At 55.8% G+C, this 110,573-nt stretch overlaps 2 protein-coding genes across 6 annotated transcripts; one reads left to right on the forward strand and one right to left on the reverse strand.

Moving 5' to 3' along the window:
* Positions 1-6,037: 6,037 nt before the first annotated feature.
* On the reverse strand, positions 6,038-79,894 carry Tio (zinc finger domain-containing protein tiptop). Of its 5 annotated transcripts, XM_076789445.1 has the most exons (5): positions 79,475-79,894; positions 77,565-78,383; positions 33,382-33,513; positions 13,989-14,238; positions 6,038-12,634 (listed from the first exon to the last, which is right to left on the reverse strand). In XM_076789445.1, the coding sequence occupies exons 3-5, from the start codon at positions 33,446-33,448 to the stop codon at positions 8,533-8,535; spliced, it is 4,419 nt and encodes a 1,472-aa protein (XP_076645560.1). In that variant the 5' UTR covers positions 33,449-33,513; positions 77,565-78,383; positions 79,475-79,894; the 3' UTR covers positions 6,038-8,532. The 5 variants fall into 5 exon arrangements, with proteins under 5 accessions (XP_076645560.1, XP_076645557.1, XP_076645563.1 ...); XM_076789442.1 differs by lacking the exons at positions 77,565-78,383; positions 79,475-79,894 and adding an exon at positions 48,850-49,429; XM_076789448.1 differs by lacking the exons at positions 33,382-33,513; positions 79,475-79,894 and having other exon boundaries at positions 77,565-78,481.
* A 363-nt stretch (positions 79,895-80,257) lies between these two features.
* LOC143355023 (uncharacterized) lies at positions 80,258-109,360 on the forward strand. Its single transcript, XM_076789464.1, has 9 exons — positions 80,258-80,375; positions 90,000-91,180; positions 91,257-91,526; positions 91,611-91,928; positions 92,006-92,685; positions 92,757-93,257; positions 104,009-104,206; positions 105,956-106,136; positions 108,923-109,360. The coding sequence occupies exons 2-9, from the start codon at positions 90,029-90,031 to the stop codon at positions 109,169-109,171; spliced, it is 3,549 nt and encodes a 1,182-aa protein (XP_076645579.1). The 5' UTR covers positions 80,258-80,375; positions 90,000-90,028; the 3' UTR covers positions 109,172-109,360.
* Positions 109,361-110,573: the final 1,213 nt, after the last annotated feature.

A 110,573-nucleotide genomic window follows, 5' to 3' on the forward strand; every position in this document is an offset into this window, starting at 1 on the left:
CTCGGTCGGTCGAGGGCCGAGAAACCGAGCGTCGATTCGACGCGTCGAGACGAGACGAGACGAGAAGCTCGGAGTCTCGTTCGATCGCAAACGACTTGATTTTCGCGCAAGATCGTTTCGTGCCGGCAAAATATTCGAATCGACGTCGATCTATAGATTCGAAACCGTAATCGTTCCTTTCCGAAGTTTCGGACGTCCGAATCTGCCGTTGGTGCTCCAGTCGCTTCGTCTCGTTCACTCCGGACTCTCGGCTGCGTGGTCGGCCATTGTCGTTGCGTTTACCTTTGTCTTTGCGTTTGTCGTTTCCATCGGCACTGCTGTTCCCGCTGTCGCCTCCTGCATCGCGTCGCATCGCATCGCATCGCATCGCATCGCGCCGCGACGGTAAGATGGTTTTACGTCTTATGAGTTCCCAACTGCGGCACCTCTTCTATTCCTCGCAATGATTTCGTCGCAATCACCCTCATCCTACCCCGTGCCAGAACCCTCGACGGAGCGGTAATATCGGAGAATGGCGCGACGAAACTACGGGAGGCGGAGAAGCCGACCGACACTTTTGTCAATACACGCGGAACGAAGGAGAAAGACACCCGCCGAAAGAGACGGTCTTTCTCTACCGGCGTTCCCGCTATAAAGACCACTCGTGTCATTTCGCAATGACGAAACTTTGCCCCGAATTCTCTCCTTCCTTCGTGTTTTCGCTTTATTCCACTTCCTCCTCTTTCTTCGGCTACGAGCTCGAATCTGCCGCCGTTACCGTTGCTGCTGCTGCTGCTGTTGGTACTGCTACTGCTACTGCCGCTACTGCCGCCGCTTTTGCTGTCTCCATCGATGCTCTGCTACCGTTGCGTATCCTTTCTCTTTTCTCCGCTTTTCCGAGCCAAGCTCGAACGAATTCGAGACGGTTCGATAGCGTCACGGCCGAATCCGATGTTTCGAGATTGTTGCGGGCGAGTCGCGAAACGAGCGAGCGTTTTGACACGAAATTTTGTCCCCTCCGAATCGAATTAGACGGCTATAGCCAGCGAAAGCCGGCCGCGCCAACGACTAGCCAAAGTATCCTGGAACGAGAGAAGGATGGTACTAACAGCAGAAGCGATAGCGGATTAAAGGGAAGAAGAAAACGAAAAGAAAAGAAGAAGAAGAAGAAGAACAGTCCGGTCGGAACAAAGTTGGAGCCCGAGCGTAAACGGAGCGCGATGGAAGGACACGGGCGCATTTGATATGGACCGTAGATAACTGGTAACGTACGCCGGGGGCGGACTCCCTGTCATGCGGCTACATACCTGCCTACAAGACCGTCCGTTTATACAAGGTGTCTCGCGCAACTATCGCCGGAGAATGTCAGGACCTCGTTTGAATTTTACAAAACCTTCCGCCGAAATATTTTCGTCTCTGTTTCGTTCCTTTTCGTCTACCCTCTCCCACAACTTTTCAACTCTCTCTCTCTCTCTCCCTATCTCTGGAAGGTTCTCCAGTGACGTTCGGGCGTCTCTGCGAGATTATTGGGGACCGGAGTGCGGCGGAAAAGCAAAAAACTGGTAATATGACGTAACGTAACGCAACGCGATCGTTCGGATAGTTGGCGAAAGCGTTGAAACTTCGTGGCGTCGATTACACGGTACACCCTATATAGATCGTTCGGAACAACGACTGCCCCATAGCTCGACCGACTTTAAGCGGCCGCGTAAACGAGGCGATCGTAGAAATCGGGGGTCGGCTGGGTTCTGCGAAGTATCGGCCTCGACCCAACGTCTCCCGGAGTACGCGAGCATTCGCGAGCATCGTCTAATCCTGAGACTTCGGCCGCGGCATATTATTTATATCGGTGGAGTAGCGGACGACTGGCAGAGTCGGGTAGAGTTGGCGGGGCGGGTGATTGCGACCGGTGGTGTCTGTGTCGGCAGTTCCGATGCCGATGCCGATGCTGCTACCCATGTCTGTGCTTGTGTCTGTGCCTATGCCTGTACCTCTGCCTGTACCTCTGCCTCTGCCCGCGCCTGTACTTGTGCCTGCTGGCTGTGCTCGGTGGCTGAGCCTGAGCCTGTGCCCGTACCCGTACCTGTACCCGTACCCGTACCCGTACCCGTACCCGCGCCCGTGCTCGGTGGCTGTGCCTGTGCCAGCGACCGCGACGACCAAGCACTACGATGCTCCCGGTCACGACTCGCGGGCTCCCGTATTTGAATACAATGCATTATATTGTCCGCATCATATCATATATCTCCCTGCTAAATAAACACCGTCTCAATATTTAGGCTCGCGAACCGCCCTGCCGAGAGCTGCCGTATCTCGAAGTATACCTTTACCTCGGACTAAGCAGGGTTCAGGGTCGTCGTCGTTGTCGTCGCCGTCGTCGTCCGTAGCGAGTGAGAGAGAGAGGGAGAGAGAGAGAGAGAGAGAATGAAAAGAAAACGCAATCGGAGCAGCTTTCGGTAGACTGGAGATTCGAAGGGCTCGCGCATCGCGAAACGCAAAGAATTTTTCAGCCGAGAAAGGGACGATGCGTAGAAAAACGGCAGTCGACCGTAGGCGATTTCGCGGCGGCGAAACGAAATGAAACGAAACGAAACGAAATAAAACGAAACGGAACGAAACGAAGCGAAGATATTAGCTTTCGAATCCATATCGACGCGTGTCGCGCCATCTCGCGGCCGTGTTCGTGGTAATCCGATACGTCGGGTCGACGTCAATTGACATTTAACATGCAGCCGCGCACTTGCCGTTATATGGATCTGTTGGCGCAGTGTATCGCCCCGGGTTTATGATCTCATCGGCCGATTGATTTATGTCGGCAATTATAGCGCAGCTAGGAGTGACGCACGGCTCCGTGTCCCGAATGAGTTATGGGTGTTAATCTCGGGGAAAACCAATGAAGGGCGGCCCTTCGACGGCTACGTCGACGATCGTTCGCCTCGTTTCGTGCTCGGCGTGCTTTGCGTCGCCGTCGCGTCGATCTACCCTGCGCCGTGCCTCGTGTCCCCGTATCACGTACCCCCCATCGTATCGTCTTTCTTTCGCGTTCCCCGAGTTTCCCGAGTTCTCGCGTTTCTTCGATCGACCGCGAAACCACTGGCCGCATTATCAGTCGACGCACGAACGATGTCTGCTCGTCCTCTAATCCGGCGTGACCCGATCGTTCGAGGCGACGCGAAACCGTTTGGGTGCTCGCCAATCCGCCGCTCTTCACGAGCCTCCCAAAATATTAATGATCTTTAACCCTCGCTGGCTGGAAAACGAAGCGTTTCGTTTCGTTTCGTCTCGTCGCGTCACCTAGCCCTCGCTGTGCCCAGCAGCGACGAATGGATAGGCGAAGCACCTAAACTTTCATCGGGTGACAACCTCGAGCGAGATCGACGAGCACGCGGACCTTACCCGGTGGTTTCGTGTTAGAAAGGAGCATCTTTCTCCATACGGTTGACGATACGGGAGGATCGGACAGCTTCGAGAACAACGGTCGGTCCGAGGTGGAGTCGAGCAGCGAACGAGCAGGAGGAGCTCGGCGAAAGGAGAAGAAGGCGAGAGGGGTATTTACATTGCTAATGTATCGCTGGCCTAACTTCTAATTAAACAAATTCGCACAACTCAGCGCGGCGCGCGGTTGCCTCGTGGAATTGCTCCGAGCGAAGAAACGACGACGGAAAGGGAGAAAGAGAAGTCCACCCGGCTGTTCCGTGGAGCGGCGGGGAACTAGGAAACCAAGGGGAAACTCTCGCCCTTCCAGTTACCGGAGGGGTCGCTCGTTAGCGCTCTTAACGCGACTTACCGCCTGGAGCGAGAACCTCCAGTCCCCCGATTCATCGAGAAGAAGAAATGAATATTTATAAGAAACTGCAAAATAGTACTCTAATCCTTTCTTTTTTCCTTCTGCCCCCTCCCCTACCCCTCTCTCACTCTCCTTTGCTCACCCCTTCTATCTCTTCCGTTTTCTCGTTGCCGTCTTTCCCGCTTGGAGAGATGGTCCAATCCCGCTTTCCGTTCCGATTCGGATTCATCCTGTTTTTCGACTACGTTCTTCGACAACGCCGACGTTCCTCTTCTTCTTCGTGGCGGTTATGCGGATGCAATTTTGGTATTCCGCGTCCTACGAGGAGAGATCGCTCCCGAGATCGTTTCGCGTCAACTATCTGCGAGCATTTCCGGCGCGACGTTGTTCGTCGGCGCGATAAAACAGGGCCTCGGCACCTGCGGGCCCGACAGAGAATCCAGTCTTCTCCGTTCGATAACGTAGACACAAAGCTGGCTCTGTGTCGCGAGACGCGAGACGCGAGACGTCGCGAACTCCGTCGAAACGAATTATCCCGGAGCTCGGAAGATTCCCGAGTTCCGGCCGAATATTTGTCCGCGTAGGAACGTTTGAACGCGCTCCTCTCGAACGATACCTGGCCTCGGCGATGGTTGCCGCGGAGAGTCGCGTAGGTGCGGATCCGTGGAGCAGGCTGAGCGGCTGAGCGCCGGAACGAGCGAACGAGCGGCACTTTGTGGCCTCGTAAAACAGCGGCAGCCCTGTAAATCTGTTCCCGAGTGTGCCTGCTCGGGCAGATTCTCGTTCCACCTCTTCCCTACTTTCCGCGGTCGCACGTTCAGTCTCGCGCCGGTATCCGCACCCGCACCCGCGCCCGCGTCTTCGCCACTGTCCGTGTGCGTGTTACCTGTCGCACCGAACTTCAGAACCCCGGAAAAAGCTCGACTTGTCCGATCGTGTAAAATATTTAGAAAAATAAAAGACGAATCGATTACCAGTCTGTTCTTTTTTTACCTTGCGCGTACCACGCGGAATCTCCTTGCATCCTCCGCCCGCTCGACGGCTGCTGTTGCTATGACAAGAGGGATAAGATAACGCAAACGTGCAGGAAGATTTTTCGTGGCGGCGCGGCTGCTCGAAATTTTTATTCGTTCAACGCGAACTTAAGCCCGCTGTTCACGGTACAAGGGACTCGTGTAAAGCGAGAAACAAATGTAACGAGGTAGTCGCGTCTTACTCGGATAGTAGCTTACCTGATCAAGCGCGCCTTACTCCTACCCTCGAGAGCGAGGCCTTCTTTTTGCCGTGTGCCGTGGTCCGTTAGTATGCGCGCGCGACCGCCGTAAAGTAGATGTACAGATCGCGCGTATCTCAACCAACTAAATTGGAACGAGACGGCCCGAGAACCGAGAACCGAGAACCGAGAACCGAGAACCGAGAATGAACGAGAAATGGAAAAAAGTTGAGACGGCGAGATAGAGACGAAAAGGATGGGACGACGCGACTGAGCGAAATCCGAGGAAACGGGTGAAGAGACTGCGGGAGGAAAACGACGAGAACAGGACAGCGCGCGGGAGGATAACGCGAACACCCACCGGTGAAACAGCCAGCGGCTTATCCGACTGGCTATCCCACGCGTTCTTAGCCCACCGACGCGACGCGACGTCTTCATCATCCGTCGGCGGATTCGCGCGCGATAACGGAATTGGAATTATAGGAATGATCGGTTGCCGAGCGCGCGATATTCCAGTTGGTTCTTTCCACGGTTTCAGTGTTCGCGTCGAACGCGAAAACTATCGCTGGAACAGCCCGCGAACCGTTCGAAAGTATAACAATTTAGCGGCGCGTATCGAACGAAATCGAATAAAATCGAAAACCAGAGTGCAGGGAGAAAGAGCAGACGGGGGACGGAGAGGGGACGCCGATGGGGCAAAGACGCTGGGAAGAGGGAAGAGGGTTAGGGGTTACTTTAAGGACCTTTCGAGAATCGGTAGCCTCTCCCGCCGTCGATGTTTTATTTTATCCTCCTCGCTCCATAAGATCGCATTCTTTACGACCCATTGGACGAATTCATTACCAGCCTCGGGCAATGGGTAGCCGAAGTTCGCAAGCCTCTCCTTCCCCTCCATCCTTCCTCTCGTTCTCCTCCTTGCCCTCTCTCGTTCATCGCCTTTCTCGCCGAACCGTTTCGACCTCTTCGCGAGAAACGATCCGACGAACCAACCAGTGGTTCGGCGGAATGGTGGAACGGTGGATCGGTGGTTACTTCTCGGACGGAAGAGTAAACGAACGCACAGTCTTATACTTTATAACATATATATTTATTTGAGCTTTAATTGCATTTTAAAATACAACCGAAATAATTAAATAATGACAAATCTGGTAAAATGGTTTCAAGAGTCGCGTATACATGATGCATATCTTTGTGGTTGCGCATTTGTAAGTAGGTAGGTACTTTTCGAGCGTATTTTTCGCACGGTTGGCCATTCGCGTATCATTTTCTCTAGTTTCTGCGAGTGTGTGCACATTCCGCGTTTATTTTGTGCGCGTGTATCGATCTTCGCATCCACGTAGACCTCGTGTCTCGTTTTTTTTTTTTTTCGTCCCACTCTCAGCAGTCGTATAGAATTACAATAATAGTAGTAATATTATCGTTATATCGATAAATACTTTTAAAGTCCGCGATGGAAGAATTAGAGTTTACAAGAAATACGTATACAAGTGTGTTCCGTTCCAGATTCGGGCTCCCTCGTCCTCGAACGCGCGCAATCATCGTTCCTCGGCTAGTTTTCTCTCGCTCGACTCGGATGCCGCGCCGGTGCTTTCGACTCGCGCTTTTCTCGTGCACTTTCTCGCACAACCAAACACGCTTCGCGCGTCTTGTCGTCCCTTGCCGTTCCCGTTCCGTCTCTGCATTCGTTCTCTCTCTCTCTCTTTCTCTCTCTCTCTCTCTCTCTCTCTCTCTCTCTCTCTCTCTCTCTCATTCACTCTCTCTCTCTCACTCTCACTCTAGCTCACTGTGATCTGTACTCGTTCTTTCTCGCGCTCGCCCTTTCGCGATCTTCTGACACTCGTCGACGCAGCACTCGACGTTCGAAGCTCGACGCTCGTACGCAAACATGCAGCAGGCACAGGCACAGGCACACGGACGGACGGACGGACCGACGCGCTTTCGCTCGTCGTCGTCAAGTACACACGCACGCAGATGCAAGACTATTCGCTCCGTTGATTGTTCGCACCCCGACACGCTCCCTGGGTTGCGATCGATTTTCGGTACGCGCAGCGATTTCAAATTTGTTGCTCCACGCTATTGCGTTCGCGTTGGCTTCATCGTAGTATAGATTCGATCGTAATTGTAATCAGTATACACACGGTGTGATCGCGATCATTCGAGCGATAATAATGACAGTATTTTACACTTAAAATGCCGCGTCCGTTCGCGCGACGCAATAAATAGTATCTCGAAGAAAGAAAATTTACAATGGTCTACTCGCGCGCTACGAGTGAAGGAAAACGATATTGTTCGAGGACGTCGCGTCGCGCGCGCTCGACTCGCCCCGGCCCGCCCTGGCCCGCGCGCGTTCCGAGCAACCGCGAGCCTCGCTATTGCACCGTATCTCGTTGCTTCTCGACGCCAGAGTGTCCGTCGAATCTTTCGCGTTCGTTATCCCGCTCCGGTATCCGGCTATCAGGCTCTCGGGTTCTATGATTCTCTCTCTCTCTCTCTCTCTCTCTCTCTCTTTCGCTCTCGTCCGCTCTCTCCTTTTCAGACACGCACACTCTCGCTCTCTCTCTCTCTCTCTCGCCCTCTCTTTCTTCCTCGAGGAGAATCGACCTCGAACGATCTCACCGGTTTCGTCGCAATAAGTATCAACAAAGAGATTCCTATACAAGGGCGGACCCTAGCCTATCCTATGCTGCGCTAATCAACTACGCTCTTACGTTCTAGAGGTATACATGATGATCCGTCCTTACGACAGCCGTCACGGGTAAGCTCCCCCTCGTTCGCCATGGAAAATACTCGTACCCACCCACGCGTTTCCCCGTCTTTCGCGTTTCACGGTTTTCTCTGCTCTCGTTCTCTCTCCCTCTCTCTCCCCCCTCTCCTTCTGTCACCTTCTCCGTCCCTCTTGCCCTTTCTCGCGAACTCGGTCTCCCTCTTTTGCACACACTTTTCGAAGTTGTTGACCACTCTGGTTCCGCTCTTATCGTATCCCAACCCGTTGCACCCGTGTTCCGTGTTTCACGTCGATCCGTGGCGTACGTACTATCCTGCACCTAATCGTATCGGTTCTCGTTGCACGTCGTAAACGCCCTTAAGTATTTATAAAATCACAAACTTGGCCGCGCGCCGAGCCCCTTGACTCAGCAGTGCCGCGAGATATGGTGGCATCACAATTTAATTAACGCACGTTCGACGTTCGACGTTCGTCTCCTCGTTGAACGGATCGGTCCTCGTCGTTGGCGCACCTCGACTGTCCGCACGGCGACGAGACCCGCGCGAACGGCAACCGCGAACGACACGCGACCGAAATCGAAGGCGACTGCGACCACGACCGTGAGACTGCGACGACGAAAGCGGGACAGGAATCGGCAAGAGTCGCGGCGACACGCGACACGACGGTTCGTTCGGACAGCGAGATCGCGAACGCGCGAGGATGGATCGTCGAGGCCGAGGTGTTCGAAAGTCGAAATGTCTCGAACCACTCCGGTGGTCGCTAGTTTTACAGTCGTTACAGTATAGATACACTTATGTACAAGTGGCACCGCTACTTACGGGGCTCGGACTATACGTACTTGCTGGACAACTGTTTGGCCAGCTCCGTATACTTGAGAAATTTCGAGTGCGGGCTCTCCTCGAGAGGAGAGGCCGCTGACTGTGACGGGCTACCGTTCGCCTGCGAAAGCGGCGGCGACTTGTTGCGTTGGGACGTCGGCGGCGAGGAAGAACTGTGACCGGTCGCAGGGCCCGCCGCGGGGTTCTGGGAGACAGCGGCCGCTGCGGCCGCGGCAGCTGCAGCCGCGGCCGCCGCGGCCGATCGGCCTATCGTTAACGGGTCCGGGATCACGCCGTCCTTCACGAAGTGCATCTTCGAGAGGTGGTGCCTGTACGCGCCCTTCGAGATGAACGGCGTGTCGCAGAAGGCGCATTTCATGATAGAGTCGGCGGTTACCACGGCGTCGTTGCACGCCCAGCTGAACGCCAAGATGGCGCCCGGCGTGGTTCCGGATCCCGGCCCGGTGGCTCCAACTCCGCCGCCCGCGGCCGATCCCAGGCCCGACGTCGAGCCAGGCCCGCCGGCGGACCTGCCGCTGCTTCCGCTACCGCTGACGCCGCTTCCTCCGCTGCTGCCTCCGCCTCCGCTCCCGCCGCTGCCGCTTCCGCCTCTCGTCTCGGTTTTGTCGCAGAGCTTCTGCAACGCCGCCAACGGATGGCTGCTCGCCTTGCGGCCGTGCGAGTCGACCGCGCCGCCGGCGTTTCCTCCGCCGCCGCCGCCTGCTCCGCCGCCTCCGCCGCTCCCGCCGCCCGACAAGCTGTCGAACATGGAGGAAAGAGCGCCCAGGCTGCTCGAGCCTTTGGTATCGGGCGTGCCGCGCGGCGTAACCGATCGGTCGCTGCTCGTCGGACTGCTGGTACTGTTTCTGCAGGGACTGCGAACCAGCTGCTCCATCTGACCGGTGGATCTCGGAGTCGGCGGATTTATTCGAGGCGACAACACCTCTCGCCCCTCCTCCGCGCTCTCGTGCAAGCTGCCGCTACCGGCCCGACGATGATTGAACGAGCTCTGATCATCCTCGTCCCTGCAATCGTCCACGATCTCCTTCTTCACGTACACCTCTCGACCGCTCGCTTGCGACTGCGACTGTTGTTCCTCCTCGGCGATGGCCCGTTCGTCGGTGTCCTCGTCCTTCGGCTCCTTCTTGACGACCACCGTCGCCGAGGCGGAAGACGGCGCGGACGCGGATGCGGTCGCTGTCGGTGTCGCCGACGATGTCGTCGAGCCGCCACCTCCCAATCCCCCGGAAGCGGAAGTTGAAGCGGCGGTGGTCGCGGCCGCGGACGATTCCTCGTCTCCGGATTCTTCCGTGGCCGGGTGATGGCGTCCCGCTGTTAAACTCTGTGGAACCAGCTGCTTGTCCGGCGTGACGCGATGATGATGGGACGAATGCCTTTCCGAATGACCGACCGCGGAGAGATCGAGCCGCCTCTCGGGCGTCATCGCGTCAGTTCTTCCGCCGCTTCCGCGTTCCGACACCGAGCTGGACTCGCTTCCGCTGCGTTCTCTTCGGGCCGCCATGCTCGTCGAGTAGTGTTGTTGCTGTTGTTGTTGCTGTTGCTGCTGTTGGTACGATCGCAGGAGGTTCATCGTTTGCGGGTCGACAAGAGGTTTCGTGTAGTCGACGCTCTCGTCGATTCCCAGTCGCTTCAGGATGCTCGTGCCCATCGGTGCTCCCGGTTGGGCGTGATGCAAACCCGGCGCCCCGTGCCTCGCACGGGAGTCGAAGCTCTTCTCGATCAGCTTCTCGATGGCGTTCAGAACGGACGGGGAGGAGGAACTGCCGGTGGACTCGTTGGCGGTCGGTGTCGGCGTGTCCTTGCCGGGAGTGGTCGCGTCGCTGGCCGACGAAGGAGACCGATGGTGCCTCGAGGAGGACAGCGGCGAGCTCTCGTCGTTCGCGCTCTTCCGCCCGCTCTCGGTCGGCGGTAACGTCGCCGACAGGTGGTTCGACATCAACGCGTTCTTCAGAAAGTTCCGTTGGTTCGCGCTGACCGTTCCCGCGCCGATACACTGTCGGATATGATCGACGAAGATGGTCGTCTCGATCTTGTCGCCGCACTTTTCGCAAGTTATGCGGCCCGCGTGTTTCCCGAGACCGTGGCCGAGACCCGTGGCGGCGTCGCCGTTCTTGAATTCGTTCTGCGCTCGCTCCAGCTCCAACAGTTTCCTCACCGGCAACGACTTCTTGCGCTTCTCCCTTGTCTGCCGACGGCGGCCCCCGCTCTCGGTGATCGAGCGCATAATGTGTTCCTTGTAGTGGGAATTCTTGACCATGTGATTGCTCAGCTCCTTCAACGAGCTGAACGCTTGATCGCAAACCTTGCAAGTCAGCACCGCGCTGACGTGACTGCTGGTCGCGCCGGAACCCGGGGCACCGGTACTTCCGGCGTGGGGGCCGGTAGAGCCGGCGTTACCGCCAGGGACTGTGGTTCCACCGCCACCGCCGCCGCCGCCGCCTCCACCGGCCACGGACCCGCTGCCGCTACCGCCGCTTCCACCGCCGCCGCTCTTGTTCTCGTCCGAGGACTTCCACGAGATGATCTGCTCCTGGGAGATGATGTTGGTGTAGTGCTGTGTTTGTTGCATGTGCGACGTCATCTCGGCGAGGGAGCGGAAGCTCTGGCCGCACCACATGCACTTGAGAATCTGTCTGGTCTGCTCGGCACCTTTGCCCAGCCAGACGTCTTGTCCGCGGACCAACTTTCTCGGCAACGGCATCGTCTCCTTGATCAACAGATTCAGTTCCGACGGGCTCTGCTTGCTGCTCGGCGTCGCGGACCCTCCGGCCCCCGGGCCGCTACCCGCGTTACCGCTCGACGTGGTCTGAGGCTGATGAGGCGGCTGAGGTGTCGGGATGTTCGGCACGTTGCTCTGCTGGGAATGGAGCGCGGATCCGGAGGGCGGTACGGGCATGTTCACGCCGCAGTGTTTCGCCTCCTTCATGTGCGTGGTCATCGCGGCCAACGTGGGGAAGCTCTGCTTGCACCAGACGCACTTGAGCACGTCCTTGGCCTGATCGGCACCCTTGTTCAACCAGTGGGACTGCCACGCGCTGTGACGACTGCCGGACGTCGAACCGGACACGTTCCCGGCACCGGCACCGGCTCCTGCACCGCCGCCGCCGCCGCTACCGGCCGTCACGCCGCTGGATCCACCACCCGCCCCGTTGCCGGATGTCGATCTGAAGAGATCCTCGCCGCCCAATTTGCTCAGCTCGCTCATCTTCTCGAGCGCTTTGGTCGCCTCGCTGGGCTGGTACTTGTTCTCCAGGGTGGACGGTGGCTTGAGCTTGCCGTTCCAGAGCTGATGGTGGTCCACCACGACGCCGGCGGTGCTCTTCGGCGAGAGTTGCTGCTGACTAGTGGCGGCGGCCGCTACCGCCGCGGCGAAATAGGGGAAATGCGAGGCGACCACGGGCGACGTCCACGGCGATACGACGGGCGGCCTACCGAATCCGGCGGCAGCCGCCGCCGCCACAGCCTGCGCCGGGTCTTGATGAGCCGCGGTGGCGGCCGCGACCGCTGCCGCTGCTGCGGCCGCGGCGGAACCGGACGCCAATCGCGACGACTTGCGAACCGGCGGAGGCGGCGAGTCTTCCGGGCCCGGTCGTTTCCTGCTCGGCACCGACAGATCCAATGGCCCGTTGTTCGTTTCCGTCGACGAGGAGGGGGTCGGTGGTTTGCTCAAATTCAGGATCTGCTCGTCCTCGTCGTCCTCCGTCGAGGAGGCTTTTCTCGTGCTGAAATCGAGGACCGCGGGCAGCGGGGTGGCCGATGGCGAGACCTCGCCGACGCTGCTCGGCGAGACCAGGAGGCCGGGGGTGGCGGCGGGCGGCGAACACGAGGACGAGACCAGCGGCGACACCGAGCCCCGGGACAGGGGCGAGTGGCCGAGCAGCAGCCTCTGGTGAGTTTGTTGCAAGTACGCCGCCATCATGGCCGCGGAATGCGGAGGCAGCAGGGGGTGTCCGCCGAGCGGAAGGGGCACGATACCGCTCGGGCTGACCGGACTCGCGCTGCTCCTCGTTGCTGGCGGCGGTGGGCTACCAGTCGCCGGACCGGATGATTCCCGTGAATCTCTCGACGGACAGCGCGGACTCATCGGTTCCCTGAAACATCAAGCAGACAAAGAGCTCGTTACATCGCGTGCTCGACAACGGTTTTGTCACGCGCGATCGCGATCGCGACTACGGTCACGGTCGTGGGCGATTCGCGTAGGCGTCGCGCGCGAAAACGCGAAAAGCGAAAAATCGATACCTGTCGAAGACGCGTCAACGCGCGATGTACGCGAGCCCTCATTCCCCTTGCGCGACGACCCGCAAAACCAGCGTCGAGTGGTCGCGGATTCGAAAACGGCGCGCGGCAGGCCGACCGAGCTCTCGGGTAGGTTGCAGGCGTGTCGACGGCTCGCTCGTAACTGACTGTTCCTGACTGAATGCCGAATGCGTGCCGCGAGATGAAAGGGGAGCAGCGGCACGCATGCAGGGGAAGTTTTCGGGGTCAGGCGGGGCGCCGCGAGGTTCGGAGGCGCCACTGACGCAGCCCGTAGCACACGCATACGCGCACGCACCAGCACAGTCATGGACACGAGCGTACACGCACGGAAACGCACATCGCGACCGCCCCCGTGGCAAGCGGTGATGCGGCAAAGCGGTGCCGAGCGTTGGCGAAGCGGTGTCACCGACGAACTTGGTGGGATCGTCGATTGCCGGTCGCCGGTCGTCGGCCGTTGCTACGGTCGCCAGTTGCCGGTGCAGCGCGACGCGTAACACGTGCCTATCTCTATTAGCTGTATGACGTCGCACGGCAGTCGCCGATATCAGTCTGGCACCGGCTTGTTTATCCCCTCGTTTGTCTCTCTCTCCCTCCTTCTCTTCGTCATTCTCTCTCTCTCTCTCTCTCTCTCTCTCTCTCGCTCTCTCTCTCTCTCTGTTACCCGACTTCCCTACTGTACCGTGCCCTCGCGTTTTCGCCGGGTTTCCCTCTCCCTTTATCGGTGCGCGTCCGTCTCGTTTCCCTTCGGAGGCATTTAACACCGTTTGCCGCGTCTCGCTCGTACACGAGCCGCCCCGTGCCCGTCCCCGCTCCGCTCCGCGGCACGGATCCGTGACGATTCGTTGCGCTCAAACAACGAGAATGCCAGTGTGCGTATATACACGAAGCTCATCCGACGTCGGCGACTTCAAAGCGAACGGCAGCATCGCTCCCGTTGATTTAGGCGGTTTACGACGAAGCCCCGAGAGTAAAGCACCGGCTAATGAGTTTGAAGCGGATCGTGTTCGTTGAAATTTACGTTTTTACTTTGGACGGTCTCGCCTTCCCATCTTCCCGACTCGCTATCTGCCCACCTACGTGTTCTTCCCCCCCCCCCCCCCGTTCCGTCGTTTCGGTTCGCAAAGTTCCCGTTTCGTTCCTCGGACACGACGACAACGACCACGAATTTCCGTCGGACGCGGCATTTACCTGTCCGGAGGTCCGGTGTCCCTCAAAATCGTAGGATTCAATCGTGCTGTGGCGGATGGCGGTGGAGTGGGCGGCGTTGCATCCTCGTCGTCTTCCTCGTCGGTCGCGTCGCCGTCCTCGTTCTCTTTGGCTGCAGCCGCGCAAACCCTCTCGCTAGGGCTAATCGGCCCGTCATCCTCCGCGCAATCGCCCTCCTCTCCTTGGAGGTCGGCGGCCAGCCCTGGCCCAGAGCCTTCGACTCCGTCCTCCCCTGAAATCAAAAGATCCTACTGGTTATTCGATTTGCCAGCGCCGAGACCGATACGATCGGATACCGCGACGTTCCGTGCGTGAAAATGGAGGATTCGCAAATGCGGTGTCGTCGCGCGGCAAGACGCGCGGCGGACGCCGAGTGAAACAATGCCGTTATCTGTTCATTAATCTGCCTTTCGCGACGACGCCAACGACGCCAAACGTCGACACCGTCGAGGATGCGGGACGCCGCGTTTCCGTTTCTCGCGTCTCGACTTTTAATCGAGCCGTTTCCACGTCCAAATCGTATATGTATAACGGGGCGGCCTCAACATCGACGTCGTCATCGTCACCGGCGCGTCGCGTCGCGTCGTCGAGATCGACTTATCCGTCGCATCTACGAATAACGCGCATAAGAATGGCGAACGGTCTCGGGACAGGGATGGTTCCGGAAAGCGAGCCACGAGCCGCGTGCCACGTCGCCATCTTGTTCGAGCGAGACGGAAGGCCGAGAATGCCGATCTTTGGCCAAGGAAAACGAAAGAGGCGGAAAGAAACTCGCACACCTCCCTTTCGAGAGGGTGGGGACAAGCGGATCGAGGAGCACCGTCCTACTTTGCCGACTGGCCAACCAAACGATCGTTTGTTCGCCGATGGGTCGCAGAGCAAGGAGGGAAAAGAGATCGCGCATCGATCCACGGAGGCATCGGCAACTAATTACGCAGATTTATGTCCCCATTGTCCATTGTCTCTCCCGACCGGAGCGTCCCTCCGAAGCCCTGCGCGACCGTGAACGATCCGATGGCAGGGAAGCTGCACGCCGAACGGAACTGAGTCGGGCAAAATCGACTCGGGTCGACTCGACTCGACTCGATTCGACTCGATTCGATTCGATTCGATTCGAGTCGAGCCGATTGAATCGGGTACGGGAAGGCGTTCGAGGTGGAAACAAGCAAAGATCGCGAAGACGGTGACGTCGACGAGAAAGAGGACGACAAACCCCCGAGACAAAAGAAAGGATTCGAGAATGGTGCGGAATCGAGAGCCTGGACTCAGAAGGGATACGCGAGAAACCGAGGGACCAGGGCGGACCACCGGAGGACAGCTCCGCCCGTTCCGATCCGAGCATCCTCGATCTCTTTTCCCCTTTTCGTCCTGTCTCTCGCCGGTTTTCGTTCCTTCTGCCGTCTCCTCGCGTCACCTCCTCCCGTTTCGTTTTGCTAAGCGCGCGTCCTTCGCGCCTTCCTGGCCCTTTCTCTCGTCTTCTTCGGACGATGCGCGACGTTTCGCGGAGAGGGGAACGGACGGCCGAGCAAATTAGCGCGCCGGGATCGGAACGAATACGAGAGGAACGAGCCGGTTGCGATGCGCGGCTCTTGAAAATCGCGCGTCGTCGAGATCGTGTTTTCCGGCCACGGTCGACCAGCGAGAAACCATGATGATACCAGATTGAACCCCTCGGTCGATTCGTAGTCGGCGCCTAACGAGTTTCGCTCGTTCCCGACTCGACCGGAGATTAGCGTTCTCGAGCTCCGCGACTCGACCGCGAGGCGCGCTCTATCCTCTCGTAAATTTTAATACGCTCGAGGTTTACGGTAGCGGCGAATCTCGTCTCGTCCCGTCTAAATTTATGCGCCATCGGCGCGTTAAATCGGTTACGTTTGCCAGCAATTAAACTCGTTGTTGCGCACGAAGCATCGCGCGTTGCGAAAATTCAAGGCGAGCCGCGTACGCTTAATTGTTTGCAGGGCAAATTGAGATAACAACATTTTCTTTTCGCGCCGTTACAACGGACCGCTATCTGTGCCTTGATCTTTCGGCGTTGACGACCGCTCTGTCCGACGTGCCCGCGACTTAAAAGCCAAGGGTAGTCACGTGACTTTTGCAGAGTCAGCAGGTCGGTAACTGCTGTATAATTTCCGTTCATAGCCTTCAGCCACTGACTTAAGATCCGTCTTGGTTTTGATCCGACGTGTCGTAAGTCTGTGACCAAACTTGTCACATTTTTTGCTTTGTATTACCGATATTATGAACTCTGACGCCAGAAACTGAAGGAAAGTTGTTGACTTTATTTCGCAGAGAATCAAGACAAAAGCTGGAGATTTCTAGCTTTCTAGCTGGAGATATTTTCTAGCACGCGCTACTCTCGATTTCATCCAGAAAACTCATCCAATGGCATAAAAATGCTTGGATTCCACGGCATGCACATCGTCAATTTTTGACCTACTTCTAACGCTTATATTACCAAATATCTGCATAATCTCGTCAGCTCATGACCAGCGCGCGCTAGATTGAACCTTCCTCTTTCGAATGAGCCCTTTCCCAGCGAAAAATATTCTCATATAAGGGCGAAAAGATGAGGCACGTAAAATCATTTTTCGCCTATTTTTGTCGGTAACGTGGTCACTCTACCTTATCGCGAATCTACGGAGTCTTGGCCCTTAAGCCTGAGCACTCGAATGGCGACTGTAATGCGCCGCTAAAAATTGCTGTATCATTATTTGTATTTAATAAATTGCTAAGCACTTCGGTATTGTACGAGTAAATTTCACCGTTTTCGTACGTGTAACACGAATAAAAATATATAGAAGTTTTGTTTTGGAGTTAAAATAGCTGCGATTGCAAACGATTAAAGCGACTCGACTCTCGACTCTCGTCCCCGGGTCCGAACAAACGGTGTACGAGTGAATTCTCGATATATGTCAACAACATGCCAGCGTCGTATATCGTTCGGGACCCGCTCATACCCGAACCGTGTTATGTTTACTCTCGAGCATCGTTGCCTCTCACGGGGTACACCCTGCGGTAGTGGGGATAATTTCGCGACGTTTATCGTGCAGGCCTCGGCGACATATATAGAGAGAAATCGCTGTATGCACTTTCGCGAGCGACGCTCCAACGGATACGAAACAGCGCGCAATAACGAAAAACGTACCGCGCGGCCGCGCGTGCTGCCTAGGAAAATCGGAAAACCGGGAAAACTGAGAAACAAACGCGCGCGCGAGAACGAAACGCGAGACAGAAGGCAGGAAGGAGCGACGACGGGAGGGAGGAAACAAAAGGAGCAACGGAGGAGGACAAGGCAGGACAGGATAGGAGAGGAGATGAATTCCTGATGCGAGAACCGTCGGGAGGCTGGCGAGGAGAGTGACAGGAGGCAGACGAAGAGACGAACGGATGGACAGGCAGGCAGCCGTACGAACGGACAGACGGATGGACGGACGGATGGACGGCCGAGCGTGCGAGCGAGCGAGAGTACGAGCGAGCTCGTTCGAAAGACGAAGAGAGACCAAGAGCAAAGGGAGGCTCCGCATTGTGATTCTCTCGCGGTCTGCCAGAGTGTGACTGACGGGTGAATCCATTCTCCTTCCCCCGTCCTTCTTTCTGCCTTTCGCTCGTTCTCCCACTCGCATCCCTCTCGCCGACGTTGCTTCTTCCTCTCGAAGCAACCGGCTCTCGAATCCGCGACGCTCGACCTCGAAAAGATCGTTCGATGCGCCCGCGTACGCCGCGTACCCTCGTTTCGACCAACGATTTCGGTTTCGAAATCGAACTCGGACGTTTTTTGCGATCCTGCACATCGTGGATCGGCGTTGGATCCGAATGTATTCGCGTCTCATCTCCGCGGGGCAACGACGGGCACGACGACAACGATAACGACGACGACGAAGACGGGAACGATGACGACGACGACGACGACCACGACGACAGTTCGAAAGAGCGAGCCATTCGACGCGTACGGCGTCGATGCGAATGTTTACGATTCGGTCCTCCGGGCCGCTCTCCTCCCTCCTTGTTCTCGTGCGGCCTGGTCTGGTTCGTTTTTTTTGAATCGCTTTGTCTTCCGAACCGAAACGTCGGGTGGTCGTATTCGTGAGTCACTTAGCCGTCCGAACGAGACGACAGGACAGGACCGAACCGAAGACGGAGCACCGACCTACGATAGTCTACCTGACTGATTGACCGATGAGGCGACTGTTATCCTAAGTCAACACTCACTCCATCAGCCTGTCGAATCGCTCCCCCATTCTTCGAGCCGCGCCACGTTCCAACGTTCTCGTTCTCCTTCTCGTTCGAACGGGCTACGGGCTTCAGGACCCGGCCCGAGCCTCGCGATTCCACCTCTGCATAAAAAACGCGTCGTCCACCTCGCGGTTGTCGGTACGTCGATTCTTCACCGTTGTTTCTCCCACCCGGTGACTTTCCAATTGAGACGTTCTCGAGTCTTGGATCGAGGGCGGTCATCCTTGCCCGGGAAACATGCGATCCGCGTCGCGATGCCCCGAAAAACAATAGATTCTGACCGATCGAACGCGACGCGACGCGACAAGGTATCGAAAGCGGAACCGCCGCGGCGCAAACAGCCTCTCCCATTGCTTTTCCATGGATATTCTGGAATCGCGGCACTTGGACACGCCTGGTTCAATCTCGCGCGATAGGCGAGACCGCCGTGAAAATCCCGAATCGGAATCCGTATCGACTGATTGCTTTCCTCCGGCACCTTTGCCGAGCACCCTTTCCCGCGCGAACGTTGTCGTTGTCGTTGTCGTTGTCGTCAATGTCGGGCCGAGGAGCCCGCGCGCGCGCTCGAATTTGTTCTCGCGTCGCTCCTTTTCAATGTTTCTCCCTTGCCGCGACCATTCCCGGAGTCGTTGCTTGTAGGTACGAACCGCCGCTCCGCGTCGAGGCGGTATATCTCGGATTTCCGGAGCCAGCGTTTCAACCGGGCGATTGTTTTTCCGGTTCGTGGCAAAATTGCGAAAAATATATCTACTAGAACCTCGCAAGGAGGGGAAGAAGAAATGTCTGCTTGAAAGCTTCGCTCGCGGTTATATCGTCGAAACGCGATCGTTCAAACAAAACCGTCGTACCGCTCGATCCACGCGAGACGATCACGTTTTCGATCGAGTCGATCTACTCTCCCGCGTTTCGATCGTTGACCTCGAAACATTGTTGACCGCGAGTTGCAAGTTTCGACCGCGACAAAGAACGACGGCGAGAAAAAACGACAACTGCGAAGCAGAAGGAAGAAACGAAACGAGAAGGGGCGGAACCGAGACGAATGGAAAAGGAAGGAGGGCCGCGAAAGTGAAAGATGACGAAGCGACGAACGCGTCTGGACTGGGCGAACGACGGACGGGCTCGAGCGCGAAACGATAGACCGAGAGATCTGCGAGCATGGATCCGCCGAACAAAGTATTGGTCGGACAACGATTTCGGTGGCCAGTCTGGCCGAGGATTACGTGGTCCGTATATCGCTCGTTTCCAGATTCGCCCACCGATGCGTGTGAACGAGAAGAAGCGATCGAGCGATTCGCGTCACGAGTACTCGACCGAATGGTATTAATGATCGAGCGCGTACGGTCGCGCCGTAGGTGCGTTCGTTGATGCAGGTAGGACGACCGGATGATGGATGACAGGGTACGCGTCGTCCGGTAAAACCGACCGTTGGTTCGGCCGTTCCTTCGTTTGTTGGTTCGGTCGCCTCGCCTCTACTCGTCTCGTCTCGTCCCGTCTCGTCTCGTCCCGTCTCGTCTCGTCTCGTCTCATCGTCTCGTCGTCTCGTCGTGCCTCTCCGTGCTTTTGCTACGCCTTGCTTCGTCCGTTCACCCGATCGCGCAACAGGCGACAGTGATGATCGATGCGTGGCTGCCGTAGGTGCTGCCGTTGCCGTTGCAGCCGTGACTTCCGCTCGACAAAAATTGAAAATCCTTAAACTTGTTTTCGCGACGTTGCGCGTTGGTTGGTGGCGATCCAGCCCGCCCGACGATAAACTCGCGTCTCTCAGCGTCCAATTCCCCTGGGAAACGGTTCGAGCCGGACGCGGGGAACGAGAAGAAGTATCGGAAGCTGGAAAGGGTGTCGCGGGATGGAGGGCCGAGGTGGCGAGCCTTCGAGCGGCACGGCGACGGGGCATGGGGGCGACGGCCTGCCGCGGTGGCGGAACAGAGACGACAGGAGGACGCCTTCATCACGATATCCGTCACTCTTCTTCCCCTCTACGCTACGCCGTCCTTGTTCTGCGTCCGCAACCGCCGAATCTCTTGGATGCCGCGCGTCTCTTTCTTCCTTACGGTGTCGCTTCGCGTCGCGTCTCGTCTCGTCGCGTCGCGCCGCCTTTCGAAGCGTCGCTTCTGTTACCGACTGTCGGCGCAGAGTCCGTGACAACAATAATTGTCAGCGAAGCAACGTCTCCCGAGTCGACTGAGAGCGCCGAGCAACGGGCGACGAACGACGAACGACGAACGACGAACGACGAACGAACGACAGAGTTAAAAAGTAGACTGTGGAAACGACGGAGAGGAAAAAGGATACCGGGCTTCGAGGGGTAAACGAAGAGAGCGAAAGGATCGCGAGACGGATGCCGCGGCTTCGCGAGAAAGACCGACCGACCGACCGACCGGCTCTATTTATAGAACCGGCAACAAACACGGAGCAGCTGGTGTCGATCCGTCCGGTTATCGTTTCGTTTGCACAGCCTCTGTCTGTCGTGGGCGCGCGAAGTGGTCGTGTACGTGGTCGTGGTCGCGGTCGTGGTCGTGGTCGCGTGACAAACGGAGCGTCGATCGATTCGGACGTTTTCTCGCCACCGATCCACACCGATCTACCAATGGAACGGTAACAGAGGGACAAAGACCCCTGTTCCTGACGCGCGACTTCGGAGCCTTCGAGCCCGCGCCTCGTGACAGCCGTCAAAAAATAAAGCGTGACCGGTCCGTATCTTAATCCCGAAGACGTGCAGAGGATATCCCGCGAGACGACCGACTGGCCGGACTTTGCCGCGAGGAGCGGCTCCCGAAATAGGCTGCCGCCTCGAGAGTCGTACGAACGAGCGAACGAGCGAACGAGAGAACGACCGCCTCACCGATCCGTCCTAATAAATATTGTGTCAACGTAAATAAGTGTGCGATGCGGTGGCGCGAGGAAAGGCCGAGAGAGTACGTTCAACGAGCGAACGAGAGCGAACGAACGAAACAGCCAAACGAGCGACTAGACGCGACGCGACGCCGACGTTCCTCGGAAGAAGACGCCGCACCAACCGGCAACGATCCGTCCTCCGGATGACGGACGGCTGATGTACGGAAGGACAGGTGCGCACAGCTTTCGATCTCCTTACCGTTGCCTCTCCGCTGCCTCGTCTCGCCGCACCTCACCCCACCGCACCGCACCGCAACGCGCCGTTTTCCGTTTCTCTGTTCCCGCGTAGATGGGTTCACGATGGACCGTCGACGGTCGTGCGACTAAACGTCTGACCCGCAGCGACACCAGCACTTGATTTTCTTGGCACCGGTCAGATTGCGTCGATCAATGCAACGTAGCCGGTCGACGGATGGATCGAATCGCATCGAGTCGGACCGAATCTGATTGGTTCGAGCGAATATCGGTATCGAAGTAGAGAAATTGTTCGAGCGCGGTCGCAAGGGGGTCGGTACCGAGGTTCGAGGCAGATTTATGCGACGCAGATGCGGCAAAACGTATAACTCGCTCGCTCGCCCATAATATCTGCCCCCACCCCCCGTTTCTTAGCACTACCGCCTCCCTCCTGAAAATTCATCGAGACGAGAGACAGATACACTGCGATACCGCCGAACCCAAGCGAACCAACGCGAGGACTCGCAAACCGCGTTTATTACGAATTGGACAGAATTACCTCGAGTCAGAGCTACTCGTCGAGAGGGTTCGACGAAACGAAGAAAGATAATCGGAGGGACGGAAAGAAGAGTCGATGGGGTGGGTTGCGCCCGTGTCGAGGCTAGTTAGTACGGGATCGCACCACCTTTGTTTGCACGCCCCACCTTCGACACCGACGCGACAGCACGCACACGCGTGCCTGTATGCGTCCACGCACACCACCGGAGCAGCGGCGGTAGCCGAGGCATTATATCGTGAGCACAGAAGTAATTTATAGTTGCAATAATTTATTGGGTACCATGGGGTTTATACTTGCCTGACGCGTAGCCATCCGTCACCGTCAGTGACGTCACCTCCCTCCACATAATGACTACCTACGCCCCCTCCCCGACTCTTCTCCTCTCCTCTCGGCCGCCACGGCCGTCGTACCCCCTTCCTGTGCCTCGGTTACCGTACACCGTACACCCTCCTGTCCAACGAACCCCACTCTTTCTCACCGGTCGACCGATTTCTCCGGTCGCGTCTTGCCTCTGCGCTGGTACGCGAATACGCGGAGCGGACTTTTCTTGCCGTGTCGCGAAGGGTCGATCGACGCGAGCTAGAAAACCCGAAGTAACCAAAGGGAACCGAAGCGGAGGTCAGGGGGAGAACGCGTGTTCGCGTGGAGGTTGTAGGTTGTGAGAGCGCGAGCGGGAGCAGTCGCATCCTGCAGACGGCGGCTCTCGATGGCAGCTAGAGACGACGAGTCGGTCCAGAACTAGATACGCTCGTCACGTTTCTAGCTCGCCTCCCGCGAGAGGAACGAGCAAGAAGGAACGGGAACGGAGGTGGAGAGGCCGAGGTGCCAGCGGAGGCGGAGGCGGAGGCGAAGGCGGAGGACGAGGCGGACGAGGAGGAAGAGACGAACTTGTCTCGCGGAGAGGGAGATATCGCGTCGCGGTGTTCGTGCTGTCGGAGGAAGCCGACGTTGCGAGTGGAAATGACGTTGACGGGCGTTTGTCACTGTCCCCGGCAAATAATATCCAACACCGCCCGGTACATATATATATATATACCCAGCCGCTTGTTACCTTCGCGAAGCTTTCTCGGCGTACACACCGTGGACGTGGACGTGGACGTGGACGTAGACGTGGACGTGGCCGCGTACGCGAATATGCGCGCGTATAGTCGGTTCTGTTCGTCGCACCAGAGGGATATCCTTTCGGGGTGAATTTTCCTGTGCTCGACGCACTCCTACGGTCGCTCTTTCTTCTCTCAGCGTCCTCTCCGCCCTGACGCAACCGACGGACCCGCACCCGCAACCGGTCCCTGCCAATAATCCCGTCTTCGCTCTTTGGTTTCCGTTCTCGTCCAACGATCGCCATCCCATCGCGAGTTTTACGGTTCGAAATGGATCACCGAGCGAGGAGAAGAAGGAATTGCGGTTTATCGGGCGGGACCACCGGCGCGATCCTAATTAAATTTTGGAATCGCGATCGAATTCGAGGGGACGTTGATCGCGACGAGAACGAGTTTTGCCCGTAACGAGTTTGCTCGCGCGAATTCGGGAATTTTTTGTAGGAAACGTCGGAGCTCGCACGACGCGCAACCCGCGACGAGCGACAGAATCTTTGGCGTTCGATCGATCGACGGAGCGAGCGAGCGAGCGAGCACGTCGAACCGTTTTCGTTTCTCTGGCAGGAGATAATTAGGGAAACGTGTTCGAACCGAAGGAAGGAGCGGGTATCGCGCGAGAATGAGGGTGATGGAATCGACTCGATCGGGGAGTTCCGCTACGCTGCAAGGTGGAAAGGGTGGTACGAGGGTCTTGGCGACAGCCGTCAATCGATTGTCAACCGGGTCAGGCGACCAACCTAACCTAAACCCTCGAATCCTCCTTCTCGTCCTGTTACTCGCGTACGTATCGGTCCGGGCACTGTACGGAACATCTTCGCCTCTTTCTCCCGCCCTCTGCGGCCGCCACCCTCTTCTCTTCTCTTCTCTTCTCTTCTCTTCTCTTCTCTTCTCTTCTCCGATCTTCCGAGCCACCGAATGCCGTATTCCAGCTACCTCGTCCGCTCCTCCGCCGCGCCACCGCTTGTTTTCGATAACGTCGCAAAAGGTACGGGAGGACAACGCCTTGGCAACGCGCGTCCGACGAGACAGGCTCGACCGGGTTACGTGTTGCTCGCGTACACCATCGTTTCCTCGCGTGTAATCGAGGCAACGAGGTCCTCGGTGTTTTTGCACCCGTTCCGCTCGCGATCGCTCGAGAAAGAGAGTTTCGAGCGGTTATAGCGGTCTAAGCAGCGCGCACCGCGCGTACCATCCTTTGGAAGACTGAGAAAATTAGGGTTATTCGTAATTGGTGGATGATTGAGCGAAATTCGGAACTCGATTCAACGATATACACCGACCGTGGAGCCGTGCATAGACGGCCGCACGAAACGAGCGATCCACCGACGATTTGTCTGGCTTACCGGAATAACGATCTCGCGGCTAGTTCGCAGAATTTGGTCCGAGGTCGTAAAGCCGAGAGAGCTGTGATTAAGGGCTGGTCCATCGGTCGTGTCATGTTCCGAAAGGTTTCGTTCGGTTCGCGGACCGGGAAGATCTGGTCAAGAACAGAGCAGAAAGTATCGCAAAAGTCGGGGAAATTCGCGAGTACGAATGCCGCGGAATAAGCGCGCGGCGAGGCGAACGTCTACCGGTCGCGTAGCCGCATAGCCGCTTAGCCGCTTAGCCCGGCTTTCCGGAGCCTCCCACCCCGAGCGTCCACCGTCGATATCAAGACAGCCGTCCGACAGATCAATGCCGTGAGCGGCGGCGGCGGCGACGACGCCTGGGCGTCCATCGTCGTTCGCCCTTTGGACGGATTCCAGTTGACGGACACGGGCGATCCGCGTCGAGAGACACGAAAGTACTCGCGCACGGAAAATAGGCGAGGAGGTCGATTCGCGGAACCAACGGCAAAGATCGAAGAATACAATGCGAAACCGCGGGGCAATGAAACGGACCAACGAAACCACACCCGTCCGTTTCATTGCGTATTCAGCGAGAGAGGGAAGGATAAGGGAAGGGAAGGGCATTCCAACGGGAGGATTTTGTCTTGGAGTGGAAAAGCGAAAACTCGCCGCGAACGCAAAGGGTGGAAGAAGAGCAAACGAGTCGGCTCGATTTGGTCCGGCCCGGACCGGCACGGTTCGAGTCCCGTGTCGTCTCCATCTCCGTCTAACGCTTCCCGAGACATCCGAATATCGTCCCGGAGCGTTTTATTGGTTTCGTCTCTGGTGGATCTCCGGTGGATCCTCGAATCTCGGCGGGTCGGGAAACGCCACCGGGATGCCGGAGCATCCTATCCGTGTTGGGTGCCGGCTGCGATTAAAGGGGGTGACGATCCGTGACGTCGAGTTATTTCGGAACGAACCGGGAGTGGCGGTGTGCGGGAGTCCGCGGTAGAACCAGAGAATTCGCAGTAAACGTATGTAGGTAGGAGCCGCTTTCTTCGTCGACGCGACCAGGAAGAACGCGAAACGCGCATTCCACGCGTGTCCATTCTGTCGGCACTCTGGACCGTGATGGAACTAACCTCGACCAACCGACGGTCGGCCCTTCTTCTTTCTCTCCTCTTTCCTTCTCGTCGCCTCTTGTTTGCCGACCGCCGCACCGCGCCGCGCCGCGCCGCGAATATGCTTCCGCTTTAATAGGTTTCGGATGTCCGTCGTTCAGGCTAGCCGCCCTCCTTCCCACCCCCATCCCTTCTTCGAGTCCAACGGAGACGCGTCGAGATTCCACGACGCGACCAATTCGATTCGCACGATCGATCGTACGCTCCTCGCGATCTTTGACGGCGACGACGACCTATCGAAAGAGTACGGGGTGTGGTACGCGAAGCGCGAAAGCTGGTTCGCGATAACGAAACAGCGAAAGCTTCGATCCCCTTTCTCCCTCCCTCCCTCCCTCTCCCCCGCCCCTTCTGGTCGCGCTGTCTATCTCATTTTCCGTAAGGGCGAGCTCGACTGTGCAAAAGAAGAGGAGAAACGAAAAGGTAGAGGGAGCGAGAAACCCGAGAAAGAGAGAGAGCAAGAGAGAGATTGGGTGGTGAAGGAGGGGGGCAGAGGACGGGGAAGTGCAAGAGAGAAAACAAGAGGGATCTAAAGAGGGAGCAAGGGAGAGGATAGCTGTTTCATCTGTCACCTGCAGACGCCGCCTTCCTTTCCGTCATCGTCCCTCTCACCCGAGCGGCAGCCACCCCCGGCGACCCCCTTTAATAATAACAACAATAGAGCTGGACTAGCGGCGGTCGGTCGGTACGGTGGCATGTGGACTGGAAGGGGTCGGGGACGTGGGTCGAGGACCGGGAGCCGAGAGCCGAGAGCCGAGAGCCGAGAGCCAGCAACCGAGAGAGGGTTGGACGGGGAAAGAGCGGCGCGTCGCGTCGCGTCGCCTCGCGTCGACTCGCCTCGTCTCGCCTCGTCTCGCCTCACCTCGCCTCGCCTCGCTGGAACGGTACGGGTCACAAGACGGCCGTGTCACGTCCGCTTCCAGCCTCGACCCTTCTCCTCGACAGGTCCACCCCGCGCGTCAACTTCACCCAGGGATGTAGTGGACCACCTTGAGTTTAGCTAGCGTACGTTCGATATCGGGGCGCGCGCAACTACGACAGACCTCAACGTCGCGTTCCCGTTCCCGTTCTCGTTGTTGTCGTTGCCGTTGTGTCGTTGTCGTTGTCGTTGTCGTTCTCGTTCCTGTAGCCGTACCGGCACCGGTTCGCGTTACCATTATCGTATCTTTGTTGGTCGAACAGCGAAAGCGAATCGCGCAAGCTACCCGCGTAAAAACGTTCTCGCCCGAATTGGTGGGGGATGCGGCCGGTACGGCTAGCCGAGAACCGTCGAAAAACGCGGCGAGAAGATTGCGTCGCATTGGGCGATTCGAGTCTGACCGGTACCGGTTTCTTCCCTTAATTCGGCATCGTTCTACCATTTACCGTTTACCGACTATGTACAGTCTACCGTCTACCGTCCACCGTTGGTTAGTTCGTCTCTCGCTACCCTTATTACTCGTCGCGGCTCAACTTCATCAGGGAAATGTCGCGGCGGTCCCTGGAGCGGGAGCATTAACTCTGGGCGCACACGCGACCATCGCCGCGTTCGTACACGCAACACGGCCCCCGCTAACGTCCAAAAACGTCTAGGTGCGCGCGAATGCGTCCCCAGTATTTCGCCATAATGCTCTCCGTCCGTGGTGGGGACGAAACTCGTTCCACTTCGCGTGTATGTATATGTATGTAGAACGTAATACGACGCGGAAAAATGTAACATCTATTTCGTCTCTACCTCTTCTGGTCGTCGTTCCCTTCTTTTTTCGACGCGTCGAAACGTTGGAAAAACCGAGCGGCGAATACTGCGAGCGAGCGAACGTTTCGGAAAAGAATAGAGGGAAGGAGAGAGAAAATGAGAGAGAGAGAGAGAGAGAGAGATATAGAAATACGGAAAACAGGGTGCGAGCGAATCGGCACGGCACCGCGACGCGAAAGGGGAGGAAGCGGCGCGGCGGCAGGTCGCGGGCAATGAAATAACTGTTTTTGGAATATAGTTTTTGTCGGGAACTCGGTGATTTCGCGCTGATTCGTGACCCACGAACGCGTCCAGAGCATTAATCGTTCGTAATTTCATTCGATTTAATTACCTGGCCGGCGCGCTCGAATCGAACGAGGCATTAAACCGTCCGAATCGGAGTCGAATGTTTGCATTTTAATACGCGCCGCCGATGTTCTCCGTTCGCGTACACTTTTGCGTTCCCTAATGATAGACGCGTAACGAGCGCGACGCTGCATCGATTAACGCCCGATAATTAGCAGTCGGAAAACGCGGTTTCCGCGATTACGCGATCGCGTGATCACGCATCGTTCGCCGTTTCGTTTCGTTTCGTTTCGTTTCGCCGAAAGAATCGCAAAACCGAGAGGAGAATCGTCAGCCGATCGTCGTTATACGATGCTCGTACGAAGCCCAAATAATTTGACGAACGTGGCAAACCAGCGCCCGCGCGCCCTTCCATTTTCCAACGGTTTTTATTTTCGTTTCCCCCTCTCAGTTTTTTTCGTTCGAACGATAATCCAATCGAGAGCGACGATGGGATTGAATTATTAATCGAATGACGCGCGTGGTCGAGGTCGCACGGCCATTTGCGAGGGAGCGTACGCGTACCAGTTGCCCGGATACTCGCGAATCGCGCGACTCGACGCGATCATACCACGCGATGCGACGACGCGTCGCGCGCGACCAAAACGATGCGAGTTGTTCGAAATCTAGAGTAGACACTCCCGATCGATCGATTCCGAGCGTGCGTTCGACAAATTTTCGCGAAGACCGCTGCCGAGATTCAGACTAGCCCGCCTCAAAGTCGAGCCGAGGTACACGGGCGAAGATGCGGAGATGATGCGAAGACGTGTGAAAGACGAAAGGGAAGAGAAAATTGAGAGAGACGGAGAAAGGAGGAGGGCGTGAGCGAACTATGCGGACGAACGAAGAAGAAGAGAAGTAAGAGTCGTCGATGAGAAGGGGTAGACGGCCCCGAAAGGAGCTTTGTCTCGATCGTCGTCGGCCTTGAATAATCTCGTCCTCGGAAATTTGATCGACACCGGTCAAACGAGTCGACCGGACTTCAAATACACAGGTACGCGGTCGGTTCTCTCTTCTCGGTTTCGTTCGCGTTATTCTCTTTCTCCGCGTCTCTCTCTCGCTCTCCCCACCCACAACCCCACCCCCACCCCGTTTGCTTCTGTTCAGCTTTCTCCGTTGCCTCGTCGATCTCTTTTCTCTCGCCTCGATTCGTGGGACGAGACGCGACGATATGGGACGCGTTCCTCGGCCGTTGGATCGAAGAAGCCGGTAGGAAGACGCGCGTTACGGAGCCGTTCGTTCGAAGAGGAACACGAGGAGCGCCGGAGGAAAGAGAGCGACGACGAGAGCTCCCATATCTCCGGCGAAGAAGCAAAAGTCCGAAACGTCGTGAGGAGGCAGGCACGCGGCCGGAATAACTCTCAAACTGTCAGAACGATAATCTGACGGCAGCGACGTGACGGACGGAACGGTACGAGACGGGATGAGTTGGGATGGGACGGAACGGGACGAGACGGGACGAGACGGGACGAGACAGGTCGGACGTACCGTCCACTTCGCGTCCACTCGATCTCCTTTTTCGCTCGCAGCTCCACCCTTCTCTCGCCGCTTTCTCGTCTCCGTCTCGGACAGCTTCGACGAGATCGCGACAGCCGATACGCGTCGATCGTTCCCCCGTTGAACGATCGATACGAGCGAACCGCTCTCCGAAATCGTGGATCGCGCGGATCGTGAATAGCGCGTTAACCTCGACAAGGACGATACATAGACGGTAGACGCGAAACGAATCGTTCGCGCGCTTACCCGGTCGAACAGAGTCGTCGTCGTCGACTCTCGAGGAAACGAAGATGGGAACGGATGGGATGGGACGGGACGGGACGGGTTGAGACGAGGGGACGCGACGCGCGCGGTCCTCCGAATCGAGAGACACGAACGAGAAATCCGAGCGGGTCGAACGGTGTCGGTTCCGAATATTAATTCCAGTCCCGTCGTCCCGAGTCATCGTCCGAGTGCGCGAGACAAGACGAAAGCCAGGTGCATCGAGACGGATCGAGGTCGTCGCGACGAGGATATTAATTGCGACGCGACGCGACGCGTACGAGAGAAGCGAAAGCGAGGTCTCTTCGATGGCTTCTTCTTATTCCTACCGCGTCGCACCGATTGATTCCGACAAGCATAACCAGGCTGGGTGTAATCGGAATAATTGACGTCGATGGGAACGCGTCGAGCTTTCCGGGGGGGAAACGATCGTCTTTTACGCGCGGTTCTTTCGGTTCGTTTTGTTTGTTTGTTTGCGAGTCAGCGGAACGAATCGTTAAAAGTATTCTCTCGCGACCGCGACAATCGCGATCACCGCTATCCTCTATCTTTTTCTTTTTTTCAAGTCGAGACGGAAAGGATGAAGCGCCGGTAGACTCGATTCGAAGACGTAGACGCGAGAATCGAGAAGGAGAGCGGCAGCGGGAGCAGGAGCAGAAAGCAGCTGGACGCTTTTGACGCGATGCTCGGAAAGTCTATTGTGGAGCGGTTTGAAAGGCTCGCCTGGAATCGCTATCCACGACGACGATAGCATCTAGCGAGATCGGCCGTCGGCCGTGGAGAATTAAAAAGCAAGAGGGCTCCTGCCGCCCGCTGGCAGGTGGAGGAGGACCGTATTATTCGACGCCGTCTTATCACAGGTCCTCGCATTAATCCGAAACGAAAGAACACGCGACTCGCAGCCACGGCGCACCGTGGATCACGATTCACGAATCAGGAATCACGGCCGGTCCCGCCGACGACTCCTCGTTTCACGGGTATCCCGCGTCGAGCACACGGCACAGTTTCGCCGCGCATTTTTCATCCGTTGCCCCAACGATCGTCCGTAGCTCCTCTTCCGTCGCGTCGTGTCGCGTCGCAACGCGTTCGTCTTCCGTCGATCCCTTCTGGTCGACAAACGGAGCCAGTTTGGTTCGCGTCCGCGATATCGCTCGTCGTGGTTAGCCGGTCCTCCTACGGCCGCTCGACGGAAATAGACGATACGCGTGGTAATAAATATCTCCGTATTATAATTAAGCCGAGTCCGAGAGTGTGGGATACGCGTTACGTACGGGAGACACGTAGATGGATGGACGACCAAACGTACACCGCGCGAGCGAGCACGACTAATCCGACCGAGCAAGTGATAGAAAGAGAGGGAAAGAGAGCGAGGAAGCGAGAGAGAGCCCGTTCTGCTCGCGAGCGAGAAAGGACGAGAGGGAGGCGAAGGCGCGGGAGGGGACAAAGAAGCGAACGCGAGAAAGACGGAAAGTCGCGAGTGTCACGGAGACAAGGAAGCTCTCTTCTCTCATCGCGATCGCGACAACGATGGCGCGCTTAGCAACCGTAACTCGTCGTAGTTATCGGTAGTGGACAGTTATATCGACGCGGTTGGTTGGAAGCATGCTTGGATGGCGCAGCATCGGCGAGCTACGAGCTACGAGCTACGAGCTACGAGCTACGAGAGAGGAATGAGCGCGGCCTTGTCAGCCCGTCCGGCACGTCCGTCGACTGCTCCTTGAGTGGCAGCGATTCATTCCGCTCTCCTTGCACTCGCGCTCGCACTCGCGCCCGCACTGTTTCTCGCTTCTTCGAGCCAACCGACACGCACACCAACCTACCGCAAGCAAACCAACCCATCCCATCACGTCCCATCTCATCCCATCCCATCCCATCTCATCCCATCCGCGTTTTACTCTGGTTCGCTCCGCACCGCGCCGCTCTATGCTATTCTCTTTTTAACGACCTCGCGTCGAATCTCGTGCCGCACGCGGTCCAACTTTCTCGCGACCAGTCATCGGCGCCTCGACTCTTTTCGCGTGCCCGTGAAATTTTGATTCGAGTCGCGCGTCGACGAGTCCTCGCGTCCGCGAGCCGCTTCGAACATATATCCGAAGGAAAAACACGAGCGGCGAACGAGCAGACATAAATTTTCGATCGATCAATGTCTCGGCGGTGGCGTATGCAAACGCGTCGACTGGAAAACCCGATAATTAATCGATATCTGAACGCGGTATCTCGATCGCGATAATCGAATAGATCGTCGCGAAAGAGCGCAAGGACGTCTTGTTCCTAGGCGCGGCGGGATTCCTCTTTTCGCCGCTACGGTCGAATTCTGTATCCGGACGATCACAATCGCGATCAGGATCGCGATCCGTCAGGAAGCCCGGAAGGACGAAGTCAACCGCGGTCGGCGACGTCAAGTCGCCCTGCGACGGGCCTCTCTCTCTCTCTCTCTCTCTCTCTCTCTCTCTCTCTCTCTCTCTCTCTCTCTCTCTCTGCGTTGTCGGACGTGGTTTCTCTTGTTTGTATCGCTCTCGCTCTCCCTCCCTTTAGTTTGCATACGGTATACACAGTCCGGCCAGCAGTCGCAGCCCCGCAGTCGGCTAATATCTCGTTCTTTTGTTGCGTTTCGCGACAATTTGCCTGGTTGCGCTCACAACGAATTTCAGCCTGATTATTCGGGGCGGTGCGGCGGAGCGACGTCGGTTCGCTGGATTAAAATGCTGCTAGTAGGACTACGCGCGGGAACGCGAAGGGGGAGTACACGCGAAATGTTACCCTCGGGCAGCAAACTTGCATCTTCCGTCCTCCCTTCGGTCCCCTCTCCGTCCGCCCTCCCTCCCTCTCTTCTCTCTCCATTACCTGGTTTCATCGCCTGCTGCTCCTCTCTCAAGATCCATCCCTCCGGTTTCCTAGCTCGATTACAATATTTACGCACTTCCCCACGGTCCATTTCGGTTGAACCGTGTACAGCGGCGGAACGAGAGATGATGAGAAAGACGAGACGAGACGAGACGAGACGAGACGAGAAGCAAAGTTGCGACACAGCGTGCAAGGGGTAAAACAATCGAAGAAACCGAAGAGAGCGAGGTTGTCGGGAACAAAGAGCGGGGATCGAACGTATCCGCGACAGAGATCGGACGTCGGCCACTGTCCGAGTATAGATACCGCGCTCTATAACGCGCTCAGGTAGACAGGTAGTACGCGCACTCCCGCAGGAGAGAAGGGTAATGAAACGGGGAAAGGGGAAGCGAGATCGAGAAGGGGAACGGAGAACGCGCGGAGGGCACATAAGTCCGCCACTGACATCGCTGCAATCCTCGCGTCGGACTCGAGTATCGACAGATATTTAAATGAATATTCCTCCGCTGTTAGGGATCCGCTCTTTGAAATCAAAGCAGAAGGTACAACGGTTCGTTTAGACGTCCGCCGATATTCCAGGGCTGCCGGATCGTGAATACAGAATTTCGCGTGTCACGTCACTCGCGGATTGCTCGTCGAGACCAGCTCTCTCGCGAGCAAAGGCTAGGTAGGGGCTATCGGAGGCAGGGGTAGTCGCGCGTCCTTCGACAACCGTTTGTCCGACGCACGCACGCACGCACGCGGATTCGTGCTTTTCCGATCGTTTTACATTTCCCGGGTTCGTCGAATTAAGATTGCCGGTTAAGATCCGTGATCTTTCGCGAATCTGTCTAGCGAAATTCGATCACACCGAACGGAGTTACGATACGGATACACGAAGTACAATGGAAAAATAAGAGAGAACGAGCATGCGAGCGCAGCGGTGCGAAAGCGGCTATCCGTGGACAGGATTCGACGTTCGACAAAATAATTTCGGCTCTACGCGACGACGACGACGACGGCGCGCAGCGCACCGATCGAGCGACAATACGTGCAAGCGGGTAGCAAGGATCGCGATCGACTAGACCCAACGGCATTGCTCTACAGGCGATCCGAACGAAACGGAAATCGACGAGGAAGACGCTGCGAGCGAGAAGCGAGCGCGAAAGCAAAGAGCGACCACGCGAACTCTCGTTCTAGATGCAAACCAAAAATGCGTGCGAAAGATCGCGCGCGTGCGTGGTTCGTGCGTACCTATACATTGCGTTTGAGAGAGAGATATTTACCGGTAAGATTATCGCCGCGTTGTTGCGGCCACCGAAAGGAAGGCCTTGGCTGCTGCTTGCTGCGCATGTCTCCCGTCCGGTGCGGCGGCTGCGAACCGCTCGCTTTTCAAACGATCGGAGACCACTACTTACCTGAAAGAGAAAAAGTCAGAATGGTCAGAAATGTGCCCTGTTCCGACCACGGTTGCAACGCGTCGTCGTTCCTTGCGAGACGGTCGCAAAATTGTTCCCACCCCTCCCCTCGGCTCTCTCTCTCTCTCTCTCTCTGTCTCTCTCTCTCTCTCTCTCTCTCTCTCTCTCTCTCTCCCTATATATATACATATATTAGGGGGACCCATAATTAATCAATTATTTTGAAATCTAAAACAAACTTTGTAGTAACTTCAAGGTTTTATTTCTTAATTTATTATATAATTCCCATCATTATCAAGGACAGTTTGCCATCTTTCCTGCAAATTTTCAACCCCCCTCTTATAGAAATCTAGGTTTCGTGAAGCAAAATATGACTCAAGGTGCCTCCTTACATCTTCTACAGAAGTAAATGTTTTATTTCTTAAATAATGCTCCATAGATCTGAAAAGATGACAGTCAGAGGGAGCAATATCCTGTGAGTACGGGGGTTGCGGTAAAACTTCTCATTGCAATTCTTTGATTTCTTCCTGAGTGAGTTTTGCTGTATGGAACCGGGCATTGTCAATTTGCAGTATTACACCTTTTCTGTGGACTAAAGATGCCCTATTTTTCAATAGTTCTGAATACAGCCGTTGTAATTGCTGACAATATAACTCAGCAGTGACTGTTTCCCCAGGTTTCAACAACTCAAAGTGAATTATGCCACGATAGTCCCACCAAATGCACAGTAACACCTTTCTAAGTGATAAGCTAGGTTTAGGGGTTGATATTGCGGTTTCATTTGCAGAAAGCCATTGCTTGGAACGCTTTATGTTACCACAAAGTATCCATTTTTCATCTCCGGTAACGATTCTACTAAGAAATTGATCTCTACTAAATCTGGATAGCAATGAAGTGCAAATTGATCGACGAATATTCTCGTTAGTCTCAGATAATTCATGTGGTACCCATATTCCTTGCCTATAAGCCTTTCGCACTTCGTGTAGGTGCCTCTGTATAGTTGACCATGTGGATCCAAGGCTTCTCGATAATTCTTGTATACTTAATTTTGGATCAGCTTCCACTAGAGATTTTAGGGCGTCATTATCAAATTCAACTGGTCGTCCACTTCGAGGCCTGTCAGAGAGATCATAATCACCAGCAGCAAACCTTCTAAACCAACGTTGACACTGGTTGACCTTCAATTCATCTCCATAAACATCGCAAATTTTCTTTGTTGTTACCGTTGCATTAAATCCCGCATGAAAATGAAAAAGTATTGTAGGAATATGTTGAACTCCTACGTCTCAGGTGTGACGTATCGGGTGAAGTGATTGACACCGATTTCACTAAAATACTTTATCTTAGTTCGACGTCTCAAGCTACAATTCGATATTCGCGGTCTCGACAACTAACTCGCTCGCGACTCTCGCTCAACTGAACCTGCCCCGTACGAAGGAGAAAAACGTTACGAAGAACAAAAACGTTACGAAGAACAAAAACGTTACGAAGAACAAAAACGTTCCTTCGAAAAGCAAAACGCTATCGACGCGGCTCAGCGTCTCACACCACACATAGTCGCATTCACAACCATACATCCTGACTCAGTCATACTCACATCCCTACAGTATGCAATGACGAATATGATCCTCGGAAGGTACAAGGCCGCCATTTTATTACAGGGTTGTAAAAAAAATAATATTTTTCAGTATATTTTGAAGACAGGCTGCTTTACCGAAAACTGTAAAAGAATACGTGTCTCCCCTTCAACGATCGGTACGGAACTAAAGACAAAACAAATTCTTTGCAAATAATTGATTACTTATGGGTACCCCTAATATATATATATATATATATATATATATACATATATAGACATATGTGCATATACATATATAATCTCCTTCTCTGTTTCTCCTATCGAAAGAAAACGATCTGCTCCGTAAAAAGATTCGTTGAGCGTCGACGGTGTTTTTCGTAGGGGCTGCGGACGCGGTCGAATCGTGTCCCCGAACAGCCGCGACCGCGTTTCCCGGGGTCTCGTCCCCCAAACTCTCCACCCCCTTATTCGGCCGTTACCAGCCCTCCTAACCGGCCGTATATCTTTCCACCGTACGCCCTCAAAAGCGGCCGCCTTTGTTTCAGATATTTATGAGGCGTTTTAATTCGCGCGCCGCGTCACCCGGCGTCGTCGGACCTCGGCCGGCGTCGGCGTTGGCGTCGGTGTACGCGTTGACTTCGGTTAGCCGGTAGGCGCGGGACGCAGCGCAACCGAGCGCCGAAACTGTGCAGCGGCGCCGCGCCGGTAGCGGTGGTGGTGACGGTGGCGGTGGAGGCGGCGGCGGTGCCGGGCGGTACGGGGATGATCGCGTTAAAGCGCTACCATCGGGGTATGGCGGGGTAGGCATAATAGGCGTAAGGGTGACTCGATAAAGCGACAACCCCTCTGTCCCCTTCCGCGCCGGCCCCCACCTTTTAGACGCAGACCATAAGCGCAAACAAACTCTCGGCCGTATATCGTCGCGAATGATTTCGCGTCCCCCGTCGTTTGTCTCTCTTTCCGCGTCTGCGACCGTCGCCTTGTCCGTTGCACCCCACCGGCTGCGGCCACGGCCGCAGTCTAGCCGATCCTCTTTCCCTTTCGTTCGATCAGCGTTCTCTTCCGCGGGATATCGCGAGAACACGCTGAGACTGCTTAGCTCGCGTTCCGTTCCGAGAGGAAAATCCATCGTCGGAAAGTTCGATATTCCGGGTGCGTCGTAACGTTCCGGTGATCCACGAGGTGTGTGTGTCAGCCGGCGACGTTGTCGTTGCACCGACGACGCCGCCACGGCCTCCGACCAAAGCTTCTCTTGGCAATGGATTTTACGTTTTACTTCGCGTCCCGTTTACGAGACACCAGAGACGCCGGCAGCACTCTCGCTCGCGTGCTTTGCGTCTCGCAGCCGACTTGAACGGTAACGGTCCGTCACTCTGTCGCTGTTTCTCTCTCGTTCTTCCACTCGTCTTCTCTGTCTCTCTCTCTCTCTCTCTCTCTCTCTCTCTCTCTCTCTCTCTCTCTTTCTCTCTCTTTCCGTCGCGGTCAGGTTCGTCCCTCGGTCCTTGTTACATTTGCCTTTATCGTTACGTTGCTCTTTCTCTTTCTCGAACGAATATTTTTGGCCCTTTCTCTCTCTTTCTATCTCGGTTCTGTTTCTCCCAACTCTGTGAATACTACTCGCTTCTTTGGTTCGTCCTGGTGTCTGGCCGGCCGCGTCCCAGCATGCTCTCTCTCTATCTCTCTTCCTCTTTCGTTCGCGCTCTCCTCGGCGCGACGGCTCTCTAAAAGCCTGGCCGTGATCTATGACGGGACGTTGCGTCACTCGAGGAACAGATGCAGGACCACTATATTACTCGACCGTATCTACGGTGAGAATGAAGAGGGAGAGCAGTAGAAGCGGGTGACAGGGGTCCCGGGGGGAGAGAGAATCGTCGGGCAAAAGGCTAACGCAAAGACACGGGACGCCGAGGAAGGCACGTTCGAAACGTGCGTCGCTGCGTCGTGGACTCGTGTTGCTGGCTCGGTGGCGCGTTGGCGCGACGCGAACCGATAGCGAGCACGATACGTTGGAAAGTGGAAGCTCGTTCATGGAAACGCCACCCAGCTGTCTACGCGAGCGGACCGGGGAGGAAATGTAGGGGAAGGGAGGCTCGAAAACGCGCGCGTCGGCAGGGTAGACGCTCGGAGAGTCCCATAAATCAGGTCAGGGTTGGCTGTGACGGGGGTGGCTGCGCGGCGGTAGTTGCAGAGGGAGGTCGAGAGAGAGAGAGAGAGAGAGAGAGAGAGAGAGAGAGCGAGTCGCCGCGCGGAGTTAAGGGGGATAGCTACGACCCGAAGCGAAGGGATCCGTTGACTAAAGGTCGGCGCGCAACGAGCTCGTGCCGAAAACGAGGAACGAGGAACGAGGAACGAGAAACGAGAAACGAGAAACGAGAAACGAGAAACGACGACGACGACGAAACGAGAAACGAGCGAGGAGAAGGACGCGCATGCTCGTAAAACGTTTGGCGCCAATTCCATTTCGCGTGCCGAGTAGAAAGGGTTCCTCTCTCTCTCTTTCTCTCTCTCGTCCGTGCCAACGCGATAGATCTATATCGATCGTCGTCGGTTCCAGCCAGTCGAATTCGAAAAGTTTTCGAAAACGAGAACGAATCGACGCTGGAGAAATCCGAGACGAGACGGGCAGAGACGAGTCGAGACGAGTTCGGGGGAACAGAAAAGAACGGGAACAGAAAAGGAGCGGTATATCCGAGAGCGAATCAACCTGCTCGATAGAAAGAAAGAGTTAGAGGGAGGTGGAGGGAGAGGGGACGTTGAAGAAGCTTCGAAGGGACCCCAGATGGAATCGGTGCAGTTTGGAATATTGGAAAACGTCGGATCGCGCGAGAAATCGAAGAGGAGTGGAGAGAGGAGAGAGGAGAGAGGAGAGCAGGAGGCGAGAGGAAGCGACAGAGTGCGAGCAGGGCACTATTTATGACGCGTACGTGAATTCTTGGAACAACGGGGATACGGCGTGTTCGTGTCACGGCGTTGCCGAAGAAAAAGAACGATCGAGGCTCACCGAGGGACTCGAGGGTGGCTAGAGCGCAGGCGGACCGATGTCGTAAAATTGAAGTCGACAGGAGTCGGTAGGATCGTTCGCAGTGCCGTGGACGCGACCAATTCGTTTCGAGAAGAAGCAACCGGAGTTTCGGTGCGACGCGACGTAAGGGAGGGGGGGGGGGGAGGAGTGGATGGTAGTCGTGCGGCGATGAATCGCAGCAGGTCGATACACCGTTCGCGCGATACGCAACCAGAAGCTTCGCGAGTCGACGAGTTCTAAACGCAGAGCACAGGCTGGAACGGGCGCGTTGACGGATGGAGAGGGAGAGAAAAGTCACGAAACGGACGGGTCGCGGCTCCTCGGAAATGTCCGTCCTTCGTGGACGTTAAACGTCTTCGAGAGATCAAAGCTTCGAGACACGGGGGAAAGAGCGAGGCTTCGATTGATTCATTGGACGCGCGTGCCTGGTTTCGAATCACCAGAATAGAATCCGCTGCCTCGGAATGCCAGGCTAACGGCTAATCCATCGAGCGTCTTTATTGCTCCGCGACATTTATAAAACGCCCGAGAGACGAGGGTTCGCTGCGATCGCGCTCATTCGTCACCGATTATAAATCGTCGGGTTTAGGTTGGGTTCCCCTTGGACCGCAAGAAGTTTCGTCGCTCTTTTTCTCATCGGTACGCTGCTCTCTTTACGGGTAACGTTGGTTCGGCGAGGTGCAACTTCGAGAACACGCCTAAACGAACACCTAATCTGCCTTGGTCGCGCACGAGATCGCCCCGAGATCATCGAACGCGTCGTCGAAGTAACAGCGGTGCTGCGCGTTCGAAAACGATCGAGGGAGATCGAGGCGGATCGAGATCGATCGAGAAGTAATTCGAGCGAGAATGGAAACGAAAACGGAAACGGAATTAATCGCAGGGAGGTGGAAGAAGAGGCCCGCCCGCGTTTCGTCGAGGAAAGTATGGGGAAGATAAGGGGCGCTCGTTGCGACGAAACGTCCCCGGACGGTCGTCCCGGAGCGTTTCGAAACGCTGAAGCGCGTCCCCACCAGACCCCCTTCACCTCTATCCGTTGTAACGACCGCCGGTCTCGTTCTCCGGAGCATCGTCGAGACCGGGGGGCGATATTGCGCTCTCGCTGTTCCTCCCGGCGCGTCGTTACGCCAACTTCTTCGGCGTCGACGAACAAGCGGGATGGACGAAGAGAACGCGTCCGCGTTCGCAAAATCCTCGACTATCTCCATTCCGGCGCTCTTCGTTCTACCTCCCCTCTACGTTCGGAGCGGCAGCCGAACGAGATACGTCGAGGTATCGTGGATAGTATTCGCGAGGGCGAGTCGAAACCCGAGTGGGTGGTAGCCGGTTTAATACTCGCCTCGATGGCTCGGTGTTTCTAGTAATTGGGAAGTTAAACAGCCCTCCGACATGCAGCTCGCTTTCCCCGCCCCGTTACTTCTTCCCTTTGTTCTTGCTTTTCCCTTCCGGTTTGGTCTCGCGTGCCGTTCCTCGCCTCCGAAATACTGGAATAGTAGCACGGCACGGGTACACGCTATATAGCCTACCCTCCCGAGAGAAGTGGAAAGCTTTAATTAAAGAAGACGAGCAATGGATTCCCTCTCGATTCTCGGAGCAACGTCCTTTCGTTTCGTTTCGTTTCGTTCCGTTTCGTTTCTATTCGCGGTGGAAGGGAACGATGGGAGATGGTCGCGCGAGAAGTGAAACGTTGAGAAACCAGCGGGACAATCTCCCGATTGCTTTCGGCCGTTCCTTATCGACAGACGTTTTCGAGAATTTCGAGCGATCCGCTCGATTCGTGTCGAGGATCGGACGAGTAGAAGAAACACGGCTGGCAGGAGCCCGATACTACGGGAGGGAAGAAAAGAGCGACGGGGAGAGAAGAGGGGTTGCCAGACTGAGAGAAAGAGACGGATGCTTGGCGGCCCGGCAAACAGACGGAGAGAGAAAGAGGCGATGAGAAAGAGAGCGAGAGAGACCGAGTCGATGGAAAGGGGGAGGGGGAAAGGGGCAAGGTAAGTAGGTATAAAGGAGCGTGACTGGACGCGAGTTCAATACGCGGCCCTCGAGCACAGCTGTCACTGACATCGCCGCAATTCGAAACTGACCACGACAGCTAACCTCGGTACAGGCGGACCACAGCGGCGGAAACTTATACCAACCTTCCGATTGATACGTCCCGGCCACTCACCATACGCCGAAGGGGACGGATTAGTCGGCGGATGGCAGACTTCTCGTGCTTCCAACTTCCACCGAGAGTCCTACCACCCCTTACCGATACGGCCTCCTTTCGGAATAAGCGCGTCGTCGATACTCGCTTCCTTTTCGGAATCTCGACATTTTCCCGAGAACGTGGGAAAACGGTACTCGAGTCGAAGAGGCGATAACGGGCGAACGCGCAAATGACCGCGAAATTAAAAGAGAACGAAGAAACGCGGGAGAGAGAGAGAGAGAGAGAGAGCGCACGCGGGCGCCGAGCTCCGTGAAAGAAAACGATACCGGAGATAGTTGGGTCGTAGCCAAGCAAGCAGCCGGTTGATCGGTCGAACGGACGAACGTTCGGATGGACGGTCGGATACGGTCGGTCGATGCTTCGTGAGAAGGGCGAAGAGATGATTGATGGAACGTCAGTCATGCTGCAGCCATCGATCTCCCGTACCTATACCTTTATTATTTATTATCCTTGCCGCTACGGATACTTTGCTCCAGGTACGTCGCGCTTCTCTCGTTCTCGCGTTCTTTCGTTCTTTCTCGTTCTTTGGTTTGGCTCGCTCGGCGAACGCCGCACCGTTGCCTCGACCGCAGCCCCAGCCAGCCGCCATCGGCGAACTCCAAAGACTGTCAGTGACGAAGCAACGGGTCCACGACAGGTATAGAGATCCTCGTTCGAAGACGGTCTCGGTCTCGAGACGGCTCGCGTTTCCGGAGAAACACCGGCAAATCGGTGCCGCGACACGGCTTCGAATCGATTCAATTTTTCCGTTGCGGCGCAAAGACTATTTATCACGGCGCACCGGCACGGCAGCGGCCGCAACCGCGGCCGGTCCGACAAAAGAGCTCGCGGCGGTTGGCGATCGTTGCCGCCCCCGTTGCTCCTTTACAAACACATCCGAGGACGAACGAATCTCGCGCTCGTCTCTGCTGCGTCACGAAACAAATGCGCTTTCGGCCAATCATCGTGGTACCGTCTGTAGGAACGACGATCACGATGACGCGGTGGAAGATGACTCTTCGCAGCTGTCAATCGTTCGAGACCACGCCACGGGCACGTTCTGTCCGAGGCTCGACGGTTTCGTGCGATCCGCTCGGACCGCTCGCGCTCGAGCGAATCCTTGACGCGGCCCGTCCGAGACGAAAGACCCCGAGGCAAAGAGCCGGGCATATTTGTTCGCGAAAGGGAAACGACCGGAGCAACAACGTCTCTCCTCGTCGATCGAATTATTTCGCGACGGTTTTCGTTTCAGCCGCGAGAAAGGGTGGCCCCGTGCGAACGAGAAAGAGCAAGAGGAGAGAACACGCGCGTCGAGACGAGAACGGACAAGAGGGGAACCGCGAAAAGGGAAGGTGCGCGCGTCGTGCAACAGGGGCAGAAAAGTTGACGGCTTAGACGTTTTAAATTTCTCGAGGTATTTGAGAAGACATCGAGCAACTCGATCTCTCGAGCCGGACGCCGCGTCGGAGATACCTGCACCTGAGCCTCTTAGACGGTTTTTCGTTTCTTTTTTTCCCCTCTTCCGACAGCTGAACAGGTTGCGTAGCCTGCTCGCGATCTTCGAAAGAAAGGAAGGAGATCCGACGTTGGCTAAATTTCGCGACGATGCTCGGATCCGCGAAACGCCCGAACCGACGAAACGCGAATTTCTTTTCAGCGTATTCGAAACGATCGAAAAAAAAAACACTTCCGGTCTACTCGTTGTCTGCGCGGTTGCTCGCCGTTAATTGTTTACGGGCTGGAACACAGCGAATCGGTTATCGATAATTAACAGGCGAACGAGCACGCCAGGTGCGTCGATGTTACTCGTTAATGTATTAATTATTCAAAATGCGCGAACTCGGTTGTGCGCGTACGCTTGTCCCCGAGTGCGTTATGTGTGCGTGAGCAGCGTGAACTGGAACGTTCAACGGCTGTGCGCAAACGGATTAGGATATACGTGATTCGAGGCAGGTCAAGACCGGGTACGACGTACGAACGCGTAGAATAGGTATGCGTGGAAGTGGGCGAGCTAGCGAGCGAGAGAGCGAGCAAACGATCAGCACGGTACACCACGGCAAGGCAAGGCAAGGCAAAGCAAGGCAAGGCACGGCACAGGTACGGGTACGAACACGGACCCGCGTGCTTCATTCATAGTTAAGCGGAGCTGTTTATGAACGAGCATGCCTATTACGTAACGCATCGTCGGCAACGAGTCTTTTTATACCGACCACGTGGTCGAACGGTGGATTACGCGTTCCTAGCGGGCTATGGCCGCGCCACGGCGAGTCAACCGATCGTCATCCCCGCGGAACCGCACCTCTGCATCGACGAGCTCGGATCCAAACGAACTCTTCCTCCACGCAATCGGATTCCCCTCTCTTCGTTCCTCTCTGGCCGAAGAAAGCCGTACACCTCGATCATAATTACCGATAGTCCGTCGATCCGATACGCTTCGATACAAGAGGTCCTTGTATCGTTCTCGATCACCGATGCGTGGAAGCGGGTTAATTGGAATCGTATTCCTGCGAGCGACGGGTACCGATCGTATCAACATGACGCGACGCGACGAAATGTGACGAGACGAGACCAGACGAGACGAGACGAGACGCGACGCGGGACAGTCCCGTCCTTCTACCGCCTTTTCTCCGCTGCCTCGGCGATCGATAAAATTCTGGGGAATGGTATTTCGTGACGAAGCGGTAACACCGTCGACGAAATCTTTCGCCGCGAAATTGGGTTACAGAGTCGACGAGCCGATGTCACGGAGTCGCGTCGAGAGAGCTGGTACGTTTCCATCTGTCCGAACGGCCGGCAATCCTTTCGCGTTTTAGGGAAAACCATGTCGTCCCGAATGATAATAACGGTGACACGGTTTGCGCGGTACTAGTCGGCTTGGCCCGGCCCGGCCCGACACAGCTCGGCCATCCATCGATCAGCCTTGTCGAAAATAAACGATCGACTCGACGAGTTCGAGAAACCGAATTGGCCGTGTCGACGAACGACGTTTGCACTTTCGCCGCGTCTATAATCGCAGAGAGAATCTCCTAGTGTCGACTTGTGGTCGATCTCCCCGTTACCAACGACAAGGGTGGCGGAAAAGCGACGGGAAAGATACGGGAAGTCGGCGACATACTCTCGCGAAGAATCGGTGCGTTCGGGCCGCAATGCCGGTGACGTGACGTCCCACCACCTTGTCCCTTCCATTCCCTTCCCACGCAACGAAACGACTCGCTTCGCGAAGCCATGATTCACCGGTTTACACGCGACTTCGATACCGTTACGCGCGTGTGGGCATACAGGGTACGCAGCTTGCAAGCAGGTATGTATACGGACAACGACCACGACCAAGACGATCAAGACGAAGACGAAGACGAAGACGACGCCGATAGATCGCGTTACGATGTCGTTGTCGCTCTGTGAGATCCTAGTTTCTCGACGGAATGCGGTTCGTCGCGTCGATGGAGAACAGAGGAGCGGAGAGGATAGACGAAGAGAGGCGCTACCGAGAGAGTGATCTACGCGCGAGTGGGTGGCACACCCGGCGCGTATGCTCCACGGTGACGTAACACGCGCAATTACTATGCGTCGCTATCACCGATCATCGTGTTTCGAGCGTGCACGCGTGTGCCAAGCGTCTCTCTCCGTTTTCTTTTTCTGTTTTCTTTTTCGCGTTACCGGTCGAAATTAAAGACGATCAATACGCTTCGGCTTGGTTGAGCCGAGTCGAGTCGAGTCGAGTCGAGTCCGGCCCGCAATCGTGAAAGCGCGCGCAAGGATCGAGAATGATTTACAAGGTAGACAGCGGTGAGACGCACGCGCGCACGTTGCCAATACGACTCTGTCCCCGAGTAGCGGTGTACTTGTGCCCCGTGAAATCCAGAGAGCAACGACGCGAGTAATCTAGCCGGTGATTCACGGAGGAATTTTTCTCCGCGCGGAGGCGAGAGAGAATTTATCGTCTATCGCGAATACATAAAGTACCGTCGCTCCGGTTCGCGTTTCCAGGCGTTTTCGAGCGGGTAACCGCCGAGATACCGTCTACGTGGTTCGCGCGAGCCACGCGCGTTTCGGACCGTCCGAAAAATCAGAACGACTCTCAGCCGAGAGACGCGAATCGAGGTTAGATCGCCGACGAAGCCGTCCGTCCTTCGCAGCCCGTAATAAAGTTATTCGAGTTAATCGAGATAGTTTCGATCGTCGCGGTAAAGAGACAAACGACCGCCAAAGTTCAATAAAACGTTTATGGACGTCGCATCGGCGCTTACCACCGAAGCGATACGACATCGGCAAACGAGCCGGACCGGGCTTTCCGATTATTCGTCGATGCACGCTGCGTTTCGCTCGACCTATCTTCGCGGTCAAACTCGTTATCGATAATTAAAAATTGTCAAACGCACTTTGGTCGAATCGACGCATCACAAACCGCGCGGAATCCAACTCGAAGTAGCCCGAGGGTGATCGCGGCTGAATCAAGGGAAAAGGGAGCGGTGCGGAGGGATTGCGACAAAGAGAGAGGGAGGGTGGGAGCGAGCGAGATAGAGAGAGAGAGACAGAGAGAGAGAGAGAGAGAGCTGGACGGCCATACGTGCTGCGCGATCATTAGCCAGTGTATTATTATTCTCTGGATATTAATTGATTTCGAAAATACAATTTTCTGTGCGACCGATCAAAACCGGGCTTCTCCCCATCCTCTCTCTTGCTCGGCCAACCGTCCACCCCCACCACCCTCACGCAACGAGCTCATCCCCCGTTGCTCTCCCTTCTATCGCTCTTCTCCGCTAACGTTCTCGTTATATGCAAACATTTGACTATCCGCGTGACCGATACGCCTCCGGCTTTTCGTCTTTTCTCCTTCCCTCCCTTCCTTTCTCTCTCTCTCTCTCTCTCGCGCTTTCTCTGTGTGACCGTCTCTCTCTCTTTGGTATTTCGACTATTTCAGGGATGTTTGTGTCGGTAACGACAGCAGCAGAAAATTGTATACGCGCGAACGCGTGATGAAGCGACAGGGTCGCGTTGCGATTGTAATGAAATTTGAGCGAACAGGAGGACAAAACGAGAACAGAAACAGAAACAGAAACAGAAACGGAAGGGAAACTAAAGGGGAGAGTAACGGCTTCGAACGAGAACGCAAACAGAAATAGAGACAGCATCGGATGCGAGCTGGCAGGCAGCGGAAGCAGCAGCGGTAGCAGAAGCAAACGCGTCGTATCGAAGGTACGCACCGATCGCGATTCAAAGTGCAACGATAACCTTTCGTGGTCATTCGTCGTGCGGTACGATTGCACACACGCGCAACCGATGCGTGAAAATGGAAATCGAGCGAAATGGATTCGTTCGATCGGAAAAGCAAGCGAACGAACCAGCGAACGCATCACCGAGAGAGAGAGAGAGAGAGAGAGAGAGAGAGAGAGAGAGAGAAACGGAGTACGAGGGACGGACGGGTGAGCGGATAGATGGACGGAGAGAAACAGGGAGAACAGTGACAGGAGAAAAAAGAACAGCCGAACCGCCGCGGGTCGCGGCAAATTAGCGCCATCGAGGCTCGCTAATATTTTTTTGCGTTCACGAAGGGTAAACTTTTTTTTTTTGTGTTCGAATTTGTTTCTTGCATGACGTATGCATCGCGATGAAACGATAGCACGTTCATCGAGAGGCATGATTTTGATCAAAGAGTTTTTTATCGTTGAAACTGAACGAATAAACATTCCAAACGAACGTGTCGCGTCGCATCGCATCGCATCGCATCGCATCGCATCGCATCGCATCGCATCGCATCGAGTCGATCCGTCGATGTTCCGAATGGCAGGCGGAGCTACCGCGCGATCATCTCTTACGGTGCGACGGGGGTGCAGGACGGTGGGGGTGTCCGGTTCTGGTTAAAGGAACGACGCGAACAGAGTGTCGAGAGTGTCGAGAACGTTGCTCGCGACCGAGAAAAAGGTGCTGCCAAGCGAAGAAGAGAGAGAGAGAGAGAGAGAGAGAGAGAGAGAGAGAGAAGCGAGTACCAAGCAGCGATGAACAGAGGGAACAGATAGAACAGTGGGAACAGTGGCAACAGAGGGGGACGGGGACGTCGCGGATAAGCTCGAAGGTTGTTCCCCTGGACTCTAAGCAAGCGCGTACGTTCAGGTTCGTTCATTGAAACGTTACGTACTCGTCGTTCGGAAGCGACGTCTCTCGACAGTTTACAGCCACCGGCCGCGTACGTTTACCACGTTAATAATCTCGTCTTTCTTCCCACGATCGTTCGTGCCTTTCGACAGATGGACGCTCCCCGTTTACGAGATCTTTACGATCGCGCGAGATTTAAATGCGCGCGTTAAGTTAGCGCCCGTGGCCGTGGCAGCGCTTCTCGTTCGCCCCCTTGCCTCGATGGGATTCTTGCCCGTTACGGGCAGGCTTCGGGCAGCTTCGGGTCGCGAGCGAGCGAGCGAGCGAGCGAGGTCCTAAACCTTAAACCCTTCACGAATCTTGGAATCGCTCTGTCTGAACGGTGTCCAGTTTCATGGTTGTCTCTCGCTGTTGCTCGTCTTTTCACGTTCACCCCTTATATCGTAGCAGTTGTACGAAAACGACAGCGTTCGCGTTCCTGCCTTCGATCAGCTTCGATTCCGATCCGATTTGATCCACGGCGAAACGGAAAGCAAGAGCAAATAAACGAAAAAAAACGGGGTTTTAATTTGGCAGGGTTTACGGTTTATTCGCAACAAGAAAATTGCGAGAAAGGGAACGATAGCGGGAGGAGCACGATTTGCGACGGAGCAAACGATAGAACGGGGAACCGAGACGGAGCGATGGAGAGGCGGAGGGACGAAGAGACGAAGAGATCGAGAGACCGAGACACCGAGAGACTGGGAAGTTGAAAGAGAGCCCCCGAAGGCCCGAATATCGATCTCATACATAATTAAATACCGACCCGGTGGAGCATCACAAAGAGAGCTTACTTCGGCTTTGATCTGCTGACAGACGGGGCCCGTCATCGCAGACTTCAATAGGCGCTACTGAATTGCGGGGGTGTGCTATTGACGCGTTAGAACTCGAGTTCGCGCTCGAGCTTGAGCTCGGGCTCGCGATCGAGCTCGCGATCGAGCTCGCGCGTCTGCATTCGGACGCCTATATACACCCACGAACCGTGTCTACGCGTTTGTTTACCGTTGTGCACTTGTCGCGCGCATACTCGTTCGCGTACCGGCGTTGTTGATCGCGCATTCGAGTCATTGCCATCCGTGAGAAACGTTGCTGCTGGTAGGTGCGAGGAGACGTTTCTCGTCGAGAATCGCAGCGGTTGTCGCGCAAGAGAAACGCTTCGCAGGATCGGCCTTTCACGACGTACACACAGAGTTTTTCCGAACGAATTGACGTCGGTTACGGATCACGTTTCGCATCCGTCGCGCCGCGCCGCGCCGCATCGCGCGGCGTCGATCCAGAATTGGCTATCGCTTAAAAATGCAGAACACTGCTCGTTCAGAACTCGGTGGGTCCTTGTTCCCGTGATCGCGACAACCACGAACCCGTGACGAGTTGTCCGAATCTATCGTTCGCGTATCGACAACTTCTCAAGAGAGACGGGCGACAGAACAAATTTAATCGTTCTCAATGACGTCGGTCCTCCACACGGTCTCTCCTTCCTAAATTTTAATCGTCCGGATCAATCCAGAACATCTAAGTGGATATTTTCGACCGATCGATACTATTTTCGGACGAGTCGCTGAATTTTTACCGCGACCTCTGTTTACAAGGCGCTCGCGACCAGTGTCTCGTGTTTTTGTCGGACGCTTGACGCGTAATTAACCGCTCAGACATCGCGCACACTGTGCTCGTAGGCCGGTGTTTTTGTTCGTAAACTCGAGTGACACCGACACCCCGGGTCTCGAGCCGGCTGTTCCTCGGTCAGAAGTCACGAGCGAGTGCGTACGTCGTATACTGTAACGCGGTACAGTTTCGCCACGTGGCAACGCGTCGAGCGTCGAACATTTCCTCGTGACACCGACGCGACCACAATTCGTCGTGTCACGTCGGCGTCGTCCGAAAGGATCGCGAGAGACGTCGAGAACGCTTCGCGACTCGTGCTCGCAGATAGGTATCGTCCGGTTGTCTGACCAGCTGCGATCCGTTTCCCCTTCGCGCGGTCCTCGCGCTCCTCGCGGCACGGCGAAGCTACGGTATTATACGGAACGTGACGCGGCAATTCACCGTTTCCAGCGCGAATAGCGACCCGGAGTAATTGGAAACTATTATGGTAATTCACAGGCGTGCGATACGAATCGAGTTGTCAACAAAATTGATTTGAATCCGCTCTTGTACGTGTGCATGTGTGCGTGATCGTGCGCGTGCCCGCGTCCATGTACGTGTACGTCAAACGAGGATCGCGAGCAGAAGGAAGGGACATCGAGAATAAGTATTCGGAGGAGGGGGCAAGGAGAACGAGCAACGAAAGGCTCGAGAGAGAAAGTTCGATGTCGCGGAACCGTTTGACAGCGGTCGTCGAAGCGTCGATGATTTCGGAAGGTTGCACGGAATCGGTTTGGTCGAGCGGTGCGGGTTTCGCGGGACACGACTTACCGTAAAGTAGTGGTTCCAGCGCGCAGGAAACGTCAGTCCCGATGGATCGTCGACAACGGTGAAACGTCAGGAGCGATTATCCTGTGCTTGGACGACGAGCATCGGGAGCCGCGTGTCCTCGGCGATTCCCTCGGCATCGTATCACCGCGTCATTCCCAAGGATCTTTCCCACCCACGCAAAGACAATAAAGACGCACCACTCACTGAACTGGTTTGGCGTTCGCTGGTCGCCTATCACTCGTTCCCTCGAAACCGAAACTCTTTCCGCTATCCTCGGTGTGGCTCGACGAGCCGCGCGTCGCCGCGTCACCGCGTCACCGCGTCACCGCCCGTAATTTCGCATGGCCGCGGGTTCACGATTCGACCGGGCTAGGTTACGCGCGGCCCTGAAGCGTCGCGGGCCGGTGCTGCGGACGGACGAGTCACGATTTCGCGGTAACGCGATGCATGACTCTTGGACGAAACGAAGCGAAAGCAACGACCCTCCCACGACGACAGCACGTGGCGCACTGACGGCTCCGCGGTCATCTTCCCCGTCCGTGCCCCCTCCACTCGGGCTCTACCGCCGCTCTACCGTCGCTCTACCGCCGCTCTACCGCCACCGCCGACGCCGCCGATGCCGCCGATGCACCTCTCCTTTCCCTCTCCCTCCGCCGCCCCACCTCGAGCGCGGTCTCACTCTCTCGAAAGAGAGGGAAAGAGGGGGAGAGAGACAAAGACACAGACACGGAGCACGAGAGAAACAGAGACAGGCCGATACATACAGAGAGCAAGAGAGTAAAAGAGAGACGGAGTGTGAAAGAGAACCAACTCTCCCCGCCTGGCGCTGGCCTCGCTTCTCCTACCGAATCTTCACCCCCTCGCCCGTCCACGGCCACCCTCTCGCCTCCTCCCCTCCCGCCCTCCGATCCTGGTGGTGCTCCACGCTTCGTTTCTCTCCTCGCCGAACCGCTCCTTTACTACCTATACCTACCTCCCTTCTCGGTCACGCTCTCCCGCGGCCTCGGTCTTTCTCTCTCGCTCCGACGTCGTTCTCCCTTTCTCCCTGTCTCGCTGTCTCGCTGTCTCGCTGTCCCGCTGCCGTCCCATTCCAAACCCCGCGCAAAACGAACGGACCATATCCCTCCCCGCCTATCCTCTCGTCCACGACAAACCGACCACCCCTCCGCCCTCGGCCCTGACCTATCCCCACCTTCGACACGCACCGGCCCGACGTATTTCTCTCCCCACTAACGCCTCATTCCACCCACGCCCCCATCCCACTCTTCCCAGTTTCACGGAGAGACTCTTTTCCTTGGACTCGCGACTTTTTCGCGTCTCCCCTTTCTTCGTCCTCGCCTTGCATCTCGGTCCCTCTCGGCTCGCCGCGTACACGCACTCTCATTCTCGCTCGGTTTTCGCATTCGTTCGACTCCCAGTCCCATTCTCTTGGTTACCCCTTCGTCTACCGACGATGCTTCGCGTTCGCGTATCCCGAGTAGGTAGCAGGCAGTAGGTAGTAGGTACACTACCCTTCTTCGCACTTGTTCCGCCGTTTCGCCGTCCTTCCTACAGTTTCGCCAACGAATTCTCGTCGGGTCATCCGCGATTCTTTCCGCGCCCTCGAATCCACGAGTCGAGTCTCCGTCTTCGTCTCGCTTCGCTTCGTGTCGTTTCGTTTCGTTTCCGTCTTTCTCGAGAAACGAACGAGACGGAGAGAGGTTGATAGACGAATTCCCAGGCAGCGTCGGTCGGCCCGAGGAAGAAGAAGAAGAAGAAGAATAGCTATTTCTAGGTGAGACTCTCCGAGATCGGAAGAGCCACCGTGACGCGGACGCGGACGCGGTCGCGGCCGCGGCAAACGGACGAAATTACGTAATCCCTCGCGACGATCTCGTTAAAGTTGCTTTCCTTGAGCGTACAATTAGTATACGGTAATACGATTTGCTTAATAACGATTTATCGCGAGCTCGCGATATCGTCCGGGGACGATAAATATTTTGACGATGACGTTTATTGTGCATGTACAAGCAGGGAACGCCGTACACGCCCTTCGGCGGGCCAACAGCTACTCAGGCCTAACCGAATCGCCGGGGATTGCTTTCGATTCGCGAATCGTTTGCCGCGACTCGACGAAAATATCGTCTTTCGAAAGAATTTTGATCGACCGTGGCGAGGAACCGTGGAACGGAGGAGAGCCGAATCGGTGGCGCGTTCCACTGGCCCTTGTTAACGCAGGAATGTAAATCAACTCGTAATAGCGTGGCAGCCAAGGATTAAGCGGCGCGCGAAGACGAACTACGGTACGGCGAGAAGGTACGAAGTGCCGGCGAGGCAAGACCGACGACGACAACGAAGACTACGACGGCCACGACGACGACGACGACGACGACGACGACGACGACGACGGCGACAACGACAACGACGGCGACTACGACGACGACGACGACGATGACGTCGAGGGCGACGACGACGACGATGTTGGCGACGGTGGTGGCGCGGTGGCAGCGGCGATGTAGCAGGGTGAGCGTCGATGGGTGGGAAGAGCGGCAGCACCCTCTCCTCGTGCCCCGAAGCATTAGGAGTTCGGTAATAAATCTCGTTGAAAAAACACACGCGCGCACGTACAGAGACACGTACACGAGAGCAGGCGTTCGTGCGCGTGTACACGTATTCTCGAGCAAGGGTCTCAGACAGTTCCACTCTCTTCCTCGCGTCTATCTCGTTCGGCTCGTACATCTGTGCTCTCGGAGTACAACGAGCGCGAGAAAGAGAAAAGCCGGGGCAGAGCGTAAGGAGGGGGGTCATACCCCTCCAAGCTTTAGATCTTTCCCCCGTCTCGTCGTCGCGGAGCACCGCGTCCGACGGCAACGAGGTCGACATGATCTATGCACGCCGTGCAGAGGCGAGTGTCACCGTTTGCTTGATGCATTGGCCCTCACCTGAGCCCTCCCTCCGGTATCGTTCCGTGGCCGAGCCCAACGACGCGTATCCCCTCCGTTTGCTCGCGGTTCGCGGATCGCCGATCGCCGATCGACGATCAACGAACGTGAATCGCCTCGATCGCGGACCGCGACTCGCCTCGGCTTGTTACCGGCGCGAACGGCCGCGGTGAAAGCGCGTTCCGCGTCTTGTCGAAATTAATATCGAAATCGAAATCGAAATAGACATCGGGATAGAAATCGAAATAGACACCGGACGAGACAACTTCTAAGAACTAAAAGAAAAACCGGCTGGACCGGGGGTTTTTAACGGTCGAAAAACGATAGCGTTAAAAAGATCGACGCAAAAGGAGAGGCGAGCGGGAATGAACTACGGACGAGGAGGGGCTGGGCGAGGGAAGGAACAGGGTAGGAAAGGGACCGACTCACGGTAGAAGCCTCGACGCGAATAGTACGACGATGGTTACATTCTACGGATCAGAGAGCTCGATAGCGTGCCGAAGTCGAGGCGAACGGCAATAAATCCATTTTTCGTGAAGGGTCGGTCGAGGGGCGAGAGCGAGCCAGGGTCTGATTAGCAGCCTGACTCTCCGTACAGGATGACAGCCGGTGAGTTATAATATTGCCCATCCATCTATTTATCTACTCCATCGCCTCTCTTCTCCCCAATGCTCCGCTTCTCCACTCTGCTCCGTTCCGCTCCTCTCCGCTCCACCCCGCTCCGTCGTGGCGTCCGTTTGCTCCCTCGTTCCCGCTTCCCCTCCGCCGAGCCTTCTTCGTTCGTCGACGCGCGAACACGACTTTCCGTCGTTCGGCAAATAGTCTAGTCGACGCAACGCGCCTCGACCGCATCGACTAAAATTTCAATTACGCGAAACGCGTAATCCCTAGCCAGACGATTCTTTCGTTTCCCGGTTAGGCTCGGTTCGGTTCGGCTCGGCTCGGCACGGAACAGCGGCAAAATCGGTCGGTGCAAGAGGAGAATCGAGCTCGCGCTTAAAGATATCGCGAAGAGGGTGAGTTCTCTCTCTCTCTCTCTCTCTCTCTCTCTCTCTCTCTCTCTCTCTTTCGCGAATCTTGCCGCCGAAGGCGAGCGGCGGGACACCTCTCTATACATTTTGAACTGGAAAGACGCGGCGTCCCGAACTTTCGACGGGAACCAGTTCATATATCTGAAGTATGGCTGCCATAAATAAGCGACCCGTCCGTTTGCTCTGTTCGCCCAACCTCTCGCGAATCTTTCTTCTCCTCTCCTTCGTTTCGACTGGTTCGGTCGCTCTTGCTCTTCCTTGCCCCCCAAATTTCTTCGGATCGTAATATCGAGGTCGCGTCGCGTACCAATCTAGCCGTCGAACGATCTAGCCGCGCGAGCAACCAGCAATCGGCAATCGACAACCAGCGCGAAGCAGGGTGAAACGCGAACCTTTCTCTTGGCCACCTGCGCGCGTTTCCAAAGAATTATCATCCCGCGACACGTCATTGTGCACGCTTCGATAATCCAGATCCGAGGATAATCAGTTTCCAAACTCAACGGTCCGTCTCCCCTTCTATGTTTTCTCGCGACCTACCAGCTTTACATTGCACGAATCGACGCGAATCGGTATTTTCGTCGATCGAAACGGAGGAAAAGATGTCGGGGCTGTGCTCGCGGTACGGTCGCGTTTCCATAGCCGGATATCGGGCGAACGAGAGAGCGAAAGAGCGAAAGAATCAGGGAGAGAGAGGGAGAGAGAGAGAGAGAGAGAGAGAGAGAGAGAGAGAGAGAGAGAGAGAGAGAAGGAGCGAGGGAGCGAAGGAGCGAGCAAGCGGGCCACCGAGCGAACGGACGAGCGAGCGAGACGGGCGATTGGAGCGGAGCGGGAGTGATTTATGCTAAGTCGCTGATGCTGGTAAGGCAGGGGCCCGTGTGTATTACGTTCCCGGGCAGCCATCTTGGGGTCCCTTCGTTTCTCCGAGAAGTCGAATCGATTGACAGACTCGTGCCCAATCGGCGATCACCGCTCGACGGAGAAACTCTCGTTTCTTTTCGCGACAAGCTTCGCGCTTTCTACCCGTTGCACGCAATTGTTCGCAATTGTTTCTCGCGATTCGCGGTTCGCCTCCTCGTCCGAGGAGGACGTCGCGACGAAACAAACGATACCGGCTGAATCGAGAGAATATGCCCGGGCCACCAAATTCGATAGACGGAATTTCGGGGTATTGTTTCGTAAACGAGTTGATCGATCATCGACAACGACAACGACAACGACAACGACAACGACAACGCGACAAAACCGGTCGAGCGTATACCAGTTTGTGAACAGCGTGCTCGGGCGATTCGGTTTCCTCGAGCGATTCGATGAAAGCGTCGCGTATCTCTGGCATTCCTTTCGTTCCGTTTAACCGTGAAAACCACGCGCGCCACACCGACCGGCGACCGTTCTGATTTCTATCCATCAGCGTTGGTCAGATTTACGACGTCGCAGAGGGGCCTCTGTGGGCCTGCCGGTGGGCCCGGGGGTCCTCGTGTAACAATGAAACCACGCCATTTGTCACAGAGGCGCTTCCTCTGCGCTTCTAATAAACGTTCGTCCTACCGTCGTGGCACGGTCGTGCTGCAACGTGCAGCACGGATCGACCTTTGCTTTTGCTCCGTGGATCGTGATCTCTCGAGCAACCGCTACGACTCTCTCTCTCTCTCTCCTTCTCTTTTTCTCCCTCTCTTCTCCTCTCCCTGTTGGCCAACGATTTTACCTCTCGCTCTCTCGCTCTCCCGCTTTCTCGCTTCGATCCTTCGAAGCTTCCATTTCGCTTCTCTGCTCCTCCGCTCCTCCGCTTCCTCCGGGTTCGCGTTTCGTAGCTCTTTCTCGCTCGCTTTCATACTTCGTAGGACACACTGTTCGTCCACTCGTGGTTCCGAAGAAGAGATCGAAACCGAAGGAGAGAACGGGACGGGAATCGGAGGTAAAGAGACACAACGAGCATGCTGGGATACAACGTGCCCACGTTCATACTTTCACATGCCGACACAATGCACCGGACCATCGAGAGGAATTGTCATACAAATTGTCGCTTATTCACCGACGATCCCGAAGCGAGGATGAACGGCCTTACGAGTCGGTAGCTCGAAAACAACGCCGAGGCGCCTTTTCAGAGCGGCTAAGGCCTTCGTGGAAATACCAATAAAATGGGTTTCCATGCTCTGCGAGAATGGAGAGACGGGGTGAAACGTGGCGACAGAGCGACAGAGAAAATCGTTGACGCTTTAAAATCGCAGAGACTTTTCCGTCCTGAAACGCGTCCCTCGTGATAGCGTTCGAGCGCAAATCGCGGAACAGCGGCCGCGGAGACCGGTGGATTCGACCACGCGGTTTCGATATCGTCCCACGCTCGAAGGTGATTCGTACGAATTTAAACGACGTTCGACGGTAGACACGAACGGGACGTTCTTGTACCTGTTCGATAAATTCACCGCACCGCACCGCACCGCGGCTCGGAAAGATCCCGGATAAGCGGGGTCGTTGCAAACTTCGGAGCGACGATGATGCGATCGATAGCAGAAAGAGTTATATAGTCGGCGAAAACGAGGGTTACACGACCGAGGTCGGTCCTCTCTTAATGATTCGGAGAATCGGCGCAACGACGTCCGGTCGCGGACGCGACGCGTCAATGCGATGGTCGGACGCGCGCGCGAGTTCTACCGTCGCTTCGATACGTCATCGGATTTGCAGGCGAAAGACCGCGAGCCGCGAGCCACGGGCGACGAGGCGTCGAGGCGTCGAGGCATCGAGCTCGCAAAATACAGTCGAATCGTCGACGAGGCGTACCCGCTCGGCCGGGATCCGGCTCTCGAGAACCAGAAGATCGAAACGACCGGTAGCTGGCCGACCCGTTCCTGGCTGCCGTTTCGTAAACGGAGGTCATCCACGGTTCCCAGCCGGCAGATTCTTTTTTCTCCCTAAACGTCACCGCCGATATTTATGGCGAGCCATAGAGCCGAGGGGTTCGACTGCTCCGGGTCTCGCTACACGCCGAGAGCAGAACCAGGGCCCCGGCGTAATTCTGTCAGCGTCACGCTCTCGGGCCAGCCTCGACCTCGACGAAGCCTGCGAAGAAGTAACAGAAGGAACGCTCTCTGTAGCCCGGGTGGACCGGGATGAAACGCAATGAAAAAACATCACTGGAACGTTTCCAATCGTGTCCCGTGAACCCGCAGTTGCGTCAGCGGATCAAAAATCCTCTATTCTCGGTGTCTCGGTACACCCTAACCACGACCCCTCGGGCCTGCTTATCGGTCAAGGTTGTTCGCCGTTCGCGCGATTCAGAGCGAAACCCCTTTTCCTTCCTCGCCTCGACCCTTTTTCCAAGAGAGCAGTGCAGCGAAGGGAGCAAGGGAGCAAACCAGCCAAAAGAGCAATCGAGAAGGCAACCAAGGTGAGAACGATAATCTCGCGCGGCAAGGTGTCGCGTTTATCGGTTCCTCGGGGAAGACTCCCGCGGCCGTGTTCGTCGGCCGGTATGTGGGCTTCTAGCGACGCGTCCCGTGCTTCGAGGAGGTCTACGAGGCGGCAAGATTTACCGCTCTCCGTTTAGAATCGGTCCGAAAACCGAGTTGCACATCGTGGGTGAGTCGACTTTGCGTCAACGCAACGTTAGGTCGAACGTTGGTCTGATCGACGATGCTCGACGCAAGGCGCGCACCTCCCCGCCCCCGTCTTGGCGAAATTCTAGGATGGTCGTTGGTATTTATCTGGTCGCGTATCGCAGACGCAGCTACGAGTTTCGTTTACGCCGCGAACAACCGTGTAAAACTCACCGGCGCGTTAAGCATCCCATGGTACCGATAGCTAAACAATGCGTGGCCGTGCCGCGCCTTCTGCCACGAGATAAAATCGAGATCGAGAAAGACCGCGCGCGTCGGCTCCGGCAGCATCCCGTTTAGCGTTTTCGTATCGAGCCGATTCCGAGGAGCGTCCCGCGTCTCTGCTTCGGAGGCGGTTATACGATATTATAGAAGAGAAATCATGCGAGAAGAGACGATCGGGCAGGGCGGATGGATAGACGGATAGACGGATAGACGGATAGATGAAGGTGCGTGCGGACCGATCAGGTTTGAGCAGCTGTCTGCAACCACGTCGCTCAAGTTCACCATGTCGGGTTCGCGGTGGAATGAATGCCTTTCATTATGAGTCTTATCTTCCGCCCGATCTCTCTCTCTTCCTCAACCCTTTTTGCCTCCTTCGCGATGCCCTTCTTTCTTCGTTCCGTCCCTTTCTCTTTACTACTTCGTCGTACACGTAACCGTAGCCATGGCCGTTGATTCGACCAAACAGGACACGCGTTCCCGGAGGATACGACAACCCGTACGAAGAACCGATGTATACGGAGCGAGAGGGAAAATATCGTCGAAGGAAGCACAGCCCTCTTTATACCTGAGCACCGCGCGATTTATCGTGGGTAAACCCAGACTTTTTTCTTTTTTTGTTTGTTTTATCTTTCGGACCGCAGGGCGTCAGCATCGGCGTCGGAATTGGCATCGACGTCGACGCATCGAATGATCCCAAGGGTCGGGACGGAGAGACGATTAGAAGGTTTCGCGTCGCGATCGTTTAGTCGGCCGATTCGATCGAGCGAAAACTATCGATCGAACGATCCGTCAACGGTGGAGGAAAACGATTCCGTAGCGTTGGTGTCGTAGCGCGGAGCGAAAGGTGGAAAAACGGAGGACGCGCAGCACCAGGTCGGTGCGAGCCGCTGCGAGCGCACGCGGATGAAACGATGGCCGCGAGAAGTTGGCTCCAGATTGGGCAGAGGTGACCGGGCTAGGTCTGGGAATAGGTCCTTCGATGCTTGGTCAGGCGTCAGGGACACCTGCTATCGTCGACGAGCACGAGTTCATCTTCCGGAGACAGCGCCGAGCAAATCTCGCATTCCCCTTTCGAGCGTGTAAACGGCGCGGCGCGGTGCGGCGTGCCGCGCGATAGCCGCGGCGGCGTGCACGCCGTGACAAGCCGGACAGTTTGACACTCGGCTTCCTAACGATCGGTCCGGCCTGTCGGAGAAAAAGGAAGCTTTGAATGCCGATTCTGCGGGCCGGCTTGATCGACGCGTCGTCTCCCTGTCAGCTCCGTCTCTTTCCCTCTTTCCCTCTTTCCATATCCTAGATTTTCTTCTACGAGCCGCTCGGCTTTGTGCGCCGAGCCATTCGAGTTTAACGTTTATTGTTTGCGCGCGCACGCTCGTCTTTGTCCTCCTCGTCATTCAGCGAGGCGCGTAGTGTTTCGCGTCCCGTCGTTCGCGCGACTTATTTTATCAACGAATTTCAGAGGTGGTCGGTGACGCGCGTGTTCGATCTCTAACCTCGATCGAACCGCAGAGTCCCGAACGAAAATCCTCTCGCTCGATTCTTCAAGCATTTTGCGGACCCTTTAGCGGGAACGAGCGAAGTTTACGCGAAGCGATCGCTCGCGCACGCATCAACTAAGAGAAGAGGAGCAATTGGTTTCGTTTTGTTCCCCGCGACTCTGTCACTTCGAGCAATTGACTTTGATCCGTTCGTGCGCGCGTAACATTGAACGCAATTACGGTCAATTTACGATGCCACTCGGTTCTCTCCCGCTATCCTCCCGGACCAGGAGCAGCCTATAGGTGGTATTTGGTCGCAAAAGGATCGAGCGATTCCGAGAGTTTTTCCCTCGCCTCGGAGTGGTTCGCCGCGCGAACGAAAAGGATCGTACGGCGGAACACGAGTACCTTTGCCTCATCGTGTCTCTGGGTCTCCGGCGTCTCTGCCTCTGCCTCTGCCTCTGCCTTTTCGTGCCCGACCACCGTTAAAGCCCGCGAATTCGAGTGGACGCGACTCGTCGTATAATGTTACATCCTATTAGGGGGAGGAATAACTGCTAGATGAAACGCGACAGCGAACCAGGATCGACGGGGGCAGGGAGAAAGCGGGGTATGGTGGGCTATGTTCGGTTCTTCGAGAGATGCGTGTCAGTCGATCGTCTCGAGTGCCCCTCGGAATACATAATGCGACGTTCGCCCATTGATCCACGACGCCGATCATCGTCGGTCCGCTCGTAGAAGGCGAACGCCGCGCGCGCGTTCGAGCACGATGACTGCTCGTCCGCCTCTCGTCGAATCGAAAGTATCGCGGACGATACGTAACCTCCCGGTTACGTGGAAGCGGAACAACGGCCAAGTCGAAAAATGGACGGACACGCGGCGCGGCGTTTGTTGCCGCGAAGCGTTGCCGTAGCGTCGGCGAACCTCGGGAAGGGTGGATCGTACCGAAGGAAAATTTCGACTATAAATAGCAGTGTATTCTAAACGAGGTACAGAGAGCGCATTGGATCTAAATTATGAATTTCATCAGCGGCAGTCTGCCGTTTCATTCCACGTTTTAACCTCCTACTCACCCCCGATCCCACCCCCAAACACTCTTCCCGGTTCTCTCATCCTCCCTTCCACCCTTCCTCCCTTCATCCGCGCGCCGTCTTCCCTGTTCGCCCTCCTCGTTCCACCGCCGGTCTTCGGTCCATTCGCGTGTCTCTTCCTCTCGTCCCCCGTTCGTTTTAGTTTTCGCGAGGTTTCCACGGATAGTCGCGCGTCCCTCGATCCCCCCCCCCACCCTTCCCTGTTCCCCATCCTCGAACAACCTCGGCAAACCTCGCCCACCCCTCGCAACCCCCCGCACGCCCTCGGCACCGAGCACAGGCAGCTTCGAGCGTCCCCTTTTACCGGAGGCGCGAGAGATGAAAAGTTCTGGCGAAGACATAAAAATGCGCCGCCGCATTTCCCTTTTAAAATAAGGCCCTCTGCTCCTTTTTCAGTTTATTATTATCAAGTTGTGCAGTCCGTGCTCCTTCCTCGAGATTCCCCGACCTTCGCCTAGCCATTCGCCTCGCTCCTACTCCCTCGCTCCTGCGCGGTCGTCTTGCAACCGGTGCACCCAGGACGACCGTATCTCCGACTATAAAACGGCGAACTCGCCCCTGTTAGCCTGTTTTCCTCGCGTCTCATCTTCCACCGGCTGCTGCAACTGTGTTCGTAACTCCGCTCTGGGAACTTTCCGTTATGAGAACGAACCTCCGGTGTTTACTTAACTGTGAGCGCGTCGCTTCAACATCGTCGCCCATCGCCGTCGCCGTCGCCGTCGCCGTCGTCGCTGTTGCGATCGCGAACGATCGTCGACGAGGGAACGGAGAACCAGGTTCTCGATTTCTCGACGTGGGCGCAGGATCGAAGGGGCGACACCGTCGATCTTGCGTAGGTGCGAGAACGAACGCGAGGGACAAAGGACGAATTCGGTCTCTGGTTTGGCGACGCGACCTTGAGTACGATGACGAGCTCGTGACGCGAGAAAGCGTTCCGGTTCGAAGCAGAAGAGAAGCATCGCGCGCGGCTATCCTATTTATAGGCGGCCCGGCAAAAACACGAACGATGACGGCGACCAGCGAAGTGCCTTCTCCGAACCTCGTCGGAGTGACTGGAGAATCGAGGCGAAGAAGAAGAAGAAGAAGAAGAAGACGGAACGAAGAGACGGAGGGCGAGAGAACGAGAAGCAAGAGCACAGGCGAAAAGGGACGCGCGATGTTGGTAGCGAGAAACGCGAACCGAGGAGACGAGTGGCGAGAGAAGAGACGAGATGAGACGAGACGAGACGAGATGAGACGAGAGGAGGCGAGAGGGGAGAAGGGACGCTGGAGATGGAAGGAGCGAGCTCGATCGGGAGCAACGTATGCGAAAGGAGGAGAGAACCGTCGATCAAACGTCGCGAACGTCCGAAGCGTCTGTCTGGAACGAAGACGTCTCCATCAGCCGTCAGATCGAGCCACACGTTTCTCGCTCCCCTCATTTTTATTACCGCCTCAGGGCCGTACCTACTCTCGCTCGCGGGCTGGCTTAATAACCACGGAATAACGCGATTAAGTAAAACTCGTTTCGTCTCGTCCCGTCTTCTCTTGTCTCTTGACTGGTCTCTCGTCTCGCCTACAATAAAGCGTCGGTTTGCCGAGCAAAGTTCGATTTCTTTCGCGGCGAGTCTGGTTCCGCAACGGAAGCCGCGGAAAATCGTGCAACGCGTACGAAAAAGAAAGAGAGACAGAGAGAGAGAGAGGGGGAGAGAAAGCAAGGGAGAGAGGGAGACCGGAGAAAACTGGAATTGGACCGCTGGCAACCGAGGACCGTTCGGAAGGTAGTTGGCGAGGAAGCGAACCGATAAAACGAAGAGATACGCGGCTGATACGGGAACGACGTATCGTCCCCAAGTGTTGCGGCTAGTTGCGACGCGGTTCAACGTATGATTATCCGTTCCCCCGGGGCCGAGGTGGCAGCGTAGAGAAACTACGCGGTGGTGGAGGTGGCGGAGGTGGTAGAGCGGTGGCAGAGCGGTGGCAGAGCGGTAGCTGAGCGGTGGTGGAGGTGACGCGCGAAACGGGCAAAGGAGAAAGAGGGAAGATGCGGGGAAGCGTAGGATGCAGGGACGGTTGCCACGCCGTTGTCGTTTTATCTTCGTGCCCAATTAGCAAATATCATTCCGTAATGCAACGTGACGGGGCCTCCTCTGAAAAGAGTGCAGCTGCATCGGCATTAAAAAAAAGGGTAGAAGAAAGCGATGCTCGAGGGCTGCGGGTAGACATCGGGGTTGGAGGTGGGGACGCCGAGGGCCGTGAGTTGCGAACCGGGGGCCGGGGGCCGAGAGCCGAGAGAGAGAGAGAGAGACAGAGAGAGAGAGCAGGGAGCCGGGAGAGAGGGCGGTCAACGTAAAAGAGGAAACGACAAAGATAGCGGGTCCGTTCTCCGGTTTTTATTGACATTTTAAAAGGTGCCCGAATAATACCAGCCGACACGCGTAATAATTATTGCCTTGCTCGCGCTACCGATCGGTAATACATGGAGCGATTCTCGCGACCGGTACTCCACGAGAAAACGACATCGATCGGCGCGCTTTAAGCCAACAGTGTCCACCGACTCCCGGTTTCTCCTGCTGGAACGGTTTGCAACGTTACCACGACCGTTCCTCCATGACCGCCGCGTCGCATTGTAAATTATACGGGTAACGATCGATTAATTACGAACACCGATGCGTCGGAACTTGTCCGAGATTTGGTCGTTACACGAGTCCCTCTCCTCTCCGACTTCCCACGTGTTTTCGTGGCCGGAGCGAGCTCGCGTCAGTCGCGAATTAATTCCCCTGTTCGCGTTCCAAGAGCCGCGGGCATCGCGGCATCTTGTCGAAACCCACGCGTGCACCACCACCACCGGTGGCGAGTCGCGACGGGGTAAAACGGTTGCTACCGACGCGAACGATCCCGGCTCCGTTGGTTCGGGCACCGCGTCGAAAGTCGAGACCGAACACCGAATGGGATCGAGGCGATTCGATTTCGGAAGCTCCGTTCACCGTTCGCGGTACAGATCGATGACGAAGATGCCGCGAGCTTGGTGGCGAAGGCGGTGGCGAGGCAACGGCGAGGTAGCGCAGCGGCGAGAAAGGACCAGCGAAGAAACGGTTCGAGACTGGTTGGCAGCGCACGGTGGTCAGTCAGGCCGATGTCAGCCCGCTAATTGGCAGCCGTGTCGCATAGAGGTAGCTCTCGAAGCCGGTTTCTGTAGCTGGCTGCTCGTCGCGTAATTCGTAAGCGGTTCTTGCCCCTTCTTTCGCGAACGCTCCCTCCTCCCAGTCAGTCCTCCCTTGGTCGACCTTCCTCGCGTGCCCTCTTCTCTCTTCTCTCGTCTCCACGCTCTGGTCCAAATATCTCATCGTTTCGATTCTCGCGCTTTCGCTTTACGCACACCCCCGTCCCGTCCCGTCCCGTCCCGTCCTTGCAGCGTCCTGATCCGTTCTATCCCGCATACCTTCCCGCAAACACCTTTCGGCTCCGCTTCCCTTTATACGTTTACACGCGACTCGCGTGGGCGAATTAAACGGAGTGGACAACCTGACAGGTAGAGCGTCGAAACGAACGACAAAAAGAGTAACGGGGATGGCCGGAATCGACCAGAGGCGCGGAGCAACGTATCTTTCGTTGCATACCTACGAGAGCTCGAGAGCATCGTCGACCACTATGGGACACCGATTCTCTAGCTTGGGTGGTCTCGGCGGCGTTTGTTTCTCGGTCGCTTCTATGCCCGAGCGAGCTGCTCTCTTGGCCGCAGACGATCGACGAATGGGAGGATGTGTTTCGAAGGTGATCGAAAGAAAAGGAAAATCGTATGCGGGCTTGCCGATCCCCGGGATGACCAGAAAAGGCTGCGCGGAAGGTCTGCGGTCGTCGGAGAAGCGAAGGTGCGAAGGTGCAAAGGGGCAAAGGGGCGAACGACCAAGCGCGCTGGAGGGAAACTGGGAACGAGAGGTGGAGGCGGACAGCGGCGGCGGCGGCGGCGGCGGCGGCTGCTATCTGCACCGTGGCTGACACCTGACGGATAGCCTGGCGTCGGCAACGCGGGATATTAATTTGGTAATTTATGAGGCCCGATTAGGCAGCGCTATCTGTCGAGCTAATGCGCGAACCGTTGGCAGGTTATCGCCAAAGGGCCTGTGTTTCGAGCCGCCAGAGGCCCTTCCACCGCAGGGACCACGGCTGACTTTGTCCCGCGACAGCAAACGGCAACCCCTACGACCACGACAAAGTAGTCGCGTCATCGATGAAATCCCCTCCGACGAAACGTCTAAATAGGAGATGGCGTCCTCGGGTTCGTCCTCGATCCGGCCAGAGGAGAAGCCGCGTTACTCGTGACACGTGATAGATGGACGGCCAACGGAAGAACACGCGTGGCTGCGTGCGCGATGCCCGCTCGCAGCGTGTGGGTATCAACGTAGGTGGATGAGGATGAATGGTTCTCGTCAAACGGAAGGGACCGCCCGCCGTTTCGCGCCGTAATGCGCGTCCGCGTAAGAAGCACAGTAGGTCGGCTTATCGATGACCGGACCGCTACTTACCTACGAGAGAACAAGCCACTTACGTGGTTCAAAGACTCGCGAGTTGTTTGTCACTCGACCCCTCGCCTCGACCGTGTCTCCGACATTGTTCCCGGCCATCGCGTAGCGTCGCGTCGCGTCGCGTTATTCGATACTGTTCGAAGAGTCGATCATCTATTGACTTTCGGCGATCGTAGAACGCGATCGCGTCGGCGAGGGACCCGGTGTTCGTCTCGGCACGCGCTAACTTTAATCGTTTGAAAGAAACGCGTGCCGAATCGGACCTCGGGCAGGCCGAAAAGAAAACGATTTCCACGCGACACACAGCTTCGCGTTATCGTACCCGAGAATCGACGTACTCGTCCCAAGAACTATAGTTATCCTCGACAAATTACCTGCTCGGTCTTACTCGGCGTCGCCCCGTAGTTATCGCTTCATCTCGGCAATTTATCGATAGCCGCGAGCCAACCGATCGAGAGATCGACCGCGGCACAGGGGCGCGTTATCGCGGTTCTCGTAACCCTCCGCGCGCGGCTATTTTTCCGCGATCCTGTTCGCATGGGATAGGCGCGTCGATTGTGGAAAGGAAAACGAAACGCGAGAAACGGGAAACGAGAAGCGAGAAACGAAAAGCGGAATGGTAGGTTCGACGGGAATCAAACTGCGGAGCAAACGCGCGCACGAGCAACGCTCGACGGGACTCGACGGATCCTCTAAACGGATCGCACCGGTGACGCTCGGAAATACAGAAAGCGGCGAATCGAACGGGAAAGACAATAATCGGGTGTAAACAAAAAAAAAAAGGCAGAAAAAGCAGAAAAACAGAAAAACAAAAAAAGAAATACTTTCAGCGGAGTGGTAGCGCGAACAATGGTAGCCACAAATCAACGGGATTATGCCACTATTTCACGGATGGCTATGGCCGGCTCGCATGATAAATCAAGCTGTCGTTGGGCCACAATAAACAATAACATTTGGACGGCCGGCTGGCGGGACGGCTGGTGCGACTCTTCTTCACTTAACTCGGTCATTCGCTCGCTCCAGCGCACGCTCCGATCGCACGTGTTATTTCCTCGGCCTCGACGCTCCCGAACGCACACCGGTTTTCGATAATAAATCGTTCCGCGAGGACATCGACGCGCGCGTGGGCATCTCGCGGAGGCCCGTCGTTCAACCTCTCGTTCATTTTTTTTTTCTCCCCGTTCCGCGATAACTACGCTATTAAATCCGACGCGATAAAGAGCAGACCGATCTCGATTCTGATTCTGATTCCGATTCCGATTCCCGACATGATCGATTGGCGGCCGATCTCCGACGAAAAGTCGAATCGTTTCGTTTCGTTTTGTTTGGTTTCACCGGTGTGATACGGTTTTGGGACGCGCACGACCGTGGTAAAACGGCCTCGTGCTCGTGCTCGTGCGCGCACCACCCACAGTCGACGCGGGGCTAATATTTTCCATGGATCGGCGTAAATCGAGTCCGAGTATTTGCTCGTCCGAGTATATCGAGCTCGTGAACCGGTCGTGTACGGCGATCGACCGAGTGCTCGACCGTACCCGCCGACTAATTATAGCCTCTTATTTATTTTATTTTACGCGTACGCGTACGCGCGCTAGCGCACCACGGCTCTCTCGCACACGCACACCAACAACGCTGCGGTCATAAATCAAAATTCCATTTCAACGTTCTAACGAAGGATCAAATAAAACACTTTAATTGACGTTTTTACGGCGGCCGGCAGCCGAACTCGAACTGCTGCCTACCCGCTATACGCCTGACCCCGCTCTGGCTCGGTCTTTCGTTCCACTCGGCTCCGCTTTGCTCTGCACGGCCTGCTTTACCTCTGCTCTTGCTCTGCTCTGCTCTGCTCTGCTCTACTCAATTCTATTCGATTCTACTCGATTCCACCCGGTCCGAATCTACCGGTAAAATAGCTTACCGATCAAACTTGGTTGATGCTCTTGCAAATTTCTTTCTTTCGATACCTGTCCCGTGACCTTGCTTTCGCCACAACGTTTGTCAAAATCTGTTTTTCAACGAGCAGCCGCCGTTCGTCCGTTCGACCGACCAACAGGACGAGAGGCGGAATAGAAAAAGAAGGAAGAAGAAAGGGCCTGGCAAGGGCCTCAAAAGGGGGAAACGAAGGGAGACAGAGTGAGGCGGGAAGGGATCGGTGATTATAGCGTCGTGGTTATCGTTAAGGGTGCGTCTAGCCGTGTTACTTCCCGCTAACAGCGATTATCAGTAATTTCACGGTTTTCGGAAGAACCACCGGTAAATATAGAGAATACCTTCTGGCCGCTTTAATATCGCTCCACGCCGATCAATAATAATAACGGAATACGCAGCTCTTGTTCCGACCTCGATATACCCGATGTATTATAGTAATTTCGTACCGCGATTTCTGCTCTTTCGCCCGTTCCCCTCGCGCGCGTTGGCCCTCTGCCCGGTCCGAACGTTAGGAAAAATACGGTCAAGTTTTACGGGGATCGAGAGATCGCGAACCCGATCCCGAAACTTTTACGTCCGTGAAATTTATGCGGGCGTCTCGTTTAATTTTTGCGATTCGTCGATCGATCGAGATTCGGCTAGAGTCGTCGACGGGTACCGAGAGCGACGAGACAACGAGACGACCGGACGACGACACGATCCTCTGTTTAGCAGCGGCTTCGAGCGTTTCGCGGCGCCAAACGGTCGCGTACCGGCGCGGCGCGGAGCGGAGCGGCGTACCACGATGGCGAAAGAGTCGAGAAGATCGCGACGCGATCGAGACGAACGACGGACGCACCGGGACCAAATCAAACTGACCTCTTCTCCCGTCGATGCCGAGATAATGATACACCGGGTTCCACCCCTTTAAGTATAAACACACACCCTCGTTGGTTCACGTCCTTCGTCCCTGGACGAGTTGCTATCGCGGCGGCTGCCTTTTTTCTCTCGTTTCCGTACCCTGTTTGATGCTCGATTCTAGTTGTTTTGCGGTTTACGACGGTTCGCGTTGCAACTGATTATTAGTAGTCGCCCTTCCTCCTACCTATTCCTCGGTCTCTCTGTCTTTTATCCGTTCCCCGCGCTGTCCTCTGACCCTCTCTCTTTCTCCGTTATTATACTCGGCCATATACGGCCATTATGCCCAGGCCCCGATATACAACACAATCCGCCGTAATGCCGGCCATAAAATTAAATTAGGGTTATAACACGATTTTTCACAAAGGTTCTCCGGGCCGTGCCGAACCGTGCCGAGCCAAGTCGAGGCGCATCGAAGCGAGCCGAGACGAGACGGGACGAGACGAGACGAGACGAGACGAGACGAGACGAGACGCGACGGGACGGGACGAGACCAGCTCTTGTTACTCGTCTACCAATGCCTCTTCGGCAACTACCTGCCCCGATCGAACGTAACTATCCGACGTAGGCGCCGACGTCAACACCGTTCCCAAGTCCGATAAAACGGTCAGCTCCGACTGAGAATGCGTCAATCTTCGTCGAGTTTTACGAAAGCGTCAGTCTCTTTTATCCTCCCCTTCCATCTCGAAAGAGACACGTACGTCGAAAACGGGAGACGTCTCTGTCTCCGGTCGACGGTAATCTATTTAAGTTGTAAGGGAATAAAAATTTTACGGACTGTCCGAACGATTAGTCCCGTTTAACATCCGTCAAATGTCGATTACGAATGTATGAGATGCAATGGATTTCGATCGCGGGTCAACGGTGATCGACGCTGCATCGGCGCGTCTATATGAAGCGCCGTGCCGCGCAGCGCAGCGCCGCGCCGCGTATTAAGGTCAATCGGTAGAAATGTCCACGACACAACGATTCAACGGACGATAGAGAAGGAAAGCGGAGCGACGTCGACTCGTCGCTCGTCAGATCAGTTCTCGCTCGTGAAAAACCGTAGGTTTACGCGATTGTCTCTGTCGGAACCGGTGTACCGGTGCCGATCTCGATTTCCAAAAATTAATTAACTACTCGAACGTTGTACGAGAACGATAGAATCGTTTTCCAAGAACGTTCGCGTTGCCTGTCCTTATGAAGAATTCAACCGAGTTGTGGATAGACGAGCGACGCTGTAGTCTCGGATAGAGAGATAGATAGATGGCAAAGGAGAGATAATAGACCTATGGGGGAAGCGAGACGCAGAGACGAGAAAAGGGGGCGTTGAGTCGAGAAAGGGAGAAAGAGAGAAGGAGAGAAATCGTGAAAGGGGGAAAAGGAGAAAGGGAGAAAGGCAGAAAGAGAGAGAGAGAGAGAGAGTGAAGGAGGGAGAGAGGGGGAGCGAGTACGGGGAATGGGAGAAAGAGAGAGGCAAAGTTTCGGGAAGGAGAAGCCCGCGAAGAGAATTCGAGAGGCCACAAATCACGGAACGGTGGTGTGGGGCGTTGGAAGTAGGGTTCGTCGGAAGGTGGAAGAGGGCCGGAGAGGTCGGAGGCAGCGATAACAGGGGGGTGAACGGGTGGACGGGTGGATGGGTGGACGAACGGACGGGTGGACGGTTGGTCGGGTGACGGGGCAGGGTGGCGTAACCGGGTTGGGAACAGGGGCGAAGTAAGAGGTGGAGGCAGAGGCATAGGTAGAAGCAGTGGAGGAGTGGCAGGCTGCAGACGCGGGGCGCGACATGCTTTATGACGTCTGTTCATCACATCGCCCCAGTCTCATAAATTAGAAATCACCCCTTAGATAGCTGGCACCCATCTACGATGGCGTCAGTGCCGTATCGTGGGAGGCAGGGATCGCCTCCGACTCCGACCCGTCCGATGCGCAAGAAGGCGGGAGAGCGGGAGAGCAAGCGAGAGAGAGAGAGAGAGAGAGAGAGAGAGAGAGAGAGAACGGTGCGGCGCGGTGAAGCGACAGAGAGAAAGAACAGTGTGGTGCGCGGGAGAGGGAGGGGGGCAGCACGGACGACGGCAATAATTTTCACCGTATGTCACGCCGGTGAAAGAAAAAAAAAAGACTGGGCATGGCTCCGAAGGATCGCGCGAACATTCCTGTTCATCCTGCCGTGTTCTCTTCCGCTCGCGTTCTAGACGCCAATCGGGTAAGCTCGCGGCTTGAAACGAGATTCGCCGATCTCGATCGAAGGTGTCGCGAACAAAGGACGAATAAACTTCCTGCCGGTATGCCGAAACTTTCGGCCGGTGTGCGAGAACCGGCGAGCTCTCGGCGGCTGGCTGCGACGCGTCATCGCGTCCGCGCGTTCCCCGGCCTCGAGATAATCGACATCGATTAAATCGACGCGTCATCGGACGACCGATTAGCCTTCCCCCGGAATATGGATTTTGACGCGTACGCGGATCGAGCTTCGTCGACGGAGGACGGAGGACGGAAGGCGAGAGAGGCGGCTATCGCGGTGGCGAGGCAAAGGCGGCGAGGCGACGAGGCGACGAGGCGAGACGGCGGAGGAGAGCGCGACGTCGACCTGTCGTTACTGTCGCTGCAGACACTCGCTGATCTACCACTTCCCCTTTCCATCCGTTCGTTCCCCGCTTTCTTCGCCCACCCTGACTCGCTACGTCCACCTTCTTTCTGGCGAGAGGAGCGACAAGTGCGGCGATCTGACACGGTGCCAAATATCTTCCGTTCTTTCCCCTGGCTACACCTCCGTTCGCCTTCCGTTTCGTTTCATTCGTTTCACTCGTTCGCTCGTTCTCTTCCGCTCGCTTATTCGTTTCGCCGTTTCGAGTCGCCCCGCTCCGGTTCATCGTGATTCACCGAGCCATCAAACCCGCGCTGCGATAACGTACGAGAATTTCGTGGCAGCGCTCGAGCCGAGCAGAGTCGAAGCTGACCGATTGATCCCGGCCCGGTTGTCTCCAGACGATTCAATGCGAACGTGAAATGCCGCGTTTTTAATTCGTTCGACTACGGAGCAAACGACGCGGACGCGCCCGTAGCCTGTAGCTGTGGCTGTAGCTGTAGCCGACCGAAGACTCGAGAGAGACTGAGTTCGGGAAAGCACGGGGAAACAAATCGAAATCTTTAACGGTGCTCGCGGCCAGACGGATTTGTTGTCGAGGAAACTTTAATTGGTTCTCGAATCCTAACGATTAATTAATCTTCGATTGACTCTCGACTACTAATGAATCGTTACGAGGGATCTTTGGCCGGGTACACCGGAGAGCCACTCCGGCGAACCGAACTAAGGACAAAGTTGGAAACTGGTAATCGTCGCGATTACTTATTCCAGCGAGTTTTGAGGGTTTTGCGCGTTGCGCGCGTTTCGCCGCGACATCGGGGTCGTTCGCAACGTGAAAAATTCTCCTCGGGATCGTCTCGCGAGCGAGACGGATACGCTGCTCCAGACGGGGCCAAGTGTTTCTAGACAAGAAGGGGGTCGCGCATCGTCGCTGTCCGGCACAGGTTACCGGTGACCGTTCCGTGTCAGGACGACGGTTTCTGTCGCGCGTAAACGTCCGGTACGTTCGATTTGTTCGATTCGTTCGATGTTCGGAGAATACTCTTTCGTGAAAAGTGTGGACCGAAGATAGGGTGTCTCGCGAGGGGTGCAAAGGACACGGGGGCAACCGTGGTAAGAGCAGCAACGATGCAGCGTTACGAGAACGAAGAAGCGTCGCGGAAGGAGGCAGAGGGAGAAAGTTGAGAACGGTGGTGGTAGTAGCGAACCGGTGAAGGTGGTAGTGGTTGACGAAGGGGACCGTGGCGCGTTCACCACTACCACCATCACCACCACCACCACCACCGTTTCACGTACCGTTTACGCGAACGATACAGAAGGGTGAGCGAGTTTCGAGTGCGGATTCGACGGTGAGGCGAAGCTGTCCATCTCGCGGCACGTCGCGGTAGAATGGAGTCGTGGAGTAGGTCGAGGGGTGGGTGGACGGTCGGTCGAAGGTGGAGGACGAGGCGGAGGAGGTGGAGGAGGTGGTAGTAGAGGAGGACGAGGACGAGGAGGAAGAGGTGGTAAAATCGGGTGGTCGGAGGTGGGTGTTTGAATGGGAGGGTGGTAGCTGTCGCTCGCCCGGGCAGCAGACGTCTTCTGACCCGGCCGGTGGCTCAACTCGACTCAACTAGACTCTGGTTGCTGGCAGGAGGCAGCAGCCGGAGAAGGAGCAGAAGGAGGAACAGGGGAAAGAGCGAGCGAGACGGAGTGCCGGAGAGCGCGCGCGAGAGAGAGAGAGAGAGAGAGTCGCTGGTACGGGGGTCAGGGGAAAAGGAAGGTTCGCGCGGCGGAGACGAGAGGAGACGAGAGGAGACGCGAGCAGGGATAGAGAGTAGGGTGGGTAGGTGATGGCGATGGTGAGGGGTGCGGATGGTAGGTGCATTGCTTTTCACAGGAGAAGGTGGAGGAAGTTGGGGTCGTAAGGGTGGCAAGCGTATCGATCCGGACGGAGCTTGGCTGACGGCTGACGAGGCCGTCACGCGAGACGAGACGAGTCGAGTCGAGTCGAGACGAGACGAAACGAAACGAAACGAAACGAGACGGGACGAGACGAGACGAGACGAGACGAGACGATACGGCCGGACGGACCTACGGACGAACGGAGAAAACCCCACTACGATCTTCCCTTCTACGGTCGACAGTGGAGAGTATCGTGGAGGGTCGCGGGTGTCAGGGTGGATGAAGCGGCGAGCTCTAGTAGACTCGAGGGAGAGGATGTAGAAAGATCGCGGCGACCGGAGGACGAAGGACGGAGGACCGAGGGGCCACGAGGGAAACTCGAGAGATACTGCTTACTTCCCCTACGGGGCCTTCTCGTTGCGAAACAGTACCTAGATTGTACGTGCACGGCCGAATAGCTTGGCCACTGTACCGCGATACCGTCGTGATCCCCCTTTCCTACCGTCGTACTTTCCTCGTACCCGACAGTCGCACACCGAAAAAGAGTGCGCGCGCGTGTGCATCCTTTCCTTCCCTTCCCTTCCCTTCCCGTCCCTTTCATTCGCTACCCTCCTCCTCCCTTCTCCATCCTTACGTCCCCCCGCTGTACAGTCTCGCTCTACGAATTCCGCGTGTACATTTACGAGTTTTGGCTCGGCATTCCATCCAACTTCCTATCGAAGACGGGGCAAACTTCTGTCTTCCGGTTACGGAAGTCTCGGTACTTTCCAGAATTTTTACGGGAACGATCGTTCCTCTTAATGAGGGGCGCGCGATCGTTTGCGTTCGACGCGTTTCTCTCGATCGATAACGGAACAACTTGGACAGTTTCGATGGCTCGCGAACCACGACCGAGAAGGTTTTACGAGGCGCGCGATCAAATATTTTTCGTCCATGCAACGCGCAATTCGGGAAGCAGCGAGAGAGAGAGAGAAAGAGAGACTTTGCGTTCATCCGACGTCCACCGAGTTTGTTTTCCGACGAACGTTGACGACCAGAATTTCCTCCGCTTCGCTTCCAGCTTTCTCCTTCCATCTTCCACTCTGTTCGCACCCTCTTTACGAATCACCGTCATCGCCGTGTCCCGCTCTTGCCCGAACACGAATCAAAAGCCGGTCATCTCCCTTTGGTCGCGGTACGCGGGCCGCGGGCCGCATTGCGATTTAGTTATCCGTGCGCGCACGGATAGTTGGGTGCTGTACGCGGAGCGTCTCGAGGGAATTCGGGGAGAGGTAAGAAGCGGAGAAGAGGAAAAGACGCGGTACGGTGCGACGTGGTTTGGCGTGTCGTGGCGTGGCTCGACGGGGGTGGCCGGTGCGTGAGGGGAATGGCCAAACCGGAGACGAAGGAGGAAGAGGTCAAACGCACTACCGCCTCCGCCTGCTTGTTCGCGAACCTAGCCGCAAAGCGAGCGTTGTCGCAAAGGCAAAAGGCACTCGCCGCGCGCAAAGGCCAAACACCGAAAGTCACTTAAGCGTGCCGGCACGTTCGACGCCGCGCTGCGCCGCGCCGCGCCGCTCCATACCGCTCCATACTGCTTGAACCCGCTCCGTTCCGCGCCTTACAGCAGCGGTACATACAGTTCGTTTTCGAGTGGCACGGCGTGTCGCCGCTGCGAGGACACGCCGCACCGCACCGCACCGCACTGTTGCGTTGCGATCTCCGATCCCGATCGACGCCGCGTCGCCGCGCCGTGCCGAATGGCGCAAAGAGAATTTAGAAAAGGAATTCGTAAGAACGATCCCCTCGATGATTCCAAGCTCCTCGAGTTTCGGCACGGCCACCGCTCTTCCCCGTTTCTCTATCCCTTTTTTTCGTCCCCGCGGAATGTACATCCTGCGCGAATGATTCTTTGCTATTTAAATTATAATCTCCCTACCGGTCCCGTCTCGTCTCCTTGGTAAGCATGGACGCGCGTCACGGATACGTTCTCAAGTGCGGAACGGCTGCAGACGCGTAGAATGCGGAATCTCGTTCGATTGTTTGTCGGGCAAACCGAGAGGAGCAACAAATCCACCGGTAAACGTAAAACAACGGACAGAAGGGTACCGCGGATCGAGACGATACGGATGCTCTTTGATGTGTTGCCACTACCCGCGAGCGGTTCCGTGGCAGTTCCTTTATGGCAGCCATCGGGCATCTGTCGTACCGGCGTCTTTTTCTCCAGCTAATTTATTAGCGCCGCTTAGAGAATGGGGCGCGGAGAAGGATCCGGCAGGGCAGCAGGCGCTAGTTTCAAGCAACGTGTCTCTCGCAGCGGTATAAATCGGGAGACGGATCAGTCGGATACAGTGACGCCGGTTTTACGAGCATCGAAAATAGGGTGAGAGGAGGCGAGATCGTTCGCTCGCGCTCCCGCGTTTTACTCGCGATGAAAACTCCCTTCGAGTTAAATGATTCGCTCAGCGATAGAAGAGAAGACGACAGCCGCGTCGGAGATTTTCCCGTAAATGAAAAAGAAAAACAAGAACGCGGCTGCTACAGTCGAAAGGCACAAGGGAAGAACAACCAACGTCGATAAAGTCGCGAACGCCGGTGCCGCGACGCGGCCGAATCGCGGCAATCGTAAACCGTAAGCGGCGCGGCGCAACGAAAAAATTGCGGAATATTTATTTTCGCGGTACGCATTCTTGTACGAGCGAGCATCTGTCATGCTTAGTCGTTCGCGTACTCGAGCGAATTCAAAAGTTAGTTCGAGAAATATCGCCGCGGCCAAAGACCGAAACACGAAAGCAACGAGACTCGTCGGCAAAGCGTCTCATTTATCTCCAGATATACTGCTTTTGGCATATTTGCTCGTCGATGCGATATCGCGTGTAAATCATGGTCACCGGAAATAATGGTAGCCGATTAGAAAGCTGATTCGATGTACGCGCGCAACGCGGAAATCTCGGCTTCGTATCTTTCACGCATGGATAATTCGTTGCGCGTCGAAAGCCTGTTTGCGCGCGTCGTCGATCCATCGAGATCCCGTCGATTCGACGGAAACTCGGTTGTCGGCCGATCGTGATTTTTAGGCGATGCGTGGAGAACGGGGAGGGTCGTCGGAAGGCCGCGCGTTCGTTGTTCGGTCCGTTGTTCGGTTCGAGGGCGCAGCATATGCCGGTTTCGTGTTTTCCAGTTTTCCAGTGTTCCGGTATTCCTTGCAACAGCTTGCGAGAAAAGCTGTCCCCACCGCCGCCTTCCTTTTCCTCGGGGTTGAAGGATTTACGACGTTTAGACGAGCCAGCCTTCGGGACCCAAAAATGTGTCGGCATTGTTTGAGGTGAAAGTTTTGCGCAATGGGCGTAGGCTGGCACGGATCACCGAAGGTTTTTACCGGGTTAGTCAGTGAAATTTCACCCTGCCTGCGAGCAGCAGGTATCCGTGGGTCTGTGTGCCGCGCGTGTCCTGCCGCGTCCTTTCCAGAACGTTGCGACTCGTCGTAAATTTTTTCCTGTGCAGTTTGCGGCCCGACCCCAGCCGGCAACGGCTAAGTCTATGGGAAAAACGTGTTCTCCGTTTCGTCCGTTCAAGGTCTGGGCCTTTTTAAAAAACCGATGGTCATGGCCGGGCCGCTGCTCTGACTCGGATGCTGCGAACTCGGACCTCTGTCTCTACAATTAGTTGCGAACGAATTCGGATGCGAGCGAATGGATCGATGGATCTACGCGTTCGAAATAATCGCGAAACGAGAACCGAAATACTTCCCCCGTATAGCGACAACCACGCAGAGCTATCGATAATCGGAGCCGAAGTAGTTCAACGTTGAATAAATGAGGCGCGCGTCTGTCGGCGAATTGATCATTTCCGTCCGGTTATCCCGGTTTCGGTGAATCTAGCGTCGAGTCTCGTGGCGTTCGCGGACAAGACGATATAGTGGCGTGCTGGCTTTATAATTCCGGACCTCCGAAAATATCTGGTAGCAAAGACGAACGGCGGCCGTTTCGACGCGCGTGCGCAGACTCAAAGCACTTTTCCTGCTTTATGAATGGAGCGGTGGATCACGGAGTTACGGAGAAACGCGCACAAAACGGACGGTGGCCAACTCGAGATCCTCTACTCCGATTCAGACCCGTCGACGCGTTATTATAATCGCCGCGCCGGTTTCCTACAGTATAGTACAGTATAGTATAGACCGATAGAGGATACTTTGCCTCACCTCTCCAACTTCTGAGAAATTGTAAGGTCTTTTGCAGAATTCGATAAGAGAATCAAATTCCGCGTGCTCTCTGATATCTTGACAGGATACAAACAATTCTTTATTCGATGCAATGCAAAATCCGCGTGTCGCTAGACGAACTGGCTTGCTGATCGCTCGGACAAGATCGAAAGTGAGAAAGTCCAGTAGCCGATACGTGCCATAACAAAAAATCGTTCGCCAAGACGAGCAACGACTTTCTCAAAAACAGCTGCGCGTTCAACGCGTTCCATAAACTCGCTCGACCGTTTTGCCAAATGTTGCTAATTGTACGTGCCGATGGCCGCAATAAACTCTTCTTCTCTCGACTTGCGGAAAGACGGTCGAAAGGTGGAAGAACGAGGTTGTCGATACAGTACTTTTGCCGAGGAGAACTCTTGCGTCGCGGAGGACGAGGTCGATCTCGAACGCCACCGTATTTTCTCCTTATCTTTTCGAGAATGTATCTCGGAACGCGACCAACTTGACGGTCCGATCGAAAGGTACCACCTCTGGATCGAATTGCAGACGAGGTTGCTTTTTCGGATACCGAGACGAGAAGATGCCCCTAAACTGCACCTGTTGCGCCAGCCTACGAATTTCCTGACAAATACCCGACGCGTTAGTCTAACGCGCTTTCGAATCCGCGATCGTCTGGCGAACCGAAAAGGAAAACCCGACGAATCGCGCGGTCCGGTGGACGCGTTCGCGCGCGTCTCGCTCGGCGCGGCGCGGCATGGCAAGCATGGCGGAGAAATTTCGATTCTTTCGAAGCTGATCGTTCGACGCGTAATCGATCCGACGAACGAAGCAACATCCAAACCTGTCTCCGCTGCATTCGATTCTCGCCGTTCCTGTACGGTTCCTGTACGCGTGGACGGACGTCGTCGATATTTTATCAAGAATTTTTCAACGACGACAGGCTGCCGTGGCAGCAATCTTTCTCCGGTAATATACCGTTGATTAACTTCCTCGGAATAGCAATGGCAGCGCAAACGTAATTCTCGATAGACGGAAGATCGATTCGTACGTACTGCGAGCTTGTATGCGTGCTGCGTGCTGCGTGTGTACCCGCGTGCACGATACACGGATCCTTTCACCGAGACATTGTAAATTAACTGGAGAAATTAGCGCGAGAGATACGCTAATCGAGCAGCCGAACAGATTTTCTTGTTCGTCAAGTGTTGCGCGACTACTTTCGCTGTATATCGGTTCGTTGCAGTTTGGTCGCGTGCCACCTCCGGAATCTTGGGAACCTCCGAATACTCGGATCGGCGTCGTTTGCACCGTGCCTCTTCGAGAACATGGAGAACATCGAGAATACATGTCGAGAATCGGAGAAATTAGCGCGATTTCTCTTAGAAAACGACGGCGGAAGGTTGAACACGTTCGGCAGCTCGGACGCGTCTACCACCGCGGAAGCTGGCGAAAAACTGTGGCGTTTACGGCGCCGAAACTCCGTAGACTGCCGTGGATTTATGTACGCGGCGAGCATCCGCGCGCGCGCGCACAACGAGATTTATCGGCGCTTGGCCGAGTTTCGGTAGGGCAAGTTGAGTGAATTGTAAATGTTTCCGGCAGAACTTCACCAAGATGGCGTCCTCCACCAGGGGCGAGTTTGTTTACGCCTCATGGCTTCCCCACGTGGGAAAAGCAGCATGGCGCGCATCAACCTTTCAAACCCAGGGTTCCTCTTGCCGTTTCACGGCCGTTCTTTCACCAATATTTACAAATTTTTCACGTCCGTTTCGATTCGATTCGATTCGAATCGACCGGTTACGATGCCCCGCGATATTATCGGCCGCACTATCTCGCTTCTTTTCGCGCGTTCTAATCGCTCCGTCGCAGAGGAAAACAACCGGTTCTTTTTTCTTTCGCCGCGAAGCACACGGTCAAAGAAAATTCGATTTTTCCGTTAGGCGGGAAATATTACGTCGATTCCGCGGTAATGCAACGAATGGAGCGATCAACGAGGCACGTTCGGGCAGATCGCGTACACAGAATCGTTGAAATTTCCTTGGACCAAGATGGAAGAGTAGCGTTGACTCGTTCAACGCGTAAGGGAGTTTAACGCGCGCGCGCTTCAAATATCTTGTACTTGTAACAATAACTTGATCGCACAACGAACGTACGTGTTCGCGCCCGTATCTGGGTACACACGTAGGTACCCACAGGGTCTGTCGAGAGTTAGACAACGGACAATGATTGAACCTCGACGACAATCGTCACAACGAGCCCGCAAGTTTCGCCTGGCTTTGCTTTTCGGGGTTTTTTTTTTTTTTGTTGCTCGCCGGTCGTCGCGGCACGATCGCGGCAAAGGGAATGCGCGGATCGTCGAGGATCGATCTTTGCCAATTCGACGCGGGTATCGGCGAAACGATTGAAATTGTTCCGACTCACATTTCATACGTTGCGGAGCGTGCTGTTTTCTTCGGGGCATCTGCGTCCTGCGGAGATGTTCGCTTATCTGTGCGGGCTCCAGGTCTCTGCTCCTTAGACGCAGCCTCGAATCGGATCCCAAACATGTGACGGTGGTCCTTGAAAATGCTGCAGGAAGATCCTAGATTGATCTTCCGCGCCGCGGGAAGCAGTGTTTCAAGTTTTCCGGTTCCCAGCTCCAGCACCGCGCACACAAAGTCACCCACTTGCACGTGTCCAACGAGCACTGACTACCTCATCGCGAGTTCGCCGGATCCGTTTGTCGTCGGTCTTCCCAGGATCGGTGGCGACATCGTTATCTCGTCTCTCTGGTCGGGATCGGAAGCAGCCGCACCTAGATAGGTGCGAACCAACCAAATAGACGGGACTGGTCGTGAGAGAACACTGTGCTACAGGCTATCGTATACAATAATGCGGAATCGAACGGAGCGTAAGGCCTCGCGATTTCCGTGAATCGGCTCCGTCGACTGGCTCGAGAATCTCGAAAGATTCTATCGTGTCCGGAGAATCGGACCGGTGGTGCGTGGTGTCGCACTGGTGGTGTAGCACTTGCGAAACGGTCGGCGAAATCTTCGACTTTGTCGTGATCCATGCGCGGTTGTACGGCGGCTAGAGGCAACCAAATCACTTGGAACGATCACATCGGTGGCGTAGGTCGTTCGATGGCACGGACTGCGACTCGGTGTGCGGTTCACTCTTTAAAAATCGTCGGGCCGGGGGACGCAAGCTCGTTCGAGCAACGATCATCGGTCGGATCGGATATACGTATATCGGCCGCACCTACGAAGGATTCAAGATATACATTCAAGATGAAGAAAGACCGCGATGCATTTTGCGGAAGTCGCGTGGCGAGGCGAGGCGAGGCGAGGCGAGGCGCGTCGCGAGGAAAATTCCGGCACGTTCCAAAAGCAGTTCGTTCCTCCGTCCGCACAACCCGGAGACCGAATCCGGCACGATCCGAATCGGAGCATCGACACTTGGATTCCGATGATCACTTGGAAGTTGGTGCAGGCGATCAACGACGCTTGCCTGGATCACGGTGTCGTGTCGTGTCGTCACGGTGCGGCGCGACGCGATCCTCGACGCTCTCCGGGTTTTCCGCGACTGTGCGAGTTTCGCGATCACGCGATTATACGAACGTACGATTACGCGAGCACGGAGGAACGAGTCGATGATCTCGGAGCGTTCGATCCTCGCGTACCTACGACCCTGGATCTCGTCGATCGCGGGAGGAGATCGGGCTTTTCGGCTTCGGGAACGCGTGCCTCGCGACGACGCCTTGCATCCACTCGAGACGCGCGCACGACACTCCGCCGTACGTGTACGGGGCTACCGAAAGCTCGTTGCGGAGAAGAAAACGAAAGAAACCGAGAAACAGGGGGAGAGAGACGAGAGGAGAGACGTATCCCGTGACAAGAGAGAGAGAGAGAGAGAGAGGGAAAGAAAGAGAGCGAGAGAGCAAGAAGAGCGAGGCGAAACTAGCGAGCGATCGCGTTTACGCGCGTGTCCCCGAGCGTGCGATGCTGGGATGCCGATTGAATGCGCAAGGGTGAAACCACAGTCACAAAGGAACAGAGACCGATACGATGGAAGAAAAAATCGAGAAAGATACAAGCGAACTGTTCGATAGACGGATAGATACGAGGAACCCGAGCGAGAGAAAGAGGCAGCGATAGCGTGTACGCGCAACACACAGAGAAACCGATAGAGAAGGAGCGAGAGAGAGAGAGAGAGAGAGAGAGAGAGAGAGAGAGAGTGGGAGGGGGAAGGGGGGGAGATAAAATGCAAGGGTAGAAGGCAAGAAACGAGAACAAGATAGAGAGAAAAGAAGCGAAGGTGGAGGAGGAGGCGGAGGTGGAAGTGGTGGCTACCGTCGTTCGTGGATCGCGAAATCGAGCGGGCGGCGGTCCAGCGCTGACTGACTACGGACTGGCGTCGCGGCGGCAGCCCGCATGGTGGGGGGGCCCCAGGAGTAGTAGTCCTCTTTCCCTCTCGTCTCCTCCGCTCGTTCTCGTTTCCTCGCTTGCCCGCTCTTCCTTGCTCTCCTTTGCCTCTCGCGCACTCGTTCCGTCTCTTTCGCCGTTTCTTCCTTCGCGATGTTGCACGATTTGCGTTCGCGTAAACGCAGATACCTGTGCTTCGCGAGAATCCGATCGAACGAGACGAGACGGGACGAGATTGCACGAGATGGGACGAGACGGGACGAGACGAGAGCGAAACGAACGAAACGATGCCCGATCGCGAGGCTGCGAGGAAAGACAGCGTCCCCGAACGAAACGATCGTCGGGGCACCGTGGAAACGGAGCGAACCGGATCCGGACAGGCGAAAATCGGTTTTCCTGATCGTCGATTCCTCCCGGTCATCCGTATTCGCGACGATCGTCCGTCCGGTGGTCCCCGCGAGCTCGTTCCGCCTCGAAACGATTTTCACCTCGATTTTCACCCGGACGAAAAGTACAAAGCGCGAAAACGACGAGACCGGATAAGAACGATCGAAAGTTCGTCGATGGGCCCGGGGGACTGAAGTTGCGCTCGCGCGCGCAAGAGGTGGTCGAAAAAGGGGGCGGGGCCCTGAACCTCGTCGGCCCCGGTAAATCGCGCGAGAGGGGGCAACAGAACAGAGCCGTGCTGGTACGGCAACTTTTCTTTTCGCCGCGAGAGGCGCTGGCAGCCGGCGGTCTCGTTCCACCGTACTACGGCGACGCGGAGCAACACTTGCGAGTTTCTCGACATTTTCGTCCCTCCGAGCCATCGGACACCCCCCGAATTGCGGTAAGTGTGCACCAACGATAGCGAATCCTAACGAGATACGCGCGATAACGTTTCAATGCCGAGCAATCGTCCAGCTACCTCGATATCCCGCGATATTAGAAGCTAACCTCAAAATCGCGTACGAAAACTTTGATTTCGAGTTCGAACGTTTAGGCCGATTCTGTCCGAGAGTTTTTCGTGGAACGCGACTCTATCGTTCCACCGGTATCGACCGGCCAAAGCGTCGACGCGTGCGAGAACCTTTATCTTTGAGTCAACGCGTACACATATACATAAGTACGTGTTATTCGGAAAGCTGGTTCGGAAAAGTTTTATGTCGAACGAGATCGGGACGAATCGTCGATAGCGCTACGGTCGCGTTTCGATCGACGGTCTCCTGGGGGTATAAAATCTACTTTTTTCCCCACGATTCTATCCGATCGTTCACTGTCCTCGGACGAAAGTCTTCTAATTGTCCTGAGGCGAACGACCAGCAAAGAAACGCGAACGAGCCGGGCATTGTGCCGATCGGAAATGCGCGATCGTCGTCGTGAATCGCGGAGCGAATAAGCGGGGATCTGCGGTCCACGATTAGAACGTCTTTGACGTTCGGAATTATAAAATTGTCATGGAAAGAACCGAAGAGAGACGCGATATTTCAATGAACACGAGAGTAGAGTGGCGAGGCAACGATCGTCGAATTCGCGAGAGTATCGGTGTTTCCCGGGCAAGTTTTCGATTCGTCATAAGGGTAGGGGACGAGCGTTACGCGCGGCGGACTGGTTTACGATAATTTCGGGCGAAGATTCGAGTTGGAAAAGAATCGAATGGAGGTCGAAGGATACGAGTCGGTCAGTTTGTGGATAGTCGGTGAGCGGAGCTCGTTTTGGCGGGCACCGATGGTGGCGCTGGCAAGGCCGGCGGAGCCGCGGGAAGAGGGGCACCGGCGTACCAACTACCAGGTTGTGCCCGCCTACCAGGCGGAGCCCGCATGATCTATAGCGTCATAGAACACCCCTGCCGTCGTGGTAGGAACGCGATGGCGACGCCCACGGTGTGGAACGTGCGCGCTGCCCCCGCCGCTGCCACCGCCACCGCTGCCTTCGTCGTCGTCGTCGCCGCCGCCGCCGCCGCCGCCGTCGTCGTCGTCGCTGCCACTGCCACTGTCACTACCGCCGCCGCCGCCACCGCCACCGCTACGCTACCATCGCTACCGCTGTCGCTGTAGCTGTAGCTGTAGCTGTAGCTGTCGTTGTCGATCGTTGCTGTCGTTGGCGTTGGCGTTGGCGTTGGTATCGTGGTCGTCGCGGTGGCTCTCTTCTACTCCTACCTCGTACTTATCCGGTTCCTTCCACCTTGCGTTCATTACCGCTAAACATTCCTGTCAATTAAAACTGCACCGACTCCCGATTTACTGCCAGCTCACCGTTCGTCCTTCGTGAGAACCATCCCCCGGTACGTTTTGCGGGCTTCGCTATATACGATCCTAGTGAGTCCTTCTTCTTCCTGTTTTTTCTTTTCTTTTTTTTCTTTTTTTAAACAAGTTTCGCAGCGATTGGTTTTCGTTGAAGCGAAACGTTTGATCGAGACGGAATATTCGTTTGGTCGCTCGAAAGTCATCGGAATCGTCGGAACGAAGCGAAGACTCGCTGCTGCGCTTGCCATGGACGCATCGACGTCGTGTCGAGCCCGTTTGGTTTTGCGATAACGTCTCCGTTCGATTCGCCGAAACCTCCGGCCGAATCGATTCGATCCGTGAAATCCATTGAATCGTATGCGTATATAGAAATGCGTCGATTCTCGGGGCCGTGCCGGTGACTCACCGGCTCCGGCAACTCGATTCGCTACAATATCGTGGAATTCTTTCGTTAATCATTCATCGTTATTTAAAATCGTAGACACCGGCCGCGAGAGACGGGCTCGTGACGCGAATACCGGATGTTCTTTGGTTTCGATCGGAGACGAGAAATTCTCGCGCGCGCGAAACGATCCGTGCAGAGGAGGGGTACGCGGTGAAACACGCAGCCGCGTCAACGTTTCGTACGTAAATATTCGCAACAACGCCGGCAATGGGAACGATTGGCAGAACGGCACGCAATATTTCGAAGCGTTCCGCTTCGAATTTAGTAACGCGCGTTCGAACCGTCTCTCCTCCTCGAAGGAATTTCCTCGAGACACGCCGAGTATCCGCGACGATCGTCACGCTCGAGTTTTACGCCAATGGTGGCGGGGCTTCGGAGAGGTGGCGGCGGCGGCAGCGACTGTCATAAAGAGTATTTTATTTCGACGATTGCGGCGCCGTTTTTGTTCTGGGGTCGCGAAGCGATCGTGTCGTTTCTACGCGCGTCAGGCCAATTCAACGCCGGCGACATTCGCGGCCCGACGTTTACGAGATCGTTTATTAGGTGACGTTCCCATCGAGTGGTTTTACCGGTAGCTGTATCTTCTCTCCCCGTTTCTAGAGCCCGCGCGTTCGAGAAGATTCCAACTTATCGCGACGCGCCATCGAGAATCGTTCCACCTTGCAAAAGTTTAGGCAAAAACTTGCGATGCTGCCGCACAGGGTTGCGCACATGTGTCTAACGACGAGGCGTTTTCGATTGGCCGGATTTTGGTTGGCGACCGCCGTCGTCGGGTCCCGCAAAGAAGCCGCGATTTCTTAATTTACTTCGGCGAATTAAGTTTCGTCCGAGCGATAAGTCTGTTTGTTTTTTCGTTACTTTTTTCCTTCGTTCGCACGACTTTTGAATTTGTCGCCGGACCGAGAGACATCGAGAGAGGCGGGCGGTATCGCGAACGTAGAGCCGAAAAACGGTTTGGTGCGCGCGTGGTTCGCGTCAGTTGCGTTTGTGTCTCTCGGTGACTGCGGGGGTTCCTTTTACGAGCGTTCCCGTCGTCGGTCGACGAGACCGGAGGCACTAAACTTGCGAATATTTCGAAAGATGTCCCGTTATGCAACGACAATGTGGGTCAGCGCACAAGTCCATTGTATACGTTTGCTCGTTTTGTACCGTCAGCTCCCCGCGAGACCCGAAATAAGTGCACCTCGTAAAATAAAGTGCCGCGCGTCGCTTTCCTCGACTATCTATTGCACCGGCACCATCGATCTTACGACGATTCCGCGACCTTCCGAAATTTCCATACGTGCTCGCCGAAGATGCGACGCTGCGCCTCGCCGGTAGAACATCGTCGAATCGTTTCTTCGATGTCGCTTCTTCGGATAATTCGATCACGGCACCGAGCCGTCTTTTTTCCTGATCGAAAACTCGTCTCGAACACGGTTTCGCGTATCGGTGATTCGATCGGTACTCGATCCCCTCTCGTTTTCGTGTCGACTCGCTTTCGTTGGAACGCCATTTGCTCGATTTGCTCGAAACGAATAACAGATCGAATAATTGGACGAACTCGTCCGATGACGAGACGAAATTCCGAACGGAGCGAGTCCGTTCGAATTCTTTCGGTATGCAAGATGTCGAGGAATCGCGCGTGTTCTTTTTCGCTTTTAGAACCGAGTCCGCGGATAAACAAGACGAATCGTAAGACCACAGACGCGTCGTTCTGTCGCGGAGGATGTTCACGCACGAACGAGCACGTGAAAATAGATTTAGTATCGGTGTTTCGTTTCGTCGTATTCGTCGGTATCCATCGCGTCCTGGCAAAAAATTCGCCGTACAAAATTATTCCGAACGACGATCGGTCTCGCCGAATATTTGGTCGCTGTCCGGATCGTTCCCTCGGAAGAAGGCTGTTTGGAAGAGAGGCTCGTTGATTTATATCGTTTGACCGATACCTGGGACGTTTCGGTGCGAACCGAGAAACGTTTCACTCTCCGCTCTCCGAAGAGGAGTGGAGAGGGGCGGAGAGGAGAGGAGAGGTTGCGCAACAGGAAAACCGAGGACGGCACTCGTCCGGCTCTTTTGAAAATTCGGGTTTCGTGTTTGCGACGGAAGACGAGGGAAAGCGAGTAAAAGCTGGCGAGATCGAGTAAAAGCACCAGGCATGCCGCAGGAAGAACAGGCAGGAAGGCTCCTATCGTCCGAGGGGGTAATGCGGAACGATCCCTCCCGAAAACGACGCAACCTTCGTAGTTTCGAAAATAGCTCGAGCTCTCTTGTCGAGTAGAAGGCGGTCGACGATTAGTAGAATTCGGTACCGGACGAAGAAGTTCGCTGCCGACCAGACGCGACTCGTTTCAAAATAATTTCGTCGATGTTTTAACGCGGATAAATCGCAGGCGAACCCCCCACGGTCTGATCGCTCGATACGAGCTACGAGCTCGCTCTAGCACCTGCTTTTTTTCATACCGATCAAAGTCCACGGATCCTTCGCGATGGCTCCCGATGCATTATTTCGAGCGAACGATACGTCGTTCCGGGTATCTTTCGTCTAAAACATCGATGCCCGGAGGAAAGAGCCGGCGGTACGAGACGAGAGACGCGCGCGCGATCGTACTTTAACGTTCTTCCCCCGTAGCGCGCGCGTATTTTCGCGCTCGTTGAAAGTTTACGACCTCGATAAACTTGCCGCGTTCCTAACCTAACCAAATGTTTCTCGGTCGATCCGCGAATTACTTTGTATCGAATATGTGAGAAATCGCCGACGAATGGTCGCTGTTTACCGTCGAATCTCGCCACCGGTGATTTGTGCGCGGGATAGGCGAAATTTTTCGAAGGAGCAACGAAACGGTTGCTTCTTCGCGAGACAGACCGGGAGGGAGCGGAACCGTGGAAAATTTATAACGAGCACGTAACACACGCGAAGAGGCGCGTTTGTTTTTCCCGAGTTCGCTTCGAATGAGACGAAAGGTTGGACGTTTGCTCGCGAGTTCGAAAAACTTTTCCAGCGATGTCCGTCGGATTTGACGAAGTACGTACACGGGTACACGGATCGGTGGACAGAACGAGCGTGAAAGAAATGGGGGAGAAAAGAGAGAGAGAGAGAGAGAGAGAGAGAGAGAGAGAGAGGGAGAGAGAGAGAGAGAGTCGTCGGAGATGGCTGACGGGACGCAATTGGCCAGTTGCTGGAAAACGAAATCTCGTTTGTCGCGGGAAGAGTCGCGATACTCTCGGCGAGGTTGGCAGGCCTCGCAGGGTTCGCGCGTCGATGCGTATAGCGGTGGCAGCATTCGTAGAAGGTTCGGTATAGGGAGCGCGGAGCGTGGTCGTAAGGGGTCGCGGGGGTGGCGGGGGTGGCAAAGGATGAGGACGAGAACGAGGACGGGGACGGGGACGGGGACGGGAACGGGGACGAAGACGGGGATGGGTATGGGAACGGGTATGGGGACGAGGAGTGGGTGGTTGATGTGGTACGATGGTATGGGGTGGCTAGGTGGACGAGGATGGGGTGGTTGTCGACGATAGGGCGAAGAAAGAGGTGGAGGAGCGCAGAGAGAAGCCGAGGTCCGTCGGTATCGATCGGGCGTCTGCGGTAGATTGACACGTGTCATGGCCGCCTCTCGGTGTTCGAGCGGACGAGGTGGCGGGAGAAAGAGGGAAACGCGGCCGAGAGGAAGCTGCCCGAATGGAGAAAGGCGAAAGGAGACAGGGGATTGGAGAAAGGAGAAATGCTGGAGGAAGGAGAGAGCGCTCGGCGGCTTCTCGGTGGGAAGAAAGAGAGCGAGAAACGGAAGAAAGACAGGCGGGACGAGGAAGGTGGCGCGAGCCAGCTCGCCAGCTCGCCAGCTCGCCGGCGAGGCAGCGAGGCAGCGGAGCAGTCGAGGGGATAGCGGCGTCGAAGGTGGAAGAGGAGGAAGAGGCGAGGGTGGTTGGCGCGGGGAGGAGGCGAGGGAAAAGGACATTAAGGTGCGTAATAGCCAGCGGGGCGAGCGCGCACCGCCGCGGCATCGATTAGACAGAGGCTCCCTCGTCCCATTGCTAGGATGCAGCCCTCCCCTTCTCCTCTTCCTCGACCCACCGACATACTCACCCTCCGCGCTATATCCACCCGTTCACCACCCACAACCCATACTCTCGACCGAGAGGTCTCCACGACCACCCAACCACCCGCCTCCACCTACTCCGTCGAACTGGAGAGCCCCCGAGTACGTGCTCTACATACACACTCGTGCGCTTATGTCAGTTCCTGTCCTGCCGTTGCTTCTGCCTCTGCCTCTGCCTCTACCGCTGCCTCTCTGCCGCTCTGCCTCTGCCGTTGCCTCTACTTCTAGCTCGGCCGTGCTACCGTTGTTACCACTACCGTTGTATGCCACCGCTGGGAAAGAGAACGAGGCACGGAAACAAGGGGACTGACCGAGAGAGAGCGAGGGCTTGCACACACGTCGCGCGAACCCCGAGAAAGAGAGAACGAGAGAACGAGAGAAGGAGAGGAGGAGAGAAGGAAAAGGAGAAGATACGAAAGGACGAACCGAGAGGCCGAGCGCGAGGGATAATAAGGGGGGAATGAGAGACGCGGATGTAAAGGGTGAGAAGGGAGGAAGAGCAGAGGGTACGCTAGAGGGTAGGCGAAGCCACCTAGCTATCCTGTAGCACCTATACACCTACACACACGGTACCGGGGACACCAACGTCTAACGTCGTTATAAACATTAACGGAGCGGCTCAATATTCCCCGGACCTTGCATCCCCTGCGTCTACCTCCGGTCCATCTCCCTTCTAGACCGTACTCCTCCAACGCTGAGCACGGTACCTATCTCTTGGTCTCCTCTCGGTCTCCTCTCGGTCTCCTCTCGGCCTCTCGGACGCTCGTGTCCGTGTTCGTGTTCGCGGTGGCCACCTCGCCCACCTCGTCCATGCTTTTCGTGCCCTCGCATCGTATTCTCGTTCGTCGAGTTTTCGCTAACCGACGTTTCGAAACGGGAAACGATGGGCTCGCGATCGACGAAAGACGGAGACGCACGATACGCGACGAACGATAGGGTACCTACATCCGGGATTCGAGTTCGAACGGAATTGTTCTGTTTTAAAATTGGACTCGTTCGGGTTTCGTTCGAACGTCGATTTTTCGACAGGAAAGCGGAGCAAGGAGGGTGGCAGTCAGTCTATCGGTTAAATTTGTGCGCGAGGGTCAGAGCTCTGATTATCGTTAATTGCGGTTGATACGGAGGAACGAAGGGGACGCAGAAACCCTCGGCCATTCCGATCGGATTAGCGACACCGATCGGGGCTGTCGTTTCTGGATGAGAATGTTTCGTGTACCGTTTCGCGAGTACGGCATGATCGTGGTGGATTCGCGTAGCCGGACCAACGTCTGGCATCGTTACGGCGATGACGATTCGTCGAAAGGCGTCGATTGGAAACCGTTGAATCGATTCGAAACTCGTGCGAAACCAAATGTATTTTTGCCGCCTCTTCCCGTCTCTTTTTCCGTCTTTTTGGTCGTCGTTTTCGCTTTCAACGCGGAACGGGCAGAAAATTGTTCGGGAGCGTAACGCGCGTTCCACGGTCCGATTCGCTCGCGCGTATATTCTCGCGTTAATTTAGCCTCGCGTGGCATCGGAACAGAGGGAATTCGTCTAGTTCGTGCGTTCAACAAGTATCCGTCCATCCCTCCCTTCCTTCGGCTGCTCTGCCGCCTTCTCGTAACCGCGGTTAGATCGCAAAGTGACCTCGCATCTCGTAACTCGTAACTCGTAACTCGTCGCTGGTTGCCCGTTGCCCGTTGCTCGTTGCTAGTAGCCCGTAACTCTAGGAGGTGGTGGTTATTCTTCGTGATCGAGAATCGAAGAGAAAGCGGCGTCTCCTTGGTAGCAGGTGCGCTCCGGTTTTTCCACGACGGGAAAGGTAATAAGGGATTAGTCATCGGTGATCGTCGATCAACGTTAACGCGACGACCATCGGTTAGCCGGATGCTCTCGGCGCGATGCGTCACAGTTGGATATTATATTGACGTATCGACGTCTCGATTCTGTCCACGACCGCCAGCCAATTAACGGACTTTCTTGTTTTTCCGACAAACGCTCGTAAATCTCGACGGATCTCTCGTCCACTCGATTTAGTTCTGTTCTTCTAGCTCGGCGATCGTTCCTACCATTGTCCGGGGGTTGTTTTTGTTTTATTTCTCTACGCGTGTCCTACAAGACGATACAATAATTAATATCGTTATCGGAGCGCGTGCCCCTACTTGGCAAATATTTAATTTACTACGCGACCGTCCTACGCTTAATTGGCTCGGGTTTCTTCCGCCCCGTCTGTGCTTGTTTGTTCGCGAAGTACGCGCGCTCGACGAACGCTCCGATCGCGTGATGCGCCGATATTCGACGATTCTCGACAGAAACGCCTCGCCGGACACGGCCTTTCGTCCCAACGAGTCCACGACGGAACGGTAGAAGCTCGTTCGCCCGAAAATTTCGAGACTATCGGGACATCGGGAGACCAATCTCTTCCTCTTTCTCTATCTCTCTCTGTCTCTGTCTCTGTCTCTGTCTCGGAAACGTTGCGCGTCGCGCCACCATCTCCCGAAGCGCGCACGGACTCTTCTTCGTCGAGAGGTCGCGTCTTCCGGATAATTTGCTAGTTCCCCCTGTTATATCTCTGGTCGCGAATGAAATTTTCGGGTCACGTCAAAAGTAAACGATCCGCCTGGATTCTCGCGTTAAGCGATCGGGTTGCAAGAAGCGTGTTTCGAGCCGGATGGAAATCTCATTTGGTAGTTTTCTCCGTTTAATAAGACGAGAGGGAGAGACGACCGAACAGAGAAAAGAGAGAGGACTCGGACGAGAAAGAGAACTAGAAAGGGAAAAAGAAGGAGAGAGAGAGAGAGAGAGAGAGAGAGAGAGAGAGAGTGTGAGTGTGTGTGTGTGTGTGTGAGAGAGAGAGAGAGAGAGAGAGAGAGAGAGAGAGAGAGAGAGAGAGAGAGAGAGAGAGAGAAGAAGGATGGAGGAAGATAAAGAGAAAGAGGAGAGACAAGACAGGGTATATAGGGAGACGGAGCCACGAGGTCGCTGCCGGTTCGCAGACTTCGGAAAGGGGAAACGGAAAGGGCGCAACAAGGCCGGGGGTGGAGGTAGCGGAGGGTTAGGTGGCGGCCGGGAGGGGAAGAGGAGGGAGGCGGTGGATGGTTGGAAGTAAGCGGGGGTGGGTAACGGGCTGGGGAGGATGGTGGAGGACGGTGGAGGGCAACGGCGGAGGACGGAGGGCGGCGGGAGCCGACGGGGGGCGGCGGAGGGTCGGCCAGGACTGGGAGGCGAAGTGTCGTCGTCCGAATAACGGCCAAGCGGCATCGACCGATCTTCCTACCCCTAGTTCGTACGAAGCGTCAACTTGTTTCCCTTCTGTTCCGCGAATATCGGACCTTCAATTTGCCCGGTGCGGCTCGCCCAGCGCGAGCCGCACCGTGCCTCGTTTCGGGCGATCGCGCGTCGCATCGCCTCGCGATCTCGCCATTCGACCGGCAACGTTCGATGGCCCGCCGATCGTATGTACGCTTCCACGCAGAAACTGCGCCTCTGTCTCCGGCGAGGCAACTTTTTGCGAAAGTTTCCTCGGGGCGGGAGCTCGGCCCGGGGAAGTTTCACGTCGACTCGAAGCGGGGCGCGCGGAGCACGGCCCGACAAATTTCGGCAGAGTCGTCGAAACGCGACGCCCCGGACGGATTTTCCTTCTCGTTCGTTTGCTCGCTTGTTCGTTGCTCGATACGCGCGCGAATCTCACGAGAATTCGTTTCGAGCAAGCATGCGTTTCGTTTCAGGTTGGCCGCGCGACGGTTCCGGTCGATCCATGGAGAGCTACGAGGACGATGACGACACGCATTTCTGCATCAAATGTCACCAGACGGTGCACGGCCTCGAAAATTACGTTCGCCACCGTCAGTCCGGGTGTCGACCGCCGGACGACAAGAACGAGGCTGCTCGCGTGTCGCCGACCACGCCGACCACCGTCTCCTACCCCGAAATACTGAACGCGGACGCGTTCTTCAGCTCGTTGGAGCTGCGTAGCAGCAGCAGCAAATCGAATCCACGCGGGGGATCCGCGTTGCTAGACGAAACCAGAAAGTTCAAGAAAGATGAGAAACGTAAGAGGAGCCAGAAGATGCAGACGGAGAGCACGGAAGAGTCCGCGGCGAAGGAGAAGCTGCACGGCATGCTGCCCGGTGTATCGGAGCTCGACGATCCGACCGAACACCTTTGCATCCCGTCGCTGGTCGGCTTTCCCGACATCGTTTCTTCGGCGTCCGCGTCCACATCCGGCAAGCCTACGGTGGTCACGAGCGTTCGGAACAAATTGAGCCAATCGATGAGCCACGTCGGCACGAGCATCGAGAGCGGCGCGTTCCCGACCAAACACGAGCCGGAAAACTCTTTGGAGAGTCTGATGACGTCTCACGAGTCGAATTGTAAGCAGACGGACAGGAAACGTCAGGAGGAGACGCAGAGGATCGAGCAAGTTCATCAGACCTGGCTGGAGGACACGATACTGGCCGAGTTGGTGGCCAACAACGAAAACAAGGACCTGCCGAGCTACGAGTTCGAATACCAGCAGGACGAAGAATCGGACGATGACACGATGGAGGACGATTTAGGGGAAGAGGAATCTTATTCGGAGTCCGAGGACGGCGACGGCGACGGTGACGGTGACTGTGACGGTGACGGTGACGGCGACGGAGACGGGGATGCCGACGTCGACGGGGATGGCGACGTCGACGTCGACGGTGACGGCGACGGAGATGGAGATGGGGATGGGGACGGGGAGGATCGGGAACGGCCGCCTCGTGGTCATACCGGCGGCAAATGGAAACCCGGATTGAACGATCTTCCTCAAAATATGTCTCAACTTCACGACGACGACGCGGAGCCGGACGAGGAGCATCATCACGAGCATCCCCCGCCGACTCACACCGGTGGAAAATGGCGGCCCAGCGACAGCTCGCAGGTAAGCGCGTCGCGGTCGGACATCGGGTAGTTTAACTCGATTTTCATCGAAAACAATCGATCGATCCCTGTTCCAGAGGATCGAGGAGTACGAGGCCAAAAGCAGCGGCGGGCAACCGCCGCCAGGGCACACACGAGGGAAATGGGTACCGGGAGCGCAAACGGATATCGAATCGGGATATTGGTGCAGTCCTTGCGGCAGGAAGCTCGCCTCTCGATTGGTCTACAACAGGCATCTTCTGTCCGATTTGCACGCCAGAAGAAGCATCCGCGAGATCGACGGCGTGTTTCCGCAGTCGCGTGCTGCCAGCCTACACCTCGCCAAAAAGATTTCGGCTCGCAATCAAGTAATTATCGCATGTCCGTAGGCCACGCGCGTATCTCGTCCGTGTCGCTAATCGATTTGCCCAATTATCCGATCTGTCCGACAGCGAGTTAAGGAACCGGCGAACACGAAGGAAGTCAAGAAGAATTCGCGTAGGAGGGAAAAGGAGATTCTGAGCTGCGAGATGTGCCACGCTCGAGTGAGGAGGGCGCAAATGGGCAAGCATTTGCTCTCTCATTATCACTGCCGCGTCGCGGGCGTAAATCCTCGCGGGCCACGGGCGCGTCGCTTTTTACTGGAAAATATGGCGAATGTGGTTCGGCAGTGTCCCTTCCAGTGTTCCTCCTGCCGGTTTTATTGCAACACGGAGGAAACGTTTCTGCTTCATTGGCGGTCCGAGCTTCATGCCAACACTCTCGAGCAGGTACGTTTCGATCGCGCGTCGCCACGCGTTTCCAAACACGCAGCGCACCGATTTATCGTCCGATCGGACCGTTTCAGATCGAGGGGAGCTACAAGTGCAGCCTTTGCGACTTCTGGTGCGAGGAGAACGAGACGATGGACCGGCATCTGACGAGCGCGAGTCATCGCGACGTCGTGTCGATGATGAACGGATCCGTGCCGGTGGTGATCGGTCGTCAACGAGCGTTGCCATGTCCTGGTTGCGACCGTCGGTTCCGCTACAATTTTCAGCTGAGATTGCACGCGAACGAGACCGGTCACGAGGAGAGCTCGACCGCGACCGACGATTATCAGCAACGGATCAGATGCGATCTGTGCCCGCAAATCGTTCGATCCCTGGTGGCTCTTCAGCGTCACCAATTGACCCGTCACGAGGCGAAGGCCGACGCAAAGGCCGACGACAAACACGACGACAAAACCGACGCCGTTCCGGTCGGAACGGTCGCGAAGGAGGAACGCGACTCGAGCAAAGACGACTCGATTCGACGACTGGCCACCCCTTATTATTGTTCGTTCTGTTCGATGAATTTCGCGACCGCTCAGGAGGCGGTGTTGCATCGGAGAACCTCCGGTCACAAGGAGACGGTGAAGGCTCGCAAGCACGGTCAAGATTCGACGAACATCACCGCTCGCGAGTGCTCTCGTTGCGGGGCGAGGCAGGCCAATTTGTCGGAGCACAAGGAGCATCTTCTGCGCGATCATCCCGAGGTTTGTCACAGGTAAGCAAAAATACGACGAGTGGGTGGGCGCGCTCGAGCTCGAATGCACGCGTTTCATGGTTTTTGCGTAGATGTCCCAAATGCGGCAGGCTTTTTGCCCTTTCGCAAGACGTGACGAGACATACGAGGGAGAACAACTGTCGGCGCGATAACAAATTAAACGCGGCGAGAACGGCAGCCGTCAAAGACGAATGGAAATGCGACAGCTGTAGTTTCTCAACGGATTCGCGAGCGGAATTCATCTTTCACGAGGCTCTCCACGCCGGGATCGTTCGGAAGGATAACGACGGGGATCCGGGCCAGGGTAAATCCTTGCCGAAATACTGTTGCCCCGTCTGCAAGAAATCGTTCGCCAAAGTATCGTTGCGGAACCACATCAGAAGTCACACGGGGGAACGTCCGTTTCCGTGCGGCAAGTGTCCGACATCGTTCGCCAGAAGATCGGACCTGAACGCTCATCGAAAGGAGTGCTCGGGCCCGTCTTCGTCGTCGTTGTCGTTCTTGTCGACGAACGAACCGGTCAGGAAGCGCAGCTTCGCCTGTTCAGAGTGCAACGACGCTTTCTACACGAAGTGAGTACAGAGTTTGTTACATCGTTTCGCCGTTCCCTATTCCCGGATGCCGTTTACGATCGGGAGAAACCGTCTCTCCGGCTCGAACAAAATTATCGGTCGATTAATAAATTTAAACGATCGTTTGCGAACGGCGCGTAAAAGTAATTGCTCGGGCACGTTCTTCGTGCACGGTATTGCTGGACGGGTCGCGTGACGTATGGCGAACATCGTGTCGTGACAACAATGGGTTTCAACGTACAAAACTCGCCGAAAGGATCGTATTTATCATGAGATTTCCCGTTAGCTACAATTACGTTGCATCGCTCGTGGATCTCGCGCATCGAAGGAACCGTGGTGACGGTCGTCGCGCGCCGCGCCGCGTCACGTCACGTCGGTGAAGGAAACGGGGACATCTTTCCGTGCCTTCGAAGCGTACGCGGACCCGTTCATCTTTCCTCGAGTTACCGGCTTCGAGAGAGTGCGTTAACGGCGACGCGTGTCATAAATATTCCTGACCAGAAACTCGAAATCGCCGATAGAAACACCGGTTCGAAGATTTGTTCCAGGCATTGAAGGTTTGCGCGCCGTTGTCGAGGCGGACACGCGAATCCTCCCCGTCTTTGCAGGAAAGACGCGGTGTATCCAGGATAAAAACCGTGGAACAATAAAAGCCGGCGTTGCGGGCAGAAACCACGAAACGTTCGCGCGCGGTCGTAGTAAAAGTGTCCTCGCTGCATAACTATAAAATAAAAGACCGTATCCGTGGTCCGGTCGAAGAGGGGAGGAAACCAAAAAGAGGAGATCGTCGGTAGGTACGAGTCTCGTACGAGAGGAAAGCGTCCGAACGGAACAGAGAAAACCGAAGGCTGCAAAGAAACAGTCAGAGAAAGAGGAAGAGAGAGAGAGAGGGAGAGAGAGAGAGAGAGAGATACGGCGTGGGCGATAGAGGGACAAGAGTAGAAGCTAGAAGGAAGCGACTTCGCTCTTTGCCACCGGCTCGTATTAACATCTCATAGCGGCCCGTAAGCCCCACGGGTCATTCTAGTATTTAACGGGCCTGCATTATGGTCCGTGCAAGTGCGCGTTCTACGAGTCTCTAATACCAACGTATGTAAATAGAATCCTGCCGGCCGGCGCTAATGCTTCGATATACTACTGAAATTACTGGCACGGGTAGCCGGTCGTCGCGTCGCGTCGCATTCGGTCGGATCGCGTCGGTAGCTTCGGCGAAAAGAATCTCGCCGATACACCGATTCGATAAGAGTCGATGGGAGCCGATACGATTCCGTACGGTCCGAAGACAACCTCGTGTTCCCGAGGGGCCAAACTAACCGAGGCGATGCATAGTTTAGGCTGTGCGGCGCGAAGGATTTCAGAAGCCGGTGGAAGGAGACGGGGCGAAACGGCGTCGCCGACCGCTGAAACGTTCAACGGATGCTCGAAACGAGCCACGGAAATACGTATTCCGTGGCTCTCCGATGCGGAGCGAGAACGCGCTCGAGCAGAGGGAGCGTACGTGGGTGCCCGCAACTAGGCGCCACAGCACGCCGTTTCTCTCGCGTGTCGACCCAAGTATTAAACCATTGGTTGAGTGTAGAGCGATCGCTATAAAGCAAATGTTAACACCTATGCCCTCCGCTCGCTCCTCTCGGTCCTCGCGGCTCGATTTTCTCGTCCCTTTTTGGTCCCCTCGGTTCCCTGCGTCTCATGCGCCCCTTTGCTCGGGCCATTCTACGCCGTTCTCGCCACTCGTGCTGCCCATCTCGTACACGCATTACACTCTGTAACGCTACCTATTCCACGTCCGGCTACCCGACTCTTCGAGTCGGATGGTCGCTCCGAAACGACGAGGATTTCGCTTAATGTCGCGATCTCGACCGTTTCGAAGGATTAGGCCTGACCATCGCCGACTCTGTTACCCCCTGCGATCACTTTCGCGCAGCCGACGATACGGACAACCTTTCGATATAGACGCCATTTATATCGAATAAGAGTCTTGGGGACCGATCGCGTCTCGTCGAGATCAATCGTTTCCTCGACCGTTGTTCGGGTCCCGAGCAGCCGTGGCCGCGATCGTCCCCCATTCCGAGGATTTCGCGCCGACTCATATACCTGGAACTCTGCGTCATCTTTCGACCGCAGGCAGTTAAAACTTCCGGTGGGCAAAGCTCGATTAGGACTTTCTCCGGCTCAATTTTCGTCGGAAACGACGACCGGACCGAGGCGAGGCCGGGGCGCCAGTTGTCGGCGATGTCGCATCCCAGAACTTGGCCCCGTTTCCGCGAGCTGACGAACACGTTACGGAACGAAACGTTTCACAAACTTTTCTACTTTTCCGGGAAACCGGCTACCTATCCTGCACCGATTAACCCGACAGCCGGTCGGCGGCGAAGATCACCGCGGAAAAAGGACGCGCCGCTTAGGTTTTCCGCTTTGAGCGCTGTCTCTTGAAATTTTCGTCGCGGACTCGGTTTCGGTGTCAGATTCTCGGCGAAGAGAAAATATGTACCAGGAGACGAGGTGTAAACGGGACGCAACGAACGAGAAGAAACGATCGAGGAATGGTAGAGAACACGCGCGCGCGAGCGCGATTCATCGAATAAGAAGAAACGAACAGAGAAGAGAGAAGAGGAGAGGAGTGAAGAAGAGGAAGAAGGGAAAGAACGGAAGGATGGAAGGAGAGAAAAGAGAGGTAATTACGAGAAGACGGGCAGCTCCCGCGTATTCGATCGCCTAACCAATTCTCAGAATAAGCGGGCAATTCTCGATGTATGCGCATATTCAAGATAGTATGTTACATACGCGAGCTACTGACCGTACGTTTCGTTCGTTCCACCCCCTCTGCCCTTCGCCTCTTGTTCGCGTCCCTCGATCCGCTCGATCCGCTCGGTCCCTCGCAGCGTTCTACTCACCGGCAACCCTCTCGTTCCTGGCCGACGATGTGTACGCGAGTTCCCCAGAGGTATTTACATATATGGACCGCGGCGTGGCGCGCGACTATCTTTTATCTTCCATAGCAGTAATGGCGCGTCCGCCTCCTTCGTAGCCGGTCGGGTAAACGGCGCAAAGATAGGCATACTGGGCGAGATTGGCGTAACTTTGCCACCCGTTGACGTTCGGCCAGGCTACGGCTCCGCGCTCTTTTCCGGCACCCTCTTTCCCCGCGAAGAAAAATCGGAACGAGCGGCGATCGAGCGTTTGATCGAGCGTCGAGTCAACGGAACGGTCCCTGCGACTCGCGACTTACCACTCGAGACTCGAGACCCCGAAGACCGAAGACCAAAGACCGGAGGCTCGAGCTACCGGATTCGAGATAACGACGAGAGAGCAACCGTACGCGGCGCGGCGTCGCGCAATTAATTCGACCGCGAGGCGTGTTCGGATCGAAACGGTACATAAATCTCCGATCACCGTAAATTTCGAGAGCTCTCGAGGACCGTGCGCGTCGGTCGTCGCATCCCGTCTCCGGGCAACCATTGTTTCCGCGAAGCGCGTGTATCGTTTTCTCTCACCTCCGTCGGCGCAGCTAATGAGGCACGGTGTTGTCTTTACGAATCACCCCGTGAGCACCCTTGAACATCGAGCCTGCGGGGCCCGAGCGGGCACGGTCGGTCGTTCGGTCGTTCGCTCGGGAGGACGATCGGCCAACGGAGAATCCCGCGGGGGATTGTTCGCGCTACCGAGAGCAAAACGGTGGTCTGAACTGGGCTGGCCTGGCCTGGCCGGGCCGGTCGTTCAGCCGTTCGGCCGCTACGCGCCGAGGGGAAACAAGGAGGAGGAAAGATTTCTGCATGCCCCCCCGAGGAACAATGCGACGCTGTTGCACCGCATTCGTCGCATCGAAATGTATTAGTGAGGTGTCTCCGTTGTGCGCGCATTGTGTCGCGAGAGCAGCCGTGTGGTCGAACGTATACACGTACGTGGAAGCGGCCGTGGGTTTTCTTCGTACGGTGTGGTGGCAATGGTGGTCGGTAGCGATGCTACGCGGACGCGGTGTGGTATGGTTTCGGTATGGTGGCACGCGGTAAGCACGGCCCCGTATGCAGACAGTTTAGCGGTGACCGCCCCGCGAGTCCAGTTGTCGCGTGAAATATTGCGATTCATAAAATAAAACAGGCCTGCGGTCGAGGACGCGTAGATATAGCCTCCTGCCTCTGCCTCTGCCTCCGGCTGCTAACCCAGACCTAACCCACCCCTCTGTCTCTCCTTTTCTCTCCATCCCTTTTGCCGGCTCTTTTCGAAACCCGGTATCCCCCGAAGCCTCCGAACCCCCAAGCCCCCAAGCCCCGACTTCCATCCACCACCGACTCCGCTCTTTCTTTTCCGTTCTGTTTTGTCCGTTCGTCTTCGCGTCCGTCCGCTTAGCCAAGCCAGCCCGCGTCGTATCATCGACTCTTTATCCTGGTTAGCGACCAGTTCTCCGTATCCACGACTCTCGGTTTCCAGCGAGGCCAGACGAGCTTCTTGCCGGTTGAAACGTCGCCAAACCGCAGCCATCGTGCCGCGTCCTAGCGTTCTAGCGTTCTAGCATCCTAGCGTCATTGGTCCCGCAACAAGACCGGTGTAATTTTCCAGGGGCCGCGGCCATTTCAACGTGTCCGCACCGTACGGCACGGCACGTTCTGGAATCCGTCCTCGACTACGCGAGATAAAGCTGGATTAGGAGACGGAATAAAATCTACCGGTCGATCGATGCGTCTCGCTTCGTCTCTGGTTCAATTAAAATTTCGTTCCGACTAGCCGGCGAGTCTGGTAATACGACGGAAGAGCAACGAACGTCCGGTAGGCGAACGCGATCGAAATTCGGCTCGCAACCTCACCGGAAGAGCCGTATCCCGCGAGCGAAGAACTCGCGATCTTCCCCTAACGAATGATCGTCTCCGGTGAACGAGAAGGCAGAAACGTCGACGTACGTTACGGTTAAGACGCTCCTCCGTTCTGGAGATTCCTCCTTTTCCGCCGACGAAATTAGCGGAGGACATGTTTATTGTAAATGAATCCTACTCCGAGAGCGGCTCGTGGAAGACTGGTACATGTTCCAGGGGTGGCGAATCGGGGAGACGAAGACGGAGGCAAAGAGAGAGAAGGACGGGGTGAGGGTAGTTTGGAGGGCGCGCGCGCTCGCTGCTCCGATTTATGCGCCCGTTACCGAGCCCTCTGGCGCAATTAAGCTCGCGTTATAATATTGTTGTTTATTCTGAGCCTCGGCTGCGAAGCGTTAACCGCCCCTCCGCTCCCTGCGCACGCTGGCTTTACCGGCAACAACCAACCCTGCGATCCCCTAATCTCCCTGACGCGGCAGCTAGAATCTCTCGCTCTCTCCCGTTTTCCCTCCCTCTCTTTCCCCGCTTTCTCGCTGCTTCTCTTTCCGCGCGATGCGCTCGCCTCTCTCGCTCTCTCTCTCTCTCTCTCTCTGTCTTTCTTTCTTTCGCTCTCGGTCCCGCTATCGCGTTCTCCGCTTCTCGTCTCGCAACCTCCGTCTCTCCTTCGATCTCGCCGACTTACAGCATCAGCGCCAAACACGGGACTAACAAACCACTCCCTGGAGATCGGCAGGAACGAAATTTCGCTTCGTTTGTCCCCGCAGAATTCCGCCTTTGATTGGGTTTCGTCCACTAATTTCAAGTTTATTTTGACGCGCGGTCGCGTACGGCCGAATGAAGCCGGTTTTTTTTCGGGGGGGCAGAGCGACGACTGACGTCTGCCAGTCCGATCGTTTGTCCCGATTCGCGTCTTCCTTCGCGCCAAGTCGAAACGATGCCCACCAATCGTACCCGCTTCGACCGGTTTCTCTTGCCCGAAAGATTTATCGTCGGAAGGGTCGGAAAGATCGGGAGTGGCCGGTGATCGCTCGACGGACCCGCGTTTTCTTCGATCGGCTCGAATTTCATCGTCAGCAAACCGATCTATAATTAACGGCGCGATTCCTTTTCTTTCTGGAATCGAAATAACGCGTGAATCATTGGTTAAACCGGTTTTCGTCCTCGGTCTCGGCCCCTGTATGTGCGCTCGACGAAAGAAGCGCCGGCCGACTATGATTTCGCACGAATGACTCGGCGTTGACGGGATCTCGGCCACGTTCACGGGAAATTCTGATCGCCGCGTCGATCCGTCAGGCCTGGGAAATCATGTAAAAGTCGAAAACGTTTCCCGTCGTGCAGCATCCGTCGCGCGTAATACGTCCGCGTCGCGTACACGCTGAAAAACGTTCAAACTGGAATATGTCGGACAGATGTTATCTCTCCGACTATCCGACAAGAGAGAAAGAGAGAGAGAGAGAGGGAGAGGGAAGATCTCGACGATTGCGCATCGAAAGAACGGATCTCCGCGATCAAGATCGGGTTCCGAGGAAGATGGATCGAAGAGAAAGAGAAAGAGAACGACGGGGGAACGAAGCGGACTCGGAGGTAGAGAAGAGTCGGTTAAAGAGCGAGACGAACGAAAGACCGAGTGCAAGTTGCACCGGTGCGGGAAGGACGTACCGACGTACGAACGTACGAACGTAAGGACGGACGAACGAACGAACGAACGAACGAACGGACGAAGGTGGGATTGAGTTATGACAGCGTTTGCTCCAGGGGGCCGGCTCTGAACCCGACGAAGCGGATATTCTTCTTATTCTTTATTTCTCCGTCTGCGGCCCCGCCGTAGGAACCGTCGGCCATGCATCACCTTCGGTTCACTCTGGTCCAGCCTCCTCTTCGGCATCGTTCCATGGCCACACCACCATCACGGCCCATCACGATCCCACCTTAGCCATCGTCCGCTGGAAACGTTGATTCCACCCACCGCGGCAGCCTCGGCCCTCGGAGCTTTCGCCTCTTCGGCTCTCCGGCTCTTCGACATCTCGGCTTCTCGGCAAATCAGTTTCTCGACTCCTCGGGACGTATTCGCGTTCGCGTGTTTACATTTTATCGGGAGACCGGTTCAAACGCGTCTCTCGAGTATCGGCGATCGGTCGCGAACCCTCGGTTTCGCCTGCCCCCCGTTTCACCGAACCAAAAGAGAAAGATGGCTGGCTGTTCGATCCGGATAAATTGGTCCGTGCCGGATTCTTCGAAGAAAGCAAAGAAGAATTGGTAAATTACGAGAAGAGAAGGCCGCGCATCGCCAGCCCGGCGAGACGAGAACGGGGCTATTCGCTCACGAGGATACGTCGGTGACAAGAGTCGAAGAAAGAGCACGGCAAAGTCGCTTGTAAATCATTCGCGGTAATAAAGATCCACTTGTCGTGGTCCGATATTTATGAATCGCCCTCGGTCGCTCCGCACCAGAGGAGAATCGGCTTTCAGCTTTCTCTCTCTCTCCCTCTCTCTCTCTCTCTCTCTCTCTCTCTCTCTCTCTCTGTCTGTCTCTCTTTCTCGTGGCTAGTCGGAATGAACGATCGTCCGATTTCGAGATAATCGAAGAGGTCAGGGGCGGAGGGGACTAGGGCGCGGAGAGGACTTAGCGCGGCAGGAAAGATGTCGGCGTGGAAGGCGAGAAACCTGAAGAGAACACAAGAGAACAGAAGAGAACAGAAGAGGAGAGAAAACGAGACGAGAAAGCAGCCTAGGAAGGGGAAACGAGTAGGAGAAGAAGGACAAGCTTCAAGAGAAAGAGCCGGAGAACGTGGAGGAGGGACAGGAGGAGGTGGAGGAGGAGGAGGAGGAGGAGGAGGAGAAGGAGATGGTGGAAAAGGAGAGGCAGACGAAGAAGAAGTCCGAGTCGACGTTCGTTGTAGAGGCCGCAGACCGACGGACCGGCGAGAGCGAAGGACCGCGAGGCCATAAATACCTCACCGCGTTCAGCCAATTAAAACAAATCATTTTAATGCGCAACCTTTTTAATTAATGCCCGTGCTCGCTCGCTCTCATCCGCTTCCCTCCTCTCGGATAGTACACGATCGCTTCACCAACGGCTCCGCCATTCCCATCCCAGAACGATCGAGGCTATATTAACCCGTACGTCGCTGTATCCTGCCGGACTTTACCTTCGGATGGGTACTACTCTCTCCTCGATCTACGTACGACCGGGACTGCCCCCGCTCGTTCACTCCCTCGGTCGCGGTTCGGTTCGGTTCGATTCGATTCGATTCGATTTGATTCGGCCTCAGTCGACTCGACTCAACTCGTTTCGGCTCAACGTCAAACTCCGGTTCGCCACCGTTAACTCCTCCGTTTTAATTATACGCATTTTCGCTGGAAGATTGCCGGGGACTGTGCACGCTATCTACGCGTCGATCAGCCATCATCGCAGAGATTTATATCCGTCGATCGGCGGGAACCGAGGTTACCGAGGCCGCCATCGAACCGGCCGCACCGGCTAACCGCTTACAGCCGACAGCCAACGGTTAACAGCGCGCGCGACTTTCTTCCTTCCTTCCTTCCTTCCTTCCTTCCTTCCTTCCTTCCTTCCTTCCTCCCTTCCTTCCTTCTATTCTTCCTTCCGTCCTTCCGTCCTCTCTTCTTTCGCTTTCCCGTTGAATCGAGAGAATCTCGTCGCAGGGAATCACCGCCGTTATCGACGATTGTAACGACGATCGTACCGTCGCGGATTAGACTTTTAAATGACCTCGAGTCCCTGGCCGGCACATATTTCACGAGATGACGGTGGACGTCGCGCTAAATCATCCGGAGTGACCGCATCCGCTTGCCCAATCGGCCCGAGACTCTCTTCTTAACGGCCTCTTGTCACGCCTGCGACATTCCACCGAAACACACGCCGAGGAGACCGTTCCCCGCTCTTCTCCCCTTTCGTCAACGTCGTGGCCGGTGGACGCGCTTTTGTCGCCGTAACCATATTAATATTGTTCTATCGGAATTCCAATCCTCCGGAACGGGCCGACAACACAGGATTTCTCCGTGCAATAATTCACCGATCCGGTGCGGTGCGGTCCGGCCCGAACCGTATCTGGTCGTCGAGTCGTCTGGTCTGGCGCGGCGCGTCGACTCGGATCGACGGAGCGGCGTTCGACCGATAGATTTCTTTCTAAGTAAACGAACGCGCTCGACCCGGGTCACGAGATGTAACGCATATCCTGGCGGTACGCACGAACGTTGCCACCGTCGGTCGCGACGTCTGCCGCGTGAGAAACCGCGATTGAATAGAATACGTCCTATTAATATCCTTTTTTATCGGGACTCGAATCCGCCGGAAAACCGTTGTCGCTGAATACCTCGGACGTCATAATTCAGAGCAATTACGGGTACGCGTTCACCATGCTGGAGCCTCGGGATCACGGTTACATCGCCGTGCCGCGCCACGCCGGTTAGCGTTCATCGAACGAACGTTCAACACGGATACGCCTCTCTTTCGTTGCATTCCGGGAATGCCGGTAATCTCCCCGACCCGTTTGTCCTCCCCACCCTCCCTCTCTCCCTCCCTCCCCCCGAGCAGGACGAAACGCAACGAGGAAATATTCGTTTGCGGAAGTTGCCGATGCTGGCTGCGTCTACATAACGTATACGTCGCTACGTATTCGCGATCGAACGACCGGGTAACTTGTCCGGGCCGATTAATGGTTTCGCCGAGCAACGAGTCGACTCTTCGGCCGGTCAAAAGGCGAATATCCTATTCTCGCCGTGGCGTCACGTGGCGTCGCGTATCGCGTATCGCCGCGCCGCTGGTTTCATAGAAAAATTTGCCCGAGCGAGAGGAGATCGCGGTGACTCGGGGAGCGTTCTTGCCGTGACTACCTGGATGCAGGTGTACACGGTACCTACGGAGGGTACGTCCGAAGCTCGTGCGAGGGCGTGTATATCCTGACATTGTAAAAGTTGCCGTTACACTTGCGTAGCCAATTGGGTAGGCCGGGGACTCCCTCTAGGACGGCCCCAGAGCCCGTAGCCTCTTGTGCTCCCGATCTTCCTTCTCTCTGTCCACGTGTCCTCTCCTCTCCTTTCCTTTCCTTTCCTTTCCTTTCCGTTCCATTCGATTCGATTCCATTGCACTCCATCCGCTTGTTTTCTCTCCTCTCGGCCGGTGTTCCATCCTCTTTTTCTCGGATCGGCCGTCCTTCGCCCTCGCCGCGATTCCTTCTCCGTCCGATCGGTTGCAGGTTCCGCGGAGTTAGCCGGTATCGTCGAGCTGCCATCTCGAAAAATCCGTAGCGTGTCCTTCGTTCTGCTACCGCGGTGGGTTTCCCGCACGGTGACCACGTTCGCCGAGGCAAAGATCTCGAGACAGGGCCCGAGAGATACGCGAGCGAAGATCGTGGCTACCACGTTCGGAAATTTGCTGCCGATTTCGATAACATCGACGAGCTTTCGTTTGGTTTTATAGCTGCGCCGAGCGTTGTCGGTGTATTACCGGCGTCCTTGCCGGCCTATCCAGCCGCTCGCGCTCGTTGCACGCGTCATCTTCTTTCCAGGCGATCCGTAGCACGCGTGGCCTAGCGCGCGCGGACCAGCAGAGGATTCGCGGGATTCGGGAAGAAGAATTCTGGAGAAAGAAGAGCGAATCTCGAATTGGTGCACGGGCCGTCGCTCGTTGCTTGTCGAGTCGGTCAACGTGCCGGCTAGTGAGTTCACTAACCGTATAGATCGTCACCTCTTGACAGAAACTATTTAAAGTGCGGCTCTTGTGTGCGCTCGCCGGCAGGTTGATATAGGATGCAACAGCTGCGATCGGATCGTACGGCGTGCGAACAGCCGATGGTCACGCGCGTACCTCGCATACGTCGCCTTCTTACACGAAAAGTTATTTGAAAAATTACAGCGAACCCGGCCGGCTACCGTGATACGTCTAGTCGGATATAAATAAGATTGTCTTGTTTGGCCACGTTACAGGCACGCTCTTCGTCAACACATGCTGCGCCATGCTGGGAAGAAGTACAAGTGCGGACTTCCGGGCTGTCCAACGGTGCTGCGAACAGCTTCCGAATTGAGATCCCACCGTAGCTTGGTGCACGAGACCGGTGCGTCCGACAGACGATACCGATGCACCGACTGTACTTACGCGGCCAAAACGGAGTCGCAGTTGCGCAGGTACGTATCCGAATCGACACGACGTGACGCGACGGTTCAACGATTCGCGTGATTTCCGCCATCGCGGTCGTCGCGCGAGAAGAACGAAGGAGATTCTGACCGCGGGCGCACGGCCGCGCTGGTTCGACTACTATCGATAGATACCATTGACATTAATTCTAATCGAGATCCCCGGTGGGTACCGCGCGATCCTACACCATTAATCGTGCTGGTGGCTCGCGTATGTACGATGCATGACCGATGTCTTCGAGGAAGTAGAAAATTAATTGCGTTTGCTGCGGTAGTCGGTGCGCGTACCCGATTGCTCGAACCTGGACGGTCAAAGGATCTCTCGAGTATTATCGATATAATTTGTTTCGTTCGAGCCATAAATCGTTGACCGTAATTAATGGAAAAGTACTTGCGCGTTCGCGTTCGCGCTCGCGCTCGCGCTTCTGCTTCGAGCTCCTGCTCGCGCTAGCACGCGTGTTCGTACGTGGTTCGTACCGTCTCGAACAGCCGAGCCCCTTAATCGAGGAATCCAGCGCGCGGTGATTGCGCGAGGCATTTCTTATCCGTCGGTCGATTGATTCTTAATTATCTCTCCGGACAGCCACTGGAACGCTAATACCGGAAAATATGCAACGATCGTTTGTCGCGCGCTACGCACGAATCCGCGAGGTTCGATTTAAATTCTACCTTATTAAGGGCATTGTACCGTGGAAGGTTGCTAATAAATTTCATCTCGTTCGATTTGCCGTTTCGTTTTGTTTCCTCTTTTTCGCGTCGTGTGTAACCAAACGGGAGAGGAGAAACAGAGAGGGAGGAGAGAGCGAAAACCGTGAAACGGAGAAAGAACAAGGGAGACAGGAGGGAGAGGAAGAGGAGTGGGAGGAGAAGAGAGAGAGAGAGAGAGAGAGAGAGAGAGAGAGAGAGAGAGAGAGACGAACGGCGGGGGAGGTGGATCGGTCGAAAGCGGAAAAGAGGAAAAAGGAGAGAGGGTGGGGGTGGAGGAGAGAGAGATGGAGGAGAGCGAGAGAGCACCAAAAGCGGAAGTTGCGTGCAGCAGCCGGCCAAGTGCGGGCAACCCGTTATGATCGTCCGCATGGCGATGGTCGACGCGATATTTCATCGCGAATTGAGTACTTACTACGTGAGTCGAACTCAACGCAGCCACAGAGTGTCACGAGTTCTCTTTCTCTCCCATCTCTCGTCCGTGTACACGATTCTCTTTCTCCCTCTGGTTTGCTACCCCAGGCCACCCCGTTCTATCTTGTTTCCCTGTCCCCCTTTTTCCTTCTGCTTCTGTTCCGTTCGCTCTTTCGTTTGCTCTTTCGTTCTCTTTTCCATCGTTCCCCGGCAGTGTCGCCGGGATGTCCCTGTTCCTCCCACCGTGGATCGCGGTTCTCCGTCTCTTTCGTTTACACTCTGTGCGGCGGAGTAAATCACGCAGGATTTTAATTAAACGTGTCACGCATTTCGAACCTGATATACACGTAGCCGTGGCCAATGGCTCCCTCGTAATATCGCGCACGCATATCGCATCGTTCATAATCACCGGTGTCGCTGCGACGATGAACTTGCCGAGCTGGGCCGCGTCTTCCAGGCCCGCAAGATGTACCTACAATTTACAGGCGATCCCCACCCCCCCTACCCCTCTTCCTCGTCCTACGTTCCTTTCCGCGTCCATGGTTTCCCTTTAATCTCGCCTCTACAACGGGGAGGGAAAAGGGAAAAAGACTAAACGAAAATGTAATTTGTTGGTTACAGACATCGCAGTCGCCACGAGGATCCCGCGAACGCAATGAAATCGGAGTTGCTGCGCGCCTGTCCTTATTCCGGGTGCGGTTTTAAAACGAAACTCGCCTCTCATTTGCAGCGGCACGTGCGCTTGCATACGGGAACCAAGCCGTACAAATGTCGACATTGCGCTTACGCGAGTAACAACTTGGTAAGTTGGCATTTGATCCCACGGACGGAAAGATCCTCGCCGAGAGAATCCGGGCAGAGTTCGGAAGGATCGCGACACGGATCTCGACGGGGTTTAAACTACGACGAACGCGTCCCAATGAATCGATCAAATCGGTGCGGTGCGGTGCGGTGCGGCATCGTGTCTCGTTTCGTTGTAGCGCGGCCGCTGCGACTGCTGCGGAGGTTGACTCGCAGTTCAATTTTTGTTCCTGCGGTGACTTCGTGGCGTAAATTAAGCAAAGTACACCTTAACGTTTGGACCATGCCGCCGCCTCTGCCGCCACCGAGGCGCGATAAGATAACGAGTTAATTGTGCTCACTGGATGCCCACACACGCACGGGCCAGTCATACCGAGCGGCCGGTATGCTAATGCCCTTTGAAGCTTTAGTTAGGATGCGACTCGCATACGAGGGCTCCGTGTCTCTTTGATAGCGACATAAACTCATTCCAGTGGCTCTCAGCCTGGGATAGCTTGAGCCTAGGTAATCTCGCGGCACGGAGAATTGCGAATGTTGCGTCTTGCATCGGTAATGATACAACGGTAGGCACTTCCGAACCGCACCGAGACGCGTTTCGCACCGGGAAAAAACTTTGATCGGCCTGCTGCGATCACTTTGCCGGTGTTGCTTTGCTCGCCGGCTTGTTCTCGCGCGCGCGCGCGCACCGACGATACGATCCAGAAATTGATCGAGGCGGAGATTCGCGCCCTGCTGAAGGGAAAACTACCGGGCGGGCAGGATTAGGATAGGACGGGGTAGAAGATACGCGAAACCCGAAACGCAGACCGATAGATATCGATTCGGTTGCGACGGAGTATCGAGATCGGCGATGCCCGTTTACCTGGTAAGACTTTAATAAGGAAGAAACGCGCGAGCAGCGTACGAGCCGATTTAACGACGAAATTCCCACCCACGTAGCGAGTGGCTTGCCTTGCGTCAACAAGATTACACGCGCCACCTTTCTTCCTTCCTTCCTGTCTGCCTGCCTGCCTGCTTTCCTTCCGTCCTTCCTTCCTTCCTTCCTTCCTGCCATCCTTCGCCACTGACTCTCTCTCTCTCTCTCTCTCTCTCTCTCTCTCTCTCTCTCTCTCTCTCTCTCTCTCTCTCTCACCCGCCGTGGCAGCATCCAGGTTATGATTTAGCTCGGATGGTTACACGGTTCTTTCCTTTCTCTTCCCAGTCTTTCTGTTCCAGTCTGCCTCGATCCTTCGCGTCTACGTTTCCCTGTTACTTCTCGGCGGGTCCTCGGTATCTCTGTTCCTCTTGGCGTGGCAACGCGCTCGGAAAACTTACGGTTCGGTTGTTCGGTGCCGGGGCAATGCTGGCAGCGGCGGTAATTCTCGAAGGCAGCGCTAGTTACTTTCGGATCTGCTTCGCGCTTCCACGCATCTTACCCCGGCTGTTGCCGCTTTTTATCTTCCTCTTCAATTTTCTTCCAGGCTGGATGAACCTCGTAAAGTATTCGCGAGGGGGGGAGGAACGGTAACGAGCGAAAATCGTTTACCGACTATCGACCCGACGACGAAACGATTGACCGGTCGATCGGAATCCGTCAGAACGGGTCTGAACGAGCAGGTATACTGTATACATATATTGTGACGACGCGTATATTTATTCGACGTCATGTAAAACGTGGAAGCTCGCGCAGGCCCATTCGGTATTCCCTCGATATAATCTTGATCCGAGTTAAAGATCCCACTCGACTGTTCGCGCTTGTAATTTTACAAGCAGCTCGGCACGCAGCGGCCGTCCGAGGGAATATCGGACTTATTGCTGCTTTCGATAATTTTCATACATACGTTACGAGTACATTTACAGTCTTCGAGCTACGGTAGGGTTTGCCCGCAGGTAGAAGGAAATTAATATTAACCGTGCGGAATCTCCGGAAAGAAATAAAACCGAGGGAAGATAAAGCTGCGCACGCGGGGGGATCGAGATCCTAGAACGAAGCCTCGTAAAGAGAGGCCGGAATGCGAGACCGGCCTAGTAACGTACCGCATAGCATCGCGCGTACATCCCCGATCTACAGGAATATTATGTCCGAGGAAATCGGAATCGATCGGATTTAAGGAAAGGTTTGATACGCGATTCGCGTGACGGTGCTCACTTTACAAGGGCGCAACGTTTCACCGGCGAGGTGGACGACCGCCCATGACGGTGTGAACGGGTCTTTATCCGAGACCGTCACGGAGCACTGCCCGTGGAAAGATTTACTTATGGGAAATTAAATTTGATGTTGCCGTTGCCATCAACGGCTCGTATAAGCCCGCCTGGTAGGAAGATGTTTACGACTACGGCCTGCTACTTAGCCCGAGAGGGTAAAGCGCCTTTAAATGCTCCATGGCATAGCCAATGAACGCGTCCGGTTTGCGGCAGACCGATTCTGGTCGCAGGTATTCACTGTCGACCGATACCAACGAAAGCCCGTTCCGAGCCTCCCGTTCGTTCCAACGCCGACTCGACTCGACTCGACTCGACTCGACTCGACTCGACTCTACTCGACCCGCATCTACTTGCTTCGACTCGACCGGACTCGACTCGAGTCGACCCGACCGGACTCGCGTCGCTCTCGAAACATACGGACGCCATCCGGCTACCGCCTCTATTCACACGGACCAACCGCGCACTTCTCGTCGTCGCGTTTCACGAGTCCCCGAGTTTCGAGGGGAGAGGAGAACAGGGCACCACCTTTCCTTTCTTTACCAGCCGACCGCGAAACGGACGCGCCTCGTTCATTCGAACGTTTTCTTTTTCTTTTTGTTGCAGGAGAATCTCCGGAAACACGTACTCTCCACTAATCTTCATCCGGGCAAGACGATCTACGAATGCGACGTTTGCCGAGGAAAGAGCGCGGACCTCTTTCAGACGAATTTCGCGAAAGAACTACGGGCGCACCTCCTGGCCGCGCACGAAGACGTTTTTTCTACGCCTAGTCACGCGACCGATTACGTTCTCGGTATTTTCGAGGTTCGTCCTCGAGGTTCGCCGACGAGTTTCGCCGAAACGCCGAGTTAACTCTGGCGAGATTGTTTTTCGCCGATTGTCTCCCGTTGCCTCGAATTTCCGGCGGAAAACGTCTACCGATCCGAGAGAGTGACAATTTATGGCGCGCGCGTTCAAATCGTTGGAACGGCGAACCCCTTAGGAACCGTTCGATTCGCACGGCGCGGCGCGAGAAACAAAATTCTTTCGAGGATTCTTGCGAAACGAACGATTTGAGCCACGGGAGACGAGAGACGAGAGCGCGCTACGCGGATGCGTTAGCCTCGGACTAAGATGACATCGATGTCGGGACCTGGTTGTTCGTGGTTGTGCGAACCGGTAGGCCTGTACCATGCCAGGAAATAGTTAAAGTGATGTACGGTCACGTGGCACGGTACGGACTTTCGACGCGTATACGATCGAATCTTTATGCCCCGTGCACAACGCGGCGACGGCGGAGAAGCTCGGCGTGGTCGTCGCGAGGGCGAGGATCGCTCGAGTCCACCTGTCGCCGGGTTGTTTAGCGTTCGCCGTTCCAACATCCCCCGCATACACGCGCACACTCTCGCACGCATACGTAAACGGTTCCGAGAAACAAAGGCGCTAGCTCGTAAAGTCGATCGGTTGTGTCGTTTTCGAAATAAAACTGCTAATTACCAATGCGACTGTTGTTATCGCTTCGAAAGACCGAGCGATCGAACGAGATCGCTAATTTCCTCGCGTGTAGTTTATTCGTCCTGTCCTATTCGGCCGCGATATCGAAAACGCGAATGAACGGTTAGTGGTGGAAGAACGACCGGCCGAAAAGGGAGCCGCGGAGAGGCGGGAGGAGAAGCAGAGAAGAAGAGAAGAAGAGAGGAAACGGGACGAAAAGGTCGTTGAAAAATTCATCGTGGCTGAAAGCCAGCGGCGGACCACCTCGTGGATCGTCTTACAAGACGCGTTTCCGTCTTCGAGGGTCCTGATTGTGAGAAATGCATCGTGCTGTCGCGCGAGATAGGTGTCGTAAAGTATGCGGCCCTTGAGTTCTCTCGGGCAAACAGGACGAGAGCAACCGAGAAAGACGGAGAGAGGAGGGAGACCACGGGCGTCGTGAGCGCGAAGGATAATTTATTGACTAATTAACGAGGATGTCCTTCATTACGGGTCGAGCAGCAGTCGTGGTCGCTTGCTCTCGCTCGGAACCGGCATTATTTGGCGCCCGAATATTTACGACCGCGTCCTCCTTCTGGCCGTGGACCGGGTCCTCCGCCCCGATACCGATGCCCATGCCGATGCCGATGCCGATGCCGATGCCGATGCCGATGCTGATGCCGATGCCGATGCCGATGCCGATGCCGATCCTGCTCCTACCCTCTGTCCCTGCTCGAGAAACCAACCGAGAGGTACACAGCCTGAAAGAAAGATAGACGGAGAGAGAGAGAGAAAGAGGGAG

Source organism: Halictus rubicundus, chromosome 1 (genome assembly GCF_050948215.1).
Source record: "Halictus rubicundus isolate RS-2024b chromosome 1, iyHalRubi1_principal, whole genome shotgun sequence".
NCBI lineage: Eukaryota > Metazoa > Arthropoda > Insecta > Hymenoptera > Halictidae > Halictus > Halictus rubicundus.

Bases quoted from the DNA above. Each gene is read 5' to 3' on its own strand.
- Tio (XM_076789445.1), bottom strand. From the start codon at position 33,448: ATGCGCAGCAAGCAGCAGCCAAGGCCTTCCTTTCGGTGGCCGCAACAA. The intron at 14,239-33,381 runs GTAAATATCTCT...TTTTGATTTCAG, and splicing joins ACGCGGCGATAATCTTACCG to GGGAGGACGGAGTCGAAGGC. The intron at 12,635-13,988 runs GTAAATGCCGCG...TTGATGTTTCAG, and splicing joins GACACCGGACCTCCGGACAG to GGAACCGATGAGTCCGCGCT.
- LOC143355023 (XM_076789464.1), top strand. From the start codon at position 90,029: ATGGAGAGCTACGAGGACGATGACGACACGCATTTCTGCATCAAATGT. The intron at 93,258-104,008 runs GTGAGTACAGAG...GCCACGTTACAG, and splicing joins AACGACGCTTTCTACACGAA to GCACGCTCTTCGTCAACACA. The intron at 104,207-105,955 runs GTACGTATCCGA...TGTTGGTTACAG, and splicing joins ACGGAGTCGCAGTTGCGCAG to ACATCGCAGTCGCCACGAGG.